Genomic DNA, 144,179 nt, shown 5'->3' with positions numbered 1-144,179 from the left:
AATAAACCTAACCTGTCAGATTTTACCGCAGAATGATAATTCTGAATTTTCCCTCCCCTAACTAAAATCCACAAGTCTTTAAAACACCAATATTTTTAACTGCTATCACAGACATGCAACAAGTAACTCAACTATTTAAAATCTGAAGGAATTTGTGCTTAACTGTCAGTTATTGCTGTGTAGTGGCATTTGGAAAATTATTACTTTTGAAATAGATTTCTCTATTAGTCAAATATGCAATTACTTAATTATTAACTAAACAACAGGTAGGGCAGCATCTGAGTTTCATTAACTATTATGCATATAACTGTCTATTTAAAATATAGAGATAAATGTGATTTTCTTTATCCCTGTTCAAAGGCAAAGCAAAACAAAAATATGTGCAGCTGAAGAAAAATGGGATGAAAAGTTTGCAAAATTATACACAGTAACATCTTGTTATATATTACAATTTAACTTATCAATTTCTTTGCACAGGCAGATCTGGTCATGACAATATATGTTCAAGTATTCTACTCAGTTAAATTTCAGATCAAACATAAGATATAAATATCAACAAAATTAGTGGTTTAAGGAACCATCCTCCTGTTTTTGCTTCAAACAGAAGAAAATTTATTTCTTAATATTTATTTTTGTAAACCACTATACCAGCAGTTTACAGGAAAAAAGATCTACAATACCAAATTTCTTAGCCCCTTTGGTTTCTTAAACAGAAGTCCCCTTCCCTTCAACTCTCACATCAGGTGTGCCATCTAGCTCCCTGTAAGTACAAATTCAAGCACGAGACAGCTCATTTTAGAGCTTGCTCAAAATACAGTTTGATTCCTACTACCTGTAACAGTCCTTCAAACATTATTTCAGCATGTCCCCATTCCACATAAGGGTATGCAACATTTATTTTTATTGTCAAGCTGTACCAGTCTGTCAGCATGAGACATGTCATTCTAATTATTTTAGGAACTGTGAGGTCAGTTGCTCTAAAGAAATATGTCTTAAAAATGTAAAGGCATAATGCCAAGAAGACCAAGGACACTTAAGACATGTGAATGTGACCTTTTTTCTGGTGTAACACCTTGAGAACACCCTTTATCATCATAGCTAGTAGTAGCCTATCTAGTAGTTTAATTTGCCAATAAGAAACAAAATGAGGCAGATCATTTTTAGCATTTTATATTCATTACTTACAAATAGTATTTATCTTCCATATCACATAGTATCATTTCTGATCCCTAGCTGGGTAAAAATCTTTAAGACAAATCAATGAAATCAGGAGAAAAATTAAACTATAAGACTGTGAAAAATAATGATTACAGCCGAAAATATTAGCAGTTTTGGTGAGCCCACATTCTGTTCTGGATTTCATTCATTTCCTATATTTCCTCTCACACAAATATGTAGTTCAGCTTCACAGTACATCAAAGTCTGTGTCACATATAGATCTTTAAAACAGGAATTTAATAGAATCCAAATGATTAATATAGATGTAGATGTGCTATTTCTTATTTTGTGTCATACACAGTGACATACAAAAATGCATACACTAACAACTGTGTTGAAGGTTTTTTCCTTTTTCACTCTTTTTCTTTAGGAAGCCCATCTTATCTCCCATCTGATAAGAAACAAAACTAATTACCAAATGTTTTTAAAATGACTTTGGAGTCTTTTTGAGGGTAAAAAACTTCTGGAAATTTCTGTGTGTAAATAGAACTCTCAGATTTAGCAATTTTTTTTGTAAACAGTACTAGCTTCTTTTGTCACATTAAAAAAATTCAAATACTAGCAAAGGAAACATCTTTTTCTCTTTATGTGTGTCTGCATGTATTCTTTGCTGAATCATCCAACACCTAGCTATCCTGTCCTGCCACACAATTTTCATCCTTTTTTAATCTTATCTTTTATATTACAGACTGCACGTTATTTTCAGTCCACACAGCTGCAGAAACTTTGCAAACATTTATGAAAAATGATACTTTCTATTTACAATAGAGAAGGCTAAGGCATCAAACGATGCAAGATTCTCAAGTTTCCTCTAGAAAACTTTAGCATTCTGATACAACACACTCTAAAATGGAGGAAAGGGTCAAGACAATTTTTGTTTGTTTGTTTCCACTTCTGACGCACTGCTGTTCTGCTACTCATTACAGGGTGAAAAGGTACCAGAGTGTTTATGTTTAGCAGCTAGGAAAATGGTATCAAAGTCAAGCACACTGAAATTAGATTTTAGATCCCATGTTGGTATCAAAGAGAAAATATTTCATATCAAGTTCCTGCAATGATTGGTAACAAGAAAGATATATTAGTTCTAAAGCATTCTGTGATTTGGAGAGTTAAGAGGCTACTCCTTTTCCTTCCTTAACCAGATGCTGTCCTGTTTTTCTGCCTCTCCTTTCTGTTTGCTGCTGTTGTGACTTAATCCTTTCATAAATTTCCATTATGGAGTCTCAGCTTGAATTTATAAAACCTTTTATCTGCTTCTCAAACAAAAAGCTGTGCAATCTCATGGCTTATTCAAAATGTTGACCTTTTCAGCTATGAAATTAATTTTTGACAAACTTACATTCCATTTTTTTTTTAATTTTATTTCATCTCTGCAGTAAAAACTGCATGCAAGCAAATGGTGTTGGCTAAACTTTGCACACACATAAAATTTTCTGTTTATTACTGGCAACATCTCTCCTTTTTATTGTTTTACTAAGCATCTGATATGAGACAAGAACTACCCTTACTTACACTCTCAATGATTAAGATATCTTTGGCAAGTTTCTACAAACGACACATGAAGGTGCATAAGACCTGCTGCAGCTTCTGGCAGCTGCTGTGCCTAAAGCAGCAGACCATACCTGGGAGCATCATAAGCATGTGGCTCAAACAAAGCAGTCTGTATGCCCTGAGGATAAAAGCATCAGTGTCTTATTTTGATAGGGCCCAGGCACACAGGGTGGCTTATGCCTGTGAAAGAGTGGTCTACCTCTCTTATAATCCATGCTCACATCAAGGCATTCTCCTTTGTCCTCCATTCTGGCCCTCACTTGGTTTGTAAATATAAACAGGGGGAAAAAAAGCCCGTGAAAATTGGAATCTCTTTATGTTTTCAAAAAGCTACTATAAAAAAAATACCTAAACAGCTTAAACAAGATCTTCTATTCTCCATATAGGTGGACAATAACATGCTGAGAGCCAGTGCCAGCAAAGACATAATTTACCTTTTATGCTTGCTGAGTATTTAAAAATGCAGCTGCAACCTCAAAGTGTATAGGAAGGTTTATTCCTTTATGACTCTGAATAACCAGTGGTGGGAAAATCTCAAAGTCTGGAGGTCCACTTTGGGAAAATATACGAATCTTGAATGTCTGTGCTTCCATCTGCACAATATTCAATGTCAAGTTGGCAAAGTAAAGATGTCATTCTTGAGAACTGGCTTTCCTGTGACATTCACATTATCATAATAGAAACCCAGCTCTTAGAAAAGTCTTTCATAAAAATAATTGTTACAACAAGATAGATACATATAAAATACTTTGCTTCCCTTTTTTCTTTCTTTTTTTTTTTAAGTTTATAAAATATCTGTTTGAAATCACATCACCATGCATTAGATCTAGCACACCTAGCAACCTAGTGCATTTATGTAGCTCCTGTTCACACATTTCAAAAAGGAATTTCATTGCCAAATGTATTTTTATTATTTTTTACTTTTGAAAATGAGGGCTGGATCCTATATCACTGTGGCAATGCACTCATTGCACTGTAAACGCAGAACTTCCTATAGTAAATGACAACTATTATCATACCCTCTCAAAGTTAAAGGTGATGTCAACTTTTAATAATAAAATATAATAATAAATACTGCAACATCTTTGAGAGAGAAACTATCTCTAATTATGTGTTTGCATAGTGCTGAGGCAAACAAGCCCTTGACTTTCCTGGGCCATCAGAATCATACTGTAATACAAATGCTCAACTATTAATGTTATTGTGGGTAATAAGATTCTGGAAGAATGCTCCAAATTGACTCATAATTGACTGATACTTAATTTCTGATGTGAATATCTGGAGCAAATTTAAGTCCCTTGATAAAAGGTTGCTTAAAAGTCCAGTCACAAAAAAAAAAAAAAAAAAAAAAAAAAAAAATTTGCAGGCTATATCTGCACTAATAAATTAAGCCATGTTAGGAAATGTTCTAAGTATAGTAAGTGCATGTATATTTCAGTTGGTAGTATGCTCGCTGGCAAGTACTCAGCCTGGGTCAACCATCAGTCTCTCAAACAATCCCTTGGCACAATTATGGAGTTTGAGACCACCCCCCAGTTAAGTGGGACCCTCTTTTGGAGGCTAGGAGGATTTAATGATCCAAATTCCATCCTTTTTTGCACCAGTTGTGCTCAATGCCAGCAAACACTCCCTTCCACTCTTTTGCTTGGTATTACAGATGTTGCCACTGGGGCCAGATATCATAGTACCGATGTTTACAATATTATCAACAACAGAGTCATCTGTCACAGCTCTGGAATGTGCTCATCATTTTGGTTAACTGATTTATATTTCAGTGTAAACTGTCCAGTGTCTTCAACTGCTTCTGTTCTTGTACATGGCCAGATTGCAAACAGCAGGGAAAAAGCCCTATCATCCATAAGCAAGCATTTCATTTCTTGGCTGAAAATTTCACACAGGAGAGAGGTGTCTAGTTTGTTATGTTAGTAAATGCATTTACAGCTGAGACACCATCACAAAATGGACTGCCAGTTATGAGAATAAGTTTGCACATGACTGAACAAGTCCAACCCACTTACATTAGAATTATCTAAAATGAATGGTCCAATGTCTGCTATCCTTCAGTCTGCACTTGTTATTCTGTGCGCAGAGGTTCAGACCACCATAAACTTGCATCAGCTGTTTTACTGTCTAAACAGTCTTTTTCGAGATTTTCACTCTTATCCCAGATATTTTTCAGAAAAAGCTAGGAACTATTTCCTGATTACTCTAACTATTGAACAAAAATTAATAAGCAATAATGATAGATGAATCTCCAAGGCTGTATGATTTGGCTCGTAGAACCCCTCTCCTCTCTCTCCAAATAATAATTTGCAAGTAGCTGCTAGAAGTCAGGAATATCTATCTGGAGCTTCTCAGAAACATCTTAGTGAGTGGGGGAGGGATTCTTAGCAATGGGATTTTTCACTGACATACCAAGACAGGGAGGGTAGAGAGCGCCAAGAACTTCTGAAAGAAGTTGAAGTGAAAGTAAACTCCAAGGTCTATTTTATGATTACAGTATTGGATGAGTTCTATGGGTATTCCTCTCTTTATGCCAGACCACTTCCACAACGACAAAGAAAATTCTTACTCTTTCTGTGTCTCAGACATGTAAACTGGAAATTCTTTCCCACACTATGTGTACAGGTTTTTTGAATACTTAAATGGAAAGCTCCTCCAGGCAAAATCTGAGCCTCAACACAGCACGTACAGCTCCCAGTACAGCTGACTCTGACCTACACTAAGAGTACACACTGTAAACAACTCAGATATTATGTGATCTGACATCGAGGTTAAAGCTCATGTATTACTTATTTAAACTGAGTAACTTTGTCCCCTGACAAAGGGAAAACTGGTTTAAGAACAAAATTCAATCATAATTAAAAGTGTTAGCTCACTTTTTATGTTTGTCCTTAACTTTTTTCTGACCAAGATTTTAAGACGTCTTTTTCTAAGGATGTTTAAGTATAACATTGCAGCAGAAGTTCAGTTAGTACAATAACGCTAGCTGTGGCCTTTAGCCATTTCTGCAATGTAGACAGCAAGAGTAACTAGAAGTAACTTCTTTCTCTTGAATGGATTAATAAATGAATGGCAAATTAAATCTATTGTCAGTCACTAGATGGTGCAACTATAAACAGTCCTACAAATTTTGCGTAACTGTATGTATGATTTAATCTTAAGGAAAATGAACTTTGTTGGTCATATATTTTTTCATCACAGAAGATACTACATTTTATAAGCAACGACTCCAATTGGAAAAATTTCCTAAGTGCAGAGATGGCACCCATATGTTATTGTGATAAAAATAAGAAAATATATTGCTTGATATCAGAGTTTCCTAAACACAACCTAAAAAAATCAGATTCCTAGCCACAGAAAAGAAATTATAGCTCTTAATGAAAGAAAGAGAAATCATCTATATACAAGGCCAGAACTCCAACTGCAGTAAGCAAAATGACTTATGTCCTAGTTTGAAAGGAACATATACTATATGACTTCTGATTTAATTAATTAATCAACTTTGAGACGTTATAATTATCTCATCAAAGTAAAAGGGCAGAACTGCAAGTGTGGCTGAAGTACCTTTGCACTGCCATGAAAAACAAAAGGAAAAACCTTTTATTCTTCTGGCCCTGAAACCCTCCTAGGTTTGTTTATCTCCCTTGTCTGTGAAGGCCAACAGTCAGAGCCTGCCTGAACAAATGCATTTCTATGGGTTCAGAAATTTCCAAATTTGTGGCTGCACAAGTCAGTGGAGGAAGAGAAACAAAGGAGTTGCTGTGACGAATCTAGGTCACTCGAGGACCTTGCCAGGTTGTATTTGGGCTAATTTAACTTCACAATTGCTTCACAGTGCTGAAGAGTGCAAAGCAGTCAACAGTAGGCAGGAACTAATTTCAAGTCAGTAAATACATCAGCCTATTGTAACAGTGGAAAGATTATAAATGGATAAGAAAGAAAACGACAGATTATTACTCGTCTCAAAGTCAATCAACAAAAAAATTTGTTGTATGTTTTTCTCTCAGAAACATTAACCAATGACACAGTCAAAAGTTTAAAAAGAAATGCACCTGTTGTACAGCTCAGTATATAAATTTCTAATTGCACACCCTTCCCCCAACAAAGAACAAGCAAACAAAAAAATATTGGTTGAGAATTACTGCCTAGTATAGATATCCAAATTAGGTCTGTGACACTACCTGAAATTGTAACATGCCATCATGAGTTATTTTGAACTGAAAAGTTAGAGCTTAAACTAAAAATAGCTATAGCCAGAGAGGAAAAAAGGAACTAAAGAGGAAAATAAACATACTAGAAATAGGACAAAAGAAGTTATGCCAATTTTATTAATATTTTTCTTTCTCCCTGCAATTTATATAGTATCCTAAATAAACAGCTGCCTTAATTATGTGTGCATGAATTTCTGATTATTCTATCTTTGTCTGAGAAGAAAACCCATACAAAAAAACTTTCTACCTCATCTGGGATCATGAATGCTAATGAAAAACAAATGTTGAATTACACAATTAAAAGTAGTATGATTTTCCAGTATTAATAATACTTTTTCTTTAGTAATCCTGCAATTCCCTGAGCATATTCATTTCTAGCAAACTGAAGAAAGCCCAAGTGACTGACCTGAAGTGTCCCATTTTATCATTGTTTTGCTTTAGAGTTGTTTCTATCAAAATATCACCATTCATTACATAATATTTTTTGGTAATACTTTTTGGCACTCAGGCTACTGATTAGCTCTTTTTATAGGCAGGACTGTAGAAAGAGCAGGGAACACAGACACAAGATGATGTAAGGTGGAAATGCAAGTTCTGACCATGCAAAGATTTATGCACTTGATGACCCCATGCACTGCAAGGAAGCCCTGCTGACATCAGCTGACCTGTTCTCAACATGCTGAGTTACATGTGCTTTCAAATACTTGCAGGCTCAGGAGCAATTAGGAGAGAAAACAGTTGGTACCTTGTGTCTCTAAAGCCCTAAACACAACTTAAAAAAATCAGTTTCCATTTCAGAAGTTATCTCCAGGGTTACACGTGGTCTGCACATTTTCATGGCATGATTTAGTATAACTTTTGATTTTAGATTACTGGACACCAGAGCATCAATTATTCTTTCATGACTTCCTTTCACTTGTTTGTTTCATGTAAGGAATGTTTTCAGTTGAATCCCCCTTGAGTAACCAGCCCAGTTAAGTGTTTTCCTCCTCGCTCAGCAGCCCACGCTGTGCTACCCTGACCTTCACGGTACAGCAGGATGCCACAGATAAACCTCCTGAACCTACATCTCCCTTTCTGGTTACGCCTGTGTCTGACCCCATGCAATGTGGTTTGGATTGCTGTTATTCCACCTGGGGCATCTCGATGAAGCAAGAGGGAGAGAGTGCCTCCATTTTAGACTGTGATTTTTGGACTGATGAGTGAAAATCTCCAGAGAAACTGTGAAACACATAGTCTCTTCCATGAACTGTTTTAATCCTTTGTCCCATGGGCAGGAACTTGGTTCTCCCTTTCTGTCAAAAATTATTTCAACACAGTGACCGCTGAATCTATGGGTGGTCTCTGGTGGATTTGCTGTCTGTTTTTCAAAATGCAGTGTGGAGTGGTGAACTTCAAACCTCTAAAAAGTCAGAGTCTGTAATTTAAAGCTGCTCTCTGAAATATGCAAGGTTTGAGGCTGAAAATCATGTATATAAGTTAAAAAAAAACTTGTGAGGCATCTTCTAGGTCACTGGATTCTGGACACACTGGATTCTGGACACATGAAGAAGAAGAATATTTATCAATAGATAAAGGTGAAGCTACTGCTTAAACAAAGGGGCCATGCTTTGAAGTATCTGATACCTGTATTTAATGTTTAAACATGATGACATTGTTTCTCTTCTTCAGTGTTTCCTTTGCAGCAGCTTTTTTTTTTTTTTTTTTTTTTTTTTTTTACTTCGGCTGAAAGAACTGGGTGACTTTGGTGAATGAGATGATAAGATGCCAAGAAAGTGGGCTAAACCAGGTCACGTTTCCTCACCTCTGCTACAAGCTAAGAGCACACACATTAACTGGTACTACAGTCCAGCTAATGCTCAATGACTTTTGAAGCAATGACAACTTGATCAAGTGAGCCTGTAGTCTGAAAGGTTTTTTTAAACAGGTATTCCTTCCTCTGTTATGCAGTGGAAGTAATGAGAAAATTTTTACTTAGCAGTCTAGTAGTTTCAGGTTTCAAATGTTATAAGGGCCTTCATTTCCATTCTTTTGGATTTATTATTTTCCTGAAAGTTTTTTAATGTTTGTTGTTACAGTGGCAGTAGGGCAATAATAATTTGATGTAAAAGCATAGTGTCATGTGTAACTGTGCCATGCTGTAGCACAGTCTAGCAAACAGTAGCTCTTTGGTTTCCTCATCCCAAGGTGTCTGAGCACTCCACCTTCTGTCAAAGTGGGAGTGTCTCATGGTACCTGGATAAAGAAGAATATATCTATGTTACTAACTTTGCATCTAACACAGAGTCAGACTGAACTATCTGGAAGGAGGGATTAATTAACTCTTCTAGATTAACTAAAATGCTCAGATTGGAGAACCTCCCAGCGTGTGAAGTGAACATGTGAGAATGGCGAGCGAGCAAGCCTACAGCGCACTGCAGTGAGGAGGAAGAGCAGGAGGCTTTTAAAAATCAGCCTGCAGCAGAGAACGAACTCAAATTGAAGTCCCAGAGATGGGTGTGAAAAGGAAACTTTCCTGCTGTCCACATGGAGGGCAATTCAGGGAGCTATAAAGAGTTGCTCAGCTGTGAAGGCAGAATGGAGAAAAGGCAATCCTTTTTCTCTCCTTTTTTACTCTGTGCAGTGAGACCGAAGGCAAAAAGAAGTTTTGTTCTCAGGCTTTTATTTGCTTTAACTCACACAGAAGACTTAAATTCTGTGTTACAATTTCCCTCATCCAACTATATTACTTTGTTGTTCTAATGAAATGTAGTCTAGAGACTGAAAACCTTTTTTTTACGTGTTGGTGTTCTTGCTTCAAAGAAAAACTTGGAGTAGCTCCATCTCAAGGTTCTTGGATCTTGTCACAAAAATCTTTTAAAACTGTTTCTTGGCAAAGGATGCCTGTTCTCTCCAATAGGTAACAGTGGTATTAGCAACTATATTTAACTGGTAAACACGTGCCAAAGAGATTAGATTGTCGTTAATTGTGGATGCCATGGTTCAACATATTTATAAAAGCATTGCTGTAATTATACAATTACTGTACTTGTAAGAGGCAAAAAAAATTCTAGGCAGAAGGATACATTACAAATAGGAGATTGGCAACCAAGAATCAGACATTATTACAAAACAACAGAAATTAGTGCATTACTGATGCAATTACCTTGTATTTGAAAGAAACTTGTAAGAGAGCATTAGCAATTATGAAAGGCAAATAACTATGTCCTTTGAAAATCTTATTCTCAGGGCTGGCAGTAGGTTGACCAGCTGTACCTGAGGTCTTCCTCAGCCAGTTTTTTACAGAGTATTCATGTAAGGCATGAGATGTTTGCATGGAGAAGTAAAGATACTTCTGAATCCTCTGCTTCATGTTTGATCTGGGAAAAAAGGGTCTAGATGCAGTGCACAGGAATATAAGCTACTGAAAAAGATCCTTGCTTTTCAGAGCTTTCTAATCTGAAGTCCAAGTGTTATCACAATGGTTAATTTCAATGAGATAAATATATTGTCACATTTACTCTGTTTGTCCTTGGTTGGTAACACTAATGGGAGATAACTCACATGTTTCTGCACAGGAGACATCAATAGAAAAAGTACCAACAGTAATAATAAGCTGAAGATAACTTAAGCCATAAGGGGCTTTTGGAAGATGCTAGAATTACTAAACTGGAATCTGTACAACAAAAACCTGCTCTAAATCAAAGCGGAACTATTTTTATTGGCTTCTATAAATGTTAGATCAGATTGGTTTTGATCAAATATTTTTTCACAACACCTTGCTGTTTTCATTGGTGAAAAACAGGAGAAAAATAAAATATTTATTTTCACCATTACTTTCAAAATAAAAAGATTGGATCGTTACCTCTGAATAAAAAAATCTGTTCGAAAGCTTGCTGAGATTCATAAAAAGAATGGAACAATCTGCAAATTAAAAAAAATATTTTGAACTCAATGGAAAGATTTTTTCTACAGAAAAATAAAATGAAAAAACAAACTAAGAAAGCCTCTCAGACTGACTTGAAAGATTTCCTCTCCTCTTCTCCGCTATTTTTTTCAATAAGATCAAACAACTTCCAAACACACCTCTAAGAAGTCACCATATCAAACTCTGGAGTTATGGAAGACTATAAACTATACAGCTTAGAGTTGGAACTATAATTATTTATATATATGTGTGTGTGTGTTTTAGAGAATATCTTCAAGCTGTTCAATATTTTTTATTGGCAAAGCTGTTGCAGCCAAGTACAAGAAAACTGATTTTGGCACTTCAAGCCTTTCATATGAGAAACACAGGAACAGTTGTTCTAGATTAAACTCGTCACACAGCTGCATCTATATCCTACCTATCCTTACATTAGATAAATGAAGTCCAGTCAGTTTTCAATCTCATTGTTGACAGCAATGTATTTTCTAAAACTTGAAGACAACTTAATTCAAGAAAGAGTACTTACAGTATCAGCTATCCATTAGCACAGGATACTCTAACAACCATTTTGTGTAAGATCCCTGTGGCCATTGTCAAATACACAATAACAAATCCTTCTTTTAATAATCTGACTCTTAAATAGCTCCGGTTATCAGTGTTTAAAATATTATCATTATCCAAGAATATGCTCCAAAGTATGGTCATCCTATGCTCTTTTCTTGTCACAAAAGCTGCTGCGGAGCACAAAAGCTCAACAAATCAGATTATTTGTTAATCATATAATGTCATTTAGAGAATTCTTTCAGCTTCTGGAAATGCCAACTGACATCTGGCATCCTTGATTATGTATTTAAATATTTCTATACCATTAGCTTATTATCTAAACTCAGAGAAGATACTCTAAGCTATCATGTCTGTAGAAGTTCTTTACAGGCAACTTCTTCGCCAGTTTCAGCTTACCCTGTTAGAACACCAATATGCCACAAATCTGGAAAAGACGTTGGGATTATTTGAGGCTTAATCCAAATTTAGTTACCTGTCCCTTGCACATTCTTAAAAACGTTGAACCAAACTGTGACTTCCCTGTGGAAAATCTCATTAAATGCAATAAGACTGCAAAGTGTATGTATCTTGAAGCATTTTTTCCCTTTAAAGTCCTAGAAGCTGTGAAATTCCCACATAAATAACTGTAGGTACTCATAATTTCAGGAATTCTAGGACAAAATTCTCTAACTTTACACACCACCATTCATTCTGGTGTTGACATAATCTACAACCCAAAATATCTTCAGGTAGCCATTTGGCAATTTTCATTTTCCTTGTTAAATTATAAGTTACTGAACTTATAATTTCAGTTACTGAACTGAAAGTTTGGAAACTTTCAGTTTCTGAAAAAAAAACCACAAACAAACCCAAAACAAACCCAAAGTGTATTCATTTCACTGAATTTTTCATAACTCAAAAGAGTGATGTAGTTGTAGTTTAACAGGGAAATTATTTATTTATTTTATGGAATAGAGATGGGAGTTCACAAATTGTAATTGTAACTACTCTGTGAGAAACTGAATTACATGAAATATTGTTGTTAGACTGTAATTCCAGAAGTGAAACAGGTGGAACAGTTTCGCTTGCATAAAGTTCTTTCTTCACTTTAATATTAGTCTCATTTTTCAAAACTTTAATTTCAGTGATGAGCTCTGATTCAGAGTTTGTATTTACCATTATTACAGCAATACTACATCATAACATAAGAAAGAGTCCTTGTTACTAGTCCTGATCTGTTCAGTCCAAAAATCCCTAGAGCTTACAGTTCCTGGAGCAGAAGGGTCTCTTTTTTCTCCATCACACTATTATTCTTAGTCTGGGTCATGGCTTACTTTTATAAATTTAGTCATAGTAACAACATGAGAAGTCAATGTACACAAGTAGTCCTTATACATTTACACGATCAATACAAGACTTTTTTAGGTCTGACTTATCCAAAGTGCTAGATCTTATTTCCAATAATTAGACAACATAAAAGGTGTCTTAAATTGGGGGCTCAGAAGTGGAGATGTCCAACATTAGTCATCAGCTGTCCACAAATAAAGATAATTTTCTTTATAATTCTAAGTAGTCAGTGGTGATAACTATTTTTTTGTGGCTCAAGACTGATTTGAAAAGTAGATAGAGAAAACGTGTAATTGCTTCATGTTAGCTGAACAAAAAAGAAAATGTAATCTCCTATGCCTAAATGAGAAATTATAATTTATATCCTACAATCAATACTCCCACACTCTGTGACCCCACTATAATAACACACTCCAAGCAATTTCCATAGATGTCTATTTCTGTTACCACCAAAGCTAAAAGCAGCATTATCTCCTATTTCTTGCTTTTTCCATTTCATGCCTGACCCATGGCAAAAAAAAAAAAAAAAAAAATAATCTTAAGCATGATAAAGTATCACCAGATGAAGTATCTCTTTCTGTAACTAAATGACTCGGAAAGCTTCCCAGCAGGCAGACTGCTGCCCAGGCATACTCCAGCACATATGCAAAGACGAAGAGACAAAATGAAGAAGCAAAGTTGAGTACAGGGCTTTTGTAATAATGTTTGCCAATTTTGGGAGGTTTTATGTTTCTGTGACTGGGTCAAAACACTCTGTGTCCTCCTCCTCCCTCAAAGTGAAAGAAAATTAAAAGGTAGCCAACTTTTCCACACAGCAGCTTTATCACAGTTTTGTTTGAAGATGACAGGTGTCATACCATCTGCACTTTAAGCTGGAAAAATCTTTGAACTCATCCTCTCCACTTGGCAGGTTTTCAAATTTGCAATCACCCGAAACATAGAAATAATCTGTCAACAAAAAGCAGCGGAAAGGTTGGACAGTGCTCTGAGCTATAATCCCAGAAATAAGAGAGGCCAGACGTTGTCCTCACTGATATTATCCAAAGAAATGTTGTCAGGCACCTGAGGCCAGAGGGCACCAAGGCAGACGTCACCCCGCACAGCTGGGAGAGGTGTGGAGAGGGCACTCTGAAGAGTGGTAGGGAACAGACGCCATCGAAAGGTGAAGTCCTGCATCTCTCGCAGCCACTCCAAGCACAGCGATTTCTGTTCTGCATGGTTGACTTCTTCTAACCTCCACCCATTATAGGGCTGATTATAAAGATCCCTCACATTTAAGCAGGAAAAAGAAGAGTTTATTTATTAAGAATGTATACCAAACAGCTTAAATAAGTTACTGTATATATATAGTTATATATTTTATATACATAAATAAATAGATATATAAATATATAAAATGATCTATGCATTAATAAATTATTCCAGGAGTATTTGTCAAATGTTACGTAAATAAAACTGGCTTGGTAAATTGCTTATGAATGTCACCAAATGGATGTGTTTTCCAGCCTGTACTCTGGTACTTCGCCTGTGAAAGACAAAATATGGACTTCAATCATACGCTCTTAAATTATTATTATTATTCCTGAAGTAGTATTTTATTTTTAATATTTACAAAGTTGAAGTGCTTTAGTTAGCAACCATAGTTATTCACTCAGTGATGACCCTGCTTTATAGGTTTTCTTCTTAGAGAAAATAAAGAAACTTACAAAAAGAAACACACTGGAATTATCATTCATCCTCCCTTCTCTGTTTCACACATTGCATTAAAATGGTCATAGAAAGTGGCCGCTTGTGTTTAAGTCATCATAACATATAAATAAAGAAATAGGTGACCTTGTTTCATAGAAAATATTCTGTCTAGCTGTAAAGAATGTAAATAATCTTCATGTCAGCCTGTTCCTAAAGCAATACGTACCTGAGCAGAGCAACAATATAGCAGCTGGAAAGCAGAGTGTGAGTGCCAGGATGCAGTGTTTAGTTATTACCCAAATAAGTAACAAACTGCAAAGAAAGCATATGTCAAGATGATAACATTGTTCCAAGCAAATTGTTTGTTTTAATGATGAATTGAAATGCTAAGCTGCTTCTTTGGAAAAGATTTGAGATCCAAAGTGTATTATGTAGTTATAAAATAAGAAAAAGCACAATTTAACCACTGCATAACAATTAATCCATATAAATATTTTTTGGAACTAATTTGCATTTTCCCATGTGGAAATATGAAATCTATTTAAAAGAAACAAACAAAAAACCAACCAAACAAAAAACCATGAACAAACAAAAATACCTAATGACTGTTCTTATTGTGCCAGTGAGGTAAGTGCTGTAAGCAAGAAATACAGTGTAGAAAGGTCTGCATAGAATACATTTTACATATTTGACAGTGTGTACCACTATGTTCATTCTTTGTGTTGGTTTAGCTCAGTATTACAGAGCTAAACACATATGCAAGTGTTTAGTGTGTGTTACTGCCCTTATATAAGTTGATTTTAAGCCAGTGGAACTCAGGGTTCTGGAAAGCTGCCTCTTTAATTCTTCTCATCTAATTCATTAGCAAAATCTAAGAGTACTTATGCCCTCAGTTTTCCTGATTTGGAAAGAGAAGCTCTTCAGACACCTTCTTTCAGGAGATAACTCGAAACGTAAATGAAGCTGAGATGTTAAATTTCTTTCACAAGTGGACTCATAAATCTTTTATGTATCATATATCGTTGCAGCTTACTGTACAAAAATTTGATACCCCTTACTATCTTTCAGTTTGTTCTTAAACAAAGCCTTCTGAAACCCCCTACAAAGCCATTAATGTTTTTTAATCTTACACACTATTTCATTCTTCACAGTTATATTACACACCACTGTTGGTTTTCACAGAGCTCTCCCGAAAGGTAAATGTTGCTGCATCTTTTGGGAGGTCTGGAACTTGAAACCTGTTAGAAAGTTTTGTTGACTTGTCATGCACTGAGGATCTTTTGGAGTTCAGGCATCAAACAAAAGCAGTCCTCTGTCAGAGTCTGTGGCTTGGAGACCTTCCTGCTCAAGAAGGAATAAGTTTGTAGCAATTGTGCAAGCAAGTTTTAGTACAGTCGAGATTTTAAGGAAATATGTTAGTATGGAAAGCTGCATGACATTGCAAAGAGACTCAGTTGCAAACTCCTGAACATTACCAGGATATGACCAATACAATTTCTGAAAGGTTTTCTAATCGGGAATTTAAACCACAGTAGCCGCCCCTCCTTAACATCATAGCACCTGGAAGCAGCAGATGTTTTCAGCAGCTTACTGAAGGAACAATAAAAAGGCTATAGTGCTTTTGAAAACCCGTGTTTTCTTTCAATGGCTTAACTACTTGCAGATGTATGCTCTGTACTGAAGTCTTTAACTTACAATTGAAAATGAGAACTCCAGATGGCCTTGTAATTGGATCTTCCTGTTTCCCCAGAGCATCCTGGATCCTTGGCAAATAAGGACAGGTGTTACAAACAGGTATAATTTTATTTGTTATCAGTGTTATTATCTGGATGTGACATGAACATGTAAACTCCTTTTGCAGTTGGAGATGATGTCAGAATGAATCCCAAACTGACCTTTGATATTTTAGAAAAGACAATGAATGGGACTTTTTTTATTTTTTACTTGTTCAAACAAGCTCCCTTCCCTTCCCTTCCCTTCCCTCCCCTCCCCTTCCCTTCCCTTCCCTCCCCTCCCCTCCCCTCCCCTTCCCTCCCCTTCCCTCCCCTTCCCTTCCCTTCCCTTCCCTTCCCTTCCCTTCCCTTCCCTTCCCTTCCCTTCCCTTCCCTTCCCTTCCCTTCCCTTCCCTTCCCTTCCCTTCCCTTCCCTTCCCTTCCCTTCCCTTCCCTTCCCTTCCCTTCCCTTCCCTTCCCTTCCCTCCCCTCCCCTTCCCTTCCCTTCCCTCCCCTCCTCTTCCCTTTTCCCTTTTCCCTTTTCCCTTTCCTCCTCCTAAAATACTTTACATGACAGTTCCTACCTTTTGAAGCTGGAAGACATTAAAAAAGCATAAGAGTAAATAAATTACAAAAGAGAGACTTAAAAGTTGGAACTATCTGGAAAACTTCTTGATGTCTGATGCCTTCCAGAGGCAAACATGTAAGTTCCCACTGATCAGAGAAAGGAGCAAGAGGACACTACCTTCACTGCATGCCTAAGGCAGAGAAGATAAAAGTGGGAACCCAGGTCCAAGTTGTTAACCAAAGATGCCCAAATCAGCCCCAGACTGTTGCTTGTAGAGGTTCATTCCTGTCAGTATTTATGGGCTGGTTGGGTAAATTCTAGTACTAATACGGACATAAGAAATAGCACTAATATTGTCTATTGCACTTTTTTTTTTACTTCCCTCTCTTTTCTCCTATTCAAAAATATTTTGTCATCGAAAACAATATTATGAAGTTTATATGAGCAATATATTCCAAGAAAAACATTAGAAAATGGGGAGAGCAGCTATTCAATTTCTTATTGAACTTACTGGGCAAATATTTACATAATCCCTGTCTTTTCAGAAATTCTGCTTCTTACTTGATAGTATCCACATTTTTGAGTAATGGATACCTGCTATGTAATAGAATTAGCTCTAATTTTGTGGTCTGATTATTGAGCCATGGCATGTTTAATCTATTTCTGAGGAGATTCCTAACATTGACCTTCTATTTGGTATCTTCTTTGGTCATTTATTTTGAACCTTGTCTTCTGCCAGATTTATATATTGGCTTTTGTATATCATTAAAGGAAATCTATATAGTACCTGTGTTTTGGAAAGAGTAATTGCTAACTTTTATAACATGTACCATTGTCTCTTAGCTTGATGTAAATCAGGAATAATAAGTTCATTGTATCTTTGACATTGTATTCCTGGAGAGAAACAAAGGATAAAAAATAAGAGAGCTTTTTGGAAGTGTTAAATTTTATTGCAAAATGGCTGGATGTATCTGACCAGTGTAAGAATTAATTCTAAGAAGCATTTACAATGGTCTCTTAGTCAGATAATCTTTTATCTTAATTCTTGTCATGCGATTGCTATTATCAGAATAAGAAAAATGAGCATATTTTTATTTTTAAAAAATTATCTTCACTTATTTAAAGGATTCAATCACATTTTTTCAGAAATGAATCTGGTTTTGTATCATAGCATTTGCTGATTTCTAACAGTTGTCTTCAGCTCAGGCCAAAAGAGGCAAATATTTATGATATTGTGCAGGATTGGATACATGAACATACTTTGGCCCAATCAAGGCAATGAGTACAGAGAAAGTACAAGGAAAGGTATCTGCTGTCTTGATTCAGCCAGAACAACTTATATAAAGTCTTTGCACAAACTGAAACTCTGCTGAGAAATAGGGAGTCCAAATAGGGTACTCAGAAAGAAGTATCTACTTTCCCTGACATAACTAGCATCTAGATTATTTTAGTTCCACCAAAATTGAACCAGTTTGTTTGAAATACTGCAAGAATTCAATGATATAGCACTTTTCCACATGTAAACCTTTGAGGACCAAATTTATCTTGTGTAACTTTTAGACATATGGAAAAACATTTTAAAATGTTTCAATGAATCATCAGCTATTATGAATGATCAAAAAGGAAATTTCAAAATATACTTTAGGCAAATTAAAAGTATTAAGAAAAAAAGAGTTTTGCAAGATTTTAGGGCAATCAAATTTTAATTTTTAAAAGCCAACTAAAAAAACCAGCATTGATGTTTGATACTTCAAAACTCTTGTGGAAGTTTTGTGGACTTTTCATCACTGACAAATACTTTGATGTTTCAAAAAAAGGCCCACAAACATTTCTGAAATGGTGACCTACTTCTAACACAAAAATGAGTGAAAATGAGCACTCTTCAATGTTTTTATATTTTATCATAAAGGTGACTTAAAGAGATAATAATCAGATTTGAAACCTCTAGAGCCCCTGCAGCTGCAAGTTTGAATTTTAGAAAAGAACTACCTTTGATGAACACCAGAAATTTCCTGGATCGCTTGTGCTGAGCCACATCCAGAGAACAGTGGGATGATTAAAGTCCCCATAAGAGCTTGGGTCTGCAATGGTGAAGCTCCCTCCAGTCTGAAAAGCTTTATATACATCCCCTAATTGATCATAAACTCTGGAGCAAATGCTTACCAGAATTTCACCTTTGGTCTGTCCTCTGATCTTTACCCATAAGCTCTTGAGATGTATACACTCAAGTTGATTCCTTGTGCACCTCCTTACCCCTCTACCCCGTCATACCTCCCCTGTCTTCTCTAAAGCCTGTATCCATCCTTTGCAGCACTCCTGTCACATAAGTGATCCCACCATGTCTCTGCATTTCCAACAACACTGCTCTGTGTCTGCACACAGACTTTCATTTCCTCCAATTCACGTCCTAAGATATGTATTAATGTGTTGACCTTTGACATAGGTTGTCCCACTCTCTTGTTGTCCCTCTCCTCAGGGGAGATTTAAAACTGCCTGTGACTGTCCCATGCACGCTACTCTCCTTTCTTTGTTTTCCTAATTATCTGCACGTTTTGATCTCTGTTCCCTTATGAACCTAGTATTAAGCCTTCATCAGAAGGTTAAGAAGCCCTTTGGCAAAAATGCTTCTGCCTTACTTTGTTAGGTGGACTAATACTCTCCCCAGAAATCCTGTATCTTGAAGAGCACCATAAAAACTAATGCCTTGCCAACAACACCAGCCATGCAGCCAGGTGTTGATCTACTGGAAGCACCTGCTCTGGCCCAAGCCCTTCTCTCTTACTGTTGGGATCAAGGAAAACACCACCCCAACCCTTGTCCCTCCACTGCAGCTCCAACAGGCTACACTCACACTAGGTCAGTTCAAAGTCTGCCTGAGCAGTATTGCTCTGTCCTTTGAATCGGTGACAGAGAGCAACGGTCACAGGGTCAACAAGCCCTGGCAGTCTTTCTACAGTGTCAGCAGTCTTGGCCCTGGGCCTGTACCAAATCCCCCAGTAAATCTTCCAGTCTGCGGACAGGTTCCTCTGTCCCCCGCCAGGAGGGAGTTTCTAACTACCCCTGGTTTCTTCTTTGTGGAGTTGGTTTGGATCCATCTGTCAGGCACAGCAAAACTAGATGCTTCCCATGCCAAAATTTGCTCTTTCTCTCTTATTTCCAAGGCCCTACTTCTGTTGTCCAAATGAACATCTGCGGGTAGAAAAAGACCTTTCTTTATTCTAGTGGTCAGACGCATTCAGCCTTCAAAATAATGCCTTTTTCTCCATGGTTCCCCTCTCAAATGAAAGCTCTGACCATCCCCTCTCTGCAATTCTGGACAAGGATCCTGTGCCGAGCAAAAAACACAGGCAAGTGACTCTCTATTTGTGCTAGTGTTTTTGTTTTTCAGTTACCTTAGGATTTTTATTTCTCATTTTCAGTGTGCCAATACTCGTACTAAGCTCACTGAAAAAACTTGTATTTCAGGGGTAGAGTTATCGACTGATAAATAATTCAGAACTGAAAATGCGAAGCCACTAAAGCAATCAGGCATTTTAAAAATTAAATCCAGTTTAATGCAGTGCAATGAATAAAGCCTTCTAAGTCTGCTTTTGACCTGAGCGGTAGAGCCAGGGTGAAGGTTATAGGTGAAGTCCTGAGAAGAAATAAAACTTAAGCTATATCCCTTCATTCCTTCTTGGCTTTATATATCAAACATGGTCTATGGTCAATCTTAATTCATCCTAAGTACCTAACTCATCAGTGGAGAGTTCAAGACCAAACTAGTATAATTCAAAACGTTCAGTGCTTAATTTCCACCCTGAAGTAGAAACTCAATCTGTAGTGCAATGCTTAAAACCCTTTGTCAACCAAAATCTGAGTCAATGTGACACAGAGAGTCATCAATTAAAAGTCCTTGTATCATAGTCAGCTACTAAAAACGTAGTAGGCAGACAATTAATAAACCTTTTTGAACATTTTCTATACCTCTATGAAGAGCAACTGAATAGGTACCTGAGTGTAGCAGAGGTCTACAGCTTACATATGGAAATCCTCTTGCCCAGACTTCTAGGAGAGATCAGAGTTTTAGAGATTAATCTCTCTTGAGGGCATTGAGTATTTCTTGGTTTCAGAATTTTTAGTAAATATAAAAAATGCTCAGTACTATGTATAACTCTGGTTCAGAAACATTGCAACCAAAACAGAGATCCATGACATCTATAAATTACAAATGTATTAATCAGCATATAATCAAGATTACTTTGCCTTGAAAATGAATACAAACCTATTAAAATAGTGCAGCTAACAGTAAGTATTTTGTAACACTGATGGTGTTGTCAAACACCATGTATAAGCATTTCACATAAGCTTGCAAGCAACGTGATCACCAAAGGGGCAAATGAGGATTGGTGTACTTGCATTTGAAAGGCAACCAAGTAAAAAAGTTGCCAGACAGGGGTTAAGATAAGCAGAGGGGACTGCAAACAGATGGGACATCCTGCTGAATGTACCAGTAGGGTGACTGGCAAGACCAAAGAAAACAAGATAAACAGCAGTGAGAGCAAAGGACACCCTCTTTCTGGGGGGGGAAATGGCATAAATCCATCAGATCTCATTGAAGACAGACAGAGAAGAGAGAGGACAAGCCTGCTCTGGCTCTGATTTCTCCTATCCAACAGCTCTCAGGCCTGATCATCATAACCTCCATGACCAAGCACCACCAAGGACCCCAGCTATCAGCCCTAACTCCACAGCACTGGACCCTTGGCATTGCATCCTCATAGCTCATCTAGGACATGTGTCAAAGACTAACAAACAGATTTGTATATGTATTGATGGTGATTAATACTGTGTAAAATTTAGCACAAACTGTTTTTTTTAATGAATCAATTTTAAAGTTTAAAATTGGCCAGATTTGTAAGCCTTCAAAACACTCACAAATAAAAATAATAAAACACAATAAGTCTGATCTGCTGATCTGTTATGAACAAACCTATCAGTATTCATATATATCTATATAAATATACATAAAATATATTTACACATTTATTCAGTTGCAACATTAGCACAATCAATGGTGATTATTTTAGTAATTTCTATGAATGAGTCGTATACTTCATGTATTGAATTCCTTATTGATATACTGTTAGTCCTTATAACACAGAGCTAAAATAAATGTCTTGAGCAGCATAATTATTTGAAATTGTAGATATAATTTATTAAACATACCCATAATAACTTCTTTCTAAAAATTTAGTGAAAGATGAAATGTTATGACAGCTGTCAGTCTCAAGAGTGTCAAAACATTAGACTATCAACCTTAAAAATAGCTTTAAATACATAATAGTGCAATTTCTCAAGTATTTCACAAGAGAATGAAAGTCAATTTTCTATTACAGCTCATTTCCCAAGATCCAGTTATTAAAAAAAAAAAAAATTATAATAGCCCATAGAAGGCAAAATCTGACCATTTTGAAATAAGAGATAATGTTTTTGTCAGCTTCTATAGCTTTCTCCTGGTCAAAAAAGATGTGGAACCAAAAGACGATATATCTAGTGGAAGATAATAAAATAGTTGTTTTCTCGGAAAGATAAATAATAATTTATTAGGGAAGGTTTTAATGGGAAACAGGTTAGAGAAACCTTAAGCATTAAAAGAGAATTCATATTTTCCAAGAGAAAAAATAAATGTTTAAAAATTTAAAAGTTAAGTGTCATAAAATGTTAATTATTTCTTTTCATTTCAAATAATGTATGTATCAGTCTATGAACATTAAAAAGTAGTGGAAAGATTTTTTTTTTTCCCCTTTCCTTCCCCTTCACATTTTGACTTCCTCCAGTTTTAGTAGCAAATACTGTTTTTTTCCATTACTTTTTGCCATATGGTAAGAAAACTAAAGTGTTTAAAGATAGTCATACAGAGGAAATGCTATTATTAAAAACATCTTTAAACTAGAAGACAAAACCATAACAAGAAGCAACACCAAAAGTTTTAGGTTCAGCTGAATTATTAAAAATAAGGCAATAGATTCAGCTGAACTGATTAAAAATAAGGCAATACTTTTAGTATTGAGAATGACTAACCATTGAGACAATCCACCATAAAAAGTAGTGGGTTTTTCCATTATAGAACTCTTCAAATCAAATTAATTTCTGCACAGGACTCAGTTGAAAGATATCCATATACAACTGTATGTGAGTTGTGTGGAGGATCAGATTGTATGATCTGATGCTGCAAGTGATCTTACACTTTAGGAATCTTCAGCAACTTGATGGCCATGCAGGTTTGGGGCATTATTTCCTGAACAGGAGAGGGGCTGTGCATAGCTTTGTTTTTACATAGTTGTTGTGTTCTTTCCACTGTGTGATGTTTCATTGTTATCAGCTGATGACAAGAGACAGCAGTTTGGCTCTACCAGCCATCTCCAATTCAGTGAAGCAACCTACATAAGACACAGAGTGAGACTTCAGGAGCTTGGAGCTTGGCCAGAGCATTTCCCCCAGAAAATCACTTCTTGTAAGGAAAGCATCCCAATGGAGCAGTGTGCTAACGGGAAAATGCTTCCCAGGGCAGTAAAGGCTCCCTCACAGTTTATTTGTGACCTGTGAGAGTGGCATGTTGTCCCAGGAGCCAGACTTATCTGCAGCTCAGGGAGGAACTTGCAGCTCTGAAGTATCACTGGCTATCAGCAGTCTGCTCAGCAGAAAGCATGAAATCTGGGAAATTTCCTTACCTTGCTGCTCTCTGGAAGAGCTGCCTTGCCAGTACTTTCCCAAATGCCCTTGTAGACAGCCCCCTTGGAAAATACATTTTGAGGGTTATTCAGATGTCAGCTGGTCAGATAATGGAACTTTTCCTGTTACAGGTGAATCCAATGTTTTTATCTTTTCTTTCTCCTAAAAAATAAAATAAAATAAAATAAAATAAAATAAAATAAAATAAAATAAAATAAAATAAAATAAAAATTTCAACAGAAGAGTTTCCAGACAACTTGCATCTTACTTTCTATCCTGAAGGACTTGACTATTCTGAGGAAGAGCACGCTGGAGAAAAATCTAGGATCATATATAAACACAGAATGGTTGCTATTCTGCCTCCTGCTGCTCAGGAGAAGGAGTTTGGATGAATGATAAGACTAATTTTCATTTTAGCCTTGGGGGGAAAAAAAAGTAGCAATGGGTGGAATTATTGGAAAGCTTTTTTTCTCATAGTTAGCCATCTAAGCACTGAATGTTGCCTGAAAACTGCCTGTAAAAGCAGAACAGGATTGCAATTATGACTTCTTACACCAGGTATTTGTAAGCAGAAATTTCATAGACTAGGATGCACTGTGACATCCATCTCTGTTTCAGTACTTAAAGTTATAAAAAGATAATATTATGTTATGGTACATTTTGGGTACTGCAAGAACTCAGATTGTTCTATTCAGAACACACACATGGAGTAAGGTTTTGATTTTGCTTGCAAACTTATGTTTTCCACCTTCTGGTTTTTAAGTTCCTAGCCAAGCGACATAAATACACTTGTGATATAATTATTTTGATTAATAAATTAATACATAAATAGTCATTGTCAAACAGGAAATTAACATTAAAGGAGAAATAGGAAAATAAAATTTCCTCTTTTAACATTTATTAAAAAAATAATTACTTTTGTAGAAGTAAGAATAGGCTTGCAAATTCAGACAATATTTCATGAAACGGTGTGTGCATTTTTTTATAGACACACTAAATATAAACTTCTCTCCCCCCAGCAAAAAAAAATCCCTAAACCAATGAACACCACTGGAGATACATAAAAATGAACTTCTGGGAGAGAACTTGGCTTCAAGATAGTCTTTATGATGTTATCATTTTCCATTTTAATGCTGATGTTGATACAGCTTTTTAAGAGTTCCAAATATCTATGTGGCTGTACCATATGAAAAATGTCACATGGAGAGAGACAGAGCCCAGAATAATTTAAGATTTGCTTAATATTTAAAATATTTCCACGTGATCTCCCTATGACTTTATTGTAAACATAAAAGGAATTTGCAAACATTCTGATGTTGTGATTAAAGTTGATTTACTTATTTCCAGAATGATGCTTAGTTTAATCCCTATTTTAACCATCTTAAAACTGGTTATGAAGGGAGGTAGGTGTATAAATGAAAATTGCCAATAATGCAGTACAGAGCAGAAAACTGTTAGCATACTTAACAGACTTAGCAGTAAGAACACCAATGTATAATATTAATCAATGCATCAGAGGAGAAATAAAAAAAAATAGCCGAGGAAAAGATCTTACAAATCAGAAAAAGGGAGAAAAAATATGTTTTGAAAAAATATGTTTTAAAAAAAATTTTTAAAAACTATTTTTGAAAATAAGTTTTTCCACTTGCACTTGAAGTGAAAAACAGGTAGATAATTTCTGAGAATCGCATTAAATCAGAAAAGGGGAAGATAGGTTTGATTTTATTTCCTGAAATTCTATGCTGCCATGTTGATGGGAGTACTGTTGATGTCATATTGAAGTGACTATTATGAAACATCCTATTAAAAATATATAAATTCCTCACTTTTTTTAATGTATATTTTGTATTTTGCATGTCCTTTGTAAGATATGCATTCCTTCCTTTCTGAAGAAAAAGTAACAAAATCTCTTCCGCCAAAATCCTAACAACTTTTTCAAAAGCCATATTCTGTTATCATTTTTTGTTTTCAACAAAACACAACAAACTGAAACTTTTTATCAGAACCTAGGATTTGTGCTGAAAAAGATTAAGTTTCTGGTTTTAATATAATTCTGCAAGACTTGATGGAATGCAACAGCTTTCTGCCAAACTTTACAGTTTTGACAAAGACCTATTGCTTCTGCTATTAACTTTTCAGTGGAAACATCTCAGCAGTTCCCTGATGCAACTTTATACCAAAGCTTCCTTGATCACCAGGACTGGAATAGTGAACGTTGGAATAATACTAACATGGAGATTGATGCTGCCATTTTCCAACATGAAAGTTTGAAATTACAAACTCCAGTCAGCATATGAGAAACCTTCCCATCTTTTTATTTGTCTAATTTTAGGAACCTGAACTTAAAAATGCTAGCCCAAATGCAAGCATTTTCCCTCTGATGTGCTTATCTTTTCATATCACAACATTCTGAAGTAAAAAAATAAAACAAAAACCCAAGAGCAACAATTAAAAAAAAGCTCCAGGCTGTAGGTAGCAATTTCTCACACTGAGAGCCTATTCTCGTTTGTCTGTTGAGAGATGGTTTACAATTTCTCAGCTAGAACTGTGGTGAAGCATGTGTGCTACAAACCTGGCCGTGTTACGATCCATCCTCATAGTATCTTCTAAGAGAAGGCACTCTGGAATTGCCACATAACCATGAAGTCTGACTGTTTGACCACATTTAAGTGTTATAACAGCTCTATGAGGAGTGTATCCCTTGTTATAACATTATCAAGGTGTTAATGCAAACTGTAATGGAACTGTATAACCAGTTATGATGTTAATAACATAGGGGGCAAACTGTCTGTCTTCTGTTTATGCCCTCTGCTGCACCTACACAGACTGCTCAGCAAGAGCAAAAATTGCTCTGGCAATGATTTGTGGCGTTGCAACAGCCCAGCTTGACTTTCAGAGCACAGGGAGGGGAGAATGTGAGGTCGGAGCACATGCATGCACAGGACAGGAGCAGGATGTTTCTTAGGATGAGCACTGTGACAGAGCATTTGACAGCTGGGCAAATCAAGGCACCTTTCACCTCATATAAAAGAAGAGAGACGTGAGGAGAAGGGCCAAATAACCCTCCTAACCTTCCCAGTTGTCAGGGCTTATTCCTTACATCACTGTTGATGTAGCATCACACTGTTGATGATTGCAAAAATTTAATATCGAAGCAAGGGCATAGAGCCTGCTGGTTTGGCAGAGTTTTGTGGTGATGTATGGAGGAGGAAAGCAGTCTTGAGAGCTTCTATTACTGAATGCCCACGGACATTGCAGTTTTAGAGGCCTCAGAAGGAAATCCAAATAGCTATTGCTAACTTCCTTTGCGTTGCCCAGGATTTCATTGTTGTTGTGATTTTAACAAGCCAATGTGACTGTAGATCTGAAGTGCCTATAGTGACTAATACTACCTGTAGTTTCTAAGCTCTGAGGACAGCTAGAATGTTAACCGAGCCCATACAGTAGAAACATTTATATTAAAATCAAACAAGACAGAAACAAAAAACCAAAATTATTCTTTATGTACTGTTAACATATCTTCTTAGGGTGATGTGTTGGTACATTTTTCTAAAATATAATTTAGCCATTTTTGTTCAAGGAATTTGTCACTTGGACATAATAATATAGTACTATTATTAATCAAAGCATAACATAAAATCTGCGTAATCTGCAGCTGTGCATCTTGAAATACGACTATCCTTCAGTAATTTTTGTGGGAATTGTTCAACTTGTTAACTGGTCTTTTGAACAATGTCATCAGAGAATCACAGCACGGTTGAATAATTTAGTGTGGAAGGGACCTCCAGACATCTCTGCTCAAAGCAGCACTAATTAGACCAGGTTGCTCAGTTATGTGTCCATTCAAGTCTTGAACACCTCCAACCACAGAGAATCCACAGCCTTTCTAGTGGTCCACTCCAGTATTTGACTACCCTTGTGCAAAAAACTAAAGAATTGAAAAAAAAAAAATCATATCTCATCAGAATTTCTTATATTCCAACTTATGCACATTGACTCTTTTCCTACTGCTGTATATCACCAAGAAGAGTTTGGTTTCATTTTCTCTGTACCCTACTTCTATACTCACTGGAGAGAGCAGTGAGGTCTCCCCTTCTCCTCATCTTCCCTAGGCTGAACCAGCCCAATGCCCTCTGCCTCTCCCTGTATGTCCTGTGCTCCAGCCGTGACCATCATGGCAACCCTCCACTGGACTCACTCCTGTATGTCAGGGTCTGTCCTGTGCCAAGAGCTCAAGCCTGGACTATCAGTGCAGCCTTACCAGTCCCAAGCAATGGGTCAGGATCCCTTCCCTTTGGTGGTGCAGCCCCAGGTGTGGGGGCTGTTTTGCTACCTGGGCGCACCGCTGTGTCTTGGCAACTTGCTGGCCCCAGGTCCTCCAGGACATTTCTGCAGAGCTACTCTCAGCCATCAGCCCCAGCTTGTCCTGTTCCAGGGGTGAGTTCAGTCCTCTTCAGTACCTTTGCTTCCAATGAGCAGTTTTCCATGGGATCTTGCCAAGCAAGTCTTTGAGCAGGCCAAGTATGTGCTCTTCTAAAATTCAGGGTGGTTGCCTTTGTGAAATTCTGCTGTTCATCTTGCCCACTTCTCTCAAGATCTAAAGCTCCAGAGTCTCACAGTCAAGACTGCTCTCGACCTTCATGTCTTCAACCAGTTCTTCCTTGCTTGTGAGTACCAACTCCAACAGAATGTCTTCCCTGGCTGATTCACCAACCACTTGCATCAAGAATTTGACCTTGGGTTGCTTGCATCTGTGTGTCTCTGCATCACTGGTGCTGCTCTGTCCCCTGACGCTTACCCACAGGCTCACCTTCCCCAGGGTGAAGTTCCATGCCTCTGAGCTACCCCTTTGCATAGATCACCCCTTCTCTGTCCCTGACAACCCTGCCCTTCCTGAAGCACCTGTACCCCTCCGCTGCAGCTCTGCAGGTGTGAGAGCTGTACCACCATGTCACTGTAATCCCTCTGAGGTCACAGCTCAGTTGCTCTGCACCCACTGCTGATGCCTCCCTCTTGTCTTCAGGGCCATCTGCATTTGTAAGTGAGAATTTGAGATGGGTCCCAAGTTGTGCAGCTTTTGCAGGTGAAGTGTGAGAGCCCCTCTGGTCTGGGCTGGGTGAGACAGCCCCAGCTGTCTCCTGGACACCTTAACACCCTTGTGTTCTTGCTTCTCCTCTGCTTGTGGGAACCCCCCTCTCACGTTTCCTCATGGCCTCTCACGAGGCCAGCAAGCTTGTTTGCAAACATATCCTTGCCCTGTGTTGTCAGACATATCCCATCCCTTTTCAGTAGCCCTTTTTGTGAGAAAAACTTTGCTAATTAGTAAGACAAGTAAGTTTGTCCAGAGAAGGGCAACAAGGCTGGTGAGGGGTCTGGAGAACAAGTCTTCTGAGGAGCAGCTGAGGGAACTGGGGTTGTTTAGCCTGGAGAAAAGGAGGCTGAGGGGAGACCTCATCGCTCTCTACAACTACCTGAAAGGAGGTTGTAGCGAGGTGGGTGTCGGTCTCTTCTCCCAAGTAACAAGCGATAGGATGAGAGGAAATGGCCTCAAGTTGTGCCAGGGGAGGTTTAGGTTGGATGTGAGGAAAAATGTCTTTACTGAAAGAGTGGTGAAACATTGGAACAGGCTGCCCAGGGAAGTGGTGAAGTCCCCATCCCTGGAGGTATTTAAAAGACGTGTAGATGAGGCGCTTAGGGACATGGTTTAGTGGGCATGGTGGTGTTGGGTTGACGGTTGGACTCAATGATCTTAGAGGCCTTTTCCAACCTTAATAATCCTATGATTCTATGACAAGAGACTAAGCATAAATCAAAATGCTGGCCTTTTAAGCCATCACCCCCGTCCTCACATGAGTGTGCTTCCACATATACATTCTTACCAAGACTGAATCCTTTCTGCAAATAACCAAATGCCTGAAGTGATGAGGATAAAACCTACTTATGCCTGGATTATTTTCAGAGCCTAAAATCCCTTTATAAATCTAATCCATGACATCCAGAGCTCTCTTTTCTATAAGCCATTTCCCCATTGGAAAACTGGCAGTAAAAGGACCTGCATGTTTCATAAAGCATTGCATTGTTTGGCATTCTGATGTGATCACAATGGGAGAAGGATAACGGAAACAAACCCAAGTATTTTGAATGCATTGATTCTAATAACTAACTAACTAACTAAATTTAATTTCTAGTAAATAAAGAGTTTTTTAATAAAACTATAGTGCTGCCTTTTCAGAATTCTGAATTTTTAGTTGTTCTGTTTAAATATATTCTAATACATTCCTCACAAGTGACTACCTAAGGTGCAGAAAACAACAGTTTAATGTGCAGATCCCAGGTTAAACTTGCTGGGCTGCTGGTTGGAAAAGTTACTCAGTGATCAGTACAATGAGTACATTTCCTAGATGTCATTAAGAAAAAAAAAAAATACACATGTGACCTGCCTATGCCAAAGTTTTAGGGAAAATTTTCTGACTATAACTGCACTTTAAAATAAGTTGCAATTACAAACAAGAAAAAGGCACTTATATTGTTTTTCCTAAAGGTAGTAACTTTACATCTAAAAAGCTTCAGTAGTTTTCTTAGATGCTTAAAATTTTTAAGTGAGACAAAATATCTGCTTCAGTTATATGTAGGTGAAAAAAAACTGTTTCTAGCTTTCTAGAGTTTATGGAGTGGAAGAGCATCTGGCATATTTATCATGAGGGTCTTGTTGGCATATCACATCTGTAGGAATACAAAAACTCAGCTCAATGAACCATTGTAAAATCTTACCTTTGAGGTTATTACATTGAGTAATATATAAAAAACCAAGACATTATTTTTTTTAATGACATAGTCAAGTTATATTACAGTAACTCTCAAGATATAACTGAAATAAGAACAGATGAGATATGCAAGATAACAAATGTGAAAGATGCTTCTTGTGGTAGGATTGGATTTCAGGTTTACACACATTTTTACTTCAGTAAACCTGGGGCACAAATCTATCATTTATCAGAGATTTGTTTGCATCCTAGTGGTCCCTTTGGGTCAGTATAAAACAAGTATGAGAGCTATGATGGAAATATAATTAAAAACATCAGAATGTGTTTAAAGTTTTTACCACTAGCTAGACTTGCATTTTTTCCTATCTGTAGCAGGTATCTGTTTTTTACTGAAATGAAACGTGTAGATTATATGCCAGATCCTTCATCATCAACAAATATTTCAAGCTATTAATTGTTCTCCTGTTCTAAATTTACAATCTAGATGACTGGTTAGCACAAGCCAAGGACAAGTTCAGCAATTTCTGAGCTCAATAACAACTAAATGAGCATTTCACAACAAACCAACTAAAGATCTTGAGAAAAAAAAATCACAGAATTTGTAGTTAAAAATTGATTGTTTTGGAAAAGCACTATCTCAGAGATAGCAATACCTGATGGAGAGACATTTGTGTCCAACTAGTAAACATGTTTTGTTACTTAATCCTTGAGTATCCCAGACTGGAAAGAAAGAGTGCTTTTGCCTCATCTATTTCAAAGATCAGTGATAACATTTCTTTTGGTAAATTTCTACCTGGAATCATAGAATCATAGAATCATTGAGGTTGGAAAAGACCTCTAAGATCATCGAGTCCAACCATTGACCCAACACCACCACCCACTAAACCATGTCCCTAAGCGCCTCATCTACACGTTTTTTAAATACCTCCAGGTATATAAACTATGAAGCAGAACAGAGCCCACTGATCCAGGACTATTTAATTAAACACACAAACCAAAGACCTTTTCAAAAAGCCTACTGAATGGATTAGCGGGAACATTTAGTACTCTTAATCAATACTGATTAACCTTTTCTTCCAAACCAAAATCCTGCTGAGAAATCTGTGGAAAAGAAAGAACATATAGCTAAATTCTGTATAAATAACTGTATTTAATTTAATTTTCTTATAAAAATAATGTGTAGCTGGGAAAACTGATTGAACAAGATTGCTTAAACTTTGGCTTTATTTCATCTCAGGGAAGAACATTCACAGTATTTCAATTAAAATAAACCTCCTTCCCCCTATTCTTCTGATGGTTTGTATATGTGGAGCCCATTATCACAGTTTATGGCTTCCTAAACATTGTTTCTGTAGTCCCTGGTTTGTTCTTATCAAGACCACATGTGGGTCTCATAACCTCTCCCTAAAAGGAAGAAATTACTTTCTGCATCTACCTACAGATCTCATGTCTTTGAAAAATATCAGAAATGCAAAAAAAAACCTCTATCTAGTCAAGGAGGGCAGAGAAATATTGTGTCCTTAACAAATGTAATTCTTTGATAAATAAAACAAATTATATCACTGACAAGAGCATAATGATCAAGTTCCCTAATAATGATAAATACTCTCACAGAGAACACAAATACACACATTAACTTCTTCTAATAATAATAAAAAAAGAAAATAATTTTGCATCTTAACTGCTGGTGTGCAACATTTTAAATACCTAACGTTATCTCAGGATTTTTTTAATAACCATATAAAAGGTAAGAGACTATCATTTGTCTTTTCATAGTCCAAAATATAAAATAAAGAGTTATTTTAAATAATTATTATTAATTCATTTGTAAGCCGTATAAAGTAATGTTTTAAAAGCTGAGATGTACCACAGTTTATTACATATGCAGAATAATCCTGCAACCACAGATATACTTCACAGAAGTCTCATTGAAATACTTCTTAGATTAAATCTTCATTTTTTTAACAAGAAGCTTATAGAAATACAACATGCACAACTCTGTATTTACAAGATAAACTCATCTTACAAGTAACAGTTGTACTAAGTTTTGAGCTTTTGTTTGGAATTACTTACATTGATATATGGTCATATTATATATACATACCACTTTTAATACCTGTACAAGTACTAGAAGGAAGTGTGGTGCTTAATCACTGAACAGATTAGAGAAAAATGTTTCATCAGAACAGACCTGAATTCCACTTGTGATTTGTGTCACAAGAAAAAGGTTTCCCTACTCTTCAACATTACTGCATGATTTTCTCACACCTTGGCATGAATAGCTTTTACTATCTGAACAAACCTCTGCCCAAGACTTGAAATAGCAGAGCTTACGATGAAGAGGAGCTGGCAGACACACACTTAGAAAAAGTTTATCACGTTATGCCTTTTTCAAACTATGTATTGTATATTCCCAATTTCCAATAGAACAATTTATCTCAGCTCTAAATCATATTCACATGGACTATTAAAAGGAGCATACTGGATAATACTTAAATACAAAATTAATTAGCAGAACTCACTGTGATGTTACACAAAAGGAAAAAAAATACAACTTTAAACATTCTTTTTCTAATTGAACTCTCCTAGTGACAGAAGAATGAAGGCAGCAGATATCTTAAAAAATTTAGCAGTGTTTTACTAGGTTTTTACAGCAGGAACACACCTTTCTTTTAGGTTCAAAAAAATGAATAATGCTGTGCAGGAAGTGTTCTCCATTAAATGAAACAAGATACATTACAAAATGTAAGTATGCACATTATATGCAGTTGCTCTATAAAACACAATGTCTTTTTTTTTGTATTGGAATTACTAAATTCTTTGTTTATTTGTTCTGCAGTATTTAACAAGATATAACCATCAACATAGTAGAGGCTGGAATGCTTTGTTTTGGGAGGGAGCACTATTATCCTCATCATAGGTTCCTTCATTTTATTCCTTCCTCCTCTTTGTACTCCCAAAATATCCTAATTTCGTCAGCTGTAATATAGCTGATTATATCCCTCATTCTGCTCTGCCTCCCTATCCTCAAGTAATTATGGTCAAGTTTGATAAGAGTGGTTAATACTGTGGCAACTACTACACCATTTTAACTTTGTACATTACCACACTTTGCATACACTCTTTTAGCCAGGTTTTTTTTGGTCTAGATTACAGCATTTATGTGAAGCCAACTGGTAAATACACTGCAAACTTCCACTCCTGCAAGCTTTTTGGCAATGTACACAACAAAATACAAATATGTAAAACTTGAAAACACTGCAAATCTGCAAATACTTAAAGTGGTCTAATAATTCCCACAGTTGTCCTAATGAATTCAGTAGGACCACCTACAGTCAAAGTGGTGTGTCAACATGTCTGGGTCTTGAGAGTGCACAGATTAAGTAGATTTCTAACAAGGGTTTAAAAGTTTATGAAAAACATTTTATATTAACTGGGATAATGTATATGGCTTACAGAATGCCCTGCTTTGGCTTTAGAGTGAATCATCATTCTGAAACACAATGTATTGTATTTTTTCTATTTAAAAATTCTCTGTGAAACATATTATCAAAGGAAAACCAGCAACCTCAAAAAATAGGGAGGGAGAGCAGATTCAAGAAGTATCAATGCTGTTAAGACAGTAAAATCTACATGCAAAGAGTGGAAATTCAGTTCACTTACAATACCATCAAAATATACAGAAAAATCAAGGCATATTCCATAATGAAAGTAAATTTCTATTTTACAAATTTCAAACAAACAAAGTTAGCTCCCTAGATAATTATAAGAAGAGGATATATGTATGATCCAGTCTATTAATCCTGAAAGGGGTAATAATATCAATGCGGATGACACAGAAATTAATAATGTTTTATTAAACTATTATAAGAACTTTTACACACTGATGACAAAGGGTTCCATGGAGGAGACAGATTTATTTCCAGTGAGGCAAAATTTGTCACACCTGACTAAAGATAAAGGTACAGAATCTACAAAAAAGAAAAATATACAACCATTAAATCCTTAAACATAGGCAGCGCTCCAGGATGTGATAGGTTGCTGAGAGAGATTTGTAAAGTCTTCTTGTATCATTTTGCATAATAATATATTTGATTAATTTCAGAATCTCAGAGATGTTGTTAATTAACTGAGCTAGGGGATTCCCACATGCCACAAGATGTGTCACTGTAGAAATATGTGATAAACTTTCATTTTTCATATACTTCAGATGGTTTTGTCTGTGCTTCTGCAACTAATACAGTTGCTTTCAGATTAGTACTACAAATTCATTGCTTTTTAATAGTTTCTTTTGTACTACTATATATAAGGCCATTTTTTTCTATACCCAGTCCCACGCTAGTATATGAATATACGTTTCAGTGGGACCTGGCTTCATATAGATTTTTTTTCCCTCTGAGCTACTGTGTCTTTCATTACTTTCTTTTTGTATTGTACTAGCACTTGCTAGGGTATTTGCTTTCTTCTTGTTTTTATTTGTTTCCACGGCTTCATGGACTAAGGTGGTTTAGAGAATTCTGTAAAGGGAAGAAAAATTTAGACTTACCTAGTGTTACTGCTGCTCCTGAGGGTATGCTGGGATGAACTCATCACCATGAGATGATAGGAAAGACGTCTGGGCATCCAGCAAAACTTCTTCAATTAAAATTTCCCACAGGTGAAAGGGAGAATGGGAGTGGAAGGCCAATAAAATCTATTCTGTGCACAGACAACTGTCTCAATAACGGACAAAGAAGGAAAAAAAAGTCATGATTTAGGCAGAAAATGATGCATTTATATTTATCGCTTTCTCATAGAAGCTTCTGAGACCAGCCAAGGAGTTTAAAATTGACCTCTCTCATCAGAGACTCTGTAAGTTTCTGTAGTCTGTGTTGGGGCCTCTTTTTGCAGCAGAATGGACAAGCACCACCTGAGAAGACTCACTCCTATAACTCAGGGGGAGGACTGAAATCTTTCATGCATAAAGTACCAGCTACTTTTGCTATTTGAAGAAACACGTGTTACAATACTCAAGAAAAAAAAAAAGCATTGCTGTCTCAGTAGCAAGATGTATAAGAGTTTACATTTGCACCTACTCTCGTATCTCTGAAGTATGTGGACTAATGTGAAAGATGTGCTCTTTTCATGATCCTCTGTTTTTCTCTTCTCTTTAACAAATCCTGTCTTATAGAATAAATTCAGTAATGAATCCTCAGAATGTAAACCCCAGAATGCCTGTTGCAGGTCCCCAAACTCCAAATTACACAATTGGGAAAGCTTCCAAAAAACAATTAATGGAATAATCGCTCTAATCTGTCAGTTAAAGAATTGCCACGAAGAGGTTTAGGAAACATCTAGTGACTCACAGCGGCTGAATGTTCATGCCATATGGGCCACTCATTTCAGAATTTCTCTCCCTGATTTTATAATCCATGTACCTTTAGGGACTTTATCTGAATCTTAGAAAAGTATGCATGGATTTGAAGATAATCTTTTTATTAATAAATCTTTTTATGAACATAGCCAATAAGAGAAAAGGGAGTACAAGAAGCAGTGATATATTGGGAATCAAATTAATTAACACAATGAAACTATAATCCTTTAATCACTGACACTCATCTGAGTTTTATTTACTTATTAGAACATACAGACTGATTTAAAACCTGCTGTGAAATCCAAAAAGCAGAAGTGCAAAGCTTAAAACAAATCTATCCAAAATTGGCAGAATTGAGTCTGGATCATCCTACAAGACAAGACTTTTACAGAAAGGTGATCTCTCATTCTTTCTAATTTATTTAGATCATTCTTTAGCAAATGCTGGCCTTCATATTTGGAGAAAAACATTGCTTATGAAGTTCACATCAGCTACCTACTTGTAGGCTGGGCTGCCTTCCAGACTTTATACCAAGATTTCAGAAAGCAAGCAGAATGTAGGATGCACCCCTTGAGGCATTTTAAGGACATTTGATTTCTAAGCTGCTTTTTTAATAACTATTCATAGTATTGTAAATAAAAGATAGGGAAATAAAACTAAATACCTGCAAACATATGGCTGCATTAATATGGCACTGAGTGTTAGGTAATATTTTGTTTTTCTCAGCAAGGCTTATTACCTTGGCTAATCATCAGGCCACCTGCTGTTACGGGGCTTGGAGTACTGACAAAGCAAATAAATCTCTGTCTGTCTAGAGCATTGCCAGAGACAGTCTGCAGACAAACTCCAAGCATCTTACTTTATTTTTTTTTCTAGCTTTCAAATGATTTTGCAGCTTTCTATTGTAATCTCCTCAATTTTCCACCATCCTTTTAAAGTTGTGGGTGCCAGAGGTGGGTATTCATTTCCACTAATGGACCTACCGTGGCACAGTTGTCTCCATACTTCCACTCCCATCATCCCTAATCAGACTTGCAAAGGACCCTCTTGATACTCTCCGCTGCTCTTTCGCTATATAGACTGCATTATGTGATTGAGTTAAATATTTATGATTCTGTCAAAATTAGCATCATTGTAATATTTTTAGACTTGCATTTGCTCCTAGGCCACCGATAAAGAAACTAAACTACACCAAAACTTCACTATAATCTGATCCCTGCAGTGATACACTAGAACAAGTGCACTATGCTGACATATATATATATATTACATTTTCTGTTTTAATACATTTACAGTGTAAAATATTAATGCTTAAAAATAAAATATTAAATGCCTTATAAAAGCTTAAGTCTATTACTTTGTCCATTCTTACATCCATTAGCAAAACTCCCTATATACTTTTGTCATATGCTGGGTCAATGACATTTCTTTGACTACCTGCATTTTCCTTTTAAACAACATTCCTTTCCTATTTGTCCTTCTTGTTCCTTAACTTTTGCACAGTATAGAAAAGGTAGCAAGGAAGAGTTGAATCTTGTAAAAATCTGTGCATGGATCTAAATGTTAGACATATTCATAAATTATTTAGAAAAGAGGGTAAGAATGTAAAGGAACAAGTTTTGCTGACTTCATCATGATATTCAGATAAATGAATTTTAAGTTTTGTTGTTAAGAATAACAGAAGGATCATAGAAAATTGTGACAGTCCAGTAAAAAAGCAGCTGAAATGTGGTGTAAATTAATTTAAACTGATTCACATAGTTATGTCTTAAATATTTCATTTTGAAAGTATAAAATAAATTTGGAAAAAGAACATAAGAAAGGTGGAAAGAGTGATTAAAGTATGGAAGAACATCCAGACAAAGAAACAATTAAACAGACTAAATCTCTTCAGCCTTGAAAAAAATAACCACAGGGTAATATACTGGTCTACAAAATCCAACAAAACATTCAGAAGATAATCAGGAAAGGATTGTTTATTACCTCATTCCATGCAAGAACTAGCTGTGCATCTAGTAAGGTTTGGGGGTGAAATGTTTGAAAAATAAATTAAGGAAGAGGTTCCTGTAACAAGGATATTTTAATCTGTGGAACTCATCCCTGGAATCTTTGGGGCACTGAAAGGTCTCATGAGTTCAGAAAGCAGCTGGAGGAGCTTTTAGAGCAAAAGTCCCTGCAAGAAGTGACTTTGCCTTAGAAAATCCTTGAAAACCTGTCACTGACAGTTTGGAGGGCACTGTGAGGAAGTATTACACATATTTCCCTTGATCTTATACTTTTCACTATATACAGTTAGAGAGAGAGGATATTAGGCTCAATGGACTTTTCTGACCTTGAATACTTGTTCTTATATACTTAGTATGGAAATAGCTGCTCTGTACCTTCACTATAATCTGTCTTTATGCAGTGATGAAAGAGGAGAAATCCTTTTATAAACAGCCAGTGAAGTTTATGTTTCTTCTGTTTAATGTACCTATTCCCTGAGGCTTTCACTCAAGCTATGAACGTAGCTGTCCTGGTTTTGGCAGGGATAGAGTTAATTTCCTTCCTAGTAGCTGATACAGTGTTTTGGATTTAGGATGAGAACAAAGTTGATAACGCACCGGTGTTTTAGTTGTTGCTAGGTAATGCTTACACTAGCCAAGGACTTTTCAGCTTCCCATGCTCTACTGACTGAGAAGGCTGGAGGTGCACAAGAAGCTGGGAGGGGGCACAGCCAAACTGGCCAAAGGGACATTCCATACCATGTGACGTCATGCTCAGTACATAAACTGGGGAAAGCTGGCCGGGGGGGCCGCTGCTCGGGGACTGGCTGGGCATCGGTCGGTGGGTGGTGAGCAACTGTACTGTGCATCACTTGCTTTGTGTATTATTATTATTATTATCATATTATTATTATAATTTTATTTCAATTATTAAACTGTTTTTATCTCAACCCACGAGTTTTTCTCACTTGTGCTCTTCCAATTCTCTCCCCCATCCCACCGGGTGGGGGGGAGTGAGCGAGCGGCTGCGTGGTGCTTAGTTGCCGACAGAAATTAAACCACGACAGTAGCCATTGCCACTGTCACTGGTGAAGGGAAGCACACAAGGGTTCCTCTCACATGGAACGCCGTCTAGACAAAAAGAATGATTGTGTTAAAAATTATTTATAATATTTAACAGTTCAAATCTTACTTTTTTCTACTTCTGACTTGTAAGTGGTTATCCGTGTTAGTGGTTAATAAACTAAATAAGAAGTTAATTCTGGTCTTATTTTCACCTTAGGCAGCTGTATTTCTGTACACTTTGCATAGTTGAAAATGAAATTATAGATCTTCACAAGAGAAAGTTTTGTACATATCAGTTTCCTCCACATAAAACCAAGATTCACTGAGGCCAGTATGGTATAAATAGTTCCAAAAATTGATTTGGTAGCTCCTTTTTTATGTAGAACATCACTGTAAACTAACCAAAAGGAAAAAAAAAAAAAAAACCACAGCTAACGCTAAACTTTTGCAATCTCTCCCAAAGATGGGAAAAATATCAAACATGTCTTTAAGTCTTGTCCTTGTTATGTATGTTTTTTTTTCCATGAATGAAAAGAGCACTCAAAGAAAATTTGTCACACTGATTTTAAGCTCCCCAGTAATTTTCCTGCATTTTCTCTGAAAACCCCCCACCAACCTCTCAAGAATTAATGTGAACAGTTATTACAGTAATCAGAGGTAAAAATTTATGAAACAAAAATCATAACTTTGTCTGATCTCTTGTCAAGAGACCGACTTTTTAGTTACACTGAGTAATGATGCAGCATTTCTTTTAATGTTAAAAATAATCCAAACCATATTGTATGTGTTCTGAGTTAGCCTAGGAGTTGCAGGCATCTGGGAAAAAACCTATGTAACACCCTCCCTTTATAGGCAATCATTAGGGCAGAGTGCTGAAGGGAGAAGTCATCTCTTTTTTCACTCTGTGTAAAGGAACAGATGTGCTTTTCTCCCTACTCTTTTGAAGTGCTTACCGCGCAATCTGCTAAACCTGAGGAAATGAATCTGGTCTCCTACAGCACTCTTGGTTTCCCCTGCTTTCACGGCACTGTTTGAATCATCTAGTGTATGCATCCACCTTCAAACTCTGTAGACACCTCAATGAAATAGTAAGTAGTGGATATATCACTTGTCCTTGGGAAGATACAATGCATGGAGAGAAAACAGAGGATGGTTCTATCCAGCAGATTTATTTTGTTCAGCCTTTCAAGCATATGGGGTTCCTGTCAGTAGCACAAAAAAGGGAAAACAGAGGAGGCCAATGTTCTCCATAGACACAGAAAGAGAGCTGTCTATTCAGAATATGTAACTGGGATGGTTGTCACTACTTTTGACTCTCAGGTAATCCTGGCAACAATGATATTAAGGTTAATTTATGTATGTAAAGTAATAGAATTCAGAAATAATATAATTCAAATTGACTAATTTCCCAATTAATTCTAAGAAAGGGAAAAACTGTGCAGTTTAAGCACTGATTTCAAGCATCACAGACAGAAGGAAGAAAAGTCATCTCTTAATTCAATATATGAGTAGCCAGGATCTAGACTTCAAAGCAGACTGCCTCCAGACTGAAGATAGTTTAGGTTCTGAAAATAGTCTGAGCCTTTTTTAGACCTATGATATTTTTAAGAGCTCATCACCTTCACAATGTTAAACTAATTGCTTAAATAATTTCTTGAAATAAGTCACTATTACTGTAATGTATGGATGAAATAATGGAAACTAATGACATTTTTTTCTCACAAGAGATCTGTTTTTGATTTTGGACTTTTAGTTTTCCACTATCTCCTTCATTAAGTTTCTGAGGAAAGCAGATTTTCTTTAATCCTATTGGCAAGTGTCTGAGCTCTCCAAGGATATTTTGTCAGCTGTCCAAATTTAATTTGTATCTAAGATAACCCAGCTAGCTGGAAACAAGTTTTTCCCAGTTTCCTATAAATAACAAAGGAAGTATATTACATTTAAATTTTCATTTTAAGAACATTAAATACAGCACTAAGATTGCCGTGGGAAAGAAAAAAAAGGTTGCTTTGGGTTCAAGGGATTCTGTGGCAAGTTTAATGGAGAAAAAAAGCATGTTAAAGACACATCTGTTTATTTGTTCTTTAAAAAAAAATTATTGATGATAATTTTTGCTGTCATGGTGTAACATGGTTTTAAGTCATTCACCATAATGTAACACTGCAGTAGACAACAGGAGGCCCTGAATGCAGATGCCTGTCAAAAAAATTGTGTACACATACACAAAGGTAAAATCTGATCTAGTTACTTTATAAAATAACTAATTTATGGTCATGATGAAATCAATACACAGCCTTAGCAAAGCCCATTAGGATGACAGAAGAGCTTTTCAGAATGACAAACAAGCCCTATATGCAAAGATACATGTGAATACAGACACATCACACTGAGATGCCCAACAGTTCAACTGTTTGAAAGAGTCCTTTGGTTGTGCTTTTTATCTACTAGCTAAGCATAAGTATCCACAGATACTTTAAAAATTATTTCCTACTATTTATTATATAACATCAAATTTCCATTTTCTCCAGGCTATGGAAAAAGACTATGGTCTTTCTTTTCTGTAAATGCACAAGCAATTTCAGCTTTGAAACTCTTTCATTTACTAATGCTTACCTCCTAGTCACCAATAAGCAAGACATATCATAAAACTGTAACTTAAATTGTTCCATAGTAACACCACTTCTTTTTCAACAATTGGTCTTGTCACTTTCCACCCTAGCACTAGCATCCCACAGCTGATTTTATAGTTTCACCTTTTGCATAAGCTCTTAAAAATGAATGGCAGGTGTGGGCTGAAAAAAATACACCAAACAATACAAACAATCAATCTCACCATATTTCTGTGTAAAACTAAAACTACTTCTGAACTCTGCTACAATTGAAACACCCTTCCAGACATCCCATCTATTTAAATTTTCAGTACAACTCATCTTCACATCCCAACACCAATTAACAACATCTCAAGGTATCTCAACACTTACAGTTACACATATCAAAACTGTTTTAAATACAGCTTTATCCATCATATCTTTTTTGTCCCACCTCCATGTGCAATTTATGCCTTCTTCCTTTAGGAAACTCCGGAAGTTGTAGCTAAAATCATTCCTCTTGCTTCTGTTCCCACACAAATCCTTGTCAATACTGGCATTAAAAACCCTGATTGTCCTCATCTTCAAGACTCTTCATCCTCATCTTCAAATCTTCTCACAATCTGGTCCTCCATCTGAGTTCTTAATCCCCTTCTTCAAATACTTCTTAATTGTTACTTCCTTCATCTTCACACGTGACATGAGGCTTCATGCCATAGAATATGGCCACTGGTAACTAATAAGGTTATTTCTAAAACTAAAAAAAATATATTTATTTAAGCAGTATTATTTTATACTTCCAGGAGCAGGCCAAGCTCATCAGCTGAAAAGCATTTCTACTGTACACCTTTTTTTCAAAATATCATAATCAATACAAGTTTTGTTTCACAGACTGAAGCAGTAACTCTAAAATCTGCAAGGTTTGAGACTATCTCTGACTTCTCAGGTAAGAAGATCATCATTCATAAAAACACAAAATCACTCAAATTAAACAAGTGTCACACCTAGAGTTATCTATCGAAGTGGCCTCAGAGAAGATAGAAGGAAGCATAAAATGAGCAATCAGAGAGTACCAGACTGGACAACTTGATCTGACTTCACTGTTGATCCTGCTTTGTGCAGGAGGATGGACTAGATGTTATCTAGTTGTCTTGAATTACTCTGAGGTCCTGCCATTCTATGAATCTGTCCTTGGCAAAAGTTTCTCATCCAAAAAGAAAAATGGACTTATACCCTGAAACTTGATCATGTTTGTAAAAATAAATATATATTTGTTAAATGCTTGTGCTCGGGCATGCACATATGTGCTTAACAGTTTTTCTAACACTTAGAAGGGACTTTTTTTCTTCTGAGATCAGGAAGAATATACTGATAATTTCACCAAAATCATACATACAAAACTCAGACACACTAAAACCCTTATAGTCACAGATTTGAAGGTTCTGCCAGGTCATACAGGATATTGAACTCTTTCACCTTTTTAAATACTATCGAGAAGTTTAAATATAATAATGAGTTTGTAAAAATTCATAATCTTATCTCTTTCATTTCCACTTTAAAAATTATGTCTTCTGAGTCTGAAGGGGAAGGTTTAATTATATTTAAGTGTGTGGAAATCACTATCTTAAGCAAAAACTGGGAAATCTGTCTTTCTTTCAAACTTTAGAAATATTCAGTGTCACAAATGATGAAATGCAGAGCTTCCACATTTGTAGTTACAAGCTATGTCCTTGTTGAGGGCTTCTCATCATTTTAAAGAGATGCACAGCCATGATGTGGGCTTGGATTTTGTGCTAACAGTCAGGAAGTTTGGATCAGCATCCTGCTAAGTTCAGTACTTGCCCAAGACCCTGCAGAAGCAGCTCGTTTCCAGAAATTACTTGAGTACTAACTACATTCTTTAACCTGTTATATTTCTCCAGTTCTGAAATCATGCTTAACTGGCTGTCTTGCCAACATTTGTGTAATATAAGTCTCAGGAAATAATTTAGTCAAAACCTAACAAACTGTAGGTCTCAAAGGAAGTGTTTTTATCATACTATCATCACAACCAAACATATGGTGTAGATAGGGTTTATTGGCCTAAAGACTAAAAATCCAGACTTCAGTATCTTTGCTCCCCAGCCACTGCAGAATACTTTTATGTCTTGATAGAAATATAGATGATATAATGTCTAAATATAAATAGCTAAATATAATTTGTGTATAAAGATACACAAATGTACATATGTAATGTACTATATATAATGTGCAAAATATAAAACTGTCCAGTTCTGTTAGAATGAGGAAGCTTTTTCATTTGCAGTAAAGACTTCCATTTGTTCCACTGATATTGAAGGCTATATGTTGTATGATTATATGGGTTACATGATTATACGTTATATGATACAAACCCACAATGCTGAGTAAAAGAAATAAAGATCTGAGGAAATAAAAGATTCAACTAGAACTTCAGTAACAAAGTCAGAAAAAACAAGGATAGACATCTTAAAAATATTACAGTGCTTCAGAAACACTGGTCACAGGAGAAAATTTGGGCTTCTAAAATTCATAGCATGGCTTGTGAGGGGAGCTGTAAGTGGAACGAAAAAGCTGAGAGCAGTGGGAATACTTTAAGCTCCCAGACATAACTTTGCTTAAAAGTTATCAGTTGTAAAGTATTTGTTTTCTAGTTTGCCTCAAAACACAAAAAAGGCATTGAATTTCTGTTCCCATTTAGAATCAAAATACTTTTTAAAAATCCAAACACCTCTAACAAGAAAGAGAATTTCCATCCAGATATTATAAAGATGTCACTGTCAAAGGTTTTTGGTGACAGACCAACTATTTATATTCAGCAAGATCTCTTGATGTTACCACTGATGCTATTTAACATGATTTTGTTTGGCTGGCAGTCACCAGGGACACCCAATCTTTAATAGTAATTTTTCCTCTTTTTCACACTGCTTTAACTGCAGTTTTCTGTCCAATTTTATGGAACCTTTTACATCAATTTTTATTCCACCCTTCTGTTTGCAAAAAAACATTTTGATGTATTTTTGGATAATAGAAAAGTGTTGCTGTCTGAAAAGAAATTACATTTCCACATACAATTTAAAAGATTCTCTTGCTTCCAAGAGATACTCTAAAGATAAAATACTAGAAGATTGTGGCATCCATCTATACAGGGCAATTGGTAGGTTTTGTGGGTTATTAAACACCAAAATAAAATAAAGGAACAGCTAAAATGGCAGCAGCTGTTTATGTAACAAACACTAAAGCTGTAAATAAGCTCTTTTCACAAATGAGCTCAAAACTACTTGAGAGGACATATAAAGGGGAAACGTTAACACGCTATTTTTGAAAGCATCCTCATGAAAGGAGTATATACTTGGTCAACCGTAGGGTGGTAAACTTAAATCTTTTTGGAGATCTAAAACTTGACTCACTCCATACAACCTTAGGTTAAAAAAAGACACCTCAAAAGCAAAGGATGAATAAGCCACTTACACACATTATCAAAAACTTATTTTGAAATGGAAAACAAAATTATGGTAAACCAAACAACTCTATATACAGACAATGTTCAAAGACAAAAATAATGCATGCTAGCCAAACTGAAAATAGAAAATACAAGGCAAACAAATGAGGAATGCTAGAGAAAAAGTATCTGAAAAACAAAATCAGAGGGAAGTGGGATAAAAGAAGATCTGTGATATGTGTCATAGAAAGCACATGTAGAGCTCTGAGATCAAAATAAGCAGTTTGATCCTTTAAGTCAAGAAACAAGTGATGGATTCATCATATGAATGAAGTGACTAGAGGAGCAGGAAAATGAGATCACCTTAAGAGCAACATTATGAACAATTTTTTTAAGGTAGAGCAAAGAAATATGGAAGAAACAAGTTTAAAATAATTTAGTCAAATCTTGACATGCAAAAGGATTATAGTGCTGGGTAACAAGGTGGGAAAAAAAAATGCTGGTGATGTTTGAGCTCAAAGATTTAAATAGGGAAGGGAGTCCTATAAAGTAGAAGTACCAAAAATTATATATACTTAAAAAATGAGGAGGAAATATTTTACTTAGCTTTGTTCAGGATGGCGGGCAGAAGGTTAGAGGAGGAAATAAATCAGAGACAGCATTGTAAAGTAAGCTGATATCAGACACACAGAAGCAATGGCATACGCCCCAAATACAGAATGTCTTTTCCTGAGCTGACTATATTCTTCCTCTAGCAGACAATTAAAGTGCACAGGACAATTATATTCTTTCAACATTCCAGTAACAGTGGCACATAGCTCATCAGACCAGACTGTTAGTATTTAAAGTAGCATTAACTTTTCTTTGGCATAAAGTCATATCTTTCTGAGGAAAAATGTAAGTGTTTCTTTGAACATCTGATTATATAAGGTCCATGTATATTTTTAGTGACTGGCTTCATCTTGGAAAAAATCCTTACTTATTTCAGGGACTATGGCCGGGAATGGTAGATTTGGGGCTTCTGTCACAATGCAAAATTCAGAAGTACAAACCACAGTATTTGCCTTCAGGGAAAAGATAGCAAAATTTCTCATGTTACTTCTCCCTTATTTAGAGAGAAAGAACATTAGTAGGAGGTAATAAATAGGTTGTTCAGAGAGGCTATGGGATCTCCATCCTCAGAGACACTGGGAACTTGACTGGTCCCGAGCAACCTGATTTAAGGTGGCCTTGTAGAAGGTCATACCAGGGGCTACCAGTTGTTCCTACTAGCTAAAATTATTCTGTGGCTACACAACAGCAATTCCTTATTTTGAAAATTCTTATATGGTGTTGATTTCTTACACAAAAGCACTCTTGCTGAGAAAAGGGTATGAGGATGACAAACATATACCTGAAGCAGTTTTAAACTAGTGAGAGTAGTATTGGTGACAATAAAGAATTTGGAGGAAGCTCTAAAACCAGATTAAAAAAAAAAAGTGTTTACGTATTCTCCAAAGATGCCCACAGACATTAGTGCAGTATATGGGCTGTAGGGTACTAGAGATATATTAGTATCGTCTGCAAGCACAAGACAAGCGAGAACTCACATTCTTTTTTCTTTCTTTATAAGATTTCAAGAATAGCAGGAAATGAATTATGAAACTCTTTTCTGAGACCAGGATTTCTAGGCCTACACAGCAAGTCCCTCCTTGCAGCAATCAATGAAAAATCACTCTGAAAAGGGTATAGCAGTTATAGCTATTCCCTTTAGCTAGGATCATACCTATGATCCCATTAGCATGGAAGTGGGTCTAACATGATATAGAGCAAATCCCAGTGCCAATAGGGTGATCCAGGTACAAATGCTACCAAGGGGAGGAAGAATGCTTAGACTTCCTCAGAGCCCCCTACCACAGCAGTTAGATCAGCAGCTGAAGAGGCTTTCCTAGAGTCAGTGGTGATTTTAAAGGCACTTGCCCCATAACCATTTATTTTAAATTCTTTACTACCAACAGTTGCCCTGCAACAGATCAAAGTGGGTAAGTTAAATTCTGTTGTAGGTCTGTTTAACACAGTTTTGAAGGCCTTACCCTGTTCCTGTTACTGTTCCCACACATCTCGGATTTCTGTTCACAGATATTTTGCTGAGGGCAGAATTATTCTACATGTGTATATGCTAGGATGTATACAGGGCAAGAAACACCAGACAGCTGTGCATGGAGAAGAATGAAAACACCATCCAGGTGTGCAGCTGAACAAAGTAAACACAACGGCTTTGGCTGCCATGCCAAGTGTGCTGAAAACTTATCAGAAGTTCAGGGAGGGCCTGATCTATTACTCTGCAGCGGAGGGAAGTCTACTTTTCATAGACTTCTGGTTTTGGGATTCCAGTAGCCGTGTCAAATCTTTGTTGTAGAGCAATACTAGCATAAGACTTTACCAGAGGAGGAGATTCTACCTCCCTAGAATATTTAGTTTCTCTGTGTACCTGACTCCAAGCTGACTTATGGCAGAACACAGTCTAATCAAACTGCATAACATAGCTGTTAAGTTATGTTGTTAATGTGGAAAAAATGCAACTATTTTTAGCCGTTCATTTTTTTTCAGGGTCGTTTTTCTAAACAGAGATTATGGATTATAAAATATAACACTAATACTTTAGTTCCCTAGAACATGTTCCTTTATAAAAGGCTTTTTTAATATGCAAGTATGAAACAAAACTAAGTAGTAGTGTGACCCATCTGATTTTTTATCTGAAAGCCTAATCTGTCATTTTAAGTCATAACACACACTGGTCATAAACTCAGGAATTTTGGACCTAGTAGGGGAAGATTTTGGTGCCGGATTGAATTTCCCAACTAAAGCATGACTTTATATTATGAAGAATGCTGGTATAGTTCAGTAGAAAATGTTATATTGGCATAAAAGTATTTACACTGTTTTACCTGATTGTACTTTCCATGAATCTTTATGAATACCTCTATATTTGAAGGGCTATACCGCATTATCTAGGATGCAGATAAGGCAGAAATCCAAATGTGTAAATCCATATTTATGAGCTTTCACATATAAGTAAAATGTTATGTATATGTGTATATGCACATGCGCTTATGTATTTATTTCCTTAGATCTTATTGTTATTTCCTGTTTAGTTTTCTCTCCTGTATGCAATAACAATGATACTAATTAAAAGGTAAGGAAAACATTGAAAAAAATGCATTTGATACAGTTATTTCAGAGTGTCTCTCTGATTCATCCCACCAACTCTGCCAATGTTTTGGCAAGGTAATTAATATTTCAGTAGAATGCAATGTTTTTCGCTCATCACATACCAATAAAGTATCTGTCTTACATATAATTTTTCACAAGTTTCAGAAGAAAGACAGGAATGAAATGCAAAGGAAAAATATTTAATTTTGATTTAAGACATCTGTTTTCAAAATCCTCACACCAATTCTGATTATTTTTACAAGAAAACACAGAACTCTCTTTTGCTGTCTTTGCTCAGCTTTTTCTGAGGACTGCAGAATATCTGTATTTCTACTATTACAGAAAAAAATAGGGGCTAGGGTTGTTAAACAAGACTAAACAAATTATGAATCTAAGTACTTTTTGATTACTGTGGATAACCTCTATCATAAAGACAGAACCATTGAAAATTTCCAAATTGGTGATACTTATAAAAAATGGTTTTTGTCCTGCTAACATTTACTCTGAAAGGGCACTCAGGGTCACAATACATAAACAGAATTTGTGTGGATGGGTGTAAAGTCTGACACAATTTGAACTTAAAGTTGAAGACTGGGCAGAATATAAAGGAAAGATATTTCTTAGCTTTAAACTGTAATAAAACTTTTAACACTCTTTAAATCTCTTTTGCTGCCTTTTTCATATTTCTCCTTAGATAAAAATCTTTCTGATTAAGAAATACTTCCAAGAAAATTGAAATAATATCAAAGTGAAATTGAAATGGGAAAAATTACAAAACTCTCTTTAATATGAAGAAATCTGATCACGTTTTTTCTGATACATGATGAAGGACATGGCATATGAGACAACTTTCCTCATTAATAAATACAAATTAAAAGACATTTTTCCACAGATATGTATTTAGCTTTCTACAGAGATATTATTAAACATAAGAAGTGTACCAAATTTTATATAGCACCACAAGACTTTTAGAAAATGGAAATTTTTCTCCAGCACTATAACAGTTGTCATAGCTAGCCCACTGATGCAAATAGTTCTTGATTTCCTAACTTTTATGTACATATCCATGCTGAATTATTTTTAATATATTTATTTATAAATTTAACCATAATTCTGTATGTTATTTAGAAATTATTTATACTCAATTTAATCTGAAATACCTGTTATCATTGTATTTAAGTCCTAAGACAAGCTGTGTCCATCCCAAGCAGCTGTCACATTGTGCAGCTGTCACAGTCCCCTGCAGGTCCTGCTGGTGGCATTGCATTACCTGTGTAAAGCAGTGGTCATGAAAGTGCCCCCTCACCCAAATGGACAGCACCAAGCATAAAATAATGGTAGCAGAGAGTCAGAAACACTCACCAAGAGATAAGCCCATAGGAAATAAGATTATAATCGAGTTTCTGTGGTTGGAAGAGCTTCAGGAGGTCTCTGGACCAACCTCCTGCAGAGCACATGTTTAATTCAGAGGGGGAAGCGGAGGGCTTTGACTGGTCACATCTGGAAAACCTCCAAGGATAGAGGGTCCACAACCTGCCTCAATGCTTAATTATCCTCAAGGTGAATTTCTTCGTTTAACCTTATCCCCATTCTAACTGATGACATTATCTCCCGTATCTCCCACCCCATATTGCTGTGAAGAACCCATTCCTGCCCCCTCGATCCCCGCCCCATAGGCACTGAGGTGCAGTTAGGTGCCTGGGAGATGTCTCTGCTCTGGGCTGAACAAGTCCTGGCCCCACAGCCTCTCCTCACAGGGCAAGTGCTCCAGCCCCGCTCTGCCAGTGGTGTCCCCTGAGCCCCTCTTGTTTGTCAATTTCTTTCCTTCACTGGCAAGTCCCAAGGAATGCAACAATGAAATCAGAAGCTTCAAAGCATCTGATTTTGCTTGAGGGGTGATTCTGTTCTTCTCTTCTTCCTTTTATGTTCACTTCCCCAGAATTCCTTTTGACTGACTTTTCATCAAATTAATTACCTTTTTTTTAGATAAAATATAATATATATTATATTATATATAATAATATATAATATATATTATATAACTAAATAATATATAGTATTTGTAACGCTTTTTTGTTGTAAACTTTCTCTTTCAGCTGATATTTTCACAAATATTTTCTGTGACACACAAAAGTTGAAGTCTAAAAAATGTTTCTCGAAAGAGTTAAATTTACATATTATTTCAGATTATGTTTGCAAGGAAAATCAAAACTTAAAAAGGAGAATCAACATTTTGGATTAGGGCCTGCCATACTGAGTATACCCTGCTTCTACAGCTATAATATAGCAATTTTTTCTATAGAATACTGCGAATCCTGAGAAGCATCCTATAAACCTCATAATTTCCTCTAAAGAAGAGAGTTTTTAGAAGAAGGTCAGACACCCAGTTGGTGAAAACTATCACTGCTTTGTAAGTTTCAGGATGCCAAGGACAGATAGTCAGAATTCTTTTATGCAAAGCATGACTCCTGTATAAATGCCAAAAAACTGCATATTAAAGGTTAGGTGAAAATTTACTGCTACTTACAGTAGACTAATGTGTGTGGAAAGTTCCTGAATGACACCAGGGAAAACCTCCCATAAAGCAAATCATAAGCAATGTTTCTGGAGTAGCTTCCTGACGTTTGTAACTCATATATACAAATATATACAATAAAATGCAACACAGATAAATATACAATTTTTTGTGGTCATACATACACATACGCCTATAGCTATAGCTATACCTATACACATTTTAATTGGGTTTTGTAAGACATATTCTTCCACAGCATTAGGCATAAAAAGGCTAAGATCATCCATTTGGCAGGGAAGCCAGGTACACCTGAGAGGCCTAATAAATAACCTGGAAAGTGAAATAAAAGGCAAGGGTAGGCGATTATTAGCAAAGGTGAGGAACTGAATTACTCTGTTAAATAGTTTTAACTCTGAGGAATTTGTGATGTTTAAGAAAAATAGCTTGAAAATGGCCATTCAGTGAAAGTTGAAGGGCTGCTTAAACACATCTGCAGGTTTGCTAGCAATGAAAAAACAGTGTTGGAGAACCAAGCATCCTTTGCAGAGGTTATACAATATGCAGTTACTTGCATTGCATAGTGTAGGAGTAACTCCAATAGGATAGAAAATAGGATTGGTATTGCCAGAAATCTCCTACTGCACCTCAGATAGAAGATTGTTTTCAACTACATGAAAACATACTCATTATCACGGTATCGTTTGTACTCCTGGCAATTAATCTGCCACCATTCATAGCAGTCATTTGGAAGTGCAAATTATTGTGGACCAGATCCAAAGTCCATTGTAGTCAACAGAACTAACTTGAATTTATTTCAGCAAGATCTTTAATAGGCAAATATAAAGTTTTCCACACAAAATTAATTTATCAACTAAATAAAATGTTCTATCACTTGGCATGTCTTTATCGGCTGTTAAGTACAATTTGTGCTAAGAGGTCATTTAATTTCATTCACAAAAAAATCCAGAGCACCTATCTCTGCACGATTTTTTTATGCTATCTGTTAAATCATGTTACTGAAATACAAAAGCGGACTAAACTTTACTAGCTCAGAAATCATTAACGTTATCATAGGATAGTCTGCAGAATTTAAACTGAGTGTATTTCAAAGCAGAGATTATTTTTAATGCAACATCAATAAGATAAAGCAGGAAAAGACAGGGAGTATTACAAGTAACAGAATTCTATATAGTAAATATCTTCATACTTGGATAATAGGAAATTCAGGCTCTTAAATTGTTATGTGAAGACTTTTTTTTTTTTTTTTAAGAGCATATATCCTCACTGTCTCAAGAATATTCTGTTCTTAGCAATCATTAAAAATCCAGAATTATCTTAATTTTTTGAATAGTTTTGCCAACCCCATCTAATGTTTATGCAGTATCAAGTTTCTGGTAGTAGATCACATTTCAGTCCTTTTGACAAAACCTCCATAAAAGAGATACTGCGATCTGGAAAACAAACATGTTTTAATAATTTAGTAGCTATATATAGGCCTATGAAATATTAAAGGGACAATGACAAACTATAGGGAATTTCACACAGATGATGGCTTGACATCAGTCTCACACTCGCGCAGTATTCTATTTGGCAACAACAGCAACGGATGAAGTCACAGATTGATGGAGGAATGAATGCAATGAAAAGGAAGAAAAGTGCCACAGTGAACTTGGTTAGTGGGTACTGCAGTGTTTCCTCTTCCCAACCTTGCTTTACTAAACAAACAGCTATTCATAACATGATATCTGAACACATGAAGTCCTACACAGAATGCTGTATTTTTTTATGTTCTTAGTACTTTTGCATTCATAATAGCAAATTCAGTTGCAAATAAGCAAGTCATAAAGGAATAAATTGTTGTCTCAGTCAACAGACATGGAGAAAAATCAGAAAACTATGAAACTACAGTTCTGATCCTACTAATAACAAGAAAATTAAAAAGGAGACAAAACTCATTTTGCTGGCAGTGTGAGAGGTCAAGTGAATGAATAGGTTGTAGATAGAAAGACAACTAAAGGAACAGTTCATTTTTTTTTATTCACTAATAAAGAAAATCACTTAAGGAAGAAACAAAACAACTCTGCATGCATTTACAAGATGTTGATTAATTATGTACCAAATGGTTACATAGATCATCAAAATCTTATTATCTAAAATCTGCTGGATCTTTAATTCTGTTGAACTTCCAAAGGGTATTTGTGTGTCTTGGGATTTCTTCTCCCCTCCCCTCCCCTCCCCTCCCCTCCCCTCCCCTCCCCTCCCCTCCCCTCCTCTCCTCTCCTCTCCCCTCCCCCTTTCCCTTCCCTTCCCCTTCCCTTCCCTTCCCTTCCCTTCCCTTCCCTTCCCTTCCCTTCCCTTCCCTTCCCTTCCCTTCCCTTCCCTTCCCTTCCCTTCCCTTCCCTTCCCTTCCCTTCCCTTCCCTTCCCTTCCCTTCCCTTCCCTTCCCTTCCCTTCCCTTCCCTTCCCTTCCCTTCCCTTCCCTTCCCTTCCCTTCCCTTCCCTTCCCTCCCCTCCCCTCCCCTCCCCTCCCCTCCCCTCCCCTTCCCTTCCCTTCCCTTCCCTTCCCTTCCCTTCCTCTCTAACATTGCATTGAGAGGGTACTACAACTACTAACCACTCCAGACTTACAAGAATCCATCTCCTAAAGGATCCATACTGCTGCATGCCAGTTTACAGAAGTTAGGTGGAATAATTTACACAAAGAAATGTAGAATCACACAATCACAGCATATCTGAGGTTGGAGACACCTCTGGAGATCATCCAGTCCAACCTTCCCCGCTCAAAGTGGGGCATGTCCTTCAAGGGTCCATATTGGGACCAATGCTATTTAATTGCTTCATCAATGACATAGACAATGGGATTGAGTGCATCCTCAGCAAGTCTGCAGATGACACCAAGCTCTGTGGTGCAGCTGATTTGCTAGAGGGAAGGGATGCCATCCAGAGGGACCTTGACAGGTTTGAAGAGTGGGTCTGTGCAAACCTCATGAAGTTCAACAAGACCAAGTGCAAGGTCCTGCACCTGGGTTGGGGCAAGCCCCAGTATCCGTACAGACTCAGGGGTGAATGTATTGAGAGCAACCCTACGAAGAAGGACTTGGAGATACTGGTGGATGAAAAGTTAGTGTGAGCCAACAATGTGTGCTCACAGCCCAGAAAGCCTATCATATCCTGGGCTGCATCAAAAGAAGCGTGGCCAGCAGGTCGAGGGAGGTGATTCTGCCCCTCTACTCCGCTCTGGTAAGACCCCACCTGGAGTACTGCATCCAGCTCTGGGGTCCCCAGCACAAGAAAGACACAGACCTGTTAAAGTGGGTCCAGAGAAGAGCCATGAAAATAGTGGTTGGAGGGCTGGAACACATCTCCTATGAAGAAAGTCCCAGGTTGAAGGAGGGAACTGAAGAAGGTTGTTCAGCCTGGGGAAGAGAAGGCTCTGAGGAGACCTTACTGCAGCATTTCAATATATAAAGGGGGCTCATAAGAAAGACAGAGAGAGGCTTTTACCAAGACCTGTAGAGACAGGACAAGGGGCAATGGTTTTAAACTGAAAAAAGGTAGATTTAGATTGGACATAAGGAAGAAATTTTTTACAATGAGAGTAGTGTGATACTGGAACAGGTTGCCCAGAGAAGTTGTGCACACCCTGTCATTGGAAGTGTCCAACATCAGGCTGGACGGGGTTTTAAGCAACCTGATCTAGTGAAAGATGTTCCTGCTTGTGGCAGGGGATTTGGACTAGATGATCTTTAAAGGTCCCTTCCTACCCAAACCATTCTACAATTCTATGATTCTGAAGTAGGGACACCTAAAATAAGTTGCTCAGGACCATGTTCAGTCAGGTTTTGAATATCTCCAAGGATAGAGACTCCATAAACTCTCTGGGCAACCTCTTCCAGTGATTGATCATGCTTATAGTAGAAAGGCATTTTCCTTAAGTTTAAACAGACTTTCTTGTATTTCAGTTTGTGCCCATTGCCTCTTGTCCTATCACTGAGCACCACTGAGAAGAGTCTGGCTGTGTCTTCTTTACATGCTCCCAACAGGTATTTATACGCATGGGTGAGATTCCCCCTGAGCCTTCTCTTTGGCAGGCATGGTTGATCAGGCATGATTTTGTTTTCAGAATTTGATGGCGATGATTCCCAGTCACATCCTTGTCCTGCCAGTGTCCAGAAATGGTTTTGAGAACTGAATATTCCTTGACCTTCCCTGTGAATGAAGTGAGGCTGCCCTGTCTTTCATTCCATGGATCCTGTCTCTTTGCCCTTCTTGAAGACTGCAGTGATACCAATTTCTTCCAGTCTTCAGGAACCTTTCCCAGCTGCTATGACCTTTCAAAGATAATTGAGAGTGGTCTTGCAATGACATTGGCTAGCTCTCTCAGCACTCACAGGTGCAACCCACCAGTTCCCCTGGATTTAGCTATGCCCAGTTTAAATGTTCCCAGACTGATACTCCTCCACCAGGGCTAAGTCTTTCTTACTCCAGACTTCCCCCCTGGTCTTAGTGGTCTGAGATTCCTGAAGAATGATCTTACCAGCAAAGACCAAGGCGAAGACTCTTCTGTGTCCTTTGCCAACAGGGCCATTGAACTATTCAGCAGCAGACCCACATTTTCCCTAGCTTTGCCATTGCTGTAGATGTACTTAAATAACCCCCTCTTGTTGCCCTTCACATCCCAAGGCTGCCCCTGACTTGTACACCCCTATTTCATTTTTCCTTTTTCGCAACGATGTTTACCTTTCAGATTTTTTGTAGGTTGTGAACCATTTTTAGAGGCACAGTAACAACTAAGTTGCTCTTCATTATTATAACACTTATTGCATATCAACTGGATTTTAGGTCTTACACTTCAAAGATCTGCCCTAGGCAGTCTTGGAAAACCTTTCTTCTCAATCTCTGAAAGGTAAAGAAACATGCATTTTTGTTAATTATAGCAGTAACTTTGCTTTATTCCTGTTGTGCTTAAAAAGCAATAAATGTTGGTATCCCCCTCTCCTGCTTGCTCTTTATGTCACAGTTTGCATACCTTTGAACTAATTCACAGTGCAGGCCACTACTTTGATATAGCTGAGACAATGTAGTGGGTTTTTTTTTTTCTGAACGTTTATTTCAACAGGTTATTTCTCTGCTTCTCTATCTTTCACCTCCTAAATCGGGTGAGAAACATGTCCTCATAGTCATCTGAACTCATAGACTTAAAAACAGAATGTAAAGCTGTAGTTTAAAGGGCTATTCTTTTTTTTTTTTTTTTTTTTTGGCAGATTTTTCAAAGAACCACGATTCACTGCACTAGAGATGAAGGAGACACTTCAAAATTCAGAAAAAGAGTTTTCTGTCTTCTATCATGACAAAATTGTGAGTTCTGAGTGAGAAGGGTTCTTTGCCATTAAATCCCAGGAAAAAAAGGTGTAAAAATCACAGACAGAATATTTCAGTAATGTTTTGAGTGTGAGTATCCCACTGGAAGTGTACCTTATCATGAACCATAAATGGAATATGTTATGAGTCACATTGTTCCCTACAACTTTATCCTAACAGCCATTCATCAATCTTTTGTCATTTGACCTGCTAAGAAGGTGGTATACTTGTGTAATCTGCACCATAGAACTCTGTCATATAAATTCTTTTCTTAAGGTTGTACTGTCATTTTATCAGAACCTAGACATTAGCTGTTTATTTTGTGAGAGGCTCTTAAAATAAAAAAGTTTTTGAAACTGGACTAGTGAGCTCCTTAAATCCATATGCAAAGTTTAAAGTGAAAGCAACCTCATTTTGAAAACTGCAGGATTTATCTTCAAATTTTGAAATTATTTTTCCCCTCATGCAAATGAAGGCATAAATAAACTAAAAAAAAAAAAAAAAAAAGCCAACAACCTAGCTTTAAAGTAGGAAAAAAAAAATCAAAGAAATAAATGCCTTATGAACTGGGAAACTTCAGCTGTGGAAAGAAAAACAGGAACACGAATCTGTTTGTTAAAAGAACATATGTTTTGAGTGGAGTGAAATATTTCCCTGTGCAAAGACATTTGATTATATGTTTTGTAGTGGCATATATGGTATTAAAGCATATCAAACATTTCTGAGGAAAAAAAAAATGTCAAAGAGGAAGGAAAGATGAGGGCATTGGCCTGAACCAGAAGATTGTCTAATATATGTTACCAATGAGAAGACAGAAAAATAAATGTGCAGTATGATTATACCTGTTCTTCTGTAGTTATAGGAAGGGATCATTTTTCTAGCAGAGCTCTGGCTTAGCATACTAGTGATAATCATATGCAGATTATTTCTTTAATATTTTTTTTTTTAACATTTCTTAATTAATCTTGTGGATATTATGGGCATTTAAGCCCAAAGCATTTAGCTGAGGCAACCGCTCAGCAAGCCAAAGCTAGATTCTGCCTGAAGTCAATAAAGCCAGAGGAAAATCAAGCAGTCATAGGCAAAAAAGGAGATGAATGGTTAGAATAGACCAAATTTTGCTTCAAACTGATCTTGTGTACATTCTCTTACAAGAATACACCATCCAAGATTAGTGCAACATCCTCTGGGTTCTGCCACAGCTCTCCCTGCATTCAATATCATGAAATTTCTAGAGAACTATTTTCATCATTTATAATCTTCCTTATATATGTATATGAAGCTGATATCACTTCAGGTCTCACTTGTATTTCAAATAATCAAGCTGTTGTAGTAGATGATGCAATACACAATTTACTGGTAATGAGTAAAAGAGTGTAGAACTACTTACAACTTAATGCTGGCATGGATTAAATACTTCCTTTTCATCAAACGATTGATGTCAAAGACCCCTTTGTTCTTCACTGCCTCTCAAGGACTGTTTTTCTTGCTTTTCTTGCATAAATTTGGAGTTTAGCTCAGATTCTGGACTAAAAATACAAACCTTATACGTAAGTGTTCCATTTATTATGAATATTACTAGTGTAAAATAAAATACTGGCTTTGTTAGTGAAACACTAGCTGTTTTTCAGTCTGATTTAGTTTTGGCACAGGTGACAGCTGGTTTTGTTTAGGTGTTAAGGAAGACTGTTAGGTAAGTCCCTTAACACTGAAGAAATTTCATAGACTGAAATTTCAAGCTATTCTTCATAGCCTGAAGAATGGAAGAAGTCCACACTTATGCATAAAAAACCCACTTTAAAGTCTTGTTTTAAATCTAAACAAGTAATACCTTCTGAATGTGTTATTTAAAAAAAACCTTAAAAATTTTTTCTAATGTATATTTCATCATTTTGATGAAATATTTTATAACAAAATTCTTCATTTCACTGGCTCTTGAGGACTGTATTACTCAGAAGTTTGGGTAGGGTGCCTGTACGTAACATACTTTAGGAAAAAAATGTACAGAAAATAAGCTTTTGAGTAAGTAAACATGAACTTAGCCTGAACAAGAACTAGTATTTTCTGTAATTCAAATTAAGTATATTGATAAACCAGTCCTGCTAACAAGGGTCACTTCCAAGGTCTTCAAGCTGATTCATATGTGTGCAGGATCTTATTAAATAAGCATAAAGAGAATAGTAAATGGTTTATGCTTTAAGTATTTTGGATCTTTGCTGACAATAACCCCTCCACTCCCAAACATTTCATATAGAAATAGTCAAACCAATGTCTTTGATCTGCCTGACCTTGCTGTTCCTACTGTCATCTTATCCTAGTCTTTCCCCTCTGTAGTATTTTACTACCTTTAACAGTCATGCATACAGGCAGCAGGAAGCGCTTGTCCTATCAAGGCAGCTACAGGGATGACAATCTCACATTTTAAACTGAATTATTAATTTTCATTTATAATTTCCTGCTTTCAATATTAATATTTCTTAATTTTGCATTTGATTATTTTTTTCCTCAGAAAATAAATTAAAATAGCATAATGGGATTATGTTAAAAAGATTGATTGGGGAAACTCTTTTCCTCCTGCCTCTTGGTAGATCATCATATCTGATTGATCACTGTATGAAGATTTATGCAAGAACGACTTTCCTAAATGAGATGTGCAGGAGAGCTAGATTTTCATGATTTGAGTTATGTGAGGTAAATTAGTGCCAAGGCAGGCCAATGAACTCATAATTGGCTCAAATTAACACTACTACTAGCTGTGAAATTCTTTATCAGCAGTTGAGTGACACTCAAAAAAGTGCAAAATCCTTCATCTTTGAAAACATCAAAGAAAAAAAAAAATTATTTCCAATCTAACCAGATACAAGCTGATATGTATACTATAAATGAGGGATAATACCAATCATGACAGTGGCAACTGGATTATGAAAACCAAAAGTACTTTCATAGAAACACAGATAATTTCATTAAAATGGCATTTTTGTTTCCAGCAGGAAACAGATCATAATTATTAGCTTAGTAATGCACTGATGACTGTAATTTTGGTGTTCTTTGAGTATTCTACATGGCAAATGCACATGCACTCAGGAGGACATTCTCTAAAACCATATATATACTATTATCTAATACTGTATGAGCAGTCTTTATAACTACCTCAAAAGTGCTTGAAATGCTGTACAGATATTAACTGTATCTCACAATAAATGTAAAGATATTGAAATATACATCATAGAAGGTATCAAAACTAGAGCAAAGGAGACAACTTGGGAATCGCAGTTTCCAAAAATTCTGACTTCTTATCTCCTAGAAAAATGTCCCATTGTTATCATGAGTCTATAGATAAAGAGTGAGAAAATAGAAACTTAATACCTAGTGCCAGTTCAGTAACATTTTCAGTGTTATTAACCATCTTATTTCCTATTCCAGAGCTCTGAACTGTTATGAGGTAACAGCATTTTTGAAGCATTTCCACAATTACTTTTTTCTGCTTCCAATGCCTTTTTTCTGGTTTTGTTGTTTGTTTTTAGAAAATGTTCCTTACTCCATGCTCGAACCCCAGAAAACTTCCCTTCTTTCAATCTTAGTTGTTTATTTATATGTAAGATATTTAATGAGTGAACAAAATGTTAATGGCCCGTTACCGTAAATCGGCAGATGAAGAACTCTCTAAGACTCAATTTGGAGTTTTAGAAAGCAGGCATTCTTTATTGCAGCGCTGGGTGTAAGGTGGAATTTCCACAAGTCAAGCACACCTCAGGTTAGATCACCGTTACATTTATACACAACAATTACAAGGTACCACACTCCCAATTACAATGATTGGTTAGTGATTTGCATAAACTTATAATATCTGCTGTGTCATTCTCCTCCATTAGTACGCTTGTGCAGGGGAAGGGTCTTCACCTGGGAAAGGGTCTTCTTGACCTGTGGGTGTGTTTTTTAGTATTATAATGAGGGCAGTTCACTTTAGGTTACTTTAAAAGTAAGTTTCGTTGCCAAGTTAGCTAGATATTCATCTACCTTGTCAAGTTGTCAAATAACTCATCCCATATACAATAAAGCCTAAGTGGTCTTGTTACAGTCTAGAAAATTAAGACTAAGGCTAACATGGTCCAGTGAATAACACAGCAACCCCTACATAACACTAACATAAAGATTAATCAAAATATTCTTATAGTTGCTTATTCATTATCAAACACAAAATATAGAAAGATTCAATAAAAACTTATGATAATCTTCAACAGCCCTGCTGATACGTTAGTGCATAACACACTGTTTCATAAGTTTTATATTATAGCCAACTTCCATCAATGTTTTTCACATGGAGAAAATCCTCCACTACATAAATTAAATTTATGCATCAAAATATATCAAGGGTCTAAATTAATTGTATTTATTCACTGAATGTGCTGGCCAGTTTATGTTTACATGTTTTGCAAAGTGCTTTAAAATGTTTATATTTTAATTAAGTGATTTTGTATTTTTTTTTTTTTTTTACAAGTATAATAGCTAAAGATGAAGCAGGAAAAGAAAAAAGAAAAAAAAAAGAAAAAAAAAAAAGGAAAGGAAAAGATTTTATGGCTTTCCAAGTATTAATTTCTTTTACTGAGGTAAAGTCATATTTAGAATGGTTCTGAGGTAAAATTCAGGTTGTACAAACAGTCACACCAGATGAAAAAGAAAGTAATCTTAATGAGAAATAACTGGATAATTCCTAATTCAATGTAATGGCCACACTTTATTGATCAAGTTGAAGGCAGTAATCACTGTGCCTTTAACACATGATACTTATTAAATTCTGAACAAAGCATTTCAATAGAGCCACAGATTCACTCTCCATTAACATACAATGTACCTCATTAGAAAACAAACAAACAAACCCCACAAGACATTTCATATTGTATAGAAAAAAAGACTTGGTTAGAAAAGAGAAACTCTCACAAGAAGTTTTCAATTAAAGTTACAGGAGATACAAGCTCAGGGAAAGAAATTAAAAGTTTGCAACTAAGTATCTGAAAACTGTCCTTTCAAAAAGGTGCCATATGGCTTAATTATTTTTCATTTTGTCTTTATTGGTCACTAACTTTTGCTAGAATTAAGCCCCTCCTCTAAAAAAACCCAAAACACTGCCCCCTCAAAACCCATCAAAAAAACCCAACCCCAAACCAGCAAAGAGTGAATTGACTCCTTGTGCTCAGGATATATTCTCAAATTGCTCAAACTACATCCAAGACAACATTATGGATTTGGGTTCTAGCAAGGCAAAGGAAACAGCATGGGCTACTGATGCTTATCACCAAGAGAAAGGGCACAAATTGGCCAGACACTGAAAATAGAATGAAACAACTTTGCAATCTTCAGCTTCTATCATCAATGAAAGCTTGCAGAAGCAAAATGAAGCCAGTTCCCAAAGTTAATTGTGTTGAGTGTTTGTGCAGTATAGACTCCAATCTGTAAAATACGAAGGAAAAAAAATGCAATTCCCCAAAATAGATGTAAACCTGTAATTTTGAACTATTTCCTTGACTGACAAGTTGTTCATTTACCAGGATTTTCATTTTTACTGAAACAAAAACACAGGTAAGTGTATGATAATAGCAAAGAACAAAAGGTTTTACATTAATTTGTGAGCTGCTATACACATATGAACAGTTTCATTCAGTTGCATATCTACCATGCTAAAATACGTATATTTGAAAAATTGGAACTAAATTTTCACCTTTAAAATGTGTATTTCTGTAATAAATTTCCTAAGCATGCAAATAATGAAAAAGTCAGCTTGACGGCAAAAGTCAACTATATTCAATAAAGCTGTATAAAATATTTCCAGCATGCATTTTTAACATTGTAGAATAATTTTTTACATTTAATCTTTTTTTTTTAATAAGAAAGCAACTTCGTTGCACTTAATTCATACAAGATTTAAAAGAGGAAACACTAAGAATACTAGAAAAAAATGATGTATCCAAAATTTATACTGTCGTTGTCATAGAAAAGGTGTTTCTTTCACCATGTTCTCACTTGGGGTAGTCATTCTGTGACCGTACATACCTGTAAGTTCCTACCTATCTTTTCTACCTTCATTTATGGAGTCCCAAGCTTTGAGGAAAGTCTTTTATTAGTCACTTCTGCATAAGAGTTTTCTTTTGAAATAGCACTAGTAAAATGGAATATGATAATACAGCTGATAAAATACTCTAATTCTTGTGTTTGACGCCGTCTTCTTTGTATGTTGCCAATCTGCCAAAACTTTGCATCATCATGGATTTTACTAACATCAGATTCAATGAAAGCATTAAACAGGATCATTTTTAATAACCACTCCCCTGACAACTCTTAACCTTCCTGCATCCTGACAAATTCCCTTCCATTTTAACCCATTGTAAGCTCTCACTTTCTGGTTGTCAAACTAAGAGCTACAGCATAATTTCTTGTGGGACCACTGGAAATTGTTGTGTGTAAATCGAGGCAATTTGGTCAGCTCCATTAACTTTGTCTAAGAATTCAGTTACCTTTTTTTGAAGAACATCAGATTTGTCTGTTGTGACTTGCTTTACACAAAATCTAGATTTATTTTTGCCCACTTCTCTTTTCTCCACCTATGTAATTATCGTTGTCTTTCAACATCCGTCTTAACATTTTCCAGAATCCTATGTCAAATGAAGATTGTTGCAGTTGCCTTGACTATCATTTTTCCAATATAGGCACCTACATACATTGTATAAGCACATAACTCTTGCGCTGTTTATTAGTTCTTCCTTTCCCCTTGAATTCAGAGCTTCATCTTTTATGTTGGACTAGCCATTTTATGTGGCTTTTGTCATGAAATAACACAATGTGGATCTCTAACTGATCCTTGACCATGTCACAGATTGTAACAGCAAACATGGAAGCTGCTGTAATTTTTTATTGTGCTAAGTAGGCCAGATGGGATGTGAGTTTTCCTTATGATACCACTGACATAAACCTTGTTAAACGTACAAAACATGAATGCACAAAACTGGGAAGAGGGTGTAAATAAAATCTCTTCCCAAAGCAGGGACAAAAAAAAAGAGTTTAGCTCTCCATGATGCATTTGAATCTGATTCTATGATTCTATGATCTGTAAAAAAGCAAACAGCAGTGGTTGCTGAGGAAGAAAGACATCTGCACCTCTTCCAGGTCCAGAAGCATTCAGTTCACAATGGGAAAGGGATTGTGCCACCAATCATAAGTAGTCAGGACAGCTTAGGAGAGGAAGGCAAGATGGACAACTGATTTATTAATTCTGAATACCCTTTGAATTTTATATAGACAACATCATGGGCAAGCCAGGCTCTGTCAGATGGTCAGAGAAAACAATCACTGTTCCAATAAAGCAAGGCTAATTTTACATTTGTAAGCAATGAGGCAGAGTGGAGTCTTCAGAAGTGGTCTTCTGTACTGAATGTCCAACAGCAGTTAGAGTGAATAAAATGAACTCCTCCAGCTTGGTTACAAGGGCTCCAATGTGTGCTCACCAGGATCATTCCGTGACATGACCTGCAGCAAAGTAGGTGGGATGACTAGGAGATTCACTTAAAAAAGCGCTCTTGAGCCAACTGAGTATTAGGCCATTGCTTAGATTACATGAAGGATGTTGCTGATTCTATTCCTTTGCCCAAGAGATACTTTTCAGACAGGTGCTTCAGCAGAATTGTGATTGCATCTGCATTTTTATAAACTTGACATACATTATTTTGTCTTTTCATAGAGTACTTAGTGTCAGATCTTAAATGCCATATTAAGAAGTTATATTATATATATAAAATAGGACTATAATAGTGATGTTACATTATGAGATACTATACCCGCAAATAAAGGAAATATGATTTTTCAGTTTGTATATCCAGGACGTATTTGCAGTCTTTGCTGTCAACTGTCATTACGTGAGTCATCCATTCCCACTCTAGTTTGCAGAATACAAAGAAGCTTATTCACATCAGATGTTAATAACCATGTGACTTTGACTGGAACACTAAACAGACATAAGGCACATTATTAGGTCTTGGAAGCCAGCTTATGCAGGGAAATAAATGAAAAGATAACTAATAATACGACTAAAGGAAAACTGCCATTTGCTTATCCAAATATTATTTCTTCATGAAAAATATCCCTTATTTCACATAATTATTTAAGTAATTTAAATGCCAAGTTTAAAATTTCCAAGTTTTAATTTCTAGTCCAGGCTTTATTTATCTGCTTTTTCCCTAAAGAGCTTGAATTTTGTGTTAAATCTTCCAGTTTGAGGCAACTCTATTAAAAAAAATGAAAAAAGCTGAAATAGAGTATTATGGAGGAAGATTAAATTCTTTGAGGACCAAAGTATGAATGCAGTACTACTTCATTCAATCTTCTGTTCTACTACTTGTAATCTTCTATCAGATCTGGGAAACTATAGGTTTGGTTAATTTCTTTGGAATAGGGATCACAGACAATAGTTTGGTGCAGAGACTGCATTTACTTTATTTGTAACAAAGCTTTAGAAGTTTATATTTAATATTTACTGAAAGAAGTGTATTTTGGAGTCTTTCAGAATTATAAGAACCATAACGAAAGAAAGCTGTGCTATTTCTCTCTTTTGGCTACTTTATGATAATTATATTGTATTCTTTAATATACAGTGAAATTCTTCTACATTATTCAATAAAAATACCTTGTATAATTCATTTTTTTAGTTGAAAAAAAGACCATGGCTATTTTTCTCCTTATAATACACTAACTGCATTTTCTTTCTCCACTACCTCATTACCACTCCTTGATATTTAAAATTATCTTTTAGCTGTCTGCTTAAAAAAATAGATGGTAAATCTGATAATCTGAATGGTACTTGCTGTTTCTGTGAAACAGGTTTACAGAGTACAATCTATGCAAATCTGCACCGCTTGTCTTCTCAGACACTGTTCCATAACTATATAACATAGTGACTTTGTAATCACACCTGTGTAATTTTAGTAAATATTTTAACCTATTGGTTACATTGGTGATTTTTAAAAAAAATCATTAAGATTATCAGCATATTTTTTGTTAAAATTTGAAATGGTTACTGCCAAGAAATTTAAATTTAAATTTAAAACATAAAGTTTCTTTATATTCAAGTAAATCTGAGACTGCTGCTGGGCAACTAATGATTCCATTTATCTGTTGTAAAAATCTACTCCCTAATTCCATAATGACCTTACAATGATGTGTACACTAGGCTTATATGGACACACATTAAGTTTTATGATGGCAGATTTCTGTAGAGCTTGTTGAACAACAGAAGTCTTGAACACTCGTGTTTTAACAGCTCATGACAGTGAGTCACACAGCTTCACCATCCAAAATGAGTGAACCACAAGATGTTACCAAACAGCACCAATAATTATAATAAATGTTCTTCTAAATAAATTCAGTTTTAATCTAAAATGTTACTAGCAACCCAAGTAATATGTGACATGATGAAAATTGCTGTATATTAACCCAATGGAAAGGTTAGTACAATGATAAGGAAACCATAACTAACTGACTAATTGAAATATTATTTAATTAAGTATAGGGGTAAATGAAGAAAAAGGAGGATTTTACACTTAATTTACGACATAAACCTCTTCTGGGAACTGCGAGTAGTCATACAACAAGAAAAATCAGAGAAACATGAGAAAGGGTATCAATACCCAACCTGAAACCTATGTATGTGTTCTGCTTTTGAATCACATATATTTGCTTAAAGCAAGCCTCACTGCACATGGTCCCTTAATACCAAACTCCTTCAAGTAACAATGATTTAGTGCTTCTAATTATATAGGTTCATTAAAAGATACATTTGAAACAAGCAACTGTTTACAACTTGTATTGTTTCAGTTCCAAAGGAGGAAAATAAGTTGAATTTCTTTTCACTCTCCCCCCAGCTGCTGCCAATTCAGTTTGCATTTACCAAGACATCAATTTCAAATACCACAAGTGGATATAGAAAGAAGCTGTCACTCACCATACACTTCCTAATAACTCTGTACTGTCCAATTCCCACCTTTAAAGGTTTCTTTTATACCTGCAAAGAGATATAGGTCATGTTCAGATAGAAGAAAATAAGCAGCATGTTTACTTCCCACTTAGTCACAGATGGAATTAATATTGATTTCTATGTTCTTCTACAAAGTGTCAAGGATTAGAAGAAAGCTTTTGAAACAGAAGGCTGGCCCTGTTAAATGAATGACTAAGCATACCTCAAAAGTGTGTTTTGTACAGTTATCAATTATTGATAAATATTTATTGTTTAACGTTCCTTTCTAATGTATTTTTATAGCTACCATCATCATGCTGTAATGATTTTGTCATTATTAAGTTGGATAAATTGTAAAAGGGAATTTTAAAATTTATTTTACAATGAAAAATTCAGTAGAATCTACGGGTAAGTATCCCTTATTCCCTCAATTCCAGAAGGAGCTGAGCATCCAAGAAGAAACAAAGGAAGGAATGGAAGGAAAAGGTATAATGATAAAAAAGATTAGTTATTAAGCTGTTTCCTCCTTAATTATCAAGTTTTGATTTTTATGATAACTTACTGTTGCATTGCTTTGTGTAAGAAGGTTGTTGCTGGTCCAACTCCTAATAATTTTGTCTAAGTAATTAAGGAAAATAAATAGATTGCATTTTAATTAAAATAACTTTTTCAGTAGTCTTCACCTTACAGTGATTTCATGATGTTTTATTCCATACATAAGTGTTGAACTTTTTTTCTTTTGGCAGTCTAATTTGAACAGCTTTTCCTTTCAAATGTTTGCAGATAGCAAATCACCTTGAACAAGGTGTTTCTTGCAACTCAAAAAGCTATGAATAGTTGGAAACTACAAATCTTAAAATAAAACAAATGTTCACAAATTTTTTGTAGAGCAGAAGAGCGAGTGCATATATATATATATATATATATATATATATATCTCAAAGAAAGCTGAAAAGTCCACCAATTAATTTCTTTAATTAATTTTGTAGATAGGTCTGGCAATTTCTCTGTCATGCCCTGTGAAATTAGATGTCTGAATAGATGGAAACAGAAAAGAAAAAAAAAAAAAGGCATTTGGGTCAGTGTTTGCTCTATCTAATAGCAATCTGGCCATTAGGCACAGCCAGTTTGCTATGATGCCTGACAGTGCCAATTAGTGGGAAAAAACAGAGGTAGTCCTCAGTGGACTCTGCATTTTGGTTGAAAAGTCTTCAAGTTAGTTTGGCAACAGTTTTGTCATGAATCACAAGTAGTACTTGTCAAGTCATCCTAAACAGTCTTCCATATTTAGCCTCTGATTTTTATATTTCTTTTCAAGTACTAAACGCTTAGGCTGGAAGATGCATGAGTCACATTAACGAAAAACTAGGCTTTTTAGTTTGTGTGAAGACAACTGTGCTGTTGTTGACTGTGGCATTTGCTAAAAAGTAGTCAGATGTGATATGACTGTATGTAATAAGACCAAACATCGCTTTTAGCTGTCAACATATTAGGCATTAGAAGATCTTGTTCTGTAGTGAAATCACTGAGTCTTCTCAGAGTAGCTGAAGATGCAGTATTGGTTCTGCTGGCAGAACCGTTCCAGCCATCAGCAATGGGTAGGTTTATCCGGAGACTCCACATAAGGATGAGAAAAGGTCCCCTCTCCTTGATCACACAATCACTACTTTTTCAGCAGAGAATTACATGGTTGTGTTTCAAGTATTTTTGGACAGTGTTTTTATATATCCAATGAGTTAAAAGAGGTAAAAATGTTGGACTACATGGAGAAATATTTCCTATTCATGCTTTTAACCGTATTAAAAATTACTGGATGTTGCATGGTAGCCTTCACAAGGTTTACTTAGAGCAAAGAATGCTGTAGAATGGTTTCAAAAAACCCGTGCCATGACAAACTTTCCTACATCACTACTGCCAGTCTACACCTACACTACTGATGGTTTGTGTGCTTTACTTTTAGACACTGTGGAAGCAGGATACATAATACCCTATCCTAACTAATATGTCCTCTTTGTTGATGAATACCATCCTGATAAAAATCTCTTGTACTCTTGCTCATCAGATGGCAGAAGAAGAAATAGGGGGCAGTCCATGAAACTATCAATTAGAGAAAACACTGATAAGTATGTTTTCTCATAATGCATAAATACACTGCAAAACTAATTGTCATACCATGCCATGGAAACCAAAAGTGTATAAGGGTTTCAGAAAAGAGATTGGGCAAGTTTGTGAAGGATAGAATCATTAGACACAAGAGTCTGGATGAAGTTGGAGGGAGTGAGCCACTAAATTGTAGGTTGCCAAAAACAGGTAGGGAATGGCAAAGGCAAAATCACTCTATACACACCCCAGCTTTTATCATTTTTCTCTAAATATTCACTGCTATCTACTATCAGAAACAGAGCAGATTAACATTTCATCTCATTCAGTATGGCTTATATTTACACTCTTAGACTTTTTCATAGGAGTAATCTTAACTCATCACAGCTCACTGATGATCCCCTTCTCTAGACATCCCTGAAAAAAAGCCTTTCCTGTTAACCTTTACAAGCATCTTTCTACAAAAATATTTGGTAGCTTTCTGTTTCTGCCTGAACTGTAAAACCAAACAGAAAACCTGTTACGTCTATAGAGATGATTAGACTGGTTTCTGTCACTGAGATAAATGCTAGATTATAACAGCAAAGTTACACTGAAATACTGGATCATTACTCCTTGCATTTATATGGTGTTGATGAGTGTCATTTTCTCTTTCCAGTGCTATCAGACAGAAAGGTTAACGATCAGAGGCACCACTTTAGATCAAGAAGAAAATCCTACTAACGCTGACCATGAAAAACAGTACAAGTCTTCAAAAGTTCTAGTCACACACATATGGATGATGAAAAAATAGCAGGAAATAGAACCTACTGGAAAGCAGAGATATCAGTTGTGAAATTATAGTGAAGTCAGAAGAAGTCAGAGTTTATGTCCTTATGAATATTTAATGAATAAATACATTTTGCCATAATTTCTTTAGAGTTTATTTGCAAAGTAATGCCTAAGTACAACTTATATTTTTACCCTGTTTTATTTCACCCGAGACATGAATTACTCTTTCTGTTCTAGGATGCTCAGCAATCTCATATTATGTTGTCATAAATAGTTTCCAAACTTTATCTTGTCTTAAGAACAAGCCTGTTCACATAAAATTTCATGAATTGCAGAAGAAAAAAAGTGTACATGTCAGATAAATATTTAACAAATTTTATCTATGTTGCAACCTTGGATTTAAAGAGGTGTTTCCAGTAATATTTAATGCATTACATATAGACCCCTGTAATAGCTTTCTCATCTTGTGTTGAAAAGCCAGGTATTTCAAGGATTTGCAAGCACATTGCTCAAAAAGTCTGGAATACTGACCATAGCCCAAAGAGGTGTGAAAATTCTTCCTTTATCATCATCTTTTTATGCACAGAAACACTGTTTATATGCTTTGGAAAATAGCAGCTTTTGCTGAAAATTCTTGTGCTAGAGAGATGTAGTCAGTCGATTCCTACGGGAACAAACTGTGTTGCTCTCTTAGATAAGCAACTGTAAAAAGTCAAAAAAGGGGCAGAAATGCAGTGGTGGTGGTGGTGGTGTGAAGATGAGTAGTGATCAAAGCTCAAATTCCTTTGCATGAATCTCTTTTGAGGATCAGAGATAAATGAACAGAAAGTTACTTTGGAAGCAAATATCTGTGTCACACTTCAGTTAATAACTTCTTTTCAATTCTTTTTATTTTCTTGTTTCTACAAGATCTTGTGTTTCTACAAGAAATGCAGCCAGGGAGGGCATAGAACAGCATCAACAGTGAAAACACATGTGTCAGAAAGGGAAGTAAGAGACCTTTTCTACATGAAGTATTTCTAAGATATTTTGAGAAATTCATAAAATACATAAATAATAAAAGCAAAAACAATTTTATTAGATTGTCAATTTTCTTGAAATATGAACCTATACATGTACAAAATATGTAAGAATGACTTTTCTTTGCAAACTGCATTTATAAAACTCTCAGATTAATTCCTTTGTAGGGGATAAGTCAAAATGCTTCACAGAAATGACACCTGTTCTTTAAAAAGTTCTTCTGATTATGGCTTTAATTTCTAAGGGGTGGGAGAAAACAAATTCAGATACTATATTCTGTGGTGTTCTCGAACTATGTGCCTTCTTGGCACATGTTTGTGACAAGTAAAATAGAGTGAACTGAAGTCATGATTTTGTAAAATCATTAATTTGTCATGAGGTACTGCCATCCTTTCCCTCACAGTTGCTTGTTCATGCTCCAAGATAGAATCTCTTTCATCTCCACTAAGTATTTATGTGACTGAGTAATGAAACGAGTCAGAGAAATGAAGTAAAGTCAAAGTAACTTAGGAATAAAAGCTTAGTGTTAAACCATATTTGCTCCCCATCTCTTTTATTATGCACTGAGACTAACACTTTTTCCAATAGAACAAAGAAGATGCCAGGAATGGAGAGTTGAAGGAAATCAGTGAGGAACTAAGGAAGAGTAATGTTAGCTGAAAGTTTTCACAGCTTCTGGCCTGGGAGCCCAGGGAGGTAAATCAACTTGGTCTGCCTGGACAATAGAGTATCATCCAGTGCTAAAAATGCTAGGTTAGTGCAAAATAGTGCAATACACACAATACTCTCAAGATTTGTTGACTTTCAGTGGTTCTTCTTTCATACTGATTTGAGACAGAGGCTGAAATTAGTTTGTCATGTGCAATTAAAATTCTGTCAGTAAGCTTTTGTTTAGCAAGCATTTTCAGAATTCCAATGAAAAATACACTCTTCAAATTGGGAACGCCTTTCTTGTTGTCTGAGAAAAAGAACAAAATAAAATATATGCTGCCTGAACACAGTATTTCACCTCTTGTAATCGACAATAGCTTGAGAATCCAACTTTTAAGCTCTCTTTGAATGAATCTTGACATGTGAACTCTATTAGCAGCTGGACTGAGGTTTCAACATATATTTGTGCAATTAGAGTTCATGAGTTTCATAGCTAGAAGTAAGAAATTGATCCCCCCCCCCCCCCCAAGAACTGTATCTTCATTTACCAAGATACTTGTTCACATAGCTTGCTGAAATCATTCATGAAAATTGTTACTGAATGGACTATCACACCACCTTTTTAACTGGCGTGAAACTAACTGGTACAGGCAAAAACTGGTAGATGCTACAGTTGCTTTTGAACAGGAAAACTGATTTTCTCAAAAGTTTGTATGAACATAGAACATTTTAGGATATTGAGATCTGTACTTGTAAAGTTTCAGAGCCTTCCAGTATTTGATTTGTTTAAGGCTGTCACATATTTTAAAATAACATGAAGAAAGATGTAGACTACATGTATTACTTTTCCTAAATCATATTTAAAACCTCCTGTATTTTCCTGTAGGCCATCTAACAGGATCATAAGAGACTCCCTCAAACAATTCTTGTTATTTTTTTCAATGTATTTTTAAGATTAACTCACTACATAAAGGCTTTACCACTGGCTTTACCACTGAATACGTAGGCAATGGGAGAAATTCCCTTTTTGAAATTCTGTTTAGGGTATTGTCCTCAGACTGATTGAATCCCAAGTTAGTGACTATCTCTAACACAGCTTGGCACACAGGTTCGTCTCCACAGCCCTTGGTTCCACATCTATGTCTATAAAACAGTTACAAAGACAATGGAGCTAAAATGTTCTAGCTAGTTACAGACAATGCAACATGAAGCAAGAGCAAAAAGTTGCATCTTGGGAAGTTCAGGTTGAACATTAGAAAAGATGTTTTCATTATGAAGGTTGTACAGTGCAATGAGATTGCCAAAGAGGTTATGACACCCTTGAGAAGTTTTCAAGTGTCAGCTGTACCAATTCATAGCTGACTTAAAACAGTATTGGCAATAGCAGTTTGGATTGGAGGGCTGGGTTAGGTGACCTCCCAGAGTCCTTTTCAACCAACATTCCTATGATTCGTTGATTCTGTGCGTAGGTTAATTTTTTCCACAAATTTTACTTGGCATATCTTTACCTTTTGCAGATAGATGGTGTGGAAATTCAACAATTAAAAAACCCACACTTTTTTTAGAAAGTGATAGTAAATTGCCCAGTTCCTGAAAATAACTTATGTAGCCAATTTTCTTGCATAAAATAATATACTTATATATACATTAATATAACATCAATGCTAAGGATCATAATATGGAGGGCATTATATCAAAGATCAGTAATCTTAACACTATGTTTAGAGTATCATTAAGACAGAAATCACTCTCAAATTTACAGAACACAGAACTGTAACACAGACAGCCAAATTGCTACAAAGAAAATAAGAATAAACTCATTATTACATTCATAAAGTCCTAACTCGACTTCTAAAGGACAGGCCTCATCATCTAGTGTTTGGGTTATTTTGGTTTTGCTTTACTTTTTTTTTTCTTTAATATGTAATTGTAATTTAGGCTGTAATTTGTACATAATTCCTGAATTGTATCGTATTTCCCCTCTGAACCCACAGTTAAAAATATTCTTTCCATCACTCCTTTTTAAAATTTTGCACAGTCTCCATATAAAAAGAGTATGACTGCTATGGAGATAGATTATACATGAGCAAAGGACTGCACTGCAAAAATCTTTCAGTCTGAAGCTTAATAGGATAGCTACACTATACTGTGTTTGATTTTTTGTTCCTCTCCTCTGGTGCTGCCTGGCCTTTTCTGACAGCAATTTCAGTTTGCTTTATGGGTCCCTTTACCTAACTCTCAGCATAATGATTTAAACATAAGTAATTTCAAAATGAAACTTTAGTTCTTTTATCGTTCAAAAGTAACCTCAGTAGAGACATATGGTGAACTATGTTAAATTAAATAGAATAACATGCTTTGAACCTTTCAGAAAGATGTGTTTTCTGTGCACATACATGTCCTCTCTAGCTGCCCCTGGAAGAATCAAACAAAAAATATGAATCCTCCAACTTTTCTGAAAGACAATTAATAACAAGTTTTGAAAAATGAGACTATAGATTGTTTTTAAAAAGGAAAAAGAGAAACCCAGTTACTACCAAGTGGAACACCTCAGCTCTTCAGAAAAAAAGAAAGAAAATGTTTACGTGCATTCATTAAATAATAAAATAACTATTCAACAAAGTGAAAAGTTTAAAATGGAAAATGTCATTTCTCATGGTTGTAAAGCTACAGTCACCTGAACATGAACCTACAATCACATGAATCACATGAATAAGTGGCCCCAATAATATCCCAAATTTTCAATACAATTAAAGATAACAGATATGGAAGTAGCTGACAAGATTTCTTTAAGGTCACCCAGATGAAAATATTTCCATTTTTAAGTAACTTTGACAGTGATAGCAAAATAAAATCTTAGTGAATAATGTATTCGAAAGAGCTTCTTGATTTAAACAGAATTGAGAACTTACATGATTATCAAGTTTCTCAATCAATTTTCTTTCACATTTTATCATCAGATGTATCACTGGGACATAATGCAGGTAGCTCAGCAGGTAGCACAGGTTTGAAAGCAAATCCTGTGCCCCCTTATTCACACAGAAGAGCTTTTGTGAGTTCTGTCTTCTAAATCTTTGTAAAATTTTTCTTTGATCTCCTAATCATTACCACCAGTGTATGGAAAGCGTTTTTTGTTACTCTTCAAAATGTGCTAAATATGCATGTAAAAATAACGAGACAAATACAGAAGGAAAAATACAAAGCCAAATGAATGAAAAGGAACACAATGTACATCTCTAACAAAGACTTTAAAGGACCATAATTATCCTTTAATGTGTGGTCAGTTACCCCATAGGTATTATTATGTTGATTTGAATATATTAGAATAGGGTTCCTAACTTACTATAGCTGTCATTACCAATTACCAGTTTCATAGTAAGAATTATTCCTAGTTAACAGTATTTGCACATTATTATTTGTCTGACTAGCTGCAAAACTCATCAAAAGCCCAGTGCAGCTGACTCAGATTTGAGGGGACTTTAACACAGACCCACTGTTAAATTCAACATTTTTGTCATGTTAGTGGTTTGTTTTCAAAACCTGATTTAACTACTATTGAATGTATTTACAGGTACAAAGGCAGAGTATCACTGCAATTTCCAGTAGAAATAAGTGGCTTAGATGAAAATTATCCAAAGAAACAATTTCTGCAAAGCAATTCTGAAAGGCACCTGAGAATAACACTGCACACAGACTCTGACACTTTGCTCTGGTCTTCATAGTTGGAAAGTATATAAAGCTTGCCTCTCATTTTATACTTTCTCACTTCTGCTCCTAATACCATGTGCAAGTCAGATACAAAAGAAACACTCCTTCAGAAACAAGACAGCAGTTCAAGTTCAAGTTCATCTTTTATATGGGAGACAGTATGTGAATGTGTGGGTTGCCAGTTGACTTTCCAAATGCAATAAATAAATATGAGCTCATATCAGAGTATCCACTGAGTAATTTGGTCAATAAGTGTAACATAAAGAAAAACATGGGTTCACTGACCAGAGAAGAACCTCTTGTTTTCCAAGAATAATCCAACTTGTCCGCACTTGGCTCCAGAATTGCCTGATTAAGACATAGCACCAGCAGTATAGCAGGGAGGGGGAAAAGTAAAGGGAAAAACAAGAAAACAAAACATGCACTGGATAGGTAAGGAAAGGAAAAAAAAACCCATCCTCCACCAAATATCAGAAATATAGTTAAAATACAATTTTCTGGATATACCTGTATAAAATAGTGGTAACACACCCTGCAGGTCATGACTTCTTTATAATAGTGCTACTAGTTCCTCTGCAGAAACGTGGTAGTCAGTGACAAAGCTGAAAACAGTAGACTAATACTCTTTTGATATTCTGTATTGCCTGATGACCATAAAAGCACAAGCACATAACCTCTAGCATAGATGTGTGATATGCATACATGATTGCTTAATCTATATTAAGATTACAGGTTCAGATAGCTCATTAGCATCCATCTGTCCTGATATTTGTTTACTCTCCTAAAGTCTTTTGCAGCACAGGGTGAGTTTAATTCACTTTCAAATAGTATTTTAAATGCAGTCAGGGTGCTACAAAATGACATGTGGAAGCAAAACAGTTAATGCCTCATAGGCCTTTGCAGGCCTTCCTATTTTAGAAACATTTGCAGCTTGTGGTCTGACCAGTTAGCATGATTGAATTTAAAAATAAATGGATTATTATTAATAAAGGAATGGAGTCTGGAGCTTCCTTATCTGAAGGATTTGAATCACCGTTGTTATTTACCATATCCTGCTTATCTAACAGGGTTTGCTGAAGAACAGATTGTGCACCCTAAAGTTATATAAACCCTGTAACTGCCCCATTTGGCAGATCTCACATCAGCAGAGGCTGTCATGTTGCTGCTTTGTGATGTCTCCCATAGCTATTGGAATAAACTGTTCCTTTTCTTATCTGATCTAAGCTATATTCCTTTTACTTTCATGACAGACATAATAGAACAGACTGCTTTCTATATTTCCATAGGAAAGGTAAGAATTCAGTGCTTCAGAGTACAATAAAACAAAATAGAATTAAAACCCACAAATAGATTTGCAGAAATAGATTGGTATAACCACGAAGTTTTTGGAGTTGGAGAGAAATGCACCCTGAAACTTTATCTTTATTTGCTTCTCTCATATTTTCATTTGTTTTTATAGTTTGTTTTCTGATCCAAAATTTGTCCTTTGGTTGGTCAAAAATTTGCATTTTGAGGTTTTATATTAGTCATACCTAATCACTTTGAAAATTAGCTTTTTTGTCATACACAAAGTATGTGTGTGAAATCAAGTGAAAAGAAGTAACTAGTTGCATCTCACTTATTTCCAGAGTTTTCTTCCTTTGTACTTGCGAAATTTACCTTAATGTCACCAACTCCCTGAAGGACTATCCACATTCTTTGTGAAAGTAGGATCTGCAACAGTCTGTGAAGGAAATGTAACAAGGCCCGTTACAGCTGGCTTGTAGCTTGGCATTCTGCCTTTACTTTCCTTTTTATTCAACAACTAATAGAACTTCACAAGATTCTACAAAAGCTCAGCTTTTCCTGTAGACTACTTTAATTACCATGCCAATACTACTAAGCTCTCCCTGCCAGATGCTGGTGTGGAGCCCTTGGTGCAGGAGGCAAACCATAGACCCTATGCACCTTCCTTCCCAAGAGCTCAAATCCATGCAAAAGTCTTATGAAATGTCAACAGCTTTCTGAAGGACACAGATCTCATCACTCAGTGGGGAAGGATGTGAAGCAACAAAATATTTTTCTTGGGAATCAGAAGGTCTATGGACACATCAGTCTGGTGTTATATCAAGCCTACCAAGACCCTATTTGACGTAAGCTAGTTCTCTGTGTTGTGCTGTATGTAACACACGGATGAATGAATTCAGGTTGTTGCTGGATCAGTAATCTGCCTGGTGCTCCACAACACAGCAAATATACTCCCTAAATAATCTGACCGGAAGCCAAAGCAGACTTCTAACTTACCCACCTTTATATGGGTCTTGTATGGGGTTTTCTAAATAGATTGTGGTTGGGACACCAGGTTTACACAGCATAGAATCATAGAATCATTAAGGTTGGAAAAGACCTCTAAGATCATCAAGTCCAACCGTCAACCCAACACCACCATGCCCACTAAACCATGTCCCTAAGCGCCTCATCTACACGTCTTTTAAATACTTCCAGGGATGGGGGCTCAACCACTGCCCTGGGCAGCCTGCTCCAATGTTTCACCACTCTTTCAGTAAAGACATTTTTCCTCACGTCCAATCTAAACCTCCCCTGGCACAACTTGAGGTCGTTTCCTCTCATCCTATCGCTTGTTACTTGGGAGAAGAGACTGACACCCACCTCACTACAACCTCCTTTCAGGGAGTTGTAGAGAGCGATGAGGTCTCCCCTCAGCCTCCTTTTCTCCAGGCTAAACAAGCCCAGTTCCCTCAGCCGCTCCTCATAAGACTTGTTCTCCAGACCCCTCACCAGACCTGTTGCCCTCCTCTGGACACGCTCCAGCACCTCAACGTCCTTCTTGTAGTGAGGGGCCCAAAACTGAACACAGTATTCGAGGTGCGGCCTCACCAGTGCCGAGTACAGGGGCACGATCACTTCCCTGCTCCTGCTGGCCACACTATTGCTGATACAGGCCAGGATGCCATTGGCCTTCTTGGCCACCTGGGCACATGGCTGGATCATGTTCAGCTGGCTGTCGACCAGCACCCCCAGGTCCTTCTCTGCTGGGCAGCTTTCCAGCCACTCTTCCCCAAGCCTGTAGCGCTGCATGGGGCTGTTGTGGCTGAAGTGCAGGACCCGGCACTTGGCCTTGTTGAATCTCATACAGTTGGCCTTGGCCCATCGATCCAGCCTGTCCAGGTCCCTCTGCAGAGCCTTCCCACCCTCGAGCAGGTCAACACTCCCGCCCAACTTGGTGTCGTCTGCAAACTGACTGAGGGTGCAATCAATCCCCTCATCCAGATCATCGATAAAGATATTGAACAAGACCGTCCCCAGTACTGAGCCCTGGGGAACACCGCTCGTGACCGGCCGCCAACTGGATTGAACTCCATTCACCACAACTCTCTGGGCCCGGCCGTCCAGCCAGTTTTTGACCCAGCGCAGAGCACACCTGTCTAAGCCGTGAGCCGCCAGCTTCTCTAGGGGAATGCTGTGGGAGACAGTGTCAAAGGCCTTGCTGAAGTCCAGGTAGACCACATCCACAGCCTTTCCCTCATCCACTAGGCGGGTCACCTGGTCATAGAAGGAGATTAGCATAAACTAATTAATTTAAATAATTTAAAGTCTTTTAAATCACTTAAAGTCATTTAAGCAATACAGAGTTGACAGTGTGGAGGAAAGAAAAGTCATACATATCATCAACAGACAAAGTTATGTGATGTCAACACACACAGCTTAAGTCTCATCATCTTTGTGTATCAGAGTACCTATCCTGAAAACTGCAGTTGCCACATTATCACAGTCATGGCTGACACATTCCCTACTGCTAGCAGGTACATTTACACCTGGATCAGATAACCATCTTCTTACTGATGCTCATGAAAAGAAAGTGCAAGGAATGCTTGTGTCATGCTCATCATAACTTTTTTACTCCCTCTTTGCAGGTATTCAGATGATCACAGAAAATAAAAGGTGGCACAAAAAAAGGACACTAGAATTTTTTGTTGTGACTTTGCTGACAAACAGTCTGAAGGAAGAAGTGACTTTCCCTCTCCACAGTAGAGTAGGTACTGAAATTACTGTTTCCTGAGCATAGAAATATCTAATCTATTTGTCAAGTACATTTGTATATAATGATAATCAACTGAAATAACTTACATTTATACAGTCAACAAAGTATCAGATGTTCTAGCCAAAAGGAATTTTTATAGGCTAGACCATGGACAGATTGATGTAATACATTCTTTTAAAACAATTTCACATGCCCACATCTTACAGAACAATTTTATTAAGGTAAAAGATTTCTAAAAATTATTAACTAAAGAAAAAAGTACTTTTTCCTTACTGTTCTGTTTTTCTACTCTAAATAATATCTTTTCATACATACAGAGTCTGCACTGTGCATTCTCTCCTACTACATCTTCCTGAGACACTGTCCATTATTCACGCTAAAATACAATTTCATCAGAAATTTTTAATAGTTGTAGTACGGTGCAAGTACTCATAAAACTAAGGATGCCATTAAAGTATGTCCTCAGGATTACATGCTGTATTATGCAGTCTTGAACTACTGTATTAACGGGTGTTAAACTATGGCAATATTAGTCTAGTGAGGAATGTTAACATTTCACCTGAAGGATGGTACACTGACTTTTAGGAAAGATGGAGTGGGATATTTGTTATCAGTTCTGGTGTAAATGGCCTTGGCTCAGCTACAGACCATCCTCTTCTACATCTGTAAGCCTTTCCAAGATGTACTGTAGGAGTTTGCAAGTGCTTTTATATTACAACTATCTCCTTAAGAGGGATTTCCTTTCAAGAGCCATCATTTCTCCTTCACAGTTCTCTGACTTCTAGTTCTGATTTCAGCTTCGTTAACTATAGGGATAGGTTCCAAATAATTTTCCTTTAAAATATTCATCAAAGTTTTGAAAAAATAAGATATTAAATCATTTTCAAGAAGCAGTCTAGAAAAATAATAAAAGGAGATTAAATGAATCGAAGATATCGTACTAAAAAAAATGCATCCCTCACCTTCTCATTTTTAAACATATGCATACATAGGCATGTGCGCACAAACAGGATGTGCTGAAAAACATGAAACAGATATTTTGAGAGACTCAGTTTACCATATCTGTGTTTGGAGTTCCATTTGAAATCACCTGAATATTCTTGTGGGCTAATCTTAAACCTGTAATATGTACTGTATTAAAACTGTACTCACTTCCCAGTGTCCTGAGTCAAAGACTTTGAAATAAGTAAATATTTTTGGTTTGAGTAAAAAACCTTGAAAGAAGCTTTAACCTTTCATTTGTAAGTTAACATAGACCCCACAGCAATGTGCTCCTCAGAGAGGGTTTCATAATAAATTTACACTTAGTTGCAGTCTCAGGGTAATTAAAACTAATTTTCTTAGTGTATTTAGAGTCCTTTTATTCTTCCCTTGGTCATGTTTTAAGAACTATGCATTCTAACTTCTGCTTATAACAGAACACAACTCATGCCATCACGAAATACTAAAAAAGGTTATCTTTGTTTTCCTTATTTTTTCCAAGAAGACACAAAGCACTATATTCAAACCGAATTTAGATCTTCCTGAAAACATAAATTAAGCACAATATTTAGTGGCTAGAAAAATCTTTTCTGCAACAAGTCAAATGATCAATAATTCTAGCTGAACATGTGAGATTTAAAATATAAATGCTCCAAAAAGAATGCACTGTAAAGGCCTATAGAAATAGTGGAAAAAATATTTTCTCAGTTTCCACAGGTGTATTTTTTTCTTGTTCATTTCTTTCCTATAGTGCCTTTCACCCTCCAACTAAAGTTTTCAGTAACTCAATGACCAAAAAGAATTCAAGCCAATTCCATGAAATACAGTTTATGGACGTGTTACAAGTTTACAGAAAACACACAAGCATAACACCATGTAAAATTTCTCAGATACATGAGAGCACCAATGTTTCTATGCAATCCTAGCAAGCAAGTTTGTAGAGGTCAGGAGGGATCTCTTAGCCATGTGGGCTTTTCGTCAGACTATAGAATTTTAGCCATCCATTTCAACATCAAATTCACAACATATATGCTACCCAATTCTGTTCTAATGCATTAATTTGTGTTTAAAGTCTTCAGATGATATAAAATTAGTCAGCAGCATGGGTAGTTATTTCAGACTAGTTCATCTGAACTATTGTAATCTTTAATTCCACATATTTTCAACTTCTGTGTTAAGTAAGTAGTAAGACAAAAAAAATTAGTCCTTTGATCCTTTGAGTCTAAGCAGGGCAAGAACAGCTTTGCCAGCCTGGTGAGGCCTTTAAATCGGTTTCTCAGAAGACAGCAGCCCAAGCCAAAGGAGAAATGGAGGCACTGGGGACACTGAGGAAGTGTCCAGACTGAGGAAGGTCTTGCACTTCTTTTTGTGAAAGTGGTGTCACTGGGAGTTTACCTCAAGTGCTTGTGCGTGAACTCACACAGCATAGAAAACAAATTGGAAGAATCAGTTTGCTGTTGCATTTGCACAGATATAGTTTATTTGGAATAGCAGAGATTCAGTGAGATTGCTCACATGACTGGAGTTCGGCTGATGATGCACAAAGGCTTTTCAGATGAGAAAGGCCAGTAAGGAAAGGAGGGACTTGAGTTCATGACGTTTTGTCTTGAAAGGGGTGACAAGCCAGTTAAGAGCTTATAAGAAAGGATCACAAGACAGGTGTCTGTTATAGACCACTTGATCCCAAGGAGAAAGAAATGAAGCATTCTCTAGAGAGCTGGAAGAAAGCTCATGATCATACGTCCTGCCTGGTAGTTATGGGAATTTTGACCACTTGAAATCTCCTGGAAGGGCATAAGGCTAACTACAAGCAGCCCAGGAAGTCTGTGGATGTGTTGAAGATAATTTCTTGAGGTACGTGATCAAAGAGCCAGCTGGCTTCCTGCTTCGCAGAGAAGGAAGAAGTGATTGAGAATGTGAATGTTTAGGGTAGCCTTGACAGCAGTGACCATGAGACTGCAGAGTTTAAGACCCATGGGAAATGAGCAAGGCAAACAGCAAAATCTCAGTCCAGGATGCCAGAAGAGCAGATTTCTTCTTGTTGAGGAACGTGGTTTGCATCTTCTCATGGAAGATTGCCCTGGATGACAAAATGGCACAGGGTAGCTGATCATCTTCACAGACAGGCTCCTCAAACCACACCTACAGAAAGTTGAGCACTCATGGCAGGAGCTGGCATGGATGAACTGTACTGCAAAAAGATTTACACAGAGGTGCAAACAATGATGAGCTACCCTAGGTGAATGCACAAACATTACTTGAGTTTGCAGGGCTGGAGTTAGGAAAGCCAAAGCACAACTGGAGCTGAAACTAGTGAGGGATGTGAAGAGCAATGAGAACTTCTGTAAGTACACTAGCAGCAAAAGAAAGGCTGAGGAAAATGGAGAATGCTGCTTAGTGGGGTGGGAGACCTTGTGACCAAGCATACAGAAAATGCTAAAAGAATTTGTGGTATTACTCCAGTTTCTCTTGGTGAAGACTGCCCTCAGGCCTCCCAGGTCCCTGAGCCCAGTGGCAGGTTCTATGGTAGTGTCATGGGTGACACCAAACACAGCCCAGCCTGTAGTGGATCTGGTTGTTGGGGTCTATTTAAGCACTGATGAGTACTGAGCTTGTACCTCACCTGACAATCCCCCCAACTTGCTCGCTCGTTGCTCCCAGTACTACGGTCACAAGATCCTGACTGCCCATCCCCTCAGGGACATCACTGCTGGCACAGGGGCACTGGGCAGAAAGTCATGGGGTGTGTGGTGTGCAGCTGCACACAGGCACCAGCTCAAGTGTTACTGGCCACCATTCCTGGACATCCCCCAGTACTTGTCCCCATGCAGGTCTCTGGTTTCTAGGATCTTCCCCACTGCCAACATCTTTCCTCCAGCTGGGGCATTCACCTTCCTCTGTCTGAGACTTTCTTCTAAGATCACTTTTTCTTTCAAGACCTTTATTGTTTTCTGAGAGCCCTTATTTACAGCCCCCAGGTTTCCCAATCTAAATACTCAGTGCAGAAGCACAGCTCATGATCAGCCTCCCAGCTGCTGGTCCTGTCTCCTGTCTCTTTATCATTTGGGACATTCAGGATGTGCCACTTTTGCTCAGTCCAGGTGTTACCAAAATTTACCATTAGTTCATACTGGTTGTAGCGAGCAAACAGCAGGCTGCTTCTTTGAGAGTTCAAACTTTCAATTTCAGATATTCAGTGCCCATCCTCCTCACCCTCAATTATCTGCCACCTCTCAGTGTTCACAGTTTAAAGCTATTTCTCACCTTTGACAGCTAGCAAAGCATTATTGAGAGTACAGAAACGTTGAGATAGGGATCACATAATTAAATTAGACATATACAGGTAATGAGGCTGGAAAGGTGCCCAGGGAAATGGCTGATAACATTGCAAGGCCAATCTCTATCATTTTTATAATAGAATGGCAACTGGAAGAGGACTGCAATGACTAGAAAACAGCAAATGTAATACTTGTCCTCAAGAAAGAGGAGCTGGGGAATTACTGACCAGTCAGCTTCATCTCAGTGCCTGGGATGACCATTGAGCAAATCCTCCTGGAAGTCACATCCAGGCTTTTTAAGGACAAGACAGTGGTATGGAACAGCCAGCGTGAATTTACAGAGGAAATTGTACCTGAGGAAGCTGCTCAGTGGATAAGGGGAAAGCAGTGGATGTTGCTTACCTTGACTTTAACAAGACATACGGTGTTCATAGCATTTTGATAGCCCTGAAAGCAGGGACACGTATCCCGGGAAAAGTACAGGGACGTTGCCCGGTTGTGTAGGGATGGGGTCAGGAAAGCCAAGGCATGGCTGGAGCTGAACTTTGCAAGGGACACAAAGACTAATAAGAAGGGTTTCTATAGGTCTGTCAGCCAGAAAAGGAAGGTCAAAGAAAGTGTACCCCCACGATGAACACGACTGGTAAACTTGTAACAACAGGTGAGAAGAAGGCTGAGGTACTCAACAAATGTTTTGCCTCAGTCTTCACAGTCAATCTCTCTTCCCACACCTCTTGAGTGGATGGACTCAAGACAGGGACTGGGGGAGCAAAGTCTCTCCTACTGTAAGAGAAGATCATGTTCGAGACCACCTGAGGAACCTGAACATAACTAAGTGTATGGGACCTGATGAGATGCATCCGAGAGTCCTGAGGGAATTGGCTGATGTAGTTGCCAAACCACTCTCCATGATATTTGAAAAGTCATGGCAATCAGGTGAAGTCCCCAGTGACTGGAAAAAGGGAAACATTGCACCCATTTTTAAAAAGGGTAGAAAGGAGGACCCTGGGAACTACCAACCTGTCAGCCTCACCTCTGTGCCTGGGGATATCATGGAACAGATCCTCCTGGAAGTTCTGCCAGAGCACATGGAGGACAGGGAGGTGATTTGAGACAGCCAGCATGGCTTCACCAAGGACAAGTCTTGCCTGACCAACTTAGTGGCCTTCTATGATGGTATGACTACATCAGTGGACAGGGAAGAGCTACAGATGCCATCTATCTGGACGTCTGTAAGGCTTTAACACAGTCCCCCACAACATCCTTCTTTCTAAATTGGTGAGATATGGATTTGATGGATGGACTATTCGGTGGATAAAGAATTGGCTGGGTGGTTGCATCCGGAGGGTAGTGGTCAATGGCTCAATGTCCAGATGGAGACTTGTGATGAGTGGCATCCTGCAAGGGTCTGTACTGAGACCACTACTGTTTAATATCTTCATCAATGACATAAACAGTGGGATCGAGTGCGCCCTCAGCAAGTTTGCAGATGACACCAAGCTGAGGGGTGTGTTCGACACGCCTGAGGGACAGGATGCCATCCAGAGGGACCTGGACAAGCTCAAGAAGTGGGCCTGTGTGAACCTCATGAGGTTCAACAAGGCCAAGTGCAAGGTCCCGCACCTGGGTCAGGGCAACCCCCGGTATCAATACAGGCTGGGGGATGAAGGGATTGAGAGCAGCCCTGCCAAGAAGGACTTGGGGGTACTGGTGGGTGAAAAGCTGGACATGAGCCAGCAATGTGCACTTGCAGCCCAGAAGGCCAATCATATCCTGGGCTGCATCGAAAGAAGCGTGGCCAGCAGGTTGAGGGAGGTGATTCTGCCCCTCTACTCTGCTCTGGTGAGACCCCACCTGGAGTACTGCATCCAGCTCTGGAGCCCTCAGCACAGGAAAGACATGGACCTGTTGGAGTGGGTCCAGAGGAGGGTCATGAAAATGATCAGGAGGATGGAACACCTCTTCTATGAAGAAAGGCTGAGAGAGTTGGGGTTGTTCAGCCTGGAGAAGAGAAGGCTCTGGGGAGATCTTATTGTGGCCTTTAAATACTTAAAGGGGGCTTGTAAGAAAGATGGGGACAGACTTTTTAGTAGGGCCTGTAGCAACGAGACAAGGGGGAATGGCTTTAAACTGAAAGAGGGTAGATTCAGAGTAGCTATAACGAAGAAATGTTTTACGCTGAGGGTGGTGAAACACTGGCACAGGTTGCCCAGAGAGGTGGTGGATGCCCCATCCCTGGAAACATTCCAGGTCAGGTTGGACGGGGCTCTGAGCAACCTGATTTAGTTGAAGATGTCCCTGCTCATTGCAGGGGGTGTTGGACTAGATGACCTTTAAACATTCCTTCCAACCCAAACCATTCTATGATTCTATGGTGATTAATTTTACATATATGAAAAATAGCTCCTGGTCTGGGTTGGGGGGAGGACACTGCATTTCCTGCTACATAATAACTGGTCAAGAACTCACATGTATTGAAAGAGAAGAATGAGAATGCCTTTTCAACCCTATCCTCAGATTCATTACTGAGGTTTGGAAAAACAGAAGTTTCTTGTTATCAGCCTGTGAGCACCTTGTCTTGCTTGGTCTGTGGATTTCATTTGGAAACTGATGTTCTAAGAATAATCTTATTGTTTCTGACTTCTTGAGTGTTTGTAGAAGTGTACTGCAGTGTTAAAGTAATATCTTCCTGTGAAAGACTGTTTATTTGTATGACAGTTATTGTGACTGTTTTAAAAATTGTCATGACTCATGTCTGTATTTTATATATAGACAGGCAGATATTTATTTATGTTCTGATAATATAGATCTTCCATTTCTAGCAGCACTTTACAGAAATTCAATGGATTATTTAACAAAGATTTGAAAACCCTGGAAAAGCAGTGTCCTCCAGGCTAGAAGAGAAAATCATGCATGCAGACTCACTGTTATTAAAACTAGGATTAGCAAGAGAAAGCCTGTGGGCAGCAAGGAACTCTACCAACTCACCAGCATTGATGAATTCAGGAAATTAAATTGGTGTGAGAGTAAAAACAAATATATCACAGAATCATAGAATATTGTAGGTTGGAAGGAAGCTCTGGAGGTCACTTAATCCAATCCTACACTCCAACTGCCTACTTCAGTTTAGCTGAAACTGCTCAGGGCCTTGTCCATTGAGGTTTGGATGTCTCCATAGATGGATATTCCACCATGTCTTTGGACAAACACTTCTAGTGTTTGACTGCCTTCACTGTGGGAAAAAATTCCCAATACCTACTCAGAAGTGGTGGACCCTTATTGTAGATGCTTATTGCAACTTCAGTTTGTTGTTTCATGTCCTTCCACAGCACACCTCTGAGAAGAGAACGTCTGTCTTCTCCTGTTACATCTGGTCATTTTAGACAGCAAAAACAATCTCTCCTTCCCCCTCTCTGAAGGCTGAAAATGCCCAGCTCTCCCAGCTTCTCCTTGTATGTCTTGAGCTCCAGCCCCCAGCCATCTTGGTAGTCCTCTGATGGATTCACTCCAGCATGTTCGTGTATTTCTTGTGCTGATGAGGTTGGGCACATTGATGAAAACATTACTCAAGGTGTGATCTCACAAGCACTAAACAGAGGTGAAGAATCAATGTCTTTGACCTGCTGGCTATGTTCTTCCTAACATAGCGCAGTATGCACTTGGCTTTCTTTGCTGCAATGGCACACTGCTGGTACATGGTCAACTGGTCATCCAGCAGGACCTCAGGTCCTTTTCTTCAAAGCTGCTTTCTATTCAGTTGACCCTCACCCTGTATTGGAGTGTAGAGATATTCTGTCCTTGTCATGGAACTTGATATTTTGCCTTTGTTGAAGTTCATGTCAGCCTGTTTTTTTCAGCCTCTTAAGTCCGTTAGAATAGAGTCCCTTAGAATAGAGTACACTCTGACCTTGCCCAAGGTCCAAGTTACTAATAAAATCTTTAAGCAACATTGGCCCTATTACCAACTGTCAGGGACACCATTACTAAGTAGAAAGTGTCATGCTTTTCACCAGCCTTTGACTCTGGTGGTCCAGCCACCTTACCATCCACTTATTCATTCTATATCTCCCAATTTCATAGAATCGTAGACCAGTTTGGGTTGGAAGGGACCTCTAAAGGTCATCTAGTCCAATCCCCCTGCCATGAGCAGGAACATCTTCGACTAGATCAGGTTGCTCAGAGCCCCATCCAACCTGACCTGGAATGTTTCCAGGGATGGGGCATCCACCACCTCTCTGGGCAACCTGTGCCAGTGTTTCACCACCCTCAGCGTAAAACATTTCTTCGTTATAGCTACTCTGAATCTACCCTCTTTCAGTTTAAAGCCATTCCCCCTTGTCTCGTTGCTACAGGCCCTACTAAAAAGTCTGTCCCCATCTTTCTTACAAGCCCCCTTTAAGTATTTAAAGGCCACAATAAGATCTCCCCAGAGCCTTCTCTTCTCCAGGCTGAACAACCCCAACTCTCTCAGCCTTTCTTCATAGGTGTTCCATCCCCCTGATCGTTTTTGTGACCCTCCTCTGGACCCACTCCAACAGGTCCACGTCCAATTAGAATTGAAATAGAAGAGTAAATAGAATGTGTTAGATTGTGAAGCAAAAGAGAATTTTAAACAGTGGTTTTATTGAAATGATATTTCTTAATTGATGGTTTTCTAACTGTGTATGTTTTACTTTTTTCCTTTTTTTTTTTTTTTTTTTTTTTTTACAACATTGAAAGAAAATGCAATTTTTCCAGATTCTTTTTTTTCTCCAAAAAAGGTCAGTTCAGGACTAACCATGAAAAAAATCTACTCTGCTTATTAAGACTTTTATATTATATACCAAAGTCACTGAATGGATTATTTCTCTTTGGGCAATGTTTTGGTTTTGTTTTTTTTTTTCCATTTCTGTATAATTTCACACATTATTCCAGGATGAATACAAGAACAGAAAAAAAGGAAAAAAAAGAAAAAACATCAAAAAACCCCGAACCAACCAAACAAAAAGCCTGTTTCCTCTGAGAACATGATATGACCTGAATAAATAGAAAAGCCTCTGTGTATTATTTTAGTAAGGTCTAAAATGATATAATCAAGAAAGCATCAGAGAATAGTTGGTATGGTAATGAGGATGCCTCTATTGACTCATTTCAGAAATCTATAGAACATAAGCCATGTCTAAAAACAAGCAAAAATCAAAATAACTGCTTCATTTCACAGTCTGTCTATCTGAATATCTATTTATTTATAATAGGCTCATGTTCTTATCACAAACCCAGCTATCATCTCAATAGCTGCTAGGAAAAATACCATCAAAATGAATCTTCAACAACAGATACATATTTCTGAAAGTTTTTGCAGAAAAAGATTTCCTCTTTCACTCACTAAACTTACAGCAGATTGGAATCTGAATTCAGCTGCAACTTCCACATAAAAAGGAGGAAAATCATGGAAGTCGTCTTCCTGCCACTTCCTTATTCATCTTTATCCAAAGATTGGTGAAGTGAAGTATGTCTCAAACTGTATCATACAAACCATGAGGCAAGCTGGAACAGGCTATTGGGAAGGATAGCGTTGTTTTGTCTCTTAAGTAAACAGTGGCAATGGCAAACAAATAGCAGTAATCTTTAAGACAGATTTTTTTATCCTTACACGTAACCACAACTTTCAACTTCCCTGTTGTGGTTTAACCCAGCAGGCAGCTAAACACCACACAGCCGTTTGCTCACTCTGCAACCCGCCCCAGTGGGATGACAGAGAGAATCGGGAAAAATAAAGTAAAATTAATGGGTTGAGACAAAGACAGTTTAATAGGACAGAAAAGGAAGGGGAAATAATAATAATAATAATGATAAAAGATTACACAAAATAAGTGATGCACAACGAAATTACTCATCACCCGCCAACCTATGCTTAGCCAGTCCCTGAGCCACAGTCACAGCCCCCTGACCAACTCCCCCCAGTTTATATACTAAGCATGACATAACATGGTATGGAATGTCCCTTTGGCCAGTTTGGGTCAGCTGTCCTGGCTGTGCCCCCTCCCAGCTTCTTGTGCACCTCCAGCCTTCTCAGTCGGCAGAGCATGGGAAGCTGAAAAGTCCTTGACCAGTGTAAGCACTGCTCAGCAACAACTAAAACATCTGTGTGTTATCAACATTGTTCTCACCCTAAATCCAAACCACAGCACTGTACCAGCTGCTAGGAAGAAAATTAACTCTATCCCTGCCAAAACCAGGACATGCCCTTTAGATTTTCAGTCTGTACTATGTCGCCCAAAGGGCCACGCATACAGATTTCATACACTGAGGTTGATTGTTTCCTTCACACAGTTTTATTTCATGCACATAGATTAGGATGCTTGTCATTCAGAATGGCTGGAATATAGTTTTTTCTGCTAGAAAATGGTTATGAATCAAAACTGCACAGAATTAACAGCTCTCTAAACATCTGTAAAAAGGTAGTGTATTTCTGTGGAACCAAACATGATCAATGTTCTCTTATAATTGCTCCCAAAGTAAAAGCAAGTCAGAGTAAAGCTCCCATTGACTAAAATGAGAGAAAATAAATCATTCCTAGTTTTCTTTTCTTCTGTGAAAATATAAAAAATACCCATATCATTTAATGATATTTATTTTAGCAATATCTATTTCTCTTCCAAACCAAAAAGCTGCATGGCTCTGAAATAACTCATGTTTAAGCAATGTGGTTGTTCCTGTTCAGTGAATAAGCTATATAAGGGTTTAACTGCTGTTTAGTACTTTATTTCTTGCATCATCCATGTAAGCTGGTAGAAATGTACTTGCACTTTTACAACTGAGATCCCAAATTACAATGGTCTGCTTTTCTGCAGCCATCCATGATATATTTGACAATTGTTCTGTCATCACCAGACTTCAGCAAGCTCAGTATTTAACTTTCAGTGTTTCCTCTGGTTCCCCCTACAATTATGTAGCATCTTTCTTAAATTGCAAAGCCCAAAACTTCATGCAGTACTTCAGCTTAAACCACAGCAATAGTAAAAGGTGAAAAAATAGCTTGCTATGTCTTAGAGACAGTATTCATTCCTTTAAATCCTAAGTGCAACCACCTGCTTTGCAACAGTATATCACCTCTGATTCAAGTTGAGATTATGTTTTGTTTAAATTCCTCAGATATCCTCTGTGAAATGGCTATTACCAACTTGTTCCCCATCTTATGTCTGTGTTCACTTACATAATCAACACTTTGTAATTTGGAAGTGGCTGGAGCCTGAAACTTTGCCTGGGCTTGTAAGCTTCCCCAGTGTAGCTTGATCTGTGAATTTAATAAACAGTTTGCATTCCATCTTTCAGGGTACTAATGAAAAATATTGAATATCAGTACTCACTACACACTTCTGTTTTGATTATGAACCACTGATAATTAATCTCTGCAAACAGGTTTCTAGCCACTATTATCTATAATGTATTCTGCACTGTGCTTTCCAAGGTCATCTGTCAGAATGTAAAGTCTGAATCTGTTAAAACCCTGACACAAGTCAAGATATCACATCTACTGCTTCTCCCCTATCCACAAAGCATTTTACCTTGTCACAGAAAGAAATCAGACTCATCTCATGGAATGTGTTCTTTGCAGCACCATGTTACCTGTCACTTTTCATTTTCCCACCCTTATTGGATGCATTTCAGCATGTTTTTTTTTGTAGATATTAGCAAAAAAGTTCCAGCATCATTCTGGGAACTGGAATTAGGAAGACAGGTCTACAGTTTCCCAGTTACTCATTTTCAGATACCTTTATCTTTCACTATTTTGTTGATGTTTACTCTTCTAACCATGAATCTCAATAATGACCACTGAAGTTTTGAAGCTTATGTTTAGCTGGCTATGTATGAGTTATGACAACCTGGATAAAGATTTGTCTGTGCTAAAGGGAAAGACAGAAATTGTTTGTAGCTGTATAACTCTCTCTTCCTCTCACCAAATTCAGACTAGCACTGTAGATGGGCTGCCTTCCCTCCAGTTTTTTCCATTATTAGAGAATGGAGGTGGGAAATTGAAAAAAAAGAGCTGATAGAAAGCCTTCGGGGCGGGGGGGGGGGGGGGGGGAGGGGGGAGGAAGTGTACATTTTCACTGCAAATCCACTGAGGATTTCTATAACAATATTTTATGAAAATATTTCTCCGAACTGAAAAGCCATTTTTCTCTGGTAAAATCACTGAATGAAAATGTCAACCAAAAAAAGACAAGGAAACAATAAGTAAAATGAAACATCATCAAGCATCTCTCTTATACTTACAGTGACCTGAAAAAGAGAAAAGTCCAGTGATTTGCCAAAGGTTGCTTCACATCACCAACAGACTTTACTGCTACTGGATCCTTCTGTCTCATAGAGAGATGGATATGATTTCTAGTGCTCAGTTACATTAGGCAAAGTACATCACTTGAAAACAAAAAATATTTACACCCAATCATAAGTCCTTTTAAAGTTTTCCTATGTAAGGTCTATTTTAAAACTTTGAGAAGCGGAGTTAAAAAGTAAATGTCCTGAGCAACTCCAATCATTTACTTCCAAGTACCAGGAACCTGATTTTTGTTTCTTCTAACTGTTGTTGAGTAGTTAGTTAAAAAAAAAAAAAAAAAAAATCTTTACAGGATTTCACTACTGCTACTATGAAATTGTGCGATTGTATTCATTCACTCTCACTAGAGCAGCATAGAATGAATGACCTTCTTTGCTTGTCATCTCAAGGCATGAAATAAACTTTAAACAATGAAAAAAAACCCCTTTATTGATAAAGAATACTTACAGAAAACATTTGTCATGATTCATATTTAATATCCTGTCTAGTTTCAGAAGGTACTGCAATTAAAAGTGCATTAATGGCAATGATTTCTAATTCATGGTATGAGCCTAACAGAGCATAGCAACTGCTAGAATTGATAGACAACTGTTAACTGTCAGAAGATAACATTCTCTTCAATGAGATAAGCTTTGCAATATTAAAACCAAAGTTAGATGGATGTAAAACAGCTTCCAAATATTATTGAAGCAAGTAAACTTTTATGACTTTAATTTGAGGGCAAATAATTTTAAAATTACACAGAGAAAAACCCAGGAGTTAGACATGACATGCAAAATTTTTGTCACTTATGGGTTACCCATTGCAATGGTAAATTGATAAATGAAGTTTTGAAATATTTTAAATAATGGATATAGATCTTCCTTCTTGAAGTACACCAGCCATTGTGTAAAAAAAAAAAAAAAAAGAAAAAGTATGGAAAAAAGTGAACTACCCTAAATAGCTGGAAGTTGAAACGAATAAGGCAGCCAAAGCTTGACTCTGGGAACATGCTTATGGAGGGTCTTATGGAGGGAGACATTCAGACAACAGAGTTGACTTGTATAGGAGTATAGCAGAAAAGTCGGGATGAGAAGCAAAGACATTTAAGCTTAAAGACTATGGTAGCATAAGAGAAAGGTAGATACCTAACTCTTATGGATTTCATTTCCCAAAACCAAGGAAATAGCACAGTAGTCTTCTAAACAGAAGTTACAAGGGAGAAACAAACAAAATCCTAGTAGGATTACCATAAGGTGTAATAAACTCACAAAAATGCAAGCATCACATTGCTGTCTGTATATAGATCTTCCTACTCCTATTCTAAAACTCCTGAAAAGAAACTTTGGAAAAAGACGATGACCATCCTACAGCCACAGATAAAGATACACAACTCTTCAAACTAGCTGTAAACGAGGATATTATTATTATTACTCTGTGTTCATGAAAAGCACCTGGTCTTGAGGCACAAGAAAGAAAGTGAATGGAGAAAGCAAAGGAGGCAAGGTAGGCTGGAAGGACATGCTCGGTTTCATGTTCTGCTTCATTCCAAAGAGAGGAATGTATCCCTCACACTTCACATGTGTGGCCTGTGAGAGGGATAGACAGCAATATGAAAGCAAATGTTTCATACTTTCCAGTACAGAAGGATTAATTCAACAAAGAGTTTAAAAGGAATCCTTATTATAAGGATTCTATTGCAGGTCTCAGAAATAATGAGTCAAGTCCCTAGTTATCATGGAATATATTTGGAAGGAAAAGGGGTTCCAGGATAATACAAGTGTTGTTATGCTTTATAGGTTTTAACCATGAGACCTGACACAAACCATGGTCCTCAAAGGAGACATCCACAGGGTAAGTGTTCCCCTCCACCAGTCCTGTGTAGTATAGACACATCCTCTGAGTTTAAAAGAGCAGGGGTATTGTTGGTCATATACCCTGCCTCTTCAAGGTATTCTCCAAATCCTTCCCTGTCTACACTGGAGAGAAACAAATTCATAGTCCTAAGAATGACATTCAGTTTCACATTCAAAGCTACCTCAGTTATTTGGTGTTGGAAGAGTTTGTGGACCAACCAACAGTCTGACTAGAAGATCTGAGCTTACAGTTGAACTGCTTATCTGCCTTCATTGACTTTATTTATAAACAATTATGAATGGTAATTACACAGGAATTTTAAAATAAGTATCTTCACAATATTTCATTAATATTTATTTTAGCATTAACAAAAACCTTTTGCAATTAGCTAACAACTAAAAATTTGCTTGTGAACTTCTGAATCTTATTGATACAACATCCATTTAAATAGTTGTAGAAGAAAGGTTGCTAGGAAAATTATGAAAATATTCACTGCAAGGGACATTTTGAAATGCAATTCCTTCCTCACTTCTGTATCTTTGATTTTGCTTTTCTCTTTCCCCTCCATTTGCACATATACACATTTCCCACACACACACACTTAATTAAGCAAGGCAGTAAGTACAGCTTATGCTGCAGCCAATAATTAGTAAAGAAAGCAGTAACTGGCCAGTCATTTGGGGTGTAACAAGAAAGAAATCTTACAAAAAAAACCCCAAAAACCTAACATTACTATAATTTGTAAAAAAGAATAGCGAAAAAGGAAAAGATAAACCAAACAAACCAGCCTGTAAAAAGAAATCACAGATGCCCTCATTTATGGTTGTTTGAGCAAAGCTGTTGACTAGCAATGCTCAAAGTGAGACCAGAATCAGATCCTGACTGCTCTGAAAAAGGCAACTTCAGCAAAGAACCGTGCAGCATTTTTTTCCCCAGCAAGTCCTTCCAGGCAAAAGAGAACAATGGCTGAGAGTGGATTAAGAGTTCACAAAAGTTTATCATTTACATTCAAGAATGTTTCTGATCTCACGCCTCTTCTGCCACTTTACCTCTGGGTAAAGGTTCAGGAGGAGGACCCATACTGAGATTAAAACACATTGTCCCACAGGGGGCAAATTGCTACAGAAATACAACAGAAATCCCCTCTTAGTTGCAAAAGCCATTCCTGTCTATCCTTCATAGATAAATGAAATACAGATAAAGAAAAGCATAACAGAAAGTGTATTTTAGATCCCAGTATGATCATTTAAAAAGCCATACTTACGCCTTATCTCCCTAAAATGGCAGGATTTATACAAGCTTTAACCTTTACACAATGGTCTTATTAAATGTACCATCTACTTAAAGTTGCTGTGCCAATAAGCATTGATATTGTATTTGCCTGTTCTGTTGATATACAGATGAAAGCAAGCTGGGCGTGATTTGGATAACAGATTAGTATGGAGTTATCTTGCAAAGGATATTCTCAATTTGGAAAATAATCAAGATTATCACAAGAAGCATATCTTTCTGTCTAAATGAAGAAGATGATTCTGAAAAGTAGCTGATACATATAAGCAGGCATCCTGTGGACAGTGACTCTGACTTTGTGATTTAAAAACCAGATACAGTAATGAAGAAGAATAACATTACCAACATTTCATAATCAGTACTGTGTCACTATTATTGACTTGGTGTACTAGCAAGTAAGCATATTCAATAGAGACAATATTAACAGTGCAGAGCTTTAACATCTAATGACTTTCAAGTATAGCCTGAAATCAGTAAATAATAAGCAACGGCCAGTAAGCAAAAGACCTAATTTTTAAAATACTGTAGCACTAACCCATGAAAAATGCCAAACTAATTACATTATTAATAAGTAAAGGCAAGGAGTTTATTCTCATCCAAGGGGTAGTAGATCCACGCATCTCCTTGATGAAGTACGTTCAGGACGCAAAATGTTCATGTGTTCAAAAGGAGATTGAACAAATACTTAGAAATGACTGTTAACCCATTAAGAGTTACTAAACTGAGATGGGGATAGTTGAACTTGGAGGAAGTATCATATATGCTTGTACTGTTTTTACTCTTCTGTAGATGCCTGACTATGTGTACTATCTCACATCTCCACCAGCACCTCCCAGAAACACAAATATCGGCTCCTTCCACAAATCCTGCAGTTGAGAATGAGCCCGGTAAAATCACCTTCCTGGACGAGAAGTATCTACCCTACCAGGTAGATACAGAATTTCCCTGTAAAATAAGGCCATAATTTCAAGGCAGGATTAGAAGAGTGAGGATGACCCCAGATTTGTGAGACAGGACTTCTGACAACCATGCCAGAGAAGACCCCAAACACAGTCCAACACAAATGATGCAGCTAAGATTCCTGTATTTCAGGAAATTCCAGAGATCAGCATGCTCAGAAAGTGAGGACTGAACTTTACCAGGGAAAACTACAACACTGATCTTGGAGTGCCCCTTCACAGCTGAAGGCAGGACACAGGACAAGAGAGATCCTTGGTGTGAACTCACTCAGAGGTCCCATTCTGTAACAGCACACTATTACACCAAGCACAGAAGTGTGAAGATTCAAGATTGTAGATAGAATAGTTTGGGTAGGAAGGGACCTTTAAAGGTCACCTAGTCTAATCCCCCTGCAATAAGCAGGGACATCTTCAACTAAATCAGGTTGCTCAGAGCCCCGTCCAACCTGACCTTGAATGTTTCCAGGGATGGGGCATCCACCACCTCTCTGGGCAACCTGTGCCAGTGTTTCACCACCCTCAGCGTAAAACATTTCTTCGTTATAGCTACTCTGAATCTACCCTCTTTCAGTTTAAAGCCATTCCCCCTTGTCTCGTTGCTACAGGCCCTACTAAAAAGTCTGTCCCCATCTTTCTTACAAGCCCCCTTTAAGTATTTAAAGGCCACAATAAGATCTCCCCAGAGCCTTCTCTTCTCCAGGCTGAACAACCCCAACTCTCTCAGCCTTTCTTCATAGAAGAGGTGTTCCATCCTCCTGATCATTTTCGTGGCCCTCTTCTGGACCCGCTCCAAAAGGTCCGTGTCTTTCTTATGCTGAGGTACATAAACAAGTATATAAGAAAGGACACTAGGCAAAACTTGGACTTTCTGAACCTCAGGACTTTGTTTCAAATCAATAATACATCTTAACTGGGAGCAGTAGCAGCTTCTTCCACTAATCTGTGTTCTCTGTAACTACTACAGCTATTAACTGTAAGGTATTAGCAACTTCTTCCATTATTTTCAGTATTCTTTTATAAGCACCACCAATTACTATCCTTCTTTCTGTAGGAAAAGCAGGGCTCATGGAAGAGACAGAAAGACTTATTTCTCTTTTTCCCAGATAGTTCTGAAAATATGCAGTTTCTTCTATGCAAAGAGCTTCAAGAGTTCCTTCAAAGAAAAGGAATCAACATTAGAAAGCTCTCTAACATCTGCAGTGGTCCATGGACTGCAGTATCAGAAATGTAGCCCTGCAGTCTTTTATGGGGGACCTTACTGCAAGCCTTACTCAAGGAGACTCTGAAACAGTATTTAAGACTCCTAGCTGCAAATAGACCCCAGAAGCAAAGGCAAAAACTTCCCCATACATGTACATATAGCGTATAAAAATTGAACTAATATTGTGAAATAGAAATAGAAGAAATATTATTTACCTACTTTCTCATCCTGTATAATAGATAAAACAATGCATTAGAAGTATATGTCTTAGTAACTAAGTTTTTAAAACACAGCCAGTCTTCTCCAGTGGAACTCTACTTACACTACAGCACACAGTAACTGCTCTTAACTCTACCTAAACTTACACTACAACACACAGTACAATCTCTGACTGATCATATATTATCCTGAATCACAGTACTGTAGCATGCAAAAAATCCACATCAGATGTGAAATGATATGTCAGAAAGCTCTTTCTATTAAAAAATGTATTTCTTTGTGAGATTAGCTTCGCTTTTAAACTTCATCCTTCTCCTGCATTTGTCTCTCTGTGAATATTAAATTTCATTGTAGTATTTCTGTCATCTTAATGAAAAAGTCAGCTAAAAAGCAGGGTCAGTACAGATCTTATAAAAAATTTCTGTGAAAAGTAATTTTTATCAAAAAGAAACATTAGAAAATTACCTAAAGGAAGTAACTGATCCTCTGAGCTGATCATGGACTAACTTTACATAGGTAAACAAATCCTTCCATTTTGCAGAGAAAATAATGTAACTGGTATTGAAACAACATATAATGTATTCCTTGATGCTTTTCATATGAACACAAGGCCTTTTACTTTCACTTTGGAAAGCTTGAACCAGATCTGTGATGTAAAAAGAGAGAGCAAGAGAGATGTGGCTACAAAGGCGCAAGCAGATAGCTATACTGAAATTACTGCATGAACAGTCCTGCAGCAGGAAGAAATGCTGCAATACATTTGCAGATAATTATTCTTTAAATATATATGTATCAAAGAGAGCAAGAGCAATTTGTTTGCAAACACAGGGTACTGAAGCATAAGGAAAACTCAGAACTGGCATCAATACATGTTTTTACAGAGTTCCAGCAGAATGTAAAAGGCACAGGACAGGGACACCATTCCAAACCCATAATGAATTTTCTTGTTGTTTATGCCCACAGTTAACTGAAAACTACCAAAGTACCAGGATTCTGTAAAAGCCTCCAGCAACCTTCCTTGTCTCTTTCTAGTGTGGAAGGTTTCTTTCACAATGAGATAATTAATCAAGTTTCTAAGAAACACCATAATTTTACAGTGCCTGTAATATTATAAGCTATGCATCTATCCACTGAATCCTAAACCTCTTAAGCCTTTTACTCATCAGTTTCTTGCTGATACAAATTAAAATAAAAAGAAATCAAATCTCCTCATAAGTTCCCCGCTATGAGTTTCTCTAGCAACACACTGACATTGAAGAGGATCTGCAGAGCATTTCCTGAGTGTGGAAAAGTCTCATCTCTGTCTCGGTTCAAGCAGGCAGAGGCAAGAAGGAGCATGCCCAGGTTTCCAGTACTCCACAGCTAGCACGTGTGCTTTGGAGGAAAACTGCTAATTAGCAGAGATCCCCAGGTGACAGCAGTCTGTGCCAGAGAATGGTGGAGGTGTGAGGAGCTCCCTCACAGGTCACTTTTCTCCTTTTTTTCCATCCACAGGCTGAGTCTTAGCAAAACAGAGTTTGGGCAATGAGGTTTCACAAACAGCTGTGTATTTCCAGCAGTTCCTCAGTTTTAGCAATCAATGTTAGGAAGGAAAGAAAATGAGTAAATGAGGACACAACTAGCTCTAGATAACATACTGAACACAAAGTAGCCCAGAAGCTACAGTGTTTGCTTCTGACTCAAAACACCCCTTTTCAACCCTTTCATACCCTTTATACATGTGAGCTTAGGTTGGTCTCTCTTTGCAGGTCAGCTTTCTTTACTAAAGGGAGTATATAACTACCTTTGCTCATGGAAGTATTTATTGTCAGGTTGCTGCCGTAACAGGGGCTATAAAGTACAGTATGAATGTTAAAATAAAATTAAAAGTAAACTAGAATTTCACAACTAACAGAAGCTTTACAGTGACATACTGCTGTGAACTAAGTAAACAACAGCATAAAGACAATAAAAACACGGTTTCAGTAAACACAATCAAGTTGTAATTATTTAGTACACCACTGAATGTTAGTTGACTTTTTGTGCTTAATTAAGAGAATCTTTGCCAGCTTTAGGTTAAATCAAATGGATTTTCACAAACATGTCTGTAGCACAAAAGATATTTTGTACTTTAAATATATTCCTTAACTTAGTCCACAGTAACCTCCTTATAGCGTAACAAACCCTTAACTTTTGTAATTTACTCATTGCAGTAATCTACTTCCTATCATATAGAACAGGGAAGGAGAGGCATGTTGTGGAAGTAATGAGAAGAATGAAATAGCATTAAAAAGGAGGTGGCAGTATGTTTTATGCTAGAAAAATATGATTTACTAGAAGTTGTTAATTTAGTTTATAATACATTATTGGAATTAACTGTCTCTTTAGCAATAATAAATGTAAGACAGAGCTAACAATGTGTTTACCAGTTATGTAGGAAAAACTCAGCAAAGAGTGCTGCTTGTAAAAATGTTTATATTAGAGGAACACATAGGTGGCTTACTGAAACTTGGAGAGCTGGTTCTCTAAAATATGGTGGATGAGATATGCCTGTCCTCGTTGAATGTGTGAGGACTACTTAACTCTAAGGCAAACACAACTACTTCTCAGGCAAATGCAGTTACTGGATTTGTGAATAAGGTAGTCATTAAAAGAAAAAAAAAAGTTCTTTCTTGCAGTTGATTAGATTTTGTGCTGTTTTGTGAAAAGGAGACAGTAAGATAGTTGAATAATGAAATTTCTCCTGGTTTGCCCACGTAACCGTGTCCTTTTATAGACCTTTATGGTCATAGGTCCTGACTTTTTGTTTTACAATATATGTGCTTAAGTGCCAATGTAATGAATGGTATGAGTAACTACACAGACAAAACTAGTATCAAACTATAATGGCATTCTGATATTTTGTCAAGGATTCAAGTGATTTTAAACAGAATTTTCTTGTTCAATAGGACAATTTTCAATCCCCTTAACCATTATGGAAATCTTGCCATAATATGCCATAATACAATGTATGCTGACTGTCAAACCTCAGATAGCCTGTGACATCTGTGTGCTTTCCTCAGAATACTTGTGAAATCAGATCTTCCCCCTAAATTTGGCCATTTATTATAAGTCAACTGTAAGAGAGTAAACTCTTTTTTTTCTCTTTCATTTTCACTCAGGCAAGTTCTTCTGCCATCTAAAACAACTGGAACTATTGCCTGGTTATGTGCTGTGTTTATAGTTATTATAGTCTCCTGAATGGTGGGGAATGTGAGCATTTAACCATCTCAGGCAGTCAAAGTATTATCTCGTGGGCAGTGTCCTTCTTGTCACAAAAGCTTCACTGTGGTTCAAAAGAAAGGAGAAAGCCATGTTCTGCTTACATGTGAAAAAGCCATACCCCTCTCCATTGGGAGAGCTCGTGAGTGTGAAATGTCCTGAACTTCCTGCATCAGAGGTTGCCCAAGATGCTGAAACAGAACAGCTGAAGGCACAGTTTCATCCTCAGCAATTTTCATTACTGATACAAACAGCTGCCCACCAAGTTCACAAGTTTGTTTAGGGTCTTGCCCTGAGGTGCCTAATACTTTTCAAGCATGATCTAGACACTTAACACAGGAAGCTGAATTTCACCCCAACATCAGAGCCCTTTACATATAAATGTCTCCTATACAGAATGATGTTTCAAAATTAGAGAAAATTTTTACCTTCTACAGGAGTACAAACCTTTCTTCAGTGGGACAATACAGCTCCTGGTTAAAAATCAGGAAGGTGATCTTTCCAATCCCTATGGATATGTACCCATTAAGTCCACTGAAGAATGTAAATGATTTAGCAAAACTTCAATATTCCTTGGTAGTTTTGCAAGATTCTTTCATTAGCAAAAAATTAAGTGGAAAAGATGTGGAGTTGTAGAAATGTGTTTTCTTTGGCTGTATTACTATTTGTGACCTGATAACAAGAGAAATACCTACAAACAAGATATTTCTTTGCTTCCTCATCCAACTTTATGAAATATCATCATACTCGACTTATTCACATTCTAAATATGGAAAAAGGTCATGGTACTAACATCTCAGAAGCTCCTTAGCCTTTACTCATACATGAAGAAAAATAGCATATCCCTTTATATATTCATATGAGTATGCAAAAAAAGGGATAGAGGGAAGGCAATGCCTTATGATTTAACAATCACAATATATCTGCCAAAAAGAATACACTTCTTTTCCCTAAGAGTAATACAGACTCAAACCAATGCAGCTGATCCTGAATTAGGGTTACGTTATTGAAGAACAATGGTGACTAAAATAACATGTTTAATTTGTGGCTGTACCTGTACGTTGAATGTCAAGGGATGCATTGAACAGCATGGGTTTACGAAAGGCAGGTCCTGCTTGACCAACCTGATCTCCTTCTATGACCAGGTGACCCGCCTAGTGGATGAGGGAAAGGCTGTGGATGTGGTCTACCTGGTCTTCAGCAAGGCCTTTGACACCGTCTCCCACAGCATTCCCCTAGAGAAGCTGGCGGCTCACGGCTTAGACAGGTGGACTCTGCGCTGGGTCAAAAACTGGCTGGATGGCCGGGCCCAGAGAGTTGTGGTGAATGGAGTTCAATCCAGTTGGCGGCCGGTCACGAGCGGTGTTCCCCAGGGCTCAGTACTGGGGACGGTCTTGTTCAATATCTTTATCGATGATCTGGATGAGGGGATTGATTGCACCCTCAGTCAGTTTGCAGACGACACCAAGTTAGGCGGGAGTGTTGATCTGCTCGAGGGTGGGAAGGCTCTGCAGAGGGACCTGGACAGGCTGGGTCGATGGGCCGAGGTCAACTGTGTGAGGTTCAACAAGGCCAAGTGCCGGGTCCTGCACTTCGGCCACAACAGCCCCATGCAGCGCTACAGGCCTGGGGAAGAGTGGCTGGAAAGCTGCCTGTCGGGAAAGGACCTGGGGGTGCTGGTCGACAGCCGGCTGAACATGAGCCGGCAGTGTGCCCAGGTGGCCAAGAAGGCCAATGGCATCCTGGCCTGTATCAGCAATAGTGTGGCCAGCAGGAGCAGGGAAGTGATCGTGCCCCTGTACTCGGCCCTGGTGAGGCCGCACCTCGAATACTGTGTTCAGTTTTGGGCCCCTCACTACAAGAAGGACGTTGAGGTGCTGGAGCGTGTCCAGAGGAGGGCAACAGAGCTGGTGAAGGGTCTGGAGAACAAGTCTTATGAGGAGCAGCTGAGGGAACTGGGCTTGTGTAGCCTGGAGAAAAGGAGTCTGAGGGGAGACCTCATCGCGCTCTACAACTCCCTGAAAGGAGGCTGTAGCGAGGTGGGTGTCGGTCTCTTCTCCCAAGTAACAAGCGATAGGATGAGAGGAAACGACCTCACGTTGTGCCAGGGGAGGTTTAGACTGGACGTGAGGAAAAATGTCTTTACTGAAAGAGTGGTGAAACATTGGAACAGGCTGCCCAGGGCAGTGGTTGAGCCCCCATCCCTGGAAGTATTTAAAAGACGTGTAGATGAGGCGCTTAGGGACATGGTTTAGTGGACATGGTGGTGTTGGGTTGACGGTTGGACTTGATGATCTTAGAGGTCTTTTCCAACCTTAATGATACTATGGTTCTATGATTGCTATGCACTGTCTTAAAGATAAAATCATTTGAATGTGCATATGTTTCAAAAACACAGTTCTTGAAAAATGTAGTTCTGTATGATAAGCACCAAGAGAAGTGGATAGTCAGTGTCATAGAAATGATGCAAAGACCCAAGCTAACACATATGTAGACCTAGCATGTCCTACAATGTTTGGATTTTTTTTTTTTTTTGAGGCTTTAATCTTTTTTGATTTTAGTGTGAATAAGCAGTTGCTGAGGGGTTCAAATCCTATCTATCATCCCGGACAATGATACCAAAACAATTTCTTTAATAAATTTCTTTCCCAAAGCAGGATTTGTCTCCAGATTTTCCTTCTTAAAACATCTGCACAAATGTACTTATGTCATTAGGACAGGACCTTAGAAACCCAACTTCAGGTTGTCTACTCTGCAGATTTCAGACCAGAATGGATGATTCAAATTTCACTTCTGACTACAGTAAGTTAGTGAAATTCATTGGAGTTTTGTAGGTATAAAACAGCAGGAACAGAAGAAGTCCCAACATTTCTTAATCAGGATATTAATAATTTTCCTCTTTTCTCTTCTGTACTGACTCCCTCTTTTGTCTGCTGTTCATTTGACAGGTGTCAGAAAACACCCACCCACACTGTTCATCACACATCTTGTCTTTCAGTCCAACACTGATAAAATCATTCTATGCCAAACTTCAACCTAACTGGCCATTTTTAATAAAATTCAAGTTGTGTGTATCTGCTTGCCACTTAAAAAAAAAAAAAAAAAAAAAAAAAAAAAATATTACAGACACTTTCACTCTACAACAAGTTTTATATCAGAGAGAGTTATTGATTTATTGTCAACATATCCAATCCAATGTTGATGGCTTCTGTAAACACTTTCTTCCCTTTCTAACATGTCCAACCTGGTAATAATGAGCAATCCACATCATCCTCAAGGCACTTTTGACCTGAAGTAGGATACAATAATGTCTGGGTGCACAACTTACAATACTGAGCTATCTTTGTTGCTAGGGTTCTTCTTTTGTAATAAGCATCCTCTATGGCCTGTTCCTGAAGAGAACAACCAGCCATTTCATTACTCACAGATGAAAGGACAGCTCTTAATGGGTCCATTTTTTATATGCCTATCTTAATCAATATGGTTAATAAGACATGCTAAAATTACACTTTGACTGCCTTTGGTCCCTTTCAAGCGTCAATAAATAAAATCTTCTAAAAGTTCAAAACAAGAAAAAAAACAACTTGAAATTTAGGCTGAAACTTCCTGCAGTCCTCAAGTAACTCTAGAGGCCCAATATCACTGAATTAAATCAAGACCCATACACAGGCTCCTTTAGGAAGATTTTATTGTTACCATTAAGTGAGTGGGACTAAAGCTGAAAACTTGTGGAAGCAGTTATTTAACCTAAATGGCTAATGCTACTTAAGAATTCCAGTACCACATTTATTCAGTCTTTAATTGCACTCCACTAACAGTTAAAAGGAAAAAAAAAATCTATTTTCCCTTTCTCTTCTTCTATCCTTCACTCCTATCACTCCTTCTTCCTGATTCACTTACGTCAGAAAATTTGCAAGAGTATTTGAAAGAGATGAAAAAAGAATAGATCTCTTTAGATTCCTATCAAGCTTTAGCAAGTTCCTTATTATTGTGGAAACTTAGGAATGTTAAGCACCTAATTTATGAATATACTTAATGTAAAATCTATGAGTGTCTAAACATCTTTTGCACAACTGACATTAAGCTACCTTCGAAAAGACACGTTCAAAAATAGTCTTAATAGAACTTAAAAAAAAAGTTATACTTCACCTATTATTAGCCCATTAATTAGCTGTTTATTATGATTGAGGTGTAGAAATTAAAGATATTCAATCTAATTGACAATTTTGAAACCAATGGGAACCTTCATATAACTGCTATATGGGGTAACTTAGTGTATTAAAAATGCTTTAAAACATGGTAATATATGGCTGCACAGATGTGTGCAACCATTTAATTTTGCTTACATAGTGTAAACTAAAGCTTTTGAAAAATAATTGGGGAAGAGAGAATTAGGTGAGTTCCAGCTGGTTCGTTCAGGATGGGTCCTAAATTCCCTGTCTTTCTTATATTAAAATAACTTATAAAACTTTTTTTTCCCCTTCCCTTCCCTTCCCTTCCTTCCCTTCCCTTCCCTTCCCTTCCCTTCCCTTCCCTTCCCTTCCCTTCCCTTCCCTTCCCTTCCCTTCCCTTCCCTTCCCTTCCCTTCCCTTCCCTTCCCTTCCCTTCCCTTCCCTTCCCTTCCCTTCCCTTCCCTTCCCTTCCCTTCCCTTCCCTTCCCTTCCCTTCCCTTCCCTTCCCTTCCCTTCCCTTCCCTTCCCTTCCCTTCCCTTCCCTTCCCTTCCCTTCCCTTCCCTTCCCTTCCCTTCCCTTCCCTTCCCTCCCCTCCCCTCCCCTCCCCTCCCCTCCCCTCCCCTCCCCTCCCCTCCCCTCCCCTCCCCTTCCCTTCCCTTCCCTTCCCTTCCCTTCCCTTCCCTTCCCTTCCCTTCCCTTCCCTTCCCTTCCCTTCCCTTCCCTTCCCTTCCCTTCCCTTCCCCCTTTCTTTTCCTTTTCTTTTTACCTTTCTTTTCCTTTTCTTTCCCCCTCTCAATTTTGTTGTGGTCAGAATGGCAAAAGCTTAAACATTTAGAGATTTTGGATTTTTACTAAACTAGCTTATGTGTCTGCAAAAATTCTTGATCAGCTTTGAGTTATGTATCTACATAAGTCAGCATTTTGATATACTCAGAATGGCCAAAGTCAAAAAAACCCTTGTGAAACCCGTGGTAATTGTGTTTTCCTTTCAATAATTCTAAATAGGGATAAGGAAGTAGGAAGGACTATACTATAATTCTGAAATATGTCTGTTTTCTCATGTTAACTTTCATAACACTGTATGATCAAAAAACGTAAATCATTAGGAGGAAAAGAAAATTAGAAACATGAATTTTTCAGTGAATCAGATGGAGATGTCAGGTTTGATTTTTTTTAGAATTCAAGTAATTTTCTGGAGCTGAGAATGATTGAAAAAAGAAATATCTTTGCTAAACAGGAAAAGCTAGATGAATGTATATGTTTGATGCTTGCATAGGACTGTCAGCAGAATGAATAGCTCTAGTCATTTATGGTGTTGTCATGGTTTAACCCCAGTCGGCAACTAAGCACCACACAGCCACTCGCTCACCCTCCCCCCCCACCTCAGAGGGATGGGCAAGAGAATCGGAAGAGTAAAAGTGAGAAAACTTGTGGGTTGAGATAAGAACAGTTTAATAATTGAAACAACAACAACAACAACAACTTGGGGGGGGGGGGGGGGGCGGGCGGAGAGAGAGAGAGAGATGCAACCGCTCGCTACCTGCTGACTGATGTCCAGTCAGTCCCTGAGCAGTGGTCGCTGTCCCCCAGCCAACTCCCCCCAGTTTATGTACTGAGCATGACATCCCATGGTATGGAATGTCCCTTTGGCCAGTTTGGGTCAGCTGTCCTGGCTGTGCCCCCTCCCAGCTTCTTGTGCACCTCCTCGCTGGCAGGGCATGAGAAGCTGAAAAGTCCTTGAGTTAGTACAAACACTGCTTAGCTACAACTAAAACATCGGTGTGTTATCACATTATTCTCATGCTAAATCCAAAACACAGCATTATACCAGCTACTAGGAAGAAAATTAACTCTATCCCAGCTGAAACCAAGACAGGTGTCTCAGAGATACAGTCTCAAAACGAGAAGAAGAAACATAGGACAAGCATCAGCAACCTTTAACTCCCCTATTCAATAACTACATTTTCAAACATTTATCCTTCCTGGTTAAGCCTAATGATTTTGACAGCTGAGAGTTCAAGGCAAGCATGTATCAGAGACAACATCAAAAAGCAGCAGTTACAGCCTATCATAGTTACCTTATTGCCATGCAGAGCCTAATTAGAAGATTAGACTTAGCAAAAGGCATCCAATGTGCAGGCACAAAAAGGCCAGCTCTGTGTGAAATTGCTTTTCTTGGCACAGGCAGTTGTCTAAGCATGGAGCTGGTGACACTCTGAAAACCAGCAGGTAGCTGTAGAGGGATTTTTTCCAACAGCAGAACAAAAGATGTGTTCTTTATCTGCAGTACCTTTGCTTGGTAATATTGCAATTTAATTCCCTTTTTAGAGTGATGACTAAATTTAAACTTCCTAACTATAATTAGGAAAACTTAGAGTAATGAAGATGTCAGACCCTGTAAGTTTTCCACAGTGAGACTGTCTTCCTGAAAGAGAGTACAAAGAAAAAAAATGTCCCATTGCAGAGTGTCAGTGTTACAATTGCAGTTTACTTTTAAGTCGTCAAGAGAAAGGCAGGTTAGACTCATCCATTAGGTTTTTAGAAGCTGTAGATTTGAGTCATCCTGTGCCTGTGTGAAAAACACTAGGGGAAAATTTGATGAGCATGGACAGGTCACAATGTTTGCTATGCACTGTAACTGGAGATGATTTTCACTACAGAAAGAAGCATGATTTTAAATCAAAGGATTAAATCAATGTATACACTTAGTAATTTGGAGGATGTGCTTTGGAAAAATTGCTATTCATGCTTAGTGCACTCCCATTCTATTCTCAAGGGTAGAGCTCCTGCTGAGGTTGTATATCCTGTTACACCCTCTCAGGGGGTGTTCAATTGCTGTTTGGAACAAGAACGAACACAGCAGCATTTTTAAACAGAAAGCAGCTAAACCAGAAGTATTTAGCATTTTGAGTGACTAGTTTAAAAAAACAAAAAGCATCAGCATATGTTAAAAAACAATAATTTTTCAGTAAGATATTAACAATATGCATCTCTGATGTATCGAAAGAACATTTTTTATTCAAATTTTTTCATCCAGCATTGGAGGCAAGCCAGAGAAAACAAGTAACTAACGATTTCCTGAACAGAGCATGTCAGATCCAAGTGTAGTCTGGAATATGGGCCCAAACACATATGAGCGAGGCTGTTTTCCCTGGGAAATATGTGTGCATTGTCATGTAATGAAGCAGCTGAAATGTGCATGGTTTACCATAAACAGTCTTGTCACTGCAGCTCCCAACAGACAACAGAGAGAGTGAGATGCGTGTAAGAGAGAGTATCATGCAACGTATGAGGAGCAAAGAGGAGAAAGCCGTGGTGGGAAGCAGGAGACAATAAAGTTTGGTGGAAGAGTAGGTAGATGATTATTGCTAAGAAACCTACAAGCAGTGCCATATTTGGCTGGTATAAACAAAACTAAGGCAACTATTCAGAATATGAAAGTTAACCATCAGAAATTATTACATCTTTGCTGTCAAATGCTTGGTAGTACATGAGACTAATCAAATAGGAATAGTTAGTGTAAAAATACCACTAACCTAAGTTAAGGACACAGAGAAGTTGCACAGAGTTACATGTAAAAGGCTTTCCTATTAACAAAGAACTCAGTACTCAAGAATTAATGATGGGAAAAAGTTATCACAAACATTTGACAGTTATAGAAGTCCTGGTAATACCAGTGTAAACACGCTTTAAAAGGTTTCAGCATTGATTAAGAAAAAATCCAGTCTGATCCCTGATTCGAAGGTGAGATTAAATTTATGCTTACCTTTAAATACAAGTTTCTCACTCTAAACGTGACTGGTGTCATGGATTTTTAATATTTTTTCTATCAAAGTCAAACATATACTAATATGTCTTCTGTGATCTGTGTCACCATTTGACTCCACTAGAATTAGAAATAACTTGAAATAAAGATATATTTTCTCAATCAGCAAGTACAGCATATAGAACCAATGTTTTGAAATGTGCATCTTCATAATTAAACTATTTTTATTACACAATAATATATTTGCTTTAAATTGTAGGGATTGCTAACACCTGTAGGCATGTTATTACCATGTTAACCTAATTAACACATCATTTTGTTCAACTTAAGAAAAAAGTCTCTGTACAAATATTTTGTTCAGAATATTTAAATTTATTATTACTAGCTATGAAGACAGAGGATTGTGTCATACACAATAGTATGATAGAATTAAAGATTTTCATGCTTTGGAGTGCAGAACTAATGTATGGTCAGTGAAACCATTAGGAACTTCCTGATAAAATTTTCTTAGCAGACACGGGCTAATAAAACCATGTACTTTAATAGTATATACTTTAAAGAGTAGAAATGTACCACAAAAGTGACTAGCATAGACACTTTGCAGGGTTATACAAAATAAGATTCTGAAAAATCTTAGCATGGATCAAAATTCTTTTACTGAAGTGTTCAAATGAGCCACAAGGTAATAAAGCTAACCTGTGAAGTACTTGTAAAAGGATCACAGTCTTTGTGTTCAGCTGTACGTTGTAATCATTAAAAAATTAAAAAAATTAACCATTAAAAATACTGGATTTCAAACATAGGTATCTTAGTCAAGTTAATTCAGCATGCTTTTCATACTAACTGAATGTCCCCTCTATGACAAAATGGTTTAAAAAGTACTGTTAAGTTAAATTTTCAAGTAACTTGTATTACATCATAGAAGGAGAATAAAAGAGGGAAAAATGTCAGAACTGCTCCATCAGCCTAATCCTATTGAAATAAAAAAACTAATTACATCAAGCTAACTGTACTGAACTGAACAAGCAGGACCAAAAAGTTTTCAAAAGGCTATTTTTGCAAAGACAAGCTATAGAGCGACAACTCCTAATTTTCATTCTTCTCCTTCTTACCCTGAAGGTCTATGTGAATCTCACATTTGCAGTTATAACTGAGAAAAGGAAGTGAATTCTAGAAGAAACGTTTCACTTTTCTACAAAGCATGAGGGGTATGTTATATTTCTGAAACCGGGAGTTGAGTTAGTAATTTGAGATTCTGCAATTTTTACATAATGAGCAATTAATTAACATAATTACAAAGGCAGAGCTTGGGAACACAGAATTGCCATTTCATATCATATTGATGATACGTCTAATCCAGTATCGTACCTCTGACTGTAGACAGTGTTCTGGATGTGACTGAAGGAAGTGCAGAAGAGTGCTTATGGGATTACTGGTTACAGCTGCATGGATACCCCAGCTCTGCTGGAAGTTATCCCCCTGAAGTAAAACAGTTCTGAACTTCTCTGATCCCCTTCCTTACCTCTTCAAGCTAATGCAACTGCTGATGTTTTCATCTTTAAAAAGATTTGCAGACCTTGATTTTGATCCCAATAAACCCTTAGCCACAGTGATCACTAGTGTTAATGAATTAGTTCCACAAGCTGATTTCATACGTATGTAAGAAGATACTCCCTTTTCCCTGCTTTAAAGGTGTAGACTTTCACTTCCACAGTGTACCCCTTTCTTGACTTACAATGGCATTTAGAAGAAGCAGCCAATTTAGTGCTTGTCTGACCGGGCACCAGACTTAAGTGATATGAGACAGATACGATCTTCCTTATCCATTATCCCTTTCCCTATTTCCACAAGCAGTTCAAGGGGACACCCCAAAAAAACCCATCTGTGTTAGGGATTGGCTGCAAGTCATTGTTGGACACGCATGCACTTGCCTCCTCTTGAAGGGGTCAAATGAACATTTATAATTCCTACACCTTAAACTGGTGCAAAAATTCTCTTCAGCCAGACAAGCAAGGTAGCTAAAGTGTCACCAATAATGTTGCGACAGATGTACATTTGATTTGGTTCCAAACTTGCCTCATGTTTATTTAAGAGAAGCAAGTCAGGTCCCTGTGGATGGAGGGTAAGAATCTCTGTCTTGGGTAGCTTGTTCAGTGGAGAGAAGCTTGCAGAGGCCTTAATGCATGACAAAGAGGGGAATAAAAGCATAGAGCTTGGAACCTACAACTTGTTCAGGAAATTGAAACTTCTGGGAATGAAATAGAGCCAGGAATTACACTGATAGAAGGGGCAACTTCTGAAGGAATCAGAATTTGCTACAGCTCAGGAATTGACTAAGTTTATTGGAAACGAAACAATAGGAAAGATGAGAGTTGACAGGTGGAAGCTGCATATAAATGTTTATGTTTTGCCTTTCCCAAGTATTCAGATTTTTCTTCATTTGAACGTTGGTGGCACTAATTCAGGATTTTATTAAAAATTAGTGCTTTTTTCCCATTTAAAAACCTCTCAGCCCATTGAGTGAATGTCATTGTGTGTTATAACAGGAGGAGGTGTAGGAATATCTACTTGAAAGTTCTGAGTGGTTTGACATCTCACCACAGGTGCAAAGACCAATTTAAACTACATTCTTTTTTTCTTACATCCAACAGTTTTACTGGACGACCTTACAAAGCAGTATCATCATAAATCCATTCCTTCACCTTCTAAAATGGCTGTTATACCCTGTCTTCTTGTCATGGGTGAGGTTCTGTGCTTTTGAGCAAAGAAATGATGTGAGTGAAAAGTTTGAGCTTTACTTTTCTTTCTGGTTTTGCCCTCAAAGTCAGAATGGAAGTGGACAGACATCCCAGAAGTGGTCTTCTCTTCTGCTGTCAAATGGCGATTGACATAGCACTTCACTGATGTGTACAAGAAGTTCACTTTGCTACTTATCTCCACAGGTGTCGTGGTTTAACCTCAGTTGGCAACTGAGTACCACACAGCCACTCGCTCACTCCCTGCCCCCCGCAGTGGGATGGGGGAGAGAATTGGAAGAGCACAAGTGAGAAAAACTCGTGGGTTGAGATAAAAACAGTTTAATAATGGAAATAAAATAATAATAATGTAATAATAGTAACAATAATAATAATAATAATAATAATAATAATAATAATAATAATAATACACAAAGCAAGTGATGCATGATGCAATTGCTCACCACCCGCCAACCGATGCCCAGCCAGTCCCCGAGCAGCGGCCCCCCCCGCCAGCTTTCCCCAGTTTATGTGCTGAGCATGACGTCACAGGGTATGGAATGTCCCTTTGGCCAGTTTGGGTCAGCTGTCCTGGCTGTGCCCCCTCCCAGCTTCTTGTGCACCTCCAGCCTTCTCAGTCGGCAGAGCATGGGAAGCTGAAAAGTCCTTGACTAGTGTAAGCACTGCTTAGCAACAACTAAAACATCTGTGTGTTATCAACATTGTTCTCACCCTAAATCCAAACCACAGCACTGTACCAGCTACTAGGAAGGAAATTAACTCTATCCCTGCTGAAACCAGGACAACAGGGTATCTTAATTGCTTTCTTCTTGTAAAAGCTAGTGTTTTCAAAACATTTTTTTATTTAAATCTACCAAACAGCTGAAAGAGTTATTTTTTTTAGCATTGTTATAGTAAATGTCCCCAGGCAATGATGAAGTAGGAACTTTTGAAAAGAAAGCCATTCATTTATGGTTTTGCCTAACACCTACTGAAGTCAAAATTAAGTTATCTAAATCACTTGAGTGGGACAGAATTGGAATTCAGATATTCAATATGAGAACAAATGCTGAAATTAAGTAATCTGTATTTTGGAAATTGTAAAGTTCAGGGGTTTTTTTGGTAATATACATTAGCATTACTTCTTTGTAGTACTTGCATATGAAAAGACAGGAATCAGTTCAAGAGGATTTAATTCCCCTTCACTTCACCTCTGAACAGATACATTAACTTGAAAAAGAAGGTACTTATCAGAACTAACAGTACTGATCAGGTCTAATCAGGTATTACTTCTAAAGTTTTTAAAAGGCAAAGTAGTATCAAAAACAGAGTAAAGAAAGTGTATAAATATTGTGGACTATTTTAATAAATCTATATTTTTTTTTAATTAAATTAAATTCAGTTGTTCTCTGGCAACCTACAGTCTGATCTATCATAAATGTACAAACATTTCTTTTCAGAACAGGAATTTACTGTTAACTAACATCTTACCAATTCTTACAGACATAAATCTTAGAAACAGGTAATCAAAGATGCACTGTAGAAAACTGTTCTAGCTGTTTTCAGAATTTTTGAAAACAAAACATTGTAAATTCAAAGCATTGTAAATTTCTTCACTTTGGCTAAAAGAGAAGTGAAAAAAGAAAAATCTGCTAAAGCTCCTTTTATGCACATATAAGGTATTTGTAAACCAAACAAAATAAATGTTACACCATAATGACCGAGTGTATGAAAAATGCAATAGAAAGTTTAGCCATGGCTATTTATTTTCCTAAAGACAAAACAATCTTCACTCACAGTGGATTTCCTTTTCTGTTTGTTTTGTGTGTTTTCTTTTGAGAGTGAGGCACATACTGAAGATTGCCTGCAGTCTTGTTAACACATTGTATTCATTTTGCACTTTAATTTAGTTTTGTAGCATTCTTGACACATCTTGATCAGCACTTGCAAACCACACCAAATTTTGTATACCAAAGCACACATATTCATTCTTAAACTATTTATCACCTAGGTAGTTCTTCAGATCCTGCTTCATATACCTGAATGCCTTTCAGAGTTTTCACCTTCAGACTGAGAACATAATTTTAAATGCAAATTAATAAATAAACAAACAGATTTCTAAAGATAATTACTTTCTTAAAAGTCACTTGGGGATACAGCATCAGTGTTGGGCATGAAATCCAGAGCAGCTAAGTCCCAGGCTGACACATTAACTGTAAGACATACCTGTAAGAGAAAAAAGTTTGCTGAGAAATGTTAGCTCTATTTTAACACTCTTAACTGACTTAAATTGAGATTACATCATCAGAGGCTAGAGGGAAATGCATATATTTTATTTCATAAAATAATGCAAGTATTAGTACTCAGGAGTAATAGAATTTATCATAGAATCATAGAATCATAGAATAGTTTGGGTTGGAAGGGACCTCTAAAGGTCACCTAGTCCAACCCCTCTGCCATGGGCAGGGACATCTTCAACTAGATCAGGTTGCTCAGAGCCCCGTCCAACCTGACCTGGAATGTTTCCAGGGATGGGGCATCCACCACCTCTCTGGGCAACCTGTGCCAATGTTTCACCACCCTCAGCGTAAAAAATGTCTTCCATAGATCTAGTCTGAGTCTACCCCCCTTTAGTTTAAAGCCATTCCCTCTTGTCCTGTCACAACAGGCCCTGCTAAAAGGTTTGCCACCGTCTTTTTTAGAAGCCCCCTTTAAGTACTGATAGGCTGCAAGAAGGTCTCCCCAAAACCTTCTCTTCTCCACGCTGAACATCCCCAACTCTCTCAGCCTTTCTTCATAGGAGAGGTGTTCCATTCCCCTGATCATTTTTGTGGCCCTCCTCTGGACCCACTCCAACAGGTCCATGTCTTTCCTGTGCTGGGGACCCCAGAGCTGGACGCAGTACTCCAGGTGGGGTCTCACCAGAGCAGAGTAGAGGGGCAGAATCACCTCCCTCGACCTGCTGGCCACGCTTCTTTTGATGCAGCCCAGGATATGGTTGGCTTTCTGGGCTGTGACCGCACATTGCTGGCTCATGTCCAGCTTTTCACCCACCAGTACCCCCAAGTCCTTCTTGGCAGGGCTGCTCTCAATCCCTTCATCCCCCAGCCTGTGTTGATACCGGGGGTTGCTCCGACCCAGGTGCAAGACCTTGCACTTGGCCTTGTTGAACCTCATGAGGTTCATACAGGCCCAGTTCTTGAGCTTGTCCAGGTCCCTCTGGATGGCATCCCGTCCCTCTGGCATGTCGACCCCACCATTCAGCTTGGTGTCATCTGCAAACTTGCTGAATTTTAAAAATCAGTGGCTCAAACCTGGGAACCAATCCAAAGAACATAAAAAAAAAAAAAAAAAAAGTCAGGAAAAAAAAGCATGCTTTAATACACAGTACCCATATAAACAATTCCCCAGACAGCTGAGCAGAAAACTAATAAGAAACCATAGATTTGTATGTGTGGCACAAATCCAACAATGGAAGGATTATTTTCAGGTTTGTTTCTTGTTGTGTATAAAAAGAAAGCAAGTATCAGACTTAAAAAGGAACAGAAAACTGGTCATGCTGTCAAGGTACCAGTCCATCAGGGCTGGTATCCTGTATTTTAAATCGTCCAGCAGAAGAGTGCTCTGGAAAACAGAGCTGTTAACACTTCCTCAGAAAACTCGCCCATCCTCCAAGAATTTGAGTTTCAAGAACTTCCCTGACATTGAATATTTAACAGCACTAAATTTTCTGTTCTTGCCATAAGAATAGACCTGTTACCATATACATGTGAAGTGTTTCTGACACAAAGGCTTGTGAATAATACAGTCTCCTGACATTTTCTGCACTTTCAAACGAAATACTTTTAAAACTGGATACAAATCCACTCAAATAACCTTGGCAGTGTTTTTATCATATGAAGGAAACTAGGATTAATGTAGAAAACTGCATATCTGTTTTCCTGTTCACATGTTTTAGATGTGATAGCTATAAAAAATAAATGTCCAATAAGGAAACAGAAACTTAGCTTTAAATAGGAAGAATGCAGGTTCGATCTTTGTTTTGGTGTCAGACTTGAAACATAGGATCAAATCCACTGATATTTCAGTGGAATTATGTCAATTTATGTTACATAAGAATCTGTCCTATAGATAGCAAAACCTTCTACCATGTTATATGCTGGTGTGAACAGAACTTTGAAGCTGATATCCTGAACAGCATTCTTAACTTGAAGTTTTGGGGATTTCAAAACATTTTAACAAGAAAAATTTGTTTGTTTATATCCCGTGGAGTTTTCCGCAGCAAACTGAACATTTTCACAAGAATGTATCAGTTGGCTTCTCTGGAATTTTTGCAGTTCCCCCCCATCTTCTTTTGTTAGAAGGCCTCATTTTTTCTGTCCTATAATGGCTCACTTAACACAGCAAAAAGGAGTAGATTTTCTAACTTTTTCTTTTTTAAAAAACTTTTTATATTTTTGAAGGTATGATCCTTAATGAAACACTTTTTTTTACTCTCTGTCATTAGAATTTCTAAAAATAACTAAAGACCCAGTATACTGCCATCAAAAAAACTCTGAAGTACTGAACCATTTAAGCAAATGTGAGTTTTGTTTTCTCTCTGTAGCACTGTAGTACTTGACCAAAAGGAAGCAAAGGGAGAAACAGAATGGCTTTAACAATAAATTATGTTTTCTTAGTTTCTTGCTCTTTGGTAGAAAAACATTGTTTTGGGATTACTGACCACTGCCATGTGGTGTGCCGGTGTCCGTTCCATCATTTTCTGCACTCATGGTGCAGAAATCTGCACTAGACTTCCCCAGGAACAAGAAGTGAAACAGGCGAGAAGGTCAAGCGAACATGTTCATTTAACGAACAGGACTGGTGTGAAAAGAAAGCTGTGGTCATAACAATTGACATGGGCTTGACCAACAGACATGCTACCAAGTGTATGTGGGGAGAGGAAAGGGAGAGAAAGATCCAGTTAGTCTGCAGGAAGCTCAGACAGATATGCCCTAGACAAAGTTAGTTGCTCATTATACACATGTGATGCAACATTAAAAAATGTAGCAATTTCAAATGCCTGCTTCATCCTGCTCCGTGTATTATCCATTTTAAAGATGAGGTTTTAACTAAGTTACTATTTTTTTTCTACACTATCTAACAATGAGATGTGATGGGATTCCAGAGAGCATAAAATGTTGTTGATAAAGAAAAGTCGATTTTAAAAGGTTAAAAAGTATGTCTCTGCTCCTCAATTTTTCTCATTTACATTTTTTTCTTAATTAGAAGTCTATCTGCATAATTTTTCCTGATTTAAACATTATTTAGCATAGGAATAAATATTAATTAATTATATCTGCAAACATAATAAATGGTCAACTATTTTGCTGTATTGTACTGGTAGTGTTGAATCTCACAGAGAAGCAGAATAAAAGGTTTCTTTATTTCTAGAAGACTTCCATCACAAGGATATGCAATGGTATGGGATGATCACTTCAACACTCTCATATTTTTAATTTTCAAATGTTTTGATTTTCTTCTCAGTATAACTCAGTTCTGGAAGAGCTGGACAAAAAAAGTGAAGAGTGAAATCACTTCTCTCCCACACCAGAAATAAATAATTCTTATTTACTGCATTTAATATTAGTCTCTTTAACTTCCAGGCTTGGTAAGAAGGAAGATTGCCAAGAAATGGGATGATCACAGAAAAGAGAGTTCCAAGAGCTAGGCTCCCTTTATGGCCGTAGTGGTTATATGCATATATACATTTGTACTTACAGAAAGACATTTAGAAATTTTAACTTTCTCCCTCTTGACATAATATCTTTCCAAAAAAGGTAGAATACTCTCTCCTACAATTTTTTTTTTTCTTCTTATGCTATTTAGGACAAGGAGATTCAGTCCATATTTTCATGATACTGTATGTGCATGCCATACAACGCCCTGATTCTAGACATACTTGTACAGAATCTATTCAGAAATCACTCCATAAAGGTTTTCCATTAACATGGTATGAACCTAGGATCAAAGAAAAGTGAACATCCAGGCAGGGCACTGATCATAACAGCAAAATAGATCATCCCTGAGTAGTTGTAGAGAAGCATAGTGAGATGTTGAAGTAACACTACCAGGTTTCTTCCTTTGTTTTGTAGGGAGACAGGGTGACAGACTAAGGCTATCTAAACAACACGTTACTATGTATTGAGTCAGAAAGGCTGAGTGAAGTATGGAAATGGTGGTAAAGCACAGCAAAAAGATTAAATGAAGGCAGAAGCAGAGAAAATGCAGCACCCACTGACACCTGCCTCACAATGATACTACTTCTGTTGTGCTAACATCAACATTCGTTGAAATCACCAAACAGCAAACCCTACTTTGAGTGACAGGCCATCACACTACAACAATTTTATGGTTTGCTGTAATTTCATTTTGCAACACAAAAGGCTCTAAAACCTCCAAATATGAGTACAACTGACTGAGCCTGATAGCACCAACGAGAAAGCCTTATCCCACATCTGCAAGAGTAATGTTACTGAGTTCATTTCTTAAACCTCAACTCATTTGGCAGAAGTACTAAAAAAAGACAAAAAAAAATGCTGACCAAAAAACTTGTGTAAAAAAATTAGATGATTTTTTAATATAACAAATCGTTAAAGGAGTGTAGAATCATGCACAGGAAATTCCAGCAATGGGGGAGCTGAATTTATTTAAAACTTCAGTTCCTTCTGTAAAAAAGCATTTGCTGAAGACAAGCCAGGAATGAGCAGGACAAGTGTCATGGTCAAGAATTCCACAAATTATCTTGCATCTGGCAGAATTCTGAAGCCAAACTGGTAATTTTCTGTGGATCTAAGGTAACGTTATCAGTGAAAGTAAAGCATGAGAAGACATGTAGGCAGGTGTAAGAAAAAAACCCACTGTAGCATCCTGTTGAATAGGACAGTTGAATAAGAAGTTGCGCACTGACCTTGCACAATGATCGCCGAAGAAAACAAGTGTTATTATAACCAGACCTGTGACAATGGTACATATTGCAATTCAGCAGTCCCTTAGGAAACTGGCAGTAAAGCAATTTGTCCATGGTCCTGGGATGTTAAATGGCGTCACTGGATTGAGCTGGTAGGATCATCAAAAGCACACAGTGATTAGGGTAGAATTCATGAGAGGCTGAGTTGTTTACCCCATGGCTGGGTTTATCCCATGGGTGGAACAAACTGCAGGTCTGGTACAGTTTTCATAGCTTATGACTGTGACCAGTAATTGCTATAATCAGTAGTTGCAAATATTTTCTTTCAAAGACAGTTAGTCAAAGGTCTGTAGTGGAATAAAAACATTTACAGAATTTATATGAGTGAAATAAAAAATTGTGAAAGAAGTTGTTGCATAGGTCAGTTCTGGAAAAGTGATGACTTGGTCTAGTTGGGGTACTGAACATGAAGTACCGCTGGTTGAAAATCTGAAATTTTTTCATAACAGTGGAGAAAACCAAAAATTATCAGCCCCATCACCCTCAATCCCTTCTAATATTCCTAATTCAATATAAAATCTTTTAATCCAGTTACCTTTACATGTCAATCATTGACGTTCTTGGGGTAGATCTTGGTAGTTAATCAATGCATGATACAAAGACAGCACTTATATAGCTTAATTTTTAAAGTTCTGCTGCTTGTGTATACATACAAGCCAGATTTCAATACCTGAAGGAATGTTATATGAATCTTTTGTTCTATGACATAATTTTCTTTAAGTAGAAATGCTTATCTACAGGAGTGTAACTTGTTTCATTCTTTAGATTTCCAGTACAAAAATACATGAGACAGAAAAAAATTCTATAAACCGGGCATGGGCAGGTGGGCTAAGATTTGGGAGTAGAAAATTTTCTGCATGGCATTTGTGGTTGCTTCAGAACTAGGGCTTATACAGAAATGGAAAACCAGCAAATTACATATACCCAGGGGATATTTAGTCTCTGTGTCAACCCCCTACTGGAGGATGAATTGTAAAATCCTGTTCTGTTAATGTTCAGTATATAGTCAGGGATAACATATATTGTATGTGGAATGTATTCCCATATCCCAGGCAAAAGATTGTTATGCAAATGAAGATATGCTGAATCAAAAGGAAGTGTCCTATGGGACTCTTATGCAACAAAATTAAAGACTTGGAAAGTCTGGAGAACACCTAACGAAGATATTATATGTTCTAGTCATTTGAAAACAATACAATGTGTACAACCCCAAAGGCAATCTGTCAGTACAGAAGAGAAAGCAGTGAGATCTGAACTGAGTCATCCATTTTAATTAACACATGTGCACAGGGTCACATGTGCCATTTCTGCAAGTGTTATTCTGCCTTATCAGTTGAATACTTAATGCATGTATGATCCTCAATTAGACAAAAATAGCTGTGTCTTACAGACAAGGCATAAGCATAGAAATTAAAGACATGAACTGTTAGTTTAAATATAAATAAAGCTGAAAAATGTAATTAAACCAAATATTTTTCACTTAAATTTACTTATTCACCAAAGTTTGCTTAAAGGAATGGAAAGGAAAGGGTGCCTCACAGTATACCCAGCCTCAGGACTCTGACTTTTAAGGCCTTTTTGTGTACCATAGGACAAAATTCCTTATCAAAATGAATGAACAGGTGTGTGTTACACGAATATGATATCACCAGCTTGCTGTATGGTTTAGCACTTGTTTTGACAAGATATATGTTAAATGAACCTACTGTGCACTTCTGATTGAAGGAGAGTGGGTGAGGCAACCAAACTGTCTTATTGAGGATACTTCTTTAAAGATAAAACCACCTCAGCAGCTTCAGGCAGTTGTTTTATTTGAAAATAATCCTTCAGATAAAAATTAATTCCTAGAGATTATTCATAAAAGCACAAAATCACAGAATGGCTGAGAGTGGATGGCACCTCTGGAGGTCATATAGTCCAACACCCCTGCTCAACCAGGAACATCTAGACCATATTGCTCAGGTCTGTGTCCAGTTAGGTTTTTAATATCTTGAAGCATGAAGACTTCACAACCACTCTGGGCAACCTCTTCCCGTGGTCAAACACCTCACAGTAAAAAAAATCTTTTTCTTATCCCTCAGTGGAATTTCCCCTATTTCAGTTTGTGCCCATTACCTCTTGTTCTGTCACTGAGCACCACTGATAAGAGCCTGTCTCCATCTTCTTTGCACCCTCCCATCAGGTATTTATACAAATGGTAAGATCCCCCTGAGCCTTCTCTTCTTCAGGCTGAACAATCCCAGCTCTCAGTTTTTCCTCATAAGAGAGATGCTCCAGTCCCTTCACCATCTTTGTGGCCCTTTACTGGACTTGCTCCTGTAAGTTTATGTCTTTCTTGTACAGGGGAGGCCAGAGCAGGGCCCAGCATGCCAGATGTGTCTCACCAGCGCTGAGTAGAAAAGGATTGCCTCCTTCGACCTGCTGGTAACACTTGTCCTGATATAGCCCAAAGGGCTGTTGGTCTTCTCGACTGCAAGGGTGCCTTACTGTCCAGCAGGACACCCAGGTCCTTCTCTGCAGAGCTGTTTTACAGCTCATCAGCCCCCAGCACGTACTGGTCCCTAGAGCCTTTCCTCTCCTATGGCGGAAATTGGTATTTTCCTGTATTGAGTTTTATGAGGTTCCTGTCAGCCTGATTCTCCAGTCTGTTGAGGTCCCTCTGAATGGCAGCACAAGAACATCTGCTGTGCCAACCACTCCTCCCAGTTTTGTGTCATATGCAAACTTGTTGAAGGTGGACTCTGCCCATCATCCAGATCATTAACAAAGATGTTAAACAGTATTGGACCCAGTATCCACCCCTAGGGCACAACACTGGAGAATGGCCTGCATGGACTTCATGCCACTCATCACAACCATTTGAGCCCATTAGTTCTGTCAGTTTCCAGGCCACCTCACTGTCCACTTATCTGTCGCATACTCGAGTGATTTGTCTTTGGGGATGTTTGGGATACAGCCTTGAAAGCTTTGAAAAGACAAGGTAAATAACATCCACTGTTCTCTGCTCATCCATGAAGCCAGTATCTTATCATAGAGAGCTATCAGGCATGGCTTCATCTTCATAAATCCTTGTTGACTACTACTAATCACCTTCTTGTCCTCAATGTGCTTGGAAGTGGCTTCCAGGATTATTTGCTCCATTACCTGCACCACAGCTGAGGTGAGGCTGATGGGCTTGTAATTTCCCAGGTACTTCTTGACCTTCTTGAAGATAAAGGTGACATTTGCTCTCTTTCAATCTTGAGTAACCTCTCCCAGCCTCCATTAACTTTCACAGATAATTGAGAGCAGCCTAGAGATGACATCAACCAGCTCCTTCAGCACTCATGAGTGCAACCTGTCTGCTCCCATGGGCTTGTATATATCCAGTTTGTTTAAGTGTTCCCCAACTTGATCCTCTTCCACAGCTTAAACTGCAGATGGGCTTTGACTTTCCTAATACTGTCTGTACACATGTGAACAGGCCCTGAACTTTACAAGAAGAGGCAAAAATTGGAACTTTAATTAATTATTTTAGAATACTTTAAATCTTTCAAAAGATCACTTGGTGGGGGGAAGTTGTAAAATATGGCAGAGCTGTCAATTCTAGGTATATTAATCTGTAGTAAAGAGAAAATCATACAAAATAACATTTTTGCACTATTTAGTTAACATGATAGCACTACTCACACATAACCTCACCACTGGTGAATAAAAAATGTATTTCAGAAACAAGAAATCTTATGAATAAGATTACAAAATCTTTCAGTGTTATTTTAATGTCTTTCCCTGAAGTCTATGACACAGCTAACGTCAACAACAGAATTAGAACAACTAAAAAACTTTTGAAATATTTTTGCTTCTTACCATCATGTTTTCTGTTTCTCTTGCATACCCTAAAACAAATAAATGAAGTAACCACAAAATTTAACTATTTTCTTCTTCTTTCTCTTCTGTGTCCTCACTCTTTTAAAAATTGTAGACATGTCTGCAAAGTAATAAATATAATTCATACTAAGGTTGTTCCAATACCAATGTAAAACTAATCAGTTAAACCAACAGACTGAGAAATAAAAATGAAATTTCTTCCAAAAATGTGATCTTTTACAAAACCCAGGCAACATATTGGGTGGACTTTACTTTCCCTGTGAGCTCCATAATCTTTTATTTCCTAATGTTTCAGCTGATTACACAACATTAATATAATTTTCCTGAAGTCACAGAACACTCACGTGATAACCTAAGACTAATGAATTCTTTTATTGTGGTTCTGCTGTTACTTCATTTTTTGCAGAACATCAGAGTCTCTGTAGTCCTCTGTAAATCAACTGTTACTTTCAACACAATCGGATCCCTACAAGCCCTTCAAGCCTTTGAATTTGCCCACACACACCACCCTTTAGCTTTTTTTAGTGTGTGATGTCACAGTACGTGTAAATGTAGTGGAAGTAAACTGAAATACAAGTGCAAGTCTGAAGTGCAAGTGTTCAGTGAGTGCAGCCTTTCTCCTTCTGAAGGAGAGTGAGGCAGGCATTACCAGAGGGATCTGCTGAATTTGTTTCCTGGTCACAGGGCTTTCTCATTAGCAGGGAGGGCAGCACCAGCATTTGTTAGGGAAAGGATGTGCACAACCTGGCGATAATTGATCTGCTTCAAAAGCCTGGTGTGCTAAGGGTTGTCTACTTCTCTACTGGAAGCACATTTCGTACCATTTGGGGGAACAGAAGCTCCACAGGTACTGTACAAATCCACATCAGATGCACTGTCACTCTTCAGTACTCACTTTCAGTGATGGAGCAAGACCAAAATTTCTTAGGTGAACACGAACACTGGACAATATTCTCCTACAATGTTCCCTACATAAATTTGCCTACTAACTGTTCAGGAACACAGAATCCTGTCAAATACTGTTTTCTTTTCATGTCTCCATTCTGGACCCTGAATTGTCCCATCACAAAATGTTATTCAGCATCACGTTTCACAAGAAGGTATTCAGTGGTTAAAGCGTATAATACCCAACTCATGCTGCTCTGACAGCTCACTCTCTTTGTTTTGAAGAAGAAACAATATGCTTGTAGGTATCAATGCTGTCTCCTCCCTGCCTACAGAAATGAAGATGTCAACAGATACAGATATATTAGTTTGTAAAGTATGTCTCAGATGGTTTCTAAAGAATCAATTATATCTACCTAATAAATTCTTCAGCTTTCCCTCTAGCAGGTTGATTCCATGGGTTGGTTCACATGGTAAAAATCCATTATTTCAAACTATAACTTTAGTCCTTCAGCCATTTCATTTAAGGCTTTTGAATTAAGCTTCTACATTTTCTCTTTCAGGCATCCTGGTCAAGAATGTGCATAACATCAGCAGTAGATATGCATGAACTTCAGCTTTACAAATTTTCTTTTATGCAAATTAAACACACTTGGTACCAGAATTTTCAGAGATGGATATTCAAGTGGTATTAAATCATTATAATTCCATCACAGTAAAGGTAGCTACAATGATTTACAGCAGTTGAGGCTCTGGGTGTAAATAACAGACAGGTCATTCCTTAGATATAGTATTGCGTTAATGTAAATTCAATGCCTCCTTTGAAATAAGAAATTACAATAGCTTAAAATATACATATGTTAAAAGATGATCAAATGCCTTAATGTACACCATTGCTGATCGGTGTTCTCTTGCATCGTCTGGGAAAAGGGAAGGAGAGGATTAAGATATCTCTCTCTCAAATTTGATTTGTTCTACTTCACAGAAAATAATTAAATATTCACTGGCTTGGGTTACAGTCAGTTAACTGTGGTGGAAGAGGTTGTCACTGTGTGTATTGTTTTATTGACAAAAAGTCCTAGCGGTAGAAAGAGATCATTCTCCATAGAAGAGCCAACAAGTTGTTGATGGATGCACTAAATTCAGACAATAAAGAAGGGACTTAAATTTTAGTCTCTGTGTTACGGGTGCTTTCCTGGGGGAATGTCCACTAGCTTCTTACTTACACAACCAAGAAAAACGATCAGCTCCACCAAAGCAAACCCAACTGGTGTAAAAAAGTACTAGGCTCCTAATAATTAATTGTGGGGAACACAATGGTAGACTTGAGGACTTAATGGCCATTTATTTCAATAACCAATAAAATCTACAATATCAGCCTGAAATTCTAAACTCAGAAGATATCTGAGTTTACATCCATTCCTATGTGGAATAACACTTAAGGACATGCAGAGTGTTTCAACACAGTTCACAGAACAGATACTTCCCTAAATCTGAGAGTGCGGAGTTATGTTTCTCAAGTTACCTTTTTAAAACTGAAAAAATAAAAAAGATATTTTGTAAGAACGTATAAAGAAGTAATTTTGGACTGAATTAAATGTGGCATCATGATTCTCTTTCTGGTCCATCATGGTATTCATGATCTCCTGAACTGTTTGTGTTTTTTCAATGCAGAAAGAGCAAACAGATGTGATAAATTTATTTGGGACTACAGGAATGAGGCAAATGGAAATGGAAGAAAAGTCATTCCTGAAAGAGATGGTAGAAAGAAATTCTTCTGTAACATATTCCCTCTACTTTCTGACAAAATGGCCTCTGCTTATGCAATCAGACCCCAGACACCTCAAAAAAGAGTGGCACACAAAACAATTATTTTTATATCACAGAGCTGTTTTGTTAGACTCTTCATATTACATTCCAGGCTTCAAAATTTTTATGAGCAGTGGCAAAAAGCTTTCTGCAGAGAGGACCACTACCTGGCATCTGATGGTTTTAGCAGAATGTCAGATTGGCAATCATCAGGAAACAGTGAAAAACTTGTTTTAAGATTGCTCCTGAAATAGGTGATGAGAAAATTTTAATCATTGTATATTCCCTCTCTTTTTTTTAAAGCAGAAACTAAGGCCTAATTGCCCATTGTATTTATATGGTATTTCTAAATTCTCAAATAAAAGAACAGATTTATTTTGTTAAGTTTTTAACCTGTGTTGTTTAGACTTATCTACAAACCCTTTAAGCTGAATTCTGAATCTTAACTCTGCCACTTTATTTTTCACACAGGGGTCTTTAGAAGGAATTTCCAGGAGATCAGGATGCGAAGTCATGTGTCTAGGATATGCGCATTGCTCATCTCAGAGGTCCAGAGATATTTCCAGGAAAAACTCACACTATTCCTAGCTGCCTCTCACATGTTAGTAGATATTTAAAGTATTATCAACTACTAAACTAAGTCTCAAAGATACTGCACGTTCTTGGCAAATATACTGAAATGGAGTATTTCTTACTAAAACTATTTTAATGCTATCCTTTCATTAAAATGAGCCTTTAAGGCCATACTTCAGAAGAATACATATTTTAGTCTTCAAATCCATAATAACATTTTGCTGGGAACTATGTTATCTCTCTGATCTTACAAGATAAAGACCTAATTTATATTAGCCAGGTGTTAGCAAACTAGGGGACATTGGTCTCTCCCTATCCCTCTCTGTATTTTAGCTGTCCAGATGTCTAGCACATGATCTACCAGAAACAAATAGTTATTGTTCATTAAAGTTGAGCAAAAATGGAGAGCAACTTTAAAAAATTTATACTAGATACACTAGAATTTTCTCTCACACTGTTATTATTAACTGCAAAATAGTTCTTCCATCCAGCAGTTGTGCAGCCAAGGCTTTTAAAAAGATTTCCAGAACACAAAACAAATGTATATTATTATTATACAGTTTCTTAGAAAGTTCAAATAATTCCTGCTTTGATGTATGTTTCCAATTAAGCTTGGAAAATATATAGCTTTATTTCAAACAGTTCTACCTTCCATTGAAAGAAAAAAAAAAAAAAAGAAAAAAAGAAAAATCAGGGATAACTCAGGTCTCCCTTTCTTAAGTGACAAATGATCACAATGTGTCATTTAGATACAAAGCACAATATCACGCAAGCACAGTAACTGGAAGGCATTTTTCAAATTGTGCAATTATGAACTCACATTATAGAGGTTATGCTATCATTACAACTGGAAAATATCAGAGTATATTTGTTATCTCCCTGAAATTAAATTACACCAGTTGGAAGCTGAGCTGCGTATTATATAATGAAGATAAAGACTACAATTGATGAGTGTTTTTTGGAATTACAGCAATCTTATAACTGATTTTTAATGAATGTTTACAACTTGACCAAGTAAAAAATTGTTGAACAGGTGTTTATAGGAGCTAATTCATCAACTTCTTCTACTTTGGTTTCTTTTGTACTTTTCTAGGTATCACTTTTTTTTGAAAAGAATGTTAACACTTTAGTAACATGAGCTTCCTCTTAAAATTAAATCAATTAAATACCACTGAAATTAGAGAGGATTACCATTGAGTGAAACATGAAGTGATTTATAAAACAGAAGCTAACATGTCAAGATAATGAATTAGAAGATATTTTCTTTCTTTCTTTCTGTCTTCTGAAAGCCATTCCTCAAACTTATTTTTATTTTATCTGATTCAGGAAATTAATCTCCAGCAGCAGTCTTATTGACCCTGTCGGAAAGAAAGCAAATCTTCAACACTGTAGAAGACCACCCTAATCCCCACTGATTTCTGTATGATCAAAAGTTTTACCTCAAATTTGCAAATACTATTAAAAGTTACTGGAGCATTTTTTGGTTAATATTTCAAATGCAGAAATGTCTATAGTGTCTACCCATCACTGAGGACCTGCTACTGACAATACCCTAAAAAATGTTTTGTTTCAAATGTAAACATTAAAAAACATAATTCTGATTTTCATTAAACCCAGCCTATGAAGAAACTTTCAAAACAACTTACTTCCCTTTAAAATTCTTTTTTTTCCTCAAATGATTTTTGTTCATTACTACACTGAACTAAAAAAAAAAAAGAAGCTAAAATATTGTTTCAGTAGGTGCTAAGTATCAGCTGCCCTTTTTCATTTTTAAAATAAAACAAAACCCAAGTATGCCAGGAAATGCTATGAAATAACATACAATCATACACTTCCAAAATATTACATTTTCTCTAGAACTTTTGAATTTTTTATAGAAATTAAAATATTTAGAAATAATTTAAATTATATGAAATGTGGGCTTTCACCTATGACTTTAAAAAAATGTGTGTTTTTAAACCAATTAAAAAACAGTCTCATTTAGGATTTTAATATAGATAGGATAGGTCAAATCAATAGAAATTCCAATCTAACAGTGTAAAACTCTAAAAGAGAAATCAAACATCCAACATCCAACTGTTTTAGTACAAAGGGGAATTTTAGATGCAGCATATTTTCTCTTGGTGACATTTCTCTTTTACAGGAGATGTTGGCAGAGCTTTGCTTCATTTGTTTCAATATCCTTGAAATACAGAAGAGGGGGTGAAAACTAAATTATTTTGAAGCAAAAAGAAAATACTTCAAATCATTTTTTGCTCCAATAATAATTTTTATTTTCTTTGTCTTTCCCAACAAAAAGCACATTTTCCAGATGTCCTGTAACCTTTAGTGTATGTGCATTACCTTTAGAAAGACACTAATGTGCTTAATGTGGCATGGAACAGGAAAGCATACTGAGAAAACATACAAATAAAGAACAGCTAAAAATTTTTAATCTTTTAACTAGTGGTACAATGTCAGTGCCCTAACACTTTTCACAAAAACCACTTTTTTCACAAATTTTCCTTTTTATAGTGACATATATCTCAGAGTACATGTTGTTTATATAATGTAGTCATCTCTCCCTGATTTAATATCTTTTCAGTTACAGAGTTCAGTCTTAATTGTGTCCTGCATTGTCAGGGCAGCATCTGTCTGATAATGCACAACTATGTAAAACTTGCATTCAGGCAATGGGTAATTCAGGTACACATTCCACAATCTTACAGAGGCTTTCTCACTTATTTTTCCCTGGTCTTGAACATGTAAAGGTGAAGTAGAACTGAAAGACAAACATACAGATCTTGCAAGAGAATCAGCATTTGCTTTTTGACATTAATTCTGATAAGCTTTTCTATATGCATTTTCAAAAGCACTTGTTAAATCTAAGTAATTTTTTGAGGATTCTACATTCTCCAAAGCATCTGACCTATTTTCCTTCCAAAGTGTTATGGTGGGTTGACCCTGGCTGGATGCCGGGTACCCACCAAGCCACTCTATCACTCTCTCTCCTCAACTGGACAGGGGAGAGAAAATATAATGAAAGGCTTATGGGTCGAGATAAGGACAGGGAGAGATCGTTCACCAACTACTGTCACGGGCAAAAGAGACATGACTTGGGGAAATTAATTTAGTTTATTGCCAATCAAATCAGAGTAGGATAATGAGAAATAAAATCAAATCTTAAAGCACTTTCCCACCACCCCTCCCTTCTTTCCGGGCTTAACTTCACCCCCGATTTTCTCTAACTCCTTCCCCTGAGCGGTGCAGGGCGATGGGGAATGGGGGTTGCGGTCAGTTCATCACACGTCTCTTCTGCTCCTTCCTCCTCAGGGGGGGAGGGGCACTCCTCACACTCTTTCCCTGCTCCAGTGTGGGGTCCCACACATGGGAGACAGTCCTCCATGAACGTCTCCAACATGAGTCCTTCCCATGGGCTGCAGTTCTTCACAAACTGCTCCAGCATGGGTCCCTTCCATGGGGTGCAGTCCTTCAGGAACAGATTGCTCCACCATGGGTCCCCCACGGGGTCACAGGTCCTGTCAGCAAACCTGCTCCAGTGTGGGCTTCTCTCTTCACGGGTCCACGGGTCCTGCCAGGAGCCTGCTCCAGCATGGGCTCTCACAGGATCACAGCCTCCTTCAGGCACATCCACCTGCTCCGGCGTGGTGTCCTCCACAAGCTCCACATGGATATCTGCTCCACCATTAACCTCCATGGGCTGCAGGGGACAGCCTGCCTCACCATGGTCTTCACCACAGGCTGCAAGGGAATCTCTGCTCGGCACCTGGAGCACCTCCTCCCCCTCCTTCTTTACTGACTGTTGTGTCTGCAGAGTTGTTTCTCTCACACAGTCTCACTCCTCTCTCCCAGCTGCTGTTGCACTGCAGGTTTTTTTTCCCCTTCTTAAATATGTTATCACAGAGGTGCTACCACCATTGATGATTGACTCAGCTTTGGCCAGCGGTGGGTCTGTCTTGGAGTTGGCTGGCATTGGCTCTATCGGACATGGGGGCAGCTTCTGGCAGCTTCTCACAGAAGCCACCCCTGCAGCCTCCCTGCTACCAAAACCTTGCCAAGCAAACCCAATACATTCCACCCCTCACCTCTGTGAATCACATATTTAAGATTTATCATTACAATATACATAAATCACACGATCTTCACAAGGTTCACAAACTTCACTTACATCATCAAAAAGAATTCCCCACACCAAAATCAAAATAACATCACAACACTGACAAAAGTGGGCAATTTACACAAAATCCACCCCTTGTCCCTTCACCACAATTACAACAACTGCCATTCCCCACGATCATTCTGCTCTTTGCTCTCTAGCTGTGTTCAGTCCATGTTTTGCTCGTTACTTTTTCTGACTACTGTCTTTATCTCGAATTCCACAGGCCCCACATTGGGCACCAAAAAGGACTGTGGTGGGTTGACCTTGGCTGGCCACCAGGTACCACCAAGCTGCTCTATCACTCCCCTTCTCAGCAGGATGGGGGGGGAGAAAATAAGATGGAAAAGAACTCATGGGTCGAGATAAAAGCAGTTTAATAAAGCAAAAGCAAAAGCCATGTGTGGAAGCAAAGGAAAAACAAAATATTTATTCTCTACTTCCCATCAGCAGGTGAAGACCAGCCACTTCCCAGGAAGTAGGGCTTCAGTACGCATAGTAGTTGCTCCAGAAGACAAACGTCATAATAGCAAATGCCCACCCCTCCTCTTCCTCTTTTCTCTTAGCTTTTATTGCTGAGCAGATGTCATATGGTATGGAATATCCCTTTGATCAGTTTGGGTCAGCTGTCTTGGCTATGTCCCCTCCTAAGACCTTGCCCACCCCCAGCCTACTGGGGGTGAGGGGGGATGTTGGAGAGACAGCCTGATGTTGTGCTAGCACTGCTCAGCAGTAGCCAAAACACCGGTATGTTATCAACACCTTTCTAGCTACAAATACAAAGCACAACACTATGAGGGCTGCTATGGCTAAAATTAACTCCATCCCAGCCAGACCCAATAAAAGTGTCAATGAGCTACCTTTTCAATGGGTAGCAAATCTATTATTTTACTGAGGCAGAGACCTGTCTTGGACTCCAGCAGGGAGAATTCTTCCCAAGGTTTCCAGCCCTGCAGTCCAAAATGAAGTTCTTACCCTGTTGACTTTGTTGAAGGCAGAATTCAAACTTGCTTTGCAGAAGTATGTGGAAATACTTTCTATAGAAAAGCATAGGGAATCTTGAACTCTACACCATGGACAGGAATGGCAGAACTAGGGCAAGCAGACTTGGACTGTGTGACTAAACAACAGATTAATGCTAGTTATCATGAGTCTCAAGAAAATGTGACCAACACATGCTGCATGTATGAGCCCACATTGCTAAAATCAGATGTTTGTGATGTAAATTCAGGTATTGGAATTATTTTTTTGACTAAAAAATTACTTAAATGAGCAGTTGCAAACAGTAAACAAATAAAGCTTACTTAGCAACGAACCAATTTTAAAGTTAGGTGCTTCTGATCTACTTCCTGTATCTTCCTATGCATCGTATACCTCCATCTGCTTCTTTAAGGGGCTTTTATTGTATCAATATTGCAAATTCTTGCTTCTTTTCTCAATATACTGAGATTTGTTTGTTGTAAGCCTCAAGTCAGAGTCATTCATGAAGATCATACTTGCCTGTCTTGTTTTGCTTTGATTTGGCAGGTGTGGGGGTGTGTGTGTGTTGTTATGATGCCCAAAATAACCCTTGCTGTTTCAAAAACAGTGCAAGGAAGACTTTTGTAACCCAGTGGTCACACCAATCAAGTTAAGGTACTGTTACTTAGGAGGCTTCCTGGGGCTTCCTGGTGTATTTGCACACCAATGATTTATAACACGCTTTTCTACTTTAACAATAACATGAACTAGAGAGGTTCCATCAAAGTACAACTTAATCCAATCATCCTTAAGCTTTACGATGGAATGGTGTCAAATATTTATTTGATTTATTCATAGCATGCCAGAACATTTGATAAACATAATATAATTCCTACTTGCAGAGATAATATCATTACAAAATTAATTGAAAGAGCAGCACTGGCTCCAGCAGATCTGAGCAATGTATTAAGAACAGCTCTTACATTCTGTTTGGGTTGGGATCACAAGCTACAAACCGATGTCCTGTTTTGACACCTGATAGTGCATTAAGCCCACTCACATGGAAATAGAAAGAACTTGTTTATCCTCCCCTTCTAAAACTGCTGAGAAGTCATTCCCAATGGTCTTCTAAAAACAGATTAGACATACATGAACTATATTAAAATAGCAAATTTAAAAAAAAAAAAAAAATTGCAGCACCATTACAGAGCAAGGGCTTGAAAGATACAAAATTGTGCCATTCACAAGTGCTCTCATTCAACAGCTGTGATAAACAGACTGGCAGACCTCAAAGTGAGTAGCTCAAAATTAAAGATAAGAAACAAGTTTTCCATGTGGACTGCAGCCATTATAAGGCACATTTTGGAGTTCAAGTGTATGGAGAAACATTGCATAGATGCAGAAAACTGTTTTGTACTGTTGGGCTCTCAAGAACCAAAATACATCTTCAAAAGAAGGATTTCAGGCTTACCTGTCAACTACATATTACCACAGAATAAGCTGGAATACAAATCCATAGTTTCAGTTTCTTTGCACTTATGGCTTCACTGTGAATGTGTAGGGTTAGGGGCATACACAATATGAGCACATATGTTTTACCTCCCAGAACCTTGCATATGTGACTTGCATATGGTATTTCACTATGTCATGGGTGAGACCAAGTCCAGCCCAACCTGTAGTGGATCTGGATGCTGGGGTCTATTTAAGCACTGATGAGATCAGAGTTTGCACCTCACCTGACAATCCCCCATGCTCAATCACTTGTTGCCCCCAGTGCTATGCCCATGAGGTCCCGACTGCCCATCCCTGCAGGGGCATTACTGCTGGCACGGGGTGGGGCTGAGCAGAAAATCACAGAGTTTGTGCTGTGCAGCCACCTGCAGGTACCAGCTCAAGCATCACCAGCCACCGTCCCTGGTACTCATCCCTACCCAGCTCTCTGGTATGTCTCTTCTCCTCCAGCCAGGTCTTCACCTTCCTCTGTCCAAGACCCCTTCCTGTCTCTGAGATCACTTCTTTTTGGAACCTTCTTTTTTTTGGTATTTGTCGTGGTTTAATTTCAGTCGGCAACTAAGCACCACGCAGCCGCTCGCTCACTCCCCCCCCCACCCCGGTGGGATGGGGGAGAGAATTGGAAGAGCACAAGTTAGAAAAACTCGTAGGTTGAGATAAAAACAGTTTAATAATTAAAATAAAATTATAATAATAATATGATAATAATAATAATACACAAAGCAAGTGATGCACAGTACAATTGCTCACCACCCGCCGACCGATGCCCAGCCAGTCCCCGAGCAGCGGCCCCCCCGGCCAGCTTTCCCCAGTTTATGTACTGAGCATGACGTCACAGGGTATGGAATGTCCCTTTGGCCAGTTTGGCTGTGCCCCCTCCCAGCTTCTTGTGCACCTCCAGCCTTCTCAGTCAGTCGAGCATGGAAAACCAAAAAGTCCTTGGCTAGTGTAAGCATTACGTAACAACAACTAAAACATCGGTGTGTTATCAGCTTTGTTCTCATCCTAAATCCAAAACACTGTATCAGCTACTAGGAAGGAAATTAACTCTATCCCTGCCAAAACCAGGACACTATTCCATGTCCCCATTCCTTATTCATTGTACAGAATCACAATGTGATGTGTAATCAGCCTCCAAACTGTAAATTCCCTTTCATGTCTCTTAATTAACTAATTAATTAATTAATTCAGGACATGCCACTGTGGTGGGTTGACCTTGGCTAGATGCCAGGTGCTCACCAAGCCACTCTATCACTCTCCTTAGCTGGACAGGGGAGAGAAAATATAATGAAAGGCTTGTGGGTCATGATTAGGACAAGGAGTGATCACTCACCAATTACCTTCATGGGCAAAACAGACTTAACTTGGGAAAAATAATTTAATTTATTGCCAATCAAAGGTCAGAGTAAAGTAATGAGAAGTAAAAACAAATCTTAAAACACTTTCCCCCCACCTCTCCTTTCTTCCCGGGCTCAACTTCATTGCCAGCTTCAATACCTCCTCCCCCTAAGCAGCACAGAGAGATGGGGAATGGGGGTTGTGGTCAGTTCATCACACATTGTTTCTGCCTCTCCTTCCTCCTCACACTCTTCCCCTGCTCCAGCATCGGGCCCCACACATGGGATGCAGTCCTCCACAAACTTTTCCAAAGTGGGTCCTTCCCACGAGCTGCAGTTCTTCACAAACTGCTCCAGTGTGGGTCCCTTCCATGGGGTGCAGTCCTTCAGGAACAGACTGCTCCACCATGGGTCCCCCACGGGGTCACAGGTCCTGTCAGCAAACCTGCTCCAGTGTGGGCTCCTCTCTCCATGGGTCCACAGGTCCTGCCAGGAGCCTGCTCCAGTGTGGGCTCTCACAGGATCACAGCCTCCTTCAGGTGCATCCACCTGCTCTGGCGTGGGGTCCTCCATGAGCTGCATCTGCTCCACTGTTATCTTCCATGGGCTGCAGGGGGACAACCTGCCTCACCATGGTCTTCACCATGAGCTGCAGGGGAATCTCTGCTCCGGCTCTTGGAGCACCTTGTCCCCCTCCTTCTTCACTGACCTTGGTGTCTGCAGAGTTGTTTCTCTCACACAGTCTCACTCCTCTCTCCCAGCTGTTGTTCCGCTGCAGTTTTTTTTCCCCTTCTTACATATGTTATCACAGAGGCGCTACCACCATTGATGATTGACTCAGCTTTGGCCAGCGGTGGGTCTGTCTTGGAGTCGGCTGGCATTGGCTCTATCGGACATGGGGGCAGCTTCTGGCAGCTTCTCACAGAAGCCACCCCTGCAGTCCCCCTGTTACCAAAACCTTGCCACGCAAACCCAATACAGCCTCTTTAGCTTAGTCTAGGTGTCATCAAAATTTACAACCAGCCCATACTGTTTACAGTTATCTTCTGCTTGACAGTCCAAAGTTCAATTTTGGACCTTCACCCCCACAAACTCCCAATTATCTGTTGACTACCACAATTCAAGCTGTTTTTCTCCTAAGACACACCAATGGAGTACTCTTTTTTAGGTAATATCACAGATAGTATTTTCTCTCTACAGAGGCCTAACTGTAGCTCATTTCTGGCTCACAAGGTGCAAGGATAATCGAATTTTTCATCCACATGATTTCTGCTTGACTGGGCACCCAGCTTACAGTATGGCAGGAGCAGGACTGAATGGCTTTCTTAGACTGGGTCTCATTATGAATAGTGGTTGCCAGAAGATTACAGTCTCTGCCCCCAGACATAATGAGCAGCACCATCTGACTTTACTATCTGGACTTTGGAAACTTCTAATAAGTTCAGGAAGTGTTTGAGACAGGAGAGACCTTCCTCCACACCCAGTCTCACCAAACTAATGAAACTAACATGTCTGATAAATTAATACCATTGTTTATGGGCAATAACACCCAGGAAAACATAATGGAAGTAGCATTTACTTTACTGCCTCAGAGGATTAAAGCCTTGCAATCAGGAGAATTTAGCTCTGTCTTGCAGGAGAGAAAGAAGAAGAAAGCAAAAGAAATAGGTGGTGAGACATATAGAAGTATTTATTTTCTCATGGACTTCTTCACAGAATTTCTGAATCTCAAGTTGGCTTTACAGGCTTGGCTGTTGAAGAGATGGGAAGGAGACAAAGAGGAAAATAATCATTTTGTTAGTAAAACTGAACAAATCTGATAAAAAGATTGACAGAAAAACAACTGTGCAATCTGAAAATGACATTGTTACAGTCACTCATCAGCAGGAACTAGTTCCTCCTTAAAATGTATAAGCCCCCAAAAGCATTTTGCTAAAATGACAGATCCCTATTTCTTGCTATTATTGTTTTTAAGATTAAATAATAATAGTAAAAAAAGCCAGCAGTAAGTACACTAAGCAGCTTGCCAAATTACACTAGCTTTTAAAATCTTATAAACTGCAAAGGCAGCTACATGATGTTCTGATTCCATTAAGGTAAGAAATCAATTTTACATGTAAATTCCTAGATGCAGCTCATGACAAACCTGATGTCATTGCAAATTAGCCCTATGTAGATGTTCTGAGAAGGCTAGAAAATAAATTTTTGACAAAATACACCATACTGCATTAAAACTTTCTCCCATTTTTGGCTGTATATTTCTCAGTCTGTTCCCTGTATGACTTCTTAGTCATGAAAGAGTAAACAGTCCAGACTGCTCCAGCCAGGAAACCTGAAGCAACTGAACACAGAAATCTGGTTTGCAGAAAATCAGAAACCAGAAAACAAAACAAAACAAGAGAATAAATAATTAATCACACCCCACAAACAACTTCTGGAGTAGGGGAAAAAGAAAAAGCTATCACCCTTACACCCTCCAAAATAAAACCCCCAAAATCTGCCTAAGTAAATACATGCATAAACACAAGCACACAAAACCAAAGCAAAACCAGTACAACACAACTGACAGAAAGCTCTCAAAGACACAAACAATTCCCTCAAAGACCAGCTAGAGGGAAAAAAACCCACAGCAGATCATCACCAATAAATAAATAAATATGTGACAAAACACCAAAAAAGTGGGAAAAAACCTAATTACTACCAAGAAATGGAGGGTAAAAGAGAAAAAGAAAGCCAAATAAAACACTAGAAATGGAAGAGAAAAAGGCATTTCCAAAAGAAATGCTGGAAAATGGGGAATAATCCATAGTCATTTACTAAAAAATATATCATGATGGAAAACTTCAGCCAGAAAAGAAAAAAAAAAAAAAAAGAAAGAAAACCATGAAAGCAAACAGGTGTCCAGCTAGCTGCCAAAGTCCCTGTAAGTTGCCTTTACTTGCTGCAGTGCTGCTTACCAGCGAGGTAAATAGGTGTTCCTGCAGCAGCTGAATGGGAGCTATCTGCAGAACATCTGCAGTTACAAACATTTACAAGCTGAATAAAAGTAGCTGTTGTTTCATGCTTCCATTGCAAATACAGGACTAAAGAAAGAAATCTGATTTTCATCAAGCAGCTTAATGCTTCAAGGTGTACCATTTGAAAAAAAACGAGGAAGTAAGTGACTTTTTCTGTTTTGTCATCTTACTACTAGCCTCAAGTCCAACTAGGCTATTGAAATTTTGAGAACAAGCACGTTTTTCCTCAGTAGAGAATATTTTGATAATCACAATTCTCCTGTGTCATATAGCTCTGATACAGAATGAGATACTGAGTTCCATTTCCCTGGGTGTCAGATTGCCTATTATCTGTACAGAAGTTTGATTCATATGTCAACTAATACACTGACACCAAATCACAAAAATATCTGAAGACAGTGCAAACTGGATGGAAGAGCTGAAGAAACAGAGGAATTAAACGGTCTTAGCAAATATATACATTACACCTGTTGCACTCCAGGTCAGAATCGATGGGGTTTCTTTTGAGTGTTGGTTACAGTCATTTTCCAATGCTTGTTTTTAAGCTCTACTTTCAGGTATGGGGCCACCCTGGCATTGCTCTTGCTGGACAAATTTCTGTGGCATCCTCTCCTTGGTGTCTATAGGAAAGCACACTTGACACCAGCTCTCTTCTGCTTCACTCTGTGGTATTTCCCAGAGATCACAGATTGCTGCGGGTCAAGCAACATGGACCCAAGTCACAGTTTGTTCCCTCCTCTTTAGAAGAAAGAATTTGTCCCCTACGTTTTCCATACAGACCCTTGATCTAATGGAGGAAGAAAAGGGACATCTTTGACCTAGCAGAACACGAAGGAGCTGGAGAGCTGGCCCTTTTTCTCCTCTTTTTCTTTTCCTAACCTGGAAATCACAGCACTAATAAACAGATCCTTCATTAAATTTAGAAAGATTGGCAGGGAGGAATTTGGGGGGGGGGAACATTGTCACTGAGGATGAGGAAAAGGCTGAGGTACTTAATGCCTTCTTTGCCTCAGTCTTTAACAGGCAGACCAGTTATCCCCAGGGTACTCAGTCCCCTGAGCTGGAAGACAGGGATGACGAGTAAGATAAACCCCCCATAATCCAAGAGGAAGCAGTCAACGACCTGCTACGCCACCTGGATGCTCACAAGTCTATGGGGCCAGATGGGATCCACCCGAGAGTGCTGAGGGAGCTGGCGGAGGAGCTCACCAAGCCACTCTCCATCATTTATCAGCAGTCCTGGTTAATGGGGGAGGTCCCGGACAACTGGAGGCTTGCCAATGTGACGCCCATCCACAAGAAGGGCCGGAAGGAGGATCCGGGGAACTACAGGCCTGTCAGCCTGACCTCAGGGCCGGGAAAGATTATGGAGCGGTTCATCTTGAGGGAGCTCACAAGGCACATGCGGGACAACCAGGGGATCAGGCCCAGCCAGCACGGGTTCATGAGAGGCAGGTCCTGCTTGACCAACCTGCTCTCCTTCTATGACCAGGTGACCCGCCTAGTGGATGAGGGAAAGGCTGTGGATGTGGTCTACCTGGGCTTCAGCAAGGCCTTTGACACTGTCTCCCACAGCATTCTCCTCGAGAAGCTGGCGGCTCACGGCTTAGACAGGTGGACTCTGTGCTGGGTAAAAAACTGGCTGGATGGCCGGGCCCAGAGAGTTGTGGTGAATGGAGTTCAATCCAGTTGGCGGCCGGTCACGAGCGGTGTTCCCCAGGGCTCAGTTTTGGGGCTGGTCTTGTTCAACATCTTTATCGATGATCTGGATGAGGGGATCGAGGGCACCCTCAGTCAGTTTGCAGACGACACCAAGTTGGGCGGGAGTGTTGGTCTGCTCGAGGGTGGGAAGGCTCTGCAGAGGGACCTGGACAGGCTGGATCGATGGGCCCAGGCCAACTGTATGAGGTTCAACAAGGCCAAGTGCCGGGTCCTGCACTTTGGCCACAACAGCCCCATGCAGCGCTACAGGCTTGGGGAAGAGTGGCTGGAAAGCTGCCTGTCGGAAAAAGACCTGGGGGTGCTGGTCGACAGCCGGCTGAACATGAGCCGGCAGTGTGCCCAGGCGGCCAAGAAGGCCAATGGCATCCTGGCCTGTATCGGAACTAGTGTGGCCAGCAGGAGCAGGGAAGTGATCGTGCCCCTGTACTCGGCACTGGTGAGGCCGCACCTCGAATACTGTGTTCAGTTTTGGGCCCCTCACTACAAGAAGGATGTCGAGGTGCTGGAGCGTGTCCAGGGAAGGGCAACGAGGCTGGTGAGGGGTCTGGAGAACAAGTCTTATGAGGAGCGGCTGAGGGAACTGGGGTTGTTTAGCCTGGAGAAAAGGAGGCTGAGGGGAGACCTCATCGCTCTCTACGACTACCTGAAAGGAGGTTGTAGCGAGGTGGGGGTCGGTCTCTTCTCCCAAGTAACAAGCGATAGGATGAGAGGAAATGGCCTCAAGTTGCACCAGGGGAGGTTTAGATTGGACGTGAGGAAAAATGTCTTTACTGAAAGAGTGGTGAAACATTGGAACAGGCTGCCCAGGGCAGTGGTTGAGTCCCCATCCCTGGAAGTATTTAAAAGACGAGTAGATGAGGCGCTTAGGGACATGGTTTAGTGGGCATGGTGGTGTTGGGTCGACGGTTGGACTTGATGATCTTAGAGGTCTTTTCCAACCTTAATGATTCTAATTTTGGCTGCAATATTTAATATAACAAAAATTTACCTAATCTTGATGCATTCTAAATATGATGTTGACAGTATTCACTCAGTTCAATTTTGAGCAGGGTATGCAATGAGGAATATTTAATCAGTTATTTCATATTGGAAAAACCTTTTGATTCTATGGACATTCCCACTAAAAGACATGCTAAAATGGCTTTTCTGATGTTCAAACTCTACTGACATTTTCACATCTTTTTTGTTTTTAGAACAGATAATAACCACAGCTTTAGCAGGTTTTGGAGATCACATATCTGAATTTTCAGCAAGATCACCATCACTTCTTAAAAGCCTACTTTCAATATATTATTTGCCAGTTTCTGTCTTACAACTGAATAAACTAGTGGTTCGATACTGTACGAGTCTTTCCATGGTTCACCTGTTATCAGCCACAGGCACAGCACAGACATTACCTGCGAATGGAATGGGAAGAAAAGAAAAAGTAAAAAAAATCTGCCGTTGCTGTTCTGGAGTATTGGTGCAGACAAATAAAATTATTTTTCTGATTAGCTTGGACAGTCTTAGAGAAGATGGGAGATGAGAATACATAGATAGAAAAGGTAGTCCCCTAGAAAGTAACTTTGTACCTGTTTTGATCTTCATTTATGTTATTGCAGGAATTTTTTATTTTTTTTCTGTTTGCATCAAAGTGCTTACTCCAATGATATGGCCTTGTTCAGCCAGGATTTAATTTTAAAGCATTATCTTCATGGCTTTAAGAGCTTGTAAAAACAGCCTGTAATGTCCACAGTACTTTTGAATAATTTTGTCATGAGTGATTAGAATAGGTATAATATAATATGCACCAGAAGAATTCCCTCAGGATAAAGTCACAGCTAATAATTGCCTCAAATCAGGCAAAATTAGAACATCCTTTTCCTCATAAATGAATCATACCTTCTACACAGCTCTTTCTCTTGTTAAATAAAAATATCTTTCATTGTATGTCCTACAAATGAAAATGAAAGGCTGGTCACCTTTTCCTCCTTGCTTGACCCTCTTCCAGGGTAACCCTGCATGGGATTGGAGGCCTGGGCTTTGCAGTGCTGTTTTCTGTGACACATAAACATTTTCATTGCATATATCATTTCCACTTACAGCTTCTATGGTGTGCATCTATTCACAGCTTCAAATTAATTTATCCTATATGTGATTGCATATTCTGGCTATATGATTAATATTCCAGAGATGTATGATAATGTTTGAATAAAATCCACTGCTCAGAGTATGCTTTTCCAGGTTTCCAATAAAAATCTGAGGATGGCAGAGAAAGATTTCCATATAGCATATTTAGTTCCAGCATTCATTTTCATCTTAATTGTCCCTGCTCAGTTACACCACTGAACTCTAGCATAAGAACAGATACTCCCAATAGATGTTGAAAATAAGCATAAAAGCTTTTTTGGATGGGTCACAGTTTAGATACACCATTTTATGGGCGAGGAAAAAGTAGCTGGAAGGAAAATTCCTGTTGGAAGCACTGGTAATTTTTTGATGAAAATAGATAGTGTGTGGTTCAGAGATGAAAGGAAAAGAGTCCTCTGTTTTTTTTAAAGACTGCATTCAATCTTGAAAATAAACATAGCAGGTAAAGATGTTTGACACAAACTTCAAATGGTAAGACAAAAACCTGTGACCTGAGTAGTTTTGAAAGCCTTGCTTCCTACAGCATGATGCACAAGAAGTATTTGGCACAGAAAGTTGGTACTGGAATATAACACAGTCTTATTTTAGGTAATACCTGACACCACTCCACCAGCCCCTTCTGCTTCTTTTTCCCAGTCTCTAGGGAGTTTTGCAAACAGCTCTTACAGAAAAGTTAGGTAAGCAAGTTGGTATCAATTGAGCATCCTAGAATCCCTTTTAAGTCTTAAAATAATAATGGGACAATTATTCAATGAACGGTCAAAAATCTTACTAATTAGTTCATTAGTTAATTATAGATTAAGTGTTTATAATGGAAACATTGCTAAGGTATTTAAAAACATTTTATCTGATTTAGATTTTTTTGAAAACAGCCAATTACATGATTATAAGGATTAAGGATAATAATTTCAGAAACAAGAAGTGTCTTTTCATACTTTTTTAAAGCTCACCACTTGGAAGATTAGTTTACGTATTTCAGAAGACCACCTTTTTGGTGATAAATCACAATAGGCAGTCTGTTAAGATGCCAAGATCTCAAGATCATAAGGAAAGGCAAATTGCATCCTGCACTTACTTGCCAGCCAATGACCAGAACAGGTGCCTTTGAGCTGGCTTGAGCTGCAGCTCTCTTCGCTAGTGTCTTAACTAAGGATAGCAGCCCAGTGATTTCTGCCTGCTCTCTGAAAAACCTGCCAAGGTGAACTCTGACAGTGCAGAACTCAGCATCTTCATTAAAGAAGTTGGTCAGAAATTCCACCAGTCTCTCTCGCATTTTCTTTTATCACCTGCCCTAACCTCTATATGAGATTATGCCTCACAGCTTTCATCTTCACTCCAAGGAGTGCAGGAATGGTAGATGAAAAGGAAAGGTAACAGGAGGCAATGCTAATAAACAGTAACAGACAACTGGAGATTCATCATTCTTGCTAGAAAGCAAGCTGAATTTTCAATTAATAGAAAAAGTATTGTTAAAACATGGGTAGAATTCCAAAAATCATGACTTGGTAATCTCTTCATAAATGATACAGTGCATGTGTTTTCTATATGAACAGTCTTATGAAAGATTTATGGCTAATACTTGAACTTCAGAATTCTTGCTGCAATGACTAGCTATACAAATTGTACCCTTACTACCTTTTTCTCACTGGTATATGCATTTGTTACAATTAACAACTGCAGTCCACAGCTCAAACTGGACTCCACTGAGGTAGTCATTATACACGCAAAAAACTTCAAAGGTTTTACAACCTGGCTATGCCAGATGACATGTCAAAAGGAAAAGAGAGCACACTAAAATGAAAGCTTTTGCTTAAAATCAAACATGTTCATGATTGAAATAATGTTAGACCCCCATTCTGGCACCCTTTTACTGGAATATATTGCGTCTTTATTCTACCAATACTATTAAAATTTTCTTCCAGCTCTTTTTAGCTTTTTTTTTTCCATTGAATATTAATCAATATTGCAACAAATTTTTTTCTTGCTTTTAAGAAAACAGGCATGGAGCAATCATGATTTTGGTTAAATTTAAGTTTCATTAGGACTTGGAGAGAGTAATCAAAAGTACTTATCATTGATTTTCCACAAAGACATATTATACAGGAAGAGTCAGGCCTGGAACATACATAATGGACATCATAATGCTGATATATATCTATTGAAAAGTTGACCTAATGTCTTTAAAGTTGGAATGAGAGGTAAAACTAGATAAGTTAAAGAATAATGTCAGTATGTCTCTGTGAATGATCAGCAGCTATGCTCTCTAGTGCTCCCCATCATTCTGTTTCCCCAAGACATCAAAGCTGAAGACTTCTTAGACCACACATCTGCTCCGTCACCCTTCCTCGCTTTCCTCCACAAGGAAATCTAGGCATAGCAGGGTCAAAGTCAGTATGTACATCCAGGAGCCAAGCCTGCTCTCCTCAGTATGTAGCCAGTCTTTGTCTCCAGCTTTGTCTTGAGCAGCTAGCAATATTGCTGCATGAAAAAACATCACGATTAGCCCCTAAATCCTGAAATAATACATGAAGAGTCTATGTGCTTTTCATCTCTTACTTCCTTCATGTTCATCAAGCATACAACTTCTATCTTTGCTCTTATTTACAAACAACCTAAAACAAAGGGAAACCAACAGAGAAAGAATTGTTGGGTATTAACAATTTTTCCCCAGAATTTACAGTTTCTTTACTTTGTAGTAAACCAAACAGTTCTTAAAAAAATTCTGTAAATTATCAGTTAGGTAGCAATAACAGATGGTATATCCACCTGCTTCTTGTTCCCATTAGTAACATCAATAATATTATACAACTCTATAAAACAGCTTACGCTAAGGGATTGTTGTCATCAGCCATCAACATTTAGAGGGCCAGAATACTGAGGTCTTACTATGGACACTAAAACACTCACTGGATGCTTTCAGTAATGGAGGAATCCCACTTAGGAAAAAACGTTGTAAGGTAAAGGGAGTACTTTACCGAAGTCTAACTTTCAGTGTCCAATGAGTGGAACTACAATATGTATGATGTATTCTAGCAGCCAGACCTGTTTCACTTCAGTTGCAAACCAGAGACTTTGGACAATATTGTATTCTCTTTCTGTTTGGCTTTCTTGCTAGATTTTCATCTTAAATGCTTTCATGTTTATTTATTCTGATTACCAATACAGACTTATGTACAGGGGTTGTCATGTGGGGATTATGCAACCGGCCAGCTAAACATGAAGAAATCAGTTTAACCATTTTGAAACATTATCTTCACTGAGTCATTCTAGTTTGGCTCTTAATGAAGTGTCTAGGATGCAGCACAGGTCAGCACATTGTATGGTAACACCCTTCTGGCTTTCTCTGCAGCTAGTTTTCTAAACTGCAGTAGATTTTGGGGGTAAGATTTATAACAGATTCCTTCTGCTTAAGTAGGTGAGTGTCTCTGACATTGCACAACCTCTGCCTCAGAGTTCCTGCACCCCAGTCCCCATCCTCCTGCAAAATAAGGCTGTTTCCCCACAGCTCTGTTGCAGTGTCCAGCCTGTACAGCTCCATCACCATACTGTCATGTATCTTCTTTTTCATCTTCCCAGCATGCAGATTCATAAAACACCGGGGTCTCCCTGCAGTGTGCTTCTACTTCGCGGAGCACCAGGTAGGTTTTACAAAATGAAACAGCGGTGAGCTGCAAAGCCATCTTCAGAGATTATTAGTCTGAATGCCATATGGCTGTGTGTTTTAGTTAATTGGTGTAACTGCACTTTTGGGGGGAAGCACACGTCCCCTGCAGGAGCCGCATTGGACCATGGTGGATGAGGAATCTCATGATTTTTCTCGTCTGTAGCAGCACACCTGCTGCAAAGGGGGCCTTCCTCTTTCCTTTCAGAGTATTCACTCTGACCCTTTGGCCTCAACCTGCAGTGTTTAGCTCACAGTCCTTTTGGACTGATGTTACATTTTTTCCTTGCAATCTGATGGTAGGGAGAACAAACATACCTTGCCCCCAAAAAGCAGAACCAAAAAAACCCAAAGCCCAAACTTTCAGAAATGCAACAAGAAAATCATCCTGTAGTGTGTCTGGAACAACAATCAGAAAATTGATTGTGCTTACTGTACATATTTAATTAGAAGGTCTCCACGATCAGCTGGACCCCTTTGCAGTTCAGTATGTACACCACCACCAATGATTGTCTCTACTTCTGGCATTTTGTGCATAGAATATTAAAGAGACATAATAAAAAAAAAAAGATAATTAGCTTTCTTCTCTGTATCCACTTCAAAACTTAAGTGGCTACAACAGTTGCCAGTAAATTAATTACACTATAGCATGGCAACACATCTGAAATACTACTCGTAAGACAAATATTGTGGACTAAAATTTTATAGGAAGAGTTTGGGTGTGTGGCATTGTTTTCCTAAGACCATACTAACTGATACAGTTGGAGGAAAGAAGATGCTAAAGTTGGAGGAAAAAAAAGGTTTTGAAAAAAACATTCTGTGCTGGAATGTATTTGTTTATTCTAGAGTAAACAGTTGGGTTTTTTTGTTTTTTTTTTTAAACAATGGCAAAAAATGTTCTTCTATTTTAAAAAGGGATCCCTATTTAGAAAAACGTGATTATACATTTTGGAAAATAGTTTTCTTCTAGGCAAATGCAGCTTTAGGCAGGTAACTTAGGTGAAATGATCTCCAGAGTTCACATACTTTCCTATAAAGTTAGTGAGAAGATATGAGTTTCTTGAAGAAAATATAGAGCAATGACCTAATTTAGGGACACATCTTTTTTATCAGTCAGTTAGAGAGACTACGTAAACACGAAGGATAAGAAATTAAACCTAGGTGACATAAGAGACTGGTGTCTATATCTGTCCTTGGGAACTGTAGATTTTTAAGCAAAGGGAAAGGAATGCAAGAACATGGAGGAAACTATGCATTAAACTAATTCTTTAGAAATAAAAATGTTGTCAAATAACTTATATTTTTTTGAGAGATGTTTGTCAGACTCACTTTCAAATGAGAAAATTTGGGTTTATCAGTTACTCTCCATCACTACAACAAGGACTCTTATGAAGTATCAGGGATAAAGATAAAGGATTTCTCTTATTACACCAAGCAACTGTAAGGAAAGGTTTGTATAGTATGTAATCTCATAAGCACATTTATTTTTATTTCTCCAAAGGTTA

Source organism: Aptenodytes patagonicus, chromosome Z (assembly GCF_965638725.1).
Source record: "Aptenodytes patagonicus chromosome Z, bAptPat1.pri.cur, whole genome shotgun sequence".
Classification (NCBI taxonomy): Eukaryota; Metazoa; Chordata; class Aves; order Sphenisciformes; family Spheniscidae; genus Aptenodytes; species Aptenodytes patagonicus.
This window is presented reverse-complemented; position numbering follows the sequence as displayed.